The following is a 131,830-nucleotide window of genomic DNA, read 5'->3' on the forward strand; positions in this document are numbered from 1 at the left end:
TGGCACCTTATTTCCAAGTTAAAAGACCCAATAACTGATATATATAAATTTCCTCTTCTTTTGACAGGTTATGAAAGGAATATTGGTTCATTACTGTTCTAATGCTGCAAGAGATTGTTCAGTATAACATTGAATTCAGATCCAGTCTCTGTAACCCGGAACGAAGTCCTCTGTGGGTGTGTAAAACATTCGTTGTCTCAGCTGGTTCAAAGTGTTTTGAAATGCGGCATGAGGTTTTGTTGCTATTTAAAACTAACAGTGCTACATATGGGAACGTGAAGCAGTAATTGATGTTAAAAGACTAGAGGGGTAAATAAATCATTTTGTACATAATATTTATTGGATTTTATCATGTTATATGTGGATTACTCTTTTTCCGGGGGCCCCGAGTGTCCGAGTGGTCAAAAGCGCTCTCCGTTACGGATCACTGCCATCTCACCTCTGTCTGCGTAGGTTCGAGTCTCGGATTCGGCTAATGTGGGTATATGAGAAAGCTTACCAGAAGCTTCTCGTGGGTCGGTGGTTCTTTCCGGAGTTTTCCAGGGTTCTTTCTCCACCATTAATACTGGCCACCATGTATAGCCTACCATGTGCTGAAATATGGCGTTAAACCCCACAACAACAACAACAACAACTCATTTTCCGCTCAGATTACCCTTTTTGTTCACTTGGATTACACTTTTTTCATCTTGTATGTGATATTAATTCAATATATGTACAGTATGTACCCTATGTCAGTGATATACCTCTCGTTGTATAATTTATTTATTAAAAGAAAGCTCGGCATGAAACGGAGTAGTATTTGATCTATTAAAGGATAGGGATGATGGACTCCAAGAGTGACCTCAACTTTATAATCAACTTTCTAAACTTTGGAAATAATGAGAGTAGACAGAACGCTCTTCGTTGAGGAGGAAAATCTGCATGATCGTGTCAATTGGGCGCATTCTGACTTCCTTAAAAAAAGGGAATGGTGAGCTTTAAACGTAAACTCATCCTTACAAACAGTTCATAGCTAGTTTCTAAAATCAAACGCACATATTCATTAGTAACTGATGGCGTCCACGGGTCAAAAGCAATCAGCTACTATGATCCCACACGTCATCTCTTTTCTCACCACACGACCCTTCCTTGCAACCACTATTCCCTTTTGCCAAATAAATGCATACGCCTTATAGCTCCATACACTAATTAAAGGGAGACATGACTAGTATTTTCATAACCTGAACAAGTTAACTGGTGTATATCTTCCGTGTAAATTTAGGACAGAAATAGTGTTATTTAGGAAGTATTAATAAAACTTGTATATATTTACCGAATGATATAAATATAGAAAGAACCAACATTTAAGAATATTATTTATCAAATGTCTGTACATGCATACATTTGAAGAAAGAAAACTTTCAGAGAATGGTTTTAAAAAAAAATAATTTACTCGACAATTGTACTTGAGAAAAGTTCTTTCGAATTTACGTCTGAAACGAGATGATATACTTGGAAATCAAAGATAATATATAAGAACTATAATCGGATGTAAATATTTAAGATAAGTTCTAAAACATTACATTTTGCACAAAATTATACGTACAATCACAATCGACCGGCTTATCTAAACAGGTGGAATATACAAAGGAATAAATTCATATTAACATTTCCAATATTTCAGTCTGCATTTGTTGATGTTAAAAAAAACGACATGACTTGTCTAGCTCTATATCGCAAATAATGCAAAATATGACAAACCTATTCATATCGGGATGAAACGTTTTAGGTTTATGTATTTCGCGAAAATTTTGGAGATAGTAGGTGCTTCGTTGAATTAGATTGTAAACTTGGAAAATGTGGCACATATGCATAAAATAACTTGACTTCGAGATAAGCTTAGTTAGAACAGCTTACAGTTGCATTTGGCAGTCTTGTTCAATAAATTGTTATCTATCTTTCGGTTCGAACATTTCCTAGGAAAATGAAAGTCCCAATATGATATCCAAATAGAACTCTGTGAAATATCTTGCTTGCAAAAGATACTGTCATGTTTACTAAATTTCGTCTTCCAAAATAATAATGCGGATACGAGTCTACAAAACATCGACAAATTGCTTTGACATTCGACTAAAATTATGGCATATAATCAGAACGATAAGGGATTCTTTGCAGAGAAACAAACATATCTATCACTGACACATTCTTGCTAAAATCTTTCTCCCATCGTGGCTGGATTTACATTGCTGTAATGGTACGCACTTCTGTCTAATGAAAAACATGGTTCAGTCGACGCAAGCTAAACATTCTGCCTCAACAACCAAGATCTTATCAACACCTTATCAAATAGCTTACACACCTCTGCTAATCTAAGCATTTGTTCCATGCTAATTCAACCAGAGACTTCAACACATTAGGATATTAGCCTGGTCTTCTTGACACTTGCAGGCATTCAAAAATAGACACACACACTGACAGACATAAACATTGTAATGATAAATTTAAATATAGTTCTCATAATAATCATTATAAAGTGTATTATTAATGGTTTATATAATTGATCTTCTAAGAACGGCACTTACAGAAACCCAAACTTACGGGGATTACTAATTCGCATAGAGAAATTCAGTGTTATATCAAATAATTAACCTTGATAGGGAATGGATACTGAGAAGGCCGATTTCGTTTCTTATTTCAGATAAAATGTAGATATGACGAAATTACATTTGTAGAATCGGGAAGCATTACTTTCTTATAGATTTAATGAATAATTGTTATGATAAATACAGTCATTCGCGAAATTTAACAATCTGAGTCCTACAGAACATATTTATGATATAATAAATCAAGACCTTTTACTATGACCGCAGAGTGAATTAAGAATTATCTCCCTTTATCCCAATCCACAGCAACTCGCACATTTCTGGCTCTCTCTCTCTCTCTCTCTCTCTCTCTCTCTCTTATATTAAACAATGATGATGATCGCCAAGCTATGCAGCTGACTGTACCATTTTTGTAAGTCTTTGATATGACTCGGCTAGGGATCGGACTCACGACCTCATGCATCCGAGGCGGACGCTCTAGCCACAAGGCCACCGGAGCGGTCAATACAAAAATGCGTTGCAATAAAGAAATAGCGGTCATCTTGAAACAGAGTACATGTGAATTAACAATGCGGTATTGTTACTAGCACCTTCACTAGTACAACACGATTCACTTTACAACTTTTTGTGCTTCTTCGTATTAAACCTCGTCTCGTTTATACAAAAGTTTAAAATTCTCTTATGGAAAAAAATTAAAAAATTATATTTTTATACATATTTTAAATGGATACTGAGATACTTTGGGAACGTACGTTGTAGCATTTTATCTAGCTTAAATTTAACATTATATATATATATATATATATATATATATATATATATATATATATATATATAGAGAGAGAGAGAGAGAGAGAGAGAGAGAGAGAGAGAGAGAGAGCTGAGTTATTCCTTTAAAATGGAATATACTACTAGTTTATACTAATCTCATTTATTTAAAAGCATATAATGTGTATTGGAGCAGAGAACATACCTGGTAAAGTAGGAAAATAAAAATACACATGTATCTTTTGATAGGCAATACAAATACCAATCAAGTTCCAGTGATATACAATTGTAACTTACCCAACAATGTTGCCAATGATATATTTATAAAGTGGAAAATCATATATGTTTTCTGTCATTTGACAAATAGATACTGCCTATTATGTACATGTTCCTGTCGTAGCTGAAATAGTATTGCTCTGCTGATATCATAGCGCCTCTTATAAAACTCGTGTTCACAAGGCAATTTAGGAAGAATGAAGACAGAGAGAAATGAATGCATAACATTTCTCGTAAAATATCTGAATTGTTATTATTCCCGGAATTTTTTCAATACAGTAATAAAGTAAATTATATTGAGCATTCTAGACATGCGGATCTAAATGATCACACGTAGCGATACATAGGCAGCTACAGAGCAACATCAAAAACAACGACAATGATACAAAGACAACAAAATTCAAGAGTTTTTTTGTTGTTGCTTTTAGCGATTAGCGAAAAGGTGCTCAATACATCAATATGAGAATCCAAATATCTTCCAAAAAATTAATCAATCAGTGTAAATACTTTGTCTGAACAAACCTGCGCTTAGATCTTATTTATAGTTTCAAGTTGCTCAAATATACCATTTTGATATCGTATTACGAGCTGGCACTCACATGATGCATGTGTGTTTGCGGGATTAATGATAGCTGCAATTATAGCTACGTACCCGACAGATACAATGACTGAAACTCCCATCTAAGTCAAGACAACGAAAGCGTACTTTGTTTTACATGGGAAGGTGAATTCACTGATGACACGTGACTTATGTTGTACTATCCATGTCCTGAATCTACTAAAGTTAAATAAATTCCTATGACTCGTGGCTAAATAAATACTTAGGCCTCGTTACTAAATAAATACTTAGGCCTCGGCGCTAAATAAATACGTACGCCTCTTGGATAAAACATATTTAGGCCTCATTTGATGTCAATTGTTCATCTTGTGCAAAAATACCAATGAATGTTTTTGTTTATGCAGCGCTTCATTATCTCACATATTACTGAGATAAACGATTGAATTAGCAACGGGAAGTTTAATTACATTATTTTTGCATCTTACAGTCAACAAGAAACCCTCAGTGGATGTGCAAATATGCGCCGAATCACGAAGCATATAAGTAAAAAATCATGTACTAGTAACAATTAACTATTCAGTGATACAATCCAAGTATATATATATATATATATATATATATATATATATATATATATATATATATATATATATGGACAAAACAAAAACACTAAAGGGGAGATATATTATTTTTTCAAAATGTATGTACAAACATTAAGAAATAAGAATGCATGAATACTGATTTCCACGTCTATCACATTTCCATGTTATGATGCTTTGATGAAGAACTCTTTGTCAAATCAAAACATGTAAGTATAAACGATAAGAAAATTAAAGGGACGAATACAAAAGGATTTATTCCACAGAAACTAAATAAAAGGTAGAAAAGTCAGAGTCTTAAAATTGATATATGTCGGCTGAGGAGTAATTATGAATTTATATATTTTAACAGTTGTACAAACCTTGTTTATATTTCATTGTAAACAATAATAACTATTATTACTGGGTTAATTTTCGTATTAACACAATATTGTTGTCTTCGTATTTGTATACAACTATGCATTCAATAATACCTCCTCGCATAACATTATATTATGACATTATGTAAGATAAGAACGGAATGTCCCAGCATTCAAATGTATCACAACATGATTGTTTTTCTTTCTAGTATTATTAGTAAGTAATTGTACGCAACGTAATCAGTATTATCTTTCATTAGTAATCACATCCACTAAAATTTATTAAACTCTTAAAAAATGTTGATATTTCCAAGGTTTATGCATACAAAGATAAATTACGTAACGTATTTACTAAATACATTGGAAATGAACTCTTGTATAAGATACTCTGTTTATTACTAATAGTTAATATGGTGCAAAAGGACAATGGTAAATAAATTTATAGGACGTAAAGTCATTTTCTACATAAAACACAAAGGGATAACATTGAAATGATTATGCATGGTTGTTGCAATTCCAACCCTGAATGAAAAGTTCGTATAAAACTCAGCAACATATACAAATTAATATCTCGTTTAAACTCATACTTTGGCGGAAATACTGATGAAAAGACAAATAGAAGGATGCTAACGGATAAAAAGGGTCATTAATAGTATCCCTTGTATTGCAAACTCAGTCCAATGAAGTTAATTCAAGACAAACATTTCATCGATGTAAACCTCGGACTAATGGGAAGGTGGGTGTTGTTTTCACAGACGTCACCAGTGTGTACGCAAATACCCACAATGCAACGAGCGCGTACTTTGCGCCACCATTTTGAGTCCCTAACACACCTGTATCAATATCAGTCAACACAATTATTCTAGAAAATAATCTGATTGAATTGCCTTTTAGGAGGTGTTATGTGCACTCATGTGTAGCAGACTCACTCGCTTATCGACCTAATAATTAATTATCATATATCTACAAAGTCGTTCCGGATTTCTATGAAAGAAATCAAGGTGTGTGTGTGTGTGTGTGTATATATATATATATATATATATATATATATATATATATATATATATATATATATATATATATATATGTGTGTGTGTGTGTGTGTGCGTGCGTGCGTGCGTGCGTGCGTGTGTACACATTGCCTACATTGGAAGGACAACCCCATGTTTACACAACAATTTTATTAGGACCTCTGACATTAGGAGGTTATCATCTTAATGCTTCCTCCTAATGCATGTGGAGTAACATGTCAAAATATTTAAATATTGGAATTGGTGTGTCTTTTTTAAGTTAGATTGTAATACATTTTGATCGTGTTGCTAGGGCCATACTCTTAGAAGGATAAGATGACAGGTAAAGAAAGTGTGTAAAACAATATTTCTCTATGTTATATGACAAACCTTGGGAGGACCTGATTCAAATGTGTACCAATTGTCACTGGAAATACATGTTAAATATATCCGTAAGAGCTAAACCTATGTCAATATTTATCTTCTATAATGAATGATAATTGCTTTATAAATGAGAGAATACACATCTGATTTGTGCAGTCCTCTCAACGTTGGTGTGTAAGTATGTCGCACGATAAGTCCAAAACTCCAACTCAAAACTAACAATTTTCAGATTGTATACATTATTTATAGATGGATGCTTACATGAAAAATAGCAATTACTGCTACATACTTTTATGTCAGGTTATTGTGGAAATTATCATGATTTAATTTGTAAAACTGTATATATATATATATATATATATATATATATATATATATATATATATATATATATATATATATATGCATCATAATGTATATTAGTTTTCTTCGAAATACTCATGTAAATTCGAACCCCCTATTTCATGACAAATTTGCTGTTATTTTTGTTCTTGTTATGGGCAATTTTGTATTTTCAAGATTTTGTTTTTCATTGCCAAAAAGGAAGGATAACTGCTTTGGCATATTTATCAATGATATTTATTTCTTTATTTCTCCAGCATATTTGAATTTTTGGCCCCTCAAGAGTACACAAACTTTTCATTATTTGAAACAAAATTAGGGTAACATTTATGTAAGCAAACAAACTACACATGCAATTCTACTAAAATACACTTTAAATCTAGTTAAAAGATTCATGTTATTAAGCGTGTGAAGTTCAAATTGCTTGAACATGATTCAGTTTGATAGCAATAAATCATCATGTTTTATTGCAACTGAAGTACTTAAAATTGTAAAGTGACAGCAAATGAAACATTTTACAATTTACTTCCTGCTGAAAGACGATGTCAAAAGCATCAGAGGTTTTAAATCAATCAACGTTTTATGATTCAAGTAAAGAATGGTATTTTTCAGAGCGTGTATGTTACGTACTCGTGATAATTATTACCCATGTTTGCAAATGAGAAAGCATGCAACTCGTATTGCTTCCTCTCCACCCCCTTTAAATAGGGATGTAGGCCACGTGTTCCTGTGAGTCCGTCTATCCTCAGAGCACATAAAAGAAATGGCAATCCATTGAATAAGTATCCTTGCCATTACTGGAAATTGTTCCCTGGAAGTGGCTGTTTAGATGTTTCTTATTGCTGGCAATAAAGAGCATGCCAAGGGACATAATTTCAAGATGTACATAACAAACTAGGCTACAGGGTATTTGTTTGATATATATGACGGTATTTTTCGCCCAAGATATACCTTTGATAACTAAAAAGGAAAATCAGTTTAATATAATTTGTATTATTTCCAACAAAATTGTTCCTATGTAAGCATAAATAATAAAAAAGTAAGTTTTCCTCGAACATGTGTAATTTTTTCATTTTCATGAAATTTAATGCTTAGATTGTTTTCGTACAATGTCTCTACACAAAAATGAATATCATGTACACTTTATGTGTATTATCCTCACTCTAAGGATGAATGGTCTTGACGGAATGACTTACCATCTATGAAAATTAGAAGTACTATTCCGGTTAACATAGTGTACAAAATATGTAAACTGTAAAAACTACAATAGAAACATTAAAACTTACAATAATTATAACTTATTTGTATTTTCACTCTAAACCACATATTAAAATTAATACATCCATCCTTGTGTGCATGCTTTTTTAGTGGGATGGAGATACTCAAATTTACTAATTGCAATTCATTTAGAAATTTCATAGCATTTAGATGCTAAACTTTGTGACTCTTCAATAAGATGCAGGCTCATAACAAAGAATAACAAATATGCCAGGTATGACACTCTTATAAACTAAACTGTCAGGGTATTTGGGTTTTACATGCAGATTGTAAAAGATGATTTAAATTACCGACATATATTAAATACAATCCTAACATAACCACTTACCAAAAAAATTAATTTGTGGTACTGGCCTTGTCTTGTTAGGCTTTGGCAAATACAACATCACAAAGCTTGGCTCATCATTTGAATTTTCCATCCCAATCTTAGCTTGCAAAAATAAAAGGCACATTATTAGCATACATCTTTCTGCTATTTAACAAATATAAAATAAAAATTATTTTCAATTAAATATAAATTGTTCTTTAACAATTTAACACTACCTTTCTTCAACCAAAGTCTTTTCAATCCTGAGTTTAGAATGATTTGCATCTTAAGTGTCATCAAGAAACTTCCTGATGAAAATGACTGATCTCTACGTTTTTTTACGATTGTGGCCATGTACTAAAAATTGGGTCAAGAAAAGAGCATTTTGAGTGGAATCATCACAATATAGAGCAGCAAGCATTTGTTTATCAATATGTGCAGCGTTCATTATGACATCACATCACGCGACATTTAATCAGGATTGTTTTGGATCACACCTTCGGGTTCATTTCGTCGAAAAATGTCTATGTAATTTAACATTTATTTTGCTGCATGCACTTCTAGTGTGTCTAAATTACAACCTTCCAAAGAAATGTGGGTATACATGAATCCAAATGAAGTCAACACTTGCCACGTAAAGGTATGTAGAATGAAATTTTATAAAATGACACCCATTTCTGAAATAATCCGTGTTGAATGTCTACATGACCTGTGTGAATATTACTATACTATAAAACAAGAGCATGCAAAATCTTGGGGACCATGAGAGATTATTTTAAGCTATAGATTAGGAAGGGGTCCAACAGTATGATTTGCATCGGTGCACAAATATCCTAGCTATGCCAATTATTTTAAGACTCGAATTTGCCAAGAAAATGATGCATCATTTACACAGCAATTAAATATAAACAAATTCAACCAATGGCATAGTATCTGTGAAGAGACCATTAATATTTTTCGACGAACTTGTCCCTCGGGCCAGAGGGGCTCGTATCGTTGTTTAAAATTTACCTGGTATACATGTACTATATAATAACCATAAAGGAGGGAAAATGCTTTGGCATTCCTTAAAGGTATGATATTAATTTAAACTTTTGATAGGGATACACAGTCGAATACCTGAGCTAAACATTGGTACCAATTTTATTACTCTACGCGAACGGTGGCTTGCAATAACTGCGTTTATTCATAAATGGGTCGCGCGCGAAAGGTGAGCAGTGTCCTCCCTTATAGTTAATATATAGTACATTTATGACAGATCAATTTTAAGCAACGATACGAGCACATGTCCCTCGGGCAAGCTATCTGAAAAATGGAATAACAGTACATTGGACAGATACCTTTACATATGCTCCTTGACAAGCATAAACACACAAGAAATAAGTTAAGAAAAACGGAAAACAAAATAGTTTAGTCATTTAAATCGTTTATATGGCATTATGAACAGATCAAAAAATAAATTGATAGCTAAGTTTTCTGCAACCATCTTATACTAAACATTATAACTGTTTAAAATAGTTTTTTATACTAACAATTATATGACATTATTGAGAAGAAGAAATACTACTGTACCTTCTTCTCCAAAACTCTCCAAAATCTAGCGTCCCGGGTTTCCATTGTTTCTGACTTCTTCAACACTTAAACTGAATATGGCTAAAAGAAAAAATAAATATTTGACAATTTCTTTCTTTCAAGTACGTAAGCGGGTTTGCCAGTTAACTTCCTGCGAACGAGCCAATGAGAATCTGGTGCTTTGTCCGGTGCTTGTATTGGGATGTGTTTAATAATATACCTCACTATCCGCCGTCAGCCAGCTAGTATCTGAGGCTCTTAGGTAGACTACTCGTGTAAGTTTTGTATATTAGTGACAAGAATTATATCCCTTGTATCATAAGTTCTAATGACATTAAAACGAAATGAATATTCAGTAGGCAATACTACACAACGGCGTAAACCAGCTATTGCTGTGTAATTATTATGATTAATTTTCTAATTTGCCTGAAAGAGAAATATCTGTCTGCTCTTTGGTTTGCATACAATGGCCATATGTTTTCGATATTTATATTCAACAAGATATTATTATCCTAACAAAAAGGTTTCCAAGGCCCACTTCACGCTTACAAATCGGCTGATAAAAGGGAGGAAGAGGGATAGGCATATGTATACATACTGAAAAACCCGAGTTCGAATCCTGCCAAGACCAGTACGGATGAATTGCCGAGAAACTCTCTGGGCAAGGCACATTACTCCAATTGTTTCAGAACACGTGCTGATCTTCCACTACATCAAGATCGTAATGAAAGTAACTGTGTGAAAGAGGTTGAATATTGAGAGATTAACAATATCCTAATAACGAAATAAGCATTGGTACGTATACAAGTATGCATTTTGTCATTGAATAGATTGTTTTAGAAGTTTGAATAAGAATAGTCGAGGAGGTGAATATGTTGCATTACGGATATTATGAAATGAAATAACGTATTTATTTAGATATTTAGATGAAAAGAATGAACCTTTAGATCGGTATAGAACTCGCAATAAAAGAAAATCTTTACTGGATATTTGTAAACATTCGACTTTAAAATAAGTCAGAAAGACATCGTTGCAGCCTGTTAACATCACAGATAGTTGCTGGAAGTTTGACAGTGTAAGAATGTAATGACGAGTATCACATATTTTCTGCAGACGTGTCCACAAATTGAATGTCACTGTAAACGATAGGAGGACAAAGTGTTCCAAATAGCAAAAAGATCCATGAAATAAATTATCGTATACACTCGATTACAAGTCTAGAGCAACAGCAAATTGCAAAATGCCGGCAGATCATGGTCTATGCAGTTCGTTAGAAGAAATCAGTAGAACAAATATAATAAACCAGGGTCTGCTGGCACATTGCGTGGTCAGTGTCTATGCTTTCCACAGCTGCAGTCGACTTATGGATACATAAATTGGACTCTTAAATGGATACATGTTGATGCACCCCCACCTCCAATAAAAAAAAAAAACCAAAACAAAAAACACTCACACCTATCAAATTCATATGTTAAGCTAAACAATGCCCTCTATTCAAACTTATTCCTGAAGAATCACATTGTTGTTCATGTACAATTGAAAGAAAGTGTCCTCGTGTTTGAAAGTCTTTGAAATGTTTAACTCTTCTTTTATCCATATTGATCTGTTATTTTAATGCTAGCTACTTTGTTTGAATAGTCGCATATTTTCCGGTACCATATTGTTGTAGCAATCGTTGCATTTTTCAATTACAATCGATTTAGATGGAGATGAAGTTGATTGAAATGTTTTCACACGAGTGCATAGAATACTGTAATTTATGGTTCTTAATGTCTGCGTTTGACTGTGTGATATGTATGTCTGTGTTTGCAATAACGTTTTCCTACGACATAAATAAGTATGGATGCTCCGCTAACAGCACAAGTGTAAACTTTTTTTTTCAGTAGTAGTTTCTGTCACGAATGTAAAATGTCATAGAGCCAACATGACTGGCACATCGTTTGTGACAAGTATACGCAAATTAAAAAGTATTCCCTCTTCTAGCTTTTAGCGCCGCCCACTCTCATTAGCGTACTATATTTCTCCTAATACTCTGAAACATATCGAACTCTAAAAAAATGTTGCAAACGGGAAAAAGATTGAACTTGAGAAATCCAACAAATTATAAGTTGTAGATGACGAGGATTTATGTAACAATATGTGCGGGACTTAAGCTTAATCTCCCAAACATGTCCACGTTAGGATTTCAGGCGGTGAGAGATAAAGATGACTGACATATTGATATAGTCAACACTTACACAGTAATATTACAATATCAGTATCAGTTTTCCTCCTCAAACTGCTCTGTCGCATTTGTTGTCATGTGCTTAATTCATTGAATGTATTAATACAATATGTATACCATTCCTAAATATTAATTCAAGCTCATACTATGAGTTTGTCCATTGTTATCATTTTCCTTCTTCCAATGTATTTAGATGTCGTTTATAGTGACGAGAGCACCCGTGATGTTTCTTCAGTCCTGGAGCTCTTTCCTGAATTCGTGGAAATCAAACATGAGATCAACAAACTAAAGAAAGGTCAATTGGACCCTCTTATCTTTCTTTGAGGCCTCACTATATGAATATTTACATATCAATCGTTTCTAAACGAATATATTCGATTAACAATTTCTCAGCTTTTGTGAGCTGTATTAAATGTGTCATTAAGCAAAGAAATGCATAAAGACGATGGGCGTTTTAGTCTTGGCTGCTATCATTCGAGTAATATATTTTCGTAATGAACCGAAAATATTAAAATGTTTCAGATATTTTCCAAAGTTCAAGATGTCCACTGTAATACATTTCTTACATATTGTAGTGAATAAGACGCGTATGGTTCCACAGTTGGTGAAAACCCAAACAGTATCCATGCGTAAACATTGTTTGTGATCGGGAATAGTTTCAGTCTAACCAAGAAATTTTCTTATTGACGACCGTGTGAGATTATTTGTATATGGTGCAGATCCTATTGAAATATACACTCCGTAGATGTTGTTCAGGGGAAGCATCATCCAGATCTCATGGTCGGCGTATGTGAGCGCACTTCGAGCTGTTAATCCCACGTTGTAGGCTGAGGTACGTGAGTAGTAAATGGGGTGAGATTAGCGTCAATGGGAATTAGCATTACAGAGACCCCTGGGTCAGATTAGCGTCAAGGGAAATTTAACATGAAGAAAAATCGTGGGTCAGATTAGCGTCAAGGGAAATTAACATGGAGAAAAATCGTGGGACGGTTTAGCGTCAAAGGAATTTAAACAGGGTGGGACTTTATAGTGTCAAGGGAAATTGAACATGGGATTTATTTTTTTTTTTAAATTTTTTTAAAAAAGGGGTAGGCAATGGAAAGGCTATCTCTTTTCGAGAAATATGGCTGGCCCTGAAAAGGGCCTTTGGGTTTTCTTCTTCTTCTTCTGCTTCTAGTTTCTTCTTTTTCTCCACCAAGTTCTTATTTTATCTCCAACACTCTTTCTCTTCTTTTCTTTCTTTTTTTCTCCTGCTCTTCTTTCTTCTTCTCTTCCTCCTCTTCTTTCTTCCTCTTTTCATTTTCTTCTTCTTTTTCAATTTTTTCATTCCATGCTCTCATCCTTATCCTTTCCTCTTCATCCTCCTTCTCCTCCTTTATTTCTTTCAACAGATCACTGATGATTACCTTCATTTTTCGTAAATTGTTTATCTCCATCTTTACTCGATGGGGACTATAAGAATAGTGATCCTCGTTTAGGTTAACCAACATTTGCTCTATCATTCCTAAATTGTCGAGGACGTTTTGCAATTTTTCCATTTTGTCCATTTGGTTAGAAGCCATCTTCTTTTTTTATTCTTTGCAGAATGGTTTGAACGACGAATACTGTGGGTTCTTATACGAAAAGCGCGGACGTGAAGGAAAACATCCCCCTACTTTTTCATTTCATATAATAAAACCCTAACTATACTCTCCACATACGCTAAGAAACAATTAACAAAATCCATAATCTACTATCCACACAATCGTACGTGAGCGCTTACAAAACCCAAACTATACTCTCCACATACGCTAAGAAACAATAAACAAAATCCATAATCTACTATCCACACAATCGTACGTGAGCGCTTACAAAACCCTAACTATACTCTTCACCTACGCTAAGAAACAATAAAGAAACCCATAATCTAATATTCACATACCTTAGCTCTTACAAGCACCAACACACAAACACATACCCTCACACTATCTTAAAAAAGAGTTAGTGTTTATATTCACACTACTCTACCTACACATTGGCAAATTGATGGTTATTTCTTTTCTAGAGTATTGGGTAACCCTGAAAAGGGCTGTTTTTTTGTTTGGAACTTCATGGACACCTGGTTAATGGTGGCACCTTCCAGGCCTGGCGCCGCATACACATCTTATCCCCCAGTTACTTTTTACCTTTTGGGGGGAGAGAGCAGAGGCAGGATATGTCGCTTCAGAATCCCAATTTTCGCTCTCTGGGATTCTGAAATTTCTTCTTCTTTTCTCCTTTTCCTCCTCCTCTTCTTTGTATCTTCTCTCCTCCTCTTTGTATCTTCTTTCCTCTTCTTCTTTATATCTTCTCTCCTCCTCTTCTTTGTTTCTTCTTTCCTCCTCCTCTCTTATCCTTCCCTCCTCCACAATGGCTTCCGCGGCCAGTTCATTTAATATGCGCCTGGCATATTCCAGATGCACATGAAGTTCCAACAGTTTCTCCAGTCTCGTGTTCATTTTTGGTGTTGATCAATCAACAAGGGTAGTTGGACTGCCGAACGAGTTTCAATTTATAGTGAAAGCGCGTACGTGAAGGAAAACATCCCCCTAAAAACATAAAATTGATCTTACCTAGATCATGACCAAAAAATATAACAACAACGCGCGGACCTAAAAGAAACACTCACTCACTTTTTTATTCTACCCATCACTATTTTAAAATTTTTTATAAATCACTTCAATTGACTATCCACATACTCAAAGCAATCCAATCTAACCCCTAAATCTACACCTCAAACACCAAATAAAGACATCATTTTAATCTACTATCCACACCAACGTACTTGATCACTTACAAACACACAAACTCACAAACACATACCCTCACATTTTTTAAAAAGAGTTAGTGTTTATTTTCACACTACCTACACACATTGGCAAATCGATCGTTATTTCTTTTCTAGAGCATTTGGGTAGCTCTGAAAAGGGTTTTTTTTTTTTTGTTTGCTATGGCATTCTTTTTTAGTTTCTAAGAATGCGATGTCCTCTGAGGATAGACTTTCTGGCGATAGGTCTGCTTCTTCGGAAAGAGAAGAAGAACTCTTTGGTGTCGATACGACAATCGACAAAGCCTCTGTCAGCTTCAGGTTGCTGCTGCTGCTCTTGTTGTTGTTGTTGTTGCTGCTGTCTCTGAAGTCTGTACTTCTCTGTCCATTCTTCTTTTTCCCTGTTCATTTCTTCTCTGAAGAGCTCTTCTATCAGGTCTTCGGTGATTTTTAACATTCTCACATTCTCTATTTCTTCTGGCTTCGGTATCAGACTGTGTCTGACCCTATGCAAATTCACGTAGGCTTCGTTGAGTTTAGCTAGTTTGGAGCACATCTTCTTAGGAGGATGAGTCGACAATGGATGGTTAGACTGGAAACAACCCGGTTCTTAAAGTCAAAGCGCGGACGTGAAGGAAAACATCCCCCACACGGTTTTTGAGTCGCAACGTTTAGTGAGTGTCATGAGAGGGATAGTAAGAAATGAAAGAGCATCAATCCAACATTCTTATAGCTAAACAAAAGACAAAGGCATTTTTTTCAAAACACAACATTTTTTATTCAAAAATCACTTAACACTAAACAACAACTCTAACATTTTTAACAATAATCCAACAGTATAACATCAAACAATTTTTTCAAAACACAACATTTTTTTATATTCAAAAATCACTTAACACTAAACAACAACAACTCTAACATTTTTTAACAATAATCCAACACTAAAAGTTTCTCCACTAGGTAAAGAGGGATAACAGTCTTCCATGGTTTCTAGTAATCTAGGATGACTTCTCTCAAACTGTTGATTTCTATCGTATTATCGAATTCTGCATACAGGATGACGTTCACCGTTTCATCAGGGTCTCGGTCTTTAAACTGAATTTCCACACGAATCTGGCCGGATTTTATAGGGTGGAAATGTCCCTCGTCGCTGCCTTGGTCTGGAGTGAAATCGAAATCCCACAAAGCGTAGCCTCCTGCATAATCCTCGTACGTAATACCGTGACTGGTATTGGTTCCTAACTGTCCGGTGGCTTCGTACAAGGACAAGTACGATCTCAGGTAATTCTTCTTTTTAAAGTCAGGTTCGAAAGGTCGGGTACACAAGGTCTTGCCATCGCGACTGACTTCGATTTTGGACACGCCAAAGTGTTGAAAGTAGAAAGGATTTTTTTCGGCAGCTCCGTTGAAGGCTGTATTCTCGACGATACCAACGATCAAACGTTTGGGTAACTGTCCTTGGAACAGATGATCTTCGATCATGGATCGCTGTCCCTTTGGAATGGTGAAGGTTTTCACTTCCACGCGTCGTATGGGATACTTGGCGGTCGTTCTGCTCAACGTCTGACTGATGTCGTTTCCCACTTTAGGTAACACTTCCACACGGCGTACGTAGAGTCTGGCTTCTAGGATTTTGGTTTTGTAACCGTCACTATCAGCCATCAAATGGAAAGCGGCACTGCTACGATTCAGTCTCAGGCGGACATCCACCCCGTTCAGCAAATACTTTTCTTGCAACCACATGTCCAAATGCAAACGATCCATCAGTTCTAAACTTGTGTCGGCTCCCGTGATTCTCTTTCTTCGTTCTACAAATCCATCATTGTTGTCTTTCTTTTCATCAGTTTCCAATATTTCAAACTTGGTAGGTTCGTCAGCTTCCCATACCACACAGGCATTGAGATGAGTGTTCTTGGCATCTATTCCGTACGTCAAGAGATTTTCCAGGTAGGCACGATAAGGGTAAGTATCCATGCTGCTACTGACCAGTTTGTTATTCAAGTACAAGTCCACTCCACTGAACAAGGAATGCATGAAATTGTTGACGGGAGCTACTGCTTCATCGTCTATAGCACCTCCAGTCTTATCTAGAATTTTGACTTTCAGGTACAAGTAACTGCTATTCAGATCGATGTAATCTTCGGGCTGTCCTTTGATTTCAAACTCGATGGGAGCGGAATCGGTCAGTGAGGTAACGGGGTGAAATTCCACCCACTGGGATTCTTGCATCGTCATCATCGTGGGGGGGCATGGCAAACAGATCCAGTTCCGTCTTGGAACAAGCGCAAGATTCTCGGTGCATCATTTTTTTTGTCTCTTTTCTCAATAATCGAAAACGTCTAAGTCTCGAACGGTTCTTCTTTTCTTGGCCTTTCTCGCTTGAAGTCTGGTGAAAGGGTGTTTTCTTCGTCGTCTCTTTCTGCCTTGTCCTTGCTGAATGCCTGACTCGGTAGCGTGCAGGGCATTTATAGGTGTTTCTCGTTGGCCTAAAATGTCTTTGCCCGTTTGCAGCAAGACATTTGTGCCTGCCCTCATGAAGGCTTCATTAGGGTTTTGTTTGTCGATGATGACATTTTGGAGAAATTATTTGCCTTGCGTCAGTGCCGCATCTTTCAAGGCGTGGAATCCGAGTGTCACCATCGGTTTCAACACCGGGGCCACCGAACGAAAGGCCGATTTTAACATGTCTCCTAAGCCGTGTCCACGCTGTCGAGCAACCCCTCGGTACACTGGATATATGACTTACTTACGAGTCGTGAGAGAACCGTTTTCGAAAATGGAGTTTCACCGTGACTTTTCCTTTGGTGAATGGAATATTTTGTCCCAGATCTCCTTTTATAGCAATGTTGACCGTGTCCAAATACGACTTACTGACAGGCAAATAGTGAGGATGTACAAATTCGCGGTGGACGTGGTAAGTGTTTCCACCTTCCTCGTCAGTGTTCGTGGCAGAATCCACTTTGAAAGGAATGACACGCAGTAACGGTACGGAGGTGTGTCCCACCACGTTGTACTCCACCACATCGGAATACACGAACATCAAATTCAGTCCTTGGTTCAATTCTACCGGGGTACGAAATAACTTGCTAAAAGACTCGTTGTCGTAAACGATGGGTAATTCGTTTTTCTTGAGCATGGTCTTTCTCATGTCCATGTCTCCGCCCAACATGTCAAACAATTCAGGACAAAATAAAATGGACACGATTTTATTTCGTTCAAATTTCATCAAGAAGCGACGAGCTGCTTTGTGGTACTCCATGGTGACACCTTTGTTGACATGCTCCAAAGCTTTCAGAAACACGACATTAAACCTGGAGGCTATGGTGCTGACCAAATGTTGACCATTAAAATAATAGCCTGGGGGAATGAACAAGTGATAGGTGGTGCACTTTTGTGTACGGGTTTTCTTGTCATATTTGACATTGCTATCCATCCACTGTTGCATTTGCTCGTCATGAACTTCCACATCAAAAAAATTTTGATTGGGAAGGACATTGAGGACTTGGGTCGGGTGAATCATTTCTACTAAAGCCACTTCCCAATGGGCTTCGTGATCTAACTGGATGGCTTGAGGTAATTTGGCCGTGTAACAGCACAACGTGTTCTTGGGAAACACCTCCATGGAACTGTCACTGGGTAAAGTTAAGTAAAATTGGTTTTGGTGACTCATAATTCCAGAGTTCTGTGGCTGTCCGAGGGGATATTACTGGACGTCAGAGGCGTGTCTCCGTCTAAAATGGGGTTCTGATTGTGGTTGAAGTGGTGACTGGCACTGGCACTGGACACAAGGTTAACGGGGTTCCCGTTCGAGGAGAATTTCAGGGAGGGATTAGGAAGCAGGTAACCGATGCAACTGCTCAATAAAATGGTCCACAATTGTTTGTCTCCTTGTTGCAAATTCAAATTGGCAATGGCTGCCCCGATGACACAATACACCACGAAGATTTGGCAGAAAAAGACGATTTGCGTTTTAGGCACACGTTCTCCACACCACACCCACAAGGGTTGTTTTTGTAAATCTTGCACAGAAGAACTAGAAGGAGGAGTGGTCGACGTAGCTGCGTCTGCTGTGTGAAAGGGCATGATGGTCACTTCTTTTTATAGTCGATGACTTGCGAAGCGTCGATCCAAGAATCAAAACTGGGTGGATATCCTTTCCAACGTACTTTGACTTCTTTGACACGTCGTTTGCCCACTTTACGGGTTCTGCGTTCGAGAATGCTTTCGATGTCGTACACGTCGTCTTCTTTTTTGGTGACACGTTGTAACTCGGGTAAGTAAAACGTTCCTTTGAGCACTTCTCCGTTCATGTCTTCCAATTTATAGACGGCAGGATGACGGCCATGCACTCGTCCAGTGACGCGAAACAATTCGGTCGTCCAGTTAGGTAAGTAACCTTTGTCGAAAGTGCGTTTGGTTTTGCCAATGCGCACCAAATGTCCGTCGGCCAACATTCCACTTTTCTCGGGGACAGCCCTCGTCGGGGACGTACCAAACAGACGCTCAAACACCAACACTTCGTTGTCGGGAGTCACGTCTTGCGGGGCACGTCCGATGCTTCGATGGTAAGATTGGTTGTACGCTTGCACCAGGTGCGGTAAGATGTCGATGTACTTCAGAGTGTGGTGATGCGTAAAATATTTCCACATGCGTTCTTTCAAAGTGCGTTGAAAACGTTCCACGATGCTGGCTTTGGTTTCGGGATTCTCGGTGGTAAAAAAATGAATGTCACGTTTCTTTAATTCTTTTTGGAAAGCTTGGTTCAGAAATTCGGTGCCTTTGTCCGTTTGCCATCGAAGAGGGTGACGACCGCTTTGTTTCAACACCCGTTGCAGGGCTCGCACTAACTCGCTGCTCGATTTGGAAGTCAAGGGCACGACCCAGGCAAATTTGGAAAAGACGTCGATGACACAAAACAAATATTTGTAGCCACGATTGTAGCTGGCCAAATGAGAGACATCGGCTAAATAGGCTTGCCATTGATGATCGATGCCTTCCACTCGGGTGCGACTTCTGGCAAACTTGCGTCGAATGGGTTTGTGTAAAGTGTAGGTAGCTTGTTCTTGTAACCATCGTTGCACTTGAGGTAAACGTAGACTTTTCAGTCGCGTTTTGGCAGCACGATACAATTTTTGAACTCCTGCGTAACCTGCAGGATGCGAGGGATCGTAGTAAATGCTGGCTAAGACTTTTTCCATTTTTTTGTGTTGGTTGGTGTGTTAATAAGACACCCACTCTTGGAGGATGCTACTCTTTTTCTCTTGGGGTATTTTCTTGGATTGCAATGCTTTGCGTGTGCGGCCAGCAATAGGTGTCGAAGAGGAGAAGGATGTCTGAGCGGGGGATATCGGTTCTTGTTTCACTTCTGTCTTCACTTCTGTCTTCACTTTCTTTTTCTCTTGTGAGGAAGAAGGGGTGGCCATCATCTTTTTAATCCATCCAATTCTGGAGGTAGGTGGTGTTGTTAACTTGCGTACTTTTTCTGGTGGAGTTTGAAACCCTTCCTCTTCTTCTCCTTTTTCTGTCTTGGTCACGGGTACTGGTGGTACTGGTACTGGTACTGGTACTGGTGATGGTGCTGGACTTTTCATCAAGCTCTTAAAATCTTTCAGAGTGGGTAGAGCTGTTTCGTCTAAAGCTTTCTGGTGAAAGAGTTGCAGTCGTTGCAAGAGTTGACCGTACTTTTGCGATTTTTCTGTTTCGGACAAATCTTGGCGATCCATCAAGGACTGCAATTCGTGTTGTAACTGGGACATCTCGCGCAAATTGGGATTGGGAGGTAAATGCGGGGTGTGTTGTTCTTGCCACCGATGGTATTCCATCCATCGTTTGTAAGGCACTAAAGCTAGTTTTCGTCCTTCCATGGGGTTGTCAGGGGTCGATTCTGAGATCTTGGAACTTCCGAGGCCTTTTTATCTTGCTCCCACCAGTCCTCCCAACATGGTTCCCAAGACTCCTTTCAGTATGGGGCCTAACAAGAGAGGTAAAATACCTCCACGTTGCACTAACATCTTCTTTTTTTGACGAATGGGAATTTTCTTTTGAACCATTTGGCGAAGAACGTGACGATGTTTGCCTAAGCATTGTTTCTGGTGTTTGGACAAAGGGATCGTGCCTTTCAAAACGTTCAAACAACATTCGCACACGGTATCGATGACCTCTTTGGAGGCTGTTTGAATGAATTTTTTTCGTAGGGGTGGAGAAGCTTTGGACAGGACAGATAACATGTCCCCATGTTTGGCTAAACGTGGTGGCAGTCCTTTCCTTTTCTTTCCTTGGGGTTTTCTGGACGGTGACATCTTTGAGTCTTCAGGAGCACCAAAAAACACAGATACCCGACTTGGTCACAGGCCTTTTTTATAGTGGAACGCGTCGCCACTGATTGTCTTTACGTCGTATTAGTTTGAGGACAGGCATGACACGTCGTGCAGGGGTACGTAACGGACTAAATCGAGCCAGTTCTTGCTTGGACAAATCCAGTAAACTTTGTAACATGCCCGATCTTTCTTGAACTTTGATTTTGGGAGAAGGTACTTTGTGAGCAGCAGCCACTGCCACTAAATTGGAAGGTCCTGCCACTGGGTAAGTTCTTTTGGGGGTCATCAACGGAGAAGTTCTTGGTGTGATCAACGTCTCCAAGTACTCTTCAGTTCTTGGTGTCATTAACGGAGAAGTGGACAAACGTGAAGCTGCCGGAGACGCAGTCACCGCCGTGGCAGGTCGTGGTTTGCGAGTGTAAGGTTGCGTCCTGGCCGAAGTGCCTCTCTTGCGACTAGTTTTCTGTGGACTTTTTTTTTCTGGGGGCTTCTTTTCTTTTTCCGGGGTGGTGGTGGTGTCTGGTCAGAGGAGGGTCCTGCCACTGGAGAAGTTCTCCTTGGGGACCTGGTCTTTTCCTTCTTGGGGCTTCGTTGGACTTTTGTCTTGGGTATAACTTTGGGGGCATTAGGATCCCATCTTAAGAGTGAGCGAATGATGACCCCTCCTAGAGTACCGCTCCCTCCAGGTTTCAAAATGATTTGTTTTTTGGTTTGAGTGTCGATGCGGGGATCGGCCAGTTGGACCAAAGCGACTTTGTTTCGATCGAAAAAGCGTTTGGTTTGATGAGGAATCTGAATGATTCCTTCACCGTGAACCATCGTAAGACTTCTTTGAGACTAGCTTCTAAGACACGAGCTCGTGTTTGTGGATCTTTTTCTCGACTGATGCCATACAACGCACGAATCAATTTGACGGGAAGATGCGACTGAAGGGACGTCATGTTCGCACTGAGAGTGAGACAGACGAAAAAGGGTCTGAGGTTTTTATAGATTTTTTTATGGGGAGTGAAATGAAGTCGAGGACGGAGACGTGTACAGGACAGGCCCTCCGTCTTGGCACCAGTGGTGAAACAAGTGGGTACGAAATCGCAAATCCTCGGGGGTCGTAGGTTTCAAATCGACGAGTAAATAGGCGTGTGGAGTTTGCGTGGCATCGTCGTACGCCTGAGTCAGCCAAGGCGTTCCTAACTGTTTGGCTAAGACTTGCACTTGCGATTTATCTCGAGGGCTTTTAAACAAGACCACGTAATGCGCATTGAGACTGATGGTGCGATGGGCTTTACTTTGTTGAAACAAATTTTGGGTGATGTAAACGACACTGGCATTACGGTGATGCCCTTTGCGCGTGAACCACAGTTTAATTTCTTCTTCGTCTTCTCCTAACATGTCGTCGAAAATGACCAAATGGGTTAGACGGGAGTCAGAGACGATGCCATCGTCTTCTTTAGGAATGCCTTCCACAAACACGATGGAATCGCCTTGACTTTCTCGCAAGAGGCTGTACGCCGATTGCCACTCTTTGTAACACCACACGATTCGTTGAGGGGGTCGATCGATCAAATGATGTTTATGTTCGATCAAACGTTTGACGAATTCGGTTTTGCCTGAACCGCTAGGTCCAGCAATGAGCATGTTAAAGGGATGGCGAAGATACAAAGCCTCCCAACTGGCACGATCTAAGTGTTCGTCGATGACTTTGACAGTAGAGGAAGAGGGAGCAGAGACAGCAGAGGTAGCCATTGTGTGAGAAATGTCACTTGTGACACGAAAAACAAACAAGACAAGAGTTTATATACTTTTTCAGAACACGTTTATTGAATGTTTCAAACATGAATACGAAAGACAAAAATACATAAAAGCCAAAGGCTTAAGTACAAGAATAAAAGGCACATGATAACCATGAACGTGGAATAAACACAAGTGTCTGTACAACATGTTTTGGGTAAAGTTCTAACCAGTTCTATAGTAGGGGGTAAGGTCACACAAGTGTCCTCCCGAAAGGGTCTTTCAGGCCTGTCCACGACAGTCCTGTCCTGGGTGACGGGTTCTTCTGGCACCGTCACTAACACAGGTTGAAAAGTAACTTTTTTCCTTGAATAACTCTCGTGCATACTGGGCCACCTCTTGTGTCCAAGCCTCAAAACCCTGGTCTCGGTGATGTCCAACATTTGACTCCTAACCAATCTGGTTTCTTCTTCGTCAACGACATGGTAAGTTACTTCAATGAACAATGAACTATCGATCTTGCCTAGGGTTCCTTTTTATATACAGACCAATACCGACGTGACCGTACGGTAAGGTGAAGTGATTGGGAAGTCGCACTCGCTTCTGGTATACAATTTGATAGACTTTTTCCAAGGGTCGACTGACGATGTGGTGAGTGGGTAAACGTACAATCTTGTTCGGTTGATAGGTGGTCACTTTAAAGTTTCCATCCTCTCCCGATTGCAAGGCTTCTTTCAATACCCCAAAGTTGACCACTCGACTGGTACGATGATTCAGAGTCAGTCCTTTCACTTTGCACGTCGTGTGCACTTCTCCTTGTTTGTCCCGGTATTCGTAGCCGTAATTTTTGGGACCACCACTGACGAAACTTAGAATCTTGTCGTCGGGATGCTCGTCCGTCCAGGCTCCTAAACGGTCTCCTTCGATGTCAGGGTGATGTTGAATCGGGTGATGGATGTAAATGCAACTGTCCGTGTCAAAGTACAGGACGCGTTCCTCTAACAGTTCTAAAGCTTCGTACAATTTTAAGCGAGCATGAGCTGTCACGTAAGCCGCAATGATGACATTTCCAAAAGGGTCGTCTTGTACAAAGTCCAGATCTTCTTCGTAATTGACCAAGATCAAATCCTCTCGAACGACGTCCACGTGTTTCATGTGTTTGGTTTTGTCGTGAATCATCTGGAAGTAGCGGGAAGGTTCTGTCAAATATTCCGTCTTGGGTAAACACGGTCGTTGTGCCATTTTACCCCACAAGCAATTTAACATCACTTTGGCAAACGATCGCCTGCCTTCGTTTTTTTCGATGTGGTCTAAAGAGATGCCTTCTTGTGCATAGTATTTCTCTTTGAATTGTATTTGGTCTTCGGGGGTGTGACACCAGGAAGGATAGCCGCTGGCTTCTTGTTTCAGTTTCAAAAAGGCATCCACGTAGTCGGCGAAAATGCCTTTCTGAGTAGGGTCACCCTTGTGGTACTGTTGTGTCTTGGGAAAGTGGCAAATTTCGTACACTTCTAACAGTTGGTGTCCCATGTCCAGAGCTTTGAACAATTCCACGCTGACCCAGGTTCCCGTCAAGGCACGTTCTTCCTGGCTCTGATGGCAAGGTTGGTCCTGGTTGCACGTTTCGGCACAAGTACGGCACAAGGGAAACATCAGTTTGCCTTGACAATGGTGAGGTAAGACGGGATGGTATAGGTTCGTGGGAGGCAAAACTTTACACTTGATCAAGCCTTCGTATTGTCGAATGTTTTTCAGGTCGATGTGTTCCGTCAACAATTGCGGGTGCCCTACAGGAAAGCGACAATATTTGCACACGTAGGGATACAGAGAACACACATCCAAGTATTTGATTTCTTCTCCTTTCTCTTCGTCGGCTTGGTACAGCAAACAGGTGGCATTGGTCCTTCCTCCGTACAAACTATCCCTCGGGTTCAGCGGGTCCATGAACTGGTAACTTTCCACGAGGCGTTTAAACTCGGGATCGGTTTTCAAACGGTGATCGTACTCGTGTTCCCACATTTCCACCACTTGGTATCCTTGCTGTTCTAACTTTAGGCGTCGCTGACAAGTGTCCTGGTACAAGTCTTCCATGGTTCGTTGCAAAAACTGATTTTTAGTGTCACGGTCAGGGTAACAGACGGGACATCCGTGAAATAAGCAACCGTTAAACTCGTACACGATCTTGGGGTTTTCTAAGTCCCAGCCATATACCGAATACGTTCCGATGGTCTTTTCGCCTCCTCCGTTACGGGCATGCTGAATCCATTTGTCTTCCTTGTCGCACAAGTAATGTAACCAACGTAGGGCTTTGACCGAGTATTGACGCTTGACATAGTGGGTCGTTTGAGGACTGATGACAGCTACGGTGTTTTCAGGCATGAATCGTTGGCGGTACACTAAGGAACACGCTTTGGCAATGGTGCAAGCTTCTTTCAAAGGATCGACCCCTCCGTGTTCCATGAACAGTTCTCGAAATTTTCCACAGCAACGTCGTAAAATGTCCACGTCGGAACGACAACACTTTAACATTTCTTCCTGAAAGTCGAAGGGGTCAGAGGCATGAGCCTGGTACCAAGCGTAGAAAGCTTCTCGTTGTTCGGTACACATGTTGTCGAGGTCGTAATAGTGAGCCTCAGGTAAATGGGGTAGAACGGCATGTTGATTGGCTTCCGTATTGAAAAAGTGTGGAAAGTACCCTTTAGCCATTTCTGTCATTCCAAACGTTTTAGGCATTCGACTCAAAGGCATGGCCAAGTAACTCATCGAATCTTTAAACTGTACTTGTCCCACTTGCATGAAAATGATTTTGGCTCCGTTCAAAGTGACTTTAGGACGTTCGGTGCCTTGTTCCGTATAGTATCTGAGAAGAAACTGTCCATCGTATCCGGAGAAATTGTGAGCCATCACCGTGGCATGACGATGACAATCTCCGTAACGTTCGATGTCCTCTTGGCTCCACGTCTTGTCGATGGGGTCTAAGACCCATTGGGCAAAATCGGCTAACGTGTTTGGTCCCCGAAAGATTTTTTCACGCCCTCCGGGAATCTTGCTGCAGTGAGGGCAATGACTGAAGATAGGTTCTTGAATGCACTTCTCGCACGCTCGATGAGCCACGCAGAAATTAGGAATGTGAATGCCGGTCTCTTGCATGCATTCGAAATCGAAAAAGATGAAATTGCCTTCCTTCTTGTGACCGTCCTCTTTCTCTGGTGGGGGTTGGTATTTTTGCACGTAGCATTGGTTTTCCAAGTCCACGATGCGGTGACAAATGTGACATTTTTTTTTTCCTGAACATACGTGTGCCTTGGTACTATTGGTACGTATGCCTTGTCTACACGTAGGGCACAATCTCAAGAGTTGACAAGCACATTTCTGCTGTGAACCTTGCGTCCTCAGATGTTGTTGGTAACAGGTAGGACTGACAAACGTGCGCAAACAAGTCGAACAAGGCACTGGTCCTTCGCTCAGACAGGGTGGAGAGGCCAAACATCCTGGGCATTTCATTCCACAATGCTTGTGTTGCTCTCGATTGTTATAACCATAGTCACATTTCTCACAATAATAACTGTATCCCAGGAATCCAGTGATACTGGTAATGGTATCGAAATGGTCATTGTGATGATAGACATGAATGTATTTTCCGTCCTTAAAATCTTGGCCTCGAAACAACAGAGTTCCACGCATTTCTTGAGGGTGCACTTTCAAGGTGTAGCGTGGAGCTAGGGCATCTTGCAATTTTTGCATCTCAGGAATGTCACAGGGTGTGTCTTTGGACAGTCCGGCTTGTTGTAACAGGAGTTCTGCTTCATTTCGTTGTTTGGCTCGGTCGGATTGTTGAATAGTTTTCCAGGTTCTTTTCCATTCTACCGTGTCGTTCTTGTTGGCATAGGTTCGTCCCACCACGATGGCACGGGCTAAACACATCTGGTCTTGAGGGTTGTTAATTCGGACGAGACTCTTTTTGGTGTTGCGAAGGTCGTCCACCAATAACATCTTTTTGCATCCAGTTCCTTGAGGAGGAGAGACGTGGGCCATTTTCAGTGTGGCTTTACCATCGTTGATGTCAAACTGCTCATTAGATTGTTGCACCTGTTGTATCTTGTCCATGACTTTGGAAGGGGTCAGTTCTGCGGGTCTGCTAAACTCGATCCAAACAGGGGATTTCAAACCGTCGTGATCTATGGATAGTGTCAAGCGATCGTCTTCTTTGGCTTGACATTGTCGCTTGAGTGCGGTGAGCAAAGAATTCCACATCTCGGTGATAAACCCTTCTGCTTTCTCCAAGGGTACGTCGGCCTTGAAATCTTTAAACTTCACCGTGTAGGTGTAAGCCGTGGTTCTAAATTTTCTAGAGGAGCGCTTTTCCGTCTCTCGAATGGAATAGTACTTTTCAGGGTTGACTAAGGGTGGTGAACTTGGTTTAGAGGGTTCGGATTCTGGTTCACTCATGTCCTCTTCAAAATCACTGGCATGAATTTGTGCCAAGATTTCAGCCCTGGTACGAGGCGATAGATCACGTTTCTGCCTCTTACTTTCTTCTTCTTCTTCTTTCTTCTCGAATGAATGGGATCGTTTCATCTTGAGTGCAAAACGTCAAATGACTCAAGTTTAAACACCATAGACTAATTTATAGTCTTGGCAAACCAGCGTATATAAAAAGGGTGTGTGTCTTGTCCTTTCACTATTCATTTCACTCTCAAGCCGAGCACAACGATGGAAGAGACTACCCAGATGGAACGTTTCGTCAGAGCTTTGCGAGGGGTCATTAGAAAATTCTCTTCAGACCAGCCGACGGACTACTCTCCTTCCTTTCGAGATAAAAGTCAAGATACTTGCTATATCTGTCAGAAGAAAGGGCATTGGTCTTCAGAGTGTCCAGACCGTCAAAAAAGAAAAAAAACACGGGCTAAAAAAGACAAAAGTCAAGATACCTGTTATTATTGTAAAGAAAAAGGACATTGGTCTCCAGATTGCCCAAAAAAGAAACAAGAGGAGTCAGAAGAAAAGAATGATTCTTCAGAAGAAGAGAGGGATTCTTCGAAAGAAGAGAGGGATTCTTCAGAGGAAGAAGAGGAAGAAAGAAGACAATTCTATTTAAAAGAGGCAAAGAAACAGGAGAAGAAAAGAAGAAGGGAAGAAAATGAGGAAAAAACGGTGAAGAAATTCAAAAAACAGAGAGACTAAATAATGAGAAAGAAGAAGTGTACGAACTTTTTAAAGTGTTCTGTGGTGAATTGTGAATTGGATTGTAAAAAATGGATAAAAGAATACATGAATGATATAAGGTAAGTGTCTTTGAGTTTTGATTTTAAAATAAGAAGCTAAACTCAAGCACTCATACACAGACACGTACTATAAGGGTAAAATGGGTGGGGTTTATTTTTGAGTTATTGGCAAATTGAAATTGTATTTCTTTTCGAGAAATGTGGGTGGCCCTGAAAAGGGCCTTTTTTCTTTATGGTGTAGGAGTGAGTTTAACCAATCAACTTTAACTGCCTTAAGCCTTTGCCACGGCCAAGGCCTACTTCTGATGATTGGGTTGAAATCACTAAGGGTGGTAGGACAGGCTTAGTCACAGGGTTGGCGTGTTTAGCTCGGGAAGGTCGTATTCTCTTCGGTCGTGATAAAGAAGTCTGATACATTTGTTTCAGACTTCTTAACTCCGCTAAAATGTCCAACAGTACCGTAGCCGTTTGATTTTCACCCTCTTGTTTCTTTGCTGCTACTTCTTCTTGCTGTTGTTGCTGTTGTTTTTTTTCTTACCTCTTCTTGTTGCTGTTGCTGTTGCTGTAGGAGAAAAGCTTGTTCCGCTTCCTTTTGTCGTTGCATAAATTTCTCCAATTCTTCTTTCTGTCTCTGTCTAAAATTCTCCACTTGCGGTAATGAAGAAGGTAACGAAGGTTCCGGAACAAATTCTTGCGAGGTAAGAAAATCCACAAAATCCCAATGTACCTCTTCTGAAAGTAAGTCCGGGTTCCCTTGGGCAGTCTCCCCTGCTGGTGCACCCCAATGGATCGTTTTCTGAGTTTCCGTCATGTTGAATCACTGTCGCATAGATTGACTGCACACAAGCGCTAACGAATCTATATAGACCACGTGACGTCACAAACTGCTCTCTTCGGATTGGATGCGAGCTGACTGAATTTTGTAACGCGTGTTCGGATTGGTGAATGAATTCAATCCGTTTCAATCCTTCCTGTACCTATAAATAAGCGCAGTTCACTGCATTGATTCACCTATTCTCGTCGCTTCAAGATGTGGACCACAGTTGAGTCATCCACCCTTGTGTCTTCCATGATGTTTAGGACGGACATGCTCATGTATGTCAGGTCCAAGTGGACTGTTGTTGATAGGACAGATACTAGTCAATGGATGAGGAGAGTTTACATAGAAAGACAAGGATGTCTCAAGAGGGTACTTGTGTATGGACCGGCAGTTAGAAGGAGTTTAAGAAGAAGAAGAAGAAGATGTGACAGATGCCATCTATGTTAATATTAATATTAACATAAACCCAAAGGCCCTTTTCAGGGCCAGCCATATTTCTCGAAAAGAGATAGCCTTTCCATTGCCTACCCCTTTTTTAAAAAAATTTTTAAAAAAAAAAATCCCATGTTCAATTTCCCTTGACGCTATAAGGTCCCACCCTCTTTAAATTCCTTTGACGCTAAACCGTCCCACGATTTTTCTCCATGTTAATTTCCCTTGACGCTAATCTGACCCACGATTTTTCTCCATGTTAAATTTCCCTTGACGCTAATCTGACCCAGGGGTCTCTGTAATGATAATTCCCATTGACGCTAATCTCACCCCATTTACTACTTACGTGCCTGTGCCAGTGCTGATAATATAGCGTTTCTCAGCACAGGCGATCCCGCAGCGTTTGCTGTCATATCAGCCAAAATATACACATCTGTTTCGGCTGACGCTAGTCTGTACACGATAATGTTAACAGTTTCTGCCTCTGTCAGCGTAGCTGCAATTATTGGTGGTACGCCAGTGTGAAATTCGTTACTCACAGTTGTTCCCGTGTTTCTCCACCACATGTTGTTGGTGCATGATTGCATATAGTCATCGCTGCACATTATCAAGATTAGGATCGTGCTGGCTTGAGGTAAGTAGACATTGATTTCTTCCACGATTTGATTGTTCAGTTAATACTGCGCCGACTTGAATAACGAAAAACCGTTATTTTACAGCATGACTTGTGAGCCTGCTGCATAGTTTCCACCTGCCGTTGGTTGTATTTCCCACGGATTTCCAGAAAGGCGTTATGAGGAAGCAGGTACACATCTTCGTCGCGCGTCTCTATTTTGTATGCGTGCTTGCATTGAGATTGGTAATGTAAGTGTACTGGTAATTGACGAACTCGTACTCGATGGTGGAATCGTCCACGGGGGTGTCATCGTTCAGCCGAAGGTAATCGGGAGTAAATATCGAATTACTGACGTCACTATGATATAATGGTGTTACAAAATAACATTGTTATTAAAAGGCATTCTAATATTGTTGTTGAGAGCGATTTTGATCTTTTTTATACCTTAATCCTTTTTATCCATAATCGGACATTATGACACCAAGAGATGGCGTTGTCATTGTACCTTGTATACCGATGTTTCTCTCAAGATCCTGTACAGTTCTTTCAGATCTTGGGCTGAGTACCGTCGCAGTTTTCTTAGGAGCCTGTTTGGCCTGCTTGAAAAGATCGCAACTGAGTTTACTGAACAGTCGCCGTCGGTGAAGACGTATGCACGATTTTGCTGGCTATTTGTTGTGCCACGGCCGTTTCAACGGTGGCGGACAAACTAGTGGCTCCAGCTTCTGCCATTTAAGGGCAATCGGACCTGTTTGGCTTCAATACAGGGAAGTGCTGCTTTCTACGAGGAAAACAATGTGGATACAAATTCAACCACGATTTTGCTTTGTTGTACGAGTGATCGTCTGAATGCTATTATGTCATCTGTGAATATTTTATGTTATCTATTCAAGATAGCGCTGTGTTTCGACGGATTCAACGAACGTGCAGATAATATATGATTATTTTGTTCTTATTATCGGCAGCATCTCTAAACTGATCGGTGAGCCACATTGTAATTTCTGATTTCGCGTAAGTGTTCAGGCTGAGATAATATATGAAGGGATTATGACAAATCTGCATAAGCGACCCTAAAAGCACGTTAATCGCTGTGGAGCAAATCACGTAGGATGCCAAAACGACTGACGACAACGATCCCTCTGCGATCGAGCAGTTGACGAGGAGGCTGTTCACGTCGGTCATGTCAACGGGAAGATCTCCCTCGTACGTTCCATTGGCGCTAAAGACACTACCTGTTCTAAAACCTGGAACGGATCAGATCGAATTTCGAATTAGAAATGGCAAATCCCACGCGACAACCTTTTGCGACAGTTATTCTGGCTCGCAGCATGGAATAATTGGGTTCAATGTTATGGTCGCGACGGTGTGTCGGTTGTAGGTGATCTGTCTGGAGATTTCCGTGGCGATGTCGTTGATGTTGTATCCGCCTGGCGAGATCGTGATCGTTTGTAGCTGCGCTGAGGCTATATACGAAAACAGATTTTTGCTCGCGATGACGTTAAAGAAGCTGTTCCATATTGCGGCAGAGTTCATGAGCGACCTCGTACGACGACTGTTGGTCTAATTGCAGCGGGGGATTATACCTCACCTTGGATGTGACCGAACGCGAGACAAACCACAAAGTGGTATTGTTTCCAAAAACAAAGATTTCTCAAACAAGGTATTCTATTTAAGCACACTCAACAAAAATGAGCTACTTTAGGTCAGATCCTCGTACAGAATCTGATACTGATCCGACGTCACCAGTTTGCTCTCCAAAATACGATTGAGGATATCTAACATCTCGTTATCGATCTGCATTCAACATTTTCCACGGATTGGAAGAGATCAGCAATTTTAACTGCGAGACGATATCCGCTTGATTTTGTAATTGAGGTTGTTATTAGTAACAATGACAACAATTCCACTTCCTTCAGTTTTCTCTTCTTGTTGGTCCTGTGAGCCATGATTTAAATCTACCTTTGATGCCTGTCGGTTGTACTTGTGATTTTTGTGTAGGCTGTTGTTGTTCAAGAACTTTGTTATTCTTTGATTGGACTCTTCATCCTGTTCATGCATCTCCGTTAACTTTGGTTTCATATGTTTCTCCTGTTTCCTTATCTATTCCGTTTTGGCTTGTTCTTTCTTCCTCATCTCCCCTAGTCTTGCCTCTTCCTCCTTTTCATCCTCTCCAGTCTGGCTTTTGATTTCTCCTCTTTCTTTACATCTTTATTTTCTTCACTATCTACTTATTTTCTACTTGGTTTAGCTAAATAATTCACTATGTATTACACTTTCTTTGGTACGTTTATCGGGTCACTCAGCAGCTCTACAGCGAGTCAATATGAGCTGGACAGAAAAGTCGATTGCGCCGGAGATTCCATGCAGGGTAATCTCAGCATGAACGGTCACAGCATCACCAATCATGACAACGTAAGGTTCCCATCCCTGGATGTCAACGCCGCATTATCTTTGACCACAGGTGAAATGACAGGAAATATTTACATGGGAAGAACAACTATATGGTTTACCAGTTCCAATAGGACAGGCTCTTGTATCTTCTCAGGTCGTCTCGTCAGCAGATCTTGAAGTGGCACTGACAAAATGAATATGATACAAAAAGGTGGTGTGATATCTGGAAATGTATCCGTGGTAGGCCAAGTGACTAGCGATCTCTCAATGGCATCACCTCCATTTGGAACAACATCGCATAATTCCTGACGTGTTGGAATGTATACAGGGCTGAACACGAGAACGACTATAATCTATCATTTAGTACCTAAATCGTTCTATCTGGATCGACAAAGATGCCAGATGAAATTATACACCAATCGTAGTTCAGACTGTTGAATGTTTCAGAGTTAACAATGACCGTCATGATCAACTTTTGACCATCGATAATACAACGATTACCTTGTACAGAAAGACATCGACAGAAAACCGAAAGTTATACGGATTTCCCACCACATGGCCGATCACAGATAACAACCAGGTGATATCGTGCTCACATTTAACTCGTTTGGTGGCACAAAATTATAAACCACACGAAGAAACTCACAGGAAATATCAACGTGGTACAGAAGCTAAAACCTCAGTGACGGATTATCCACCCACTATAAACAACGAGACAGCCACGACAATGTGCGCAGATACGCGGCGTGTCATAAACAGCTCTGGGCACATTACAGTGTAGAGCTCCTGTATCAGCATCATCGGAATTATCAGACTCTTACCAGGCTTATTAGGTTTTGCCAACCACCTGGTGGCGTCCGATGCAGGTCCGTAGTGGTCCAATACTGCAATTACATCGTATTTCTGGCTTCAGTTGCAGTTACCTGTTGCAGTAGCCATCTGGAAATTTCAAGTTCGTGGGTGCATCTCTGGGACACAGTGCATTCTCACGTGGATGAAATAAAACCGGATAGCAATGTTAATGCTCTTTACGACGTTAACTTTCCCATTTGTTCCACAACGCTTGAATTTAACATAAACTCCACGAGCATGAAGCAATCCACGTTTAAGTTTACTGCGCTTACGGCAGAACATTCTAATCCTGGGTTAAGTTATTTCCAAATGTGTACACTGGATGATCTAATATAAGTCGATTATTGTAGCATTATCCAACTAATAATATAGATTTCACCAAGGCGGAAATCGTCCGACAAGCTTTCGAACGTTACCAGTTATTGTTCAGTGATGCTTATAGGCAGAGTGCGTCCCCTGCTGAAAATGACAATCACGTGCTCAAGCAGAATACGGGGATTTATGCAGACATCAACCAAGTGAGAGGTTTGTGTAAGTTATCAGTAGAAAATGCACATGAATAGTGAAAAAACAATGATATCAAACTGTTTCATATTTTAGTTGGACTTATGCGACAACATCAGCTCAGAGATGCCCTAGACAAGTATTTTACCGTATTTAAATTTTGTAAAGATAGATAATCGACGCGGTTGGCAAAAAACATCGCAGGAATTGTTCACATGATTATCCAGGAACTACATCCGAGCATCATAGATACCGTAGTGAATGCCGGATACATTGAACGACGATGATTTGTCGAAAGAAAGACGATGACGCACACAATAAAGATCACGACTGCATGGAAAAAATAGTATCCAAAAGGTGATTTCGCGGAAGTCGAAAACTGCGCAATGCAATCGACAAAAGAAAATTTGACACACCGGTGTCTGATGAGGCCACAGAGGCGTTATTGTATGTGATGATGTACGATAAACATGAACAAGTTGATACAAATCTGGCTGAGGAGGCGTACAAATTTCTTGACAGTTTACAGCTGAAAGAGATTTAAAAAAAAGTGGAGAATGTTTTCAGGGACGGAGATGCCATTCCCAGGTGAAATTTTGCTAATCCACCAGTGGCATCTCAGGAGTTGCCTGAGATAATAAATGATCAAAACACCTACGTGCGGAAGCATAGGTCTATGCTTGTGCCTACTTGTCTGCTTGATGCTAATGCTCCAAATATAATAGCTTACCAAAAAGTGAATAGAAACGGGGACAAAACACCTACTGCTTTTTATCACCTTTACAAATATCACCGCGATGTCAAATATGATCACACAGGTTTAAATGCTGTACATGTGGATTGATCGCATAGGCATTTAGAGCATGTTAACCTGGAAGCGACTCCTGACATGCTAGCAGATCTTGTTAAATTAAATCAGATGACTGAAATAAAAAAGTATTTAGTGATCATGGCACTGCTAAAACTAGATCACTAAAAAGAGTTCACGAGCAGAACTATTAAATTATATCAAACACAGATACAATTTTTAAAAGAGCATCTGTCACAGCTTGAACTGCAGCCGCATAGTTTAGTCGACAAAGAGACAGAAAAATGAAGTCCATCATCGACTTCAATCACAGCGCCACGACCTAGAATCATAGTATCGCTATTACCAAATCATTAACATGGACTAAATTCTACTCTGATCTCATTCTTAGATGGATTGATGATAAGATGTGGATTAAAATTGTGAGAATTAGTACGACTGGTGTAGGGTTAAAAAAATTAATTTTAGTCCTAGCAGTTTCTGCAGGAAAGGTGTTGCCTCCAACAATAATTTTTCTCGGCATGAAAAAGCTAATAAAACTCATGCACCGAAAGAATGGATTGTACGTGTGCCGGAGTAGGGTTGTATTGGCGAGATGATGCCTCAGTGAATTAGGGGCCCCGAGTGGCCGAGTGGTCTAAAGCGCTCTTCGTTACGGATCACTGCCATCTCACCTCTATCTGCGTGGGTTCGAGTCTAAGATTCAGCCAATGTGGGCATGTGAGAAAGCTTGCCAGTAGCTTCTCGTGGGTCGGTGGTTCTTTCCGGGGTTTTCCCGGGTCCTTTCTGCACCATTAATACTGGCCGCCATGTATAGCCTATCGTGCTGAAAAATGGCGTTAAGCCCCATAACAACAACAAAAAGCCTCAGTGAATTAAAGAGTTCTATGCCAATACCAGTTTTATATTTTTTAAATACAATTTCAGTTGGGAGTGCAGTTTAGACATGTAATTTCTAATGATTTAAAAGGTATCCCACAACTTACAACTCGAAAGAAAAGGTTGTTGTTGTTGCTGTTGTGGGATTTAACGCCATTTTTCAGCACAAGATAGGCTATACATGTCGGCCAGTATTAATTGTGGAGGAAGAACCCGGGAAAACACCGGAAAGAACCACCGACCCACGAAAAGCTACTGGCAAACTTTCTCACATACCCACATTGGCTGAATCCTAGACTCGAACCGCCGCAGACAGAGGTGAGATGGCAGTGATCCGTAACGAAGAGCGCTTTAGACCACTCGGCCACTCGGGGCCCCCGAAAGAAAAGGAGGTGTTCCAGAATATACAGTGCACAAAAATTATTTTATTAAAAACATACTGTGTCCTAACAAATATGGTGTCACAGTATATACAGCAAATACGGTAGTTGGAAAAGCCAGTGATTATTATATAGATACTTTAATTATGTATCTACATAATAATATTTATAACAAGTTCCATTGATTAAGTGAAGTGAGTTTACTTTACTCACAATCGTGACCGCTAGCTCTTGCATGAATAGAATTTGCATAACACATAACTCTTTTTTTGTGCCACCCATTTATTTAATTTCATACCAAAGATGTAACTGGTGTGAGAATACAAAGCAGATATCCTTTTAATTCATAGTAACAAGGCAACAAACACTTCTGCAAATCAGGTAAAAAATAATCAGCGCATGTAATTGGGTTCTGTCAGAAACACTCATGGACATATATGTGATATTTGATTGAACCTTAAATTCACATTTAAATGAAATGGGATCCATATCTCACCCTTTCTTACAAGTCGGCGCATGAGCTATCTAGGCCTGAGTTATCGAGGGAAAGGTGAATGTTGATTCTTATTTAATGCATTTTGATGCACCCTTAAACTCATATAACTCATGATGTCACAAAATACAAAATAACACAGCAGTCACGTGATAAACAGTAATTGATTGACCTGAACGAGAAATATGCCTGCACAACTTCAATCTACTTTGTCTGAAGCCGAGACTTTCTTCCACACTTTGCACAATGTGTCCTCTGCTCAGCCCAGCATTATTGATATCACTTGCCTCCATCTGCATGCGACACTTGGTGGCCACAACAATCCTATCACGCTTTTGTCTGAAAATATGAAAACAAAAAGATATGAGTCTAAATGCATTGCAAAAAATCAAGTGAAAATATTTAACTAAAACCTTAATACAAATTTGTGTACAGTACTACTGATGCAACAATCGCGAGACGGAGCCGCATTCAGCATAACCAAATGATTGGGTCTAAATAGCTTTGTATGCTATTGGAACAACAATCGACCACGTTCCTGTCGCCATGATATTTATCGTAGCACCTTTCGTGACCGGAACAGTAAAAGCTTTATGCATAGCCAACCCGATCTATGAACTTGCGACTGGCGATCTACAGGGATTTAGAATCTCAACCACGTCAGACTTCCTGTTCCCAATCATCCAAGCAGTGTAAACCAGAGCTCATGTAAAGGAGGATAACAAACCTCTACCTCTACGTAAATAGAATGTCCCGGAAGTCATTACTCATATCTCCCGCAAATAATTTCTTAACGACGGAGAAAGTTTTATTCGGTACCGTGAAGAACTATAAGAATGGAGGTTGGTGGGGGGTCTTTAGATTTCTACATCGTAATAGTTTCAGGTATAGAGAGTGTACTACGTCTGATCGTAGGAAGTTCTTTCAGGTATTTGTTCCCCAGAATCTTATGACACACGTACTCTAAGTGGCGCACGAATCTAGTACGGCAGGCCATTTGAGTATTAATACAATGACGATTAAGGTATTACGAGAATGTTAGTGGCCCAAGTTAACAGTGACAAACAATTTGACCTAGGCAAACAATTGATAATGGGGTCTTGAACGTAGTATGTGTAGCGGTGAGATAGGATAGGTCGTGTGACGAATCGGAATTCGTCTCCAGTATCGAAATTACCATTGAATACTCCACTGATGTAGGAAAAGAAGATATAGACCAGATCAATGTATGCCTGGATTTATCCGAGGATCTGCGTACGCAGATCTTGGAGGTTTGTCCCAAAACCCAGACGTGTGTATGGACAATCCAGGCGGTACTGGATTGATTCAACATGAAATCAAGTTGAATACATCATAGACAATCAGGATTGAAGAATATCCACTACCCTTTAATGTGCGGGATACAATCAACGAAGAAGTGGGGAAAAAGTTAGCCTTGGAAGTGATCGAACCTTACAGTTGCTTGTACTCGTCCCGCGATGTGTTAGTCTGAAAAAAAGATGGGACAAACCGTTTTTGCATTGACTTTCGGCAACTTAACAAAATCACTGTGTTTGATTCATAACCAATATCATACATAGAAAGCTTATCTTCAAAGATGGCAGGTCATAGATACATTTCCAAGTTAGACCTTACCAAGGGATATTGGCAGGTAACAATCTTTGGTAATGTCCTCGAGTGAACGACATTCGCGACTCTAATCAGCGATGCACTTAGACAAGAAACTAATAAAAAAGTAAGATATTTCCTAGGTTTGATTGGATTTTACAGGACACTTGTTCCCAATTTTGCGGCTATTGTCAGCCCATCAACAGACGTGACTAGGAAAGCGCAACCGAATAAAGTTCCCTGGGGTGTGTGCCAGGAAAAAACGTTAAACACTTTGAAACAGAAACTGGCATGCGCATCAATCTAAAAGTTGCCAGAATTTACCAAAACGTTTGTGCTGAGGACTGATTCATCCGATACGGGACTTCGTTCTGTTTTGCTACAGGAACAAGACTGGATGAAATATCCCATTGCTTATGCAAGTAGGAAATATCTCTCTAGGGAGCAAAACTACTCCGTGATTGAAAAGGAGTGCCGAGCCTTAGTATGGGGATAGGAAAATTCCATCAATATATTGGAGGGAGGGAGTTTACCTTACGAACGGACCATGAGCTGCTCTAATACTTGAACAAAGCAAAGGTCGCCAACTAAAGATTGATGCATTGGGTGCTATCTTTGCAACCGTATAGTTTCCGAATCAAGGCGATTCGAGGGTCGGAAAATATTGGTACTGATTTGTTAAGTAGAGTGTAATTAGCAAATCATTTTCGTTCAGTACTCAAAATTGGATATTTTAAAAATTGTTTCTGTTCACATTCCGTGATTTTTCTAAAAGTGCTGCTTTTATAAGGAGGGATGTATTGTCAAGGAATTCTATAAATCCCTTTATTTATTAGATACTTGTACTCGGGTTTCGTTTTTTGTGTACACTCGAGGGTGATTTACGTATATTGTACAATATTTAGAAAACAGTTCGATTCATTCTATGCTGCACGTGCGAAGTGCTTACGATTGGCAAAACCGAATACTTCCAGCGCACAGACGATATATGGCTGCATTGTTTGTGTATAAATGCTTTACCGTAAGACTAAAATCTTCACATTACGGAACGTCTTGTCAGTGCTCAGTCTACATAGGGACTTGCACATCTTTAGCTGTAGAGGTATGTGAGTTATTTATTAATTTATCGTGTATAAGTTATAATTATTGTACTACTAAGTTTATTTTTGTATATTTTCTACGTAGCTTCGGCTTACGTAGTATAATTAAAATATTTTATATTTTTTTGTGTGACTTAGCATGAAATGTATGTTAGCAATATGAAGTTACATTTTTTAAGAAATGTTTAGTACCGATGGAATCATATCGGCCACGAGTAGGTTCACTTCTGAACATGTTTATTCTTTTGTAATCATTGTGCCGATGCTGTAATCTGTATAGCTTACCGTATATAACGCCATTTTGTGTTATGTCTTATGCCCGTCTCATTTATGTCAGATGTATTTTCAGCTGTAGAGGTGATCGGAGTCGACGTGATACCAGCTGTAGAGCTAACCGTATAAGTTGACTATAGCGGCTGTAAAGCTGAACCATGGCAGCAGTAGAGCTGAGTGAACAGTGTTGCTGGTCGAGTAGCAGGTGATTGGGCGTTGCTGACCGATGGGTGGGCGCTGAATGTTTGATCGACCAAGGAATTGAATGGTGGTTGGTGACTACCTGGAATACTGACTGTTTGATTGACCAGTGTGACTGGTAGCCAAGTGTGCTGGTAACGGAGTGAAAAACTCCGTACAAGTGATCTTTTAGCCCTGTACTAATTTTTGGGTTTGTAATGCCCAATGAATTTTTATTGTAAAGATAGTTGGTATGATATATGTCCTTTTGTTTTCATCATTTTACTTTCTGAGTTAAAAATATTTCATTTTTCACTATTTGACTGAATTTGTTATGAAATTAATGTGAAACATTCACCCTTGCCCTTGTACTGTCTAAGGTCGTTTATTTGTACTTTCATTTGATGCAATATTAGGTTAGTGAGGATTATGTTCATTCGTCCAGTATTTGGATCTTATACACGCACGTATTAATCATACTTCTTTTCTCATTCAAGTCATTCATCATTAAACATTGCATTTGTATCACCATCAACAGTGCTGTCTTGTAAATCCGAAATCCAACCCGGTTATCTTGTTACATGCAGTTTAAGCATTATGTTTTTGGATGCTAAGAAAACTTGTGACCAAATAAACCACTGGACCCTATTAAAACATCTGATGCATTTGTTTCAACCATACCAGAAATCACTCATTCATTGGTCAAATATTTTTGAAGATCTCCCTATGAAAGTTTTATTATGTAATCTCCCACGGTGTTAAAAACTTGATTTCTCCATATTTCAGATCTGCAAATGCCGAAAGTTACAATAAACTTGTAACTCTCAGAGAATTAAAACACCCGCTTGATTGAGCGCCTGACAGTTCCACTATCAACTTTTGAAACATTTGTTTGATACAGCTCGAAATATACCCGTAAATATTACCAATAAAATTTGTACAACTGGCGACATTTGCAGACTGGGTGAGAGATAAAGGCGCCAAAGGGACCAAAATCCGCAAAGGACCAAAGTGAAGGTAGGTGAACCACAGGGCAACGTATGTTCAGTCATCATGTTTAACATTAAAATTAACAACATAGTAAAATGTCTCATTCCTGGAACTGACAACTCAGTACAGGTAGATTTTGTGATCTGCTTTATGTAAAAAAAGAATGTAAACGTTTGAACATTAGCTAAAAATGAACATAAACAGAGAGCCAGAAGAATACATGTTCATATTGTCTAATTGATTATTATCTGACTCCTGTTGTGGTGAAGATCAAATGTTAATGTCTTATTTTCGACTGTATATCGTTTCTTCCACATTTATGTACTTCAGGAACAACTTTTCTTCCCGATATTTAGATACCTATGGGCAGCATGTAAACGAAACCCTGGCTTTAATATGAGTCGTGGCTATTACATATTGTGGATCAGTTGGAAGTTCTTCTGCTCATTAGTAACTTAATATCATTGAAACTTGACTATGGCTCGATTTTGTGTGCTTAGCATGTAAATAATACCTGCTTGATTCACTACACAATAAGGGACTTAAGCTCTGGGTACATTAAAAACTTTCCACTAAGAAAACTTTCATGCTGATAAAATTGAACAATCATTTGATCTCACACAAATTAAATGGGCTCTTAAGTATGCTACCAAACTATCTTCTAATCCATCTCTAAACCATTTATGAACTCTTAAGGTTCAAATACATAATCTTTTTTGTTCAGAAACCAAAGTTCATTCCATCTCTTGGTATACAATTTTGTCATCACTCAGAAATAACAGCAATATAAGTTGAAGACGCTGCAAACCTCTGTACACTCAAAACAATAGGCCTAATGTATAATGTTGTACACTGTTATAGTTCTCTTGAACAGTGTTGTAATGAAACCCTTTAAACGTACTAGTACTACAAGTACAGCATAAGAACGTGGCCTAAATAATGATGCAGTACACCAGTAGGGTTTCTTTGAAGAATGCTATAAGGAACCCTTGTAGTTAACAATAGTGCTAGACACGTGACATAATTTTGCACATCGTTGAGTGTAAATGCAGTATTTCTGCTTTCAAATATTAGGTGACAACTACGAAACAATGAGCAAACGCAAAAAGGTGGTGTCAACCGTGTACAACTATTATTTTCTTTCATATCAAATGTATAACGATAATTCTTAAACTATTATGTATAGACATTCATAATTCATAATCACTTTATTTTTTATCAGTTAGTTAAAGAATTCCCAGGTTTTCGTCACTGGTTATACTGCACATTCAAAAAGACCATGTATGTATTATGTATTATTAAAATAACTTTACGTTCCTTTGATTGGTGTATGATTGCTGAATGTAATTTTGGTTATTGGGATTGGCTTTACTTCCGATGTGCACCTTTAAAAAAAACTACTTGCTCCGTTTGGTTGTTTTCATTCCTTGGACTTCAGAAGTAAATTGTAGAGAAAATACCCGATAGCGTTTTTGTTTCTTGTTAAATTGTATGTATTTAGAAATTCATATATTTCACTTTTTGAAGAAGATAGTGTCTAGTGTATCGATGTTTATTTTTCATATCTTAATAACCTCTAAAGAAAACGTACTTTAAATTTATTCAGGGGGATTTTTCGAGCGCATGATAGCAGTCATTTTGGTTACCTGTGAGCTTACAGAAGGTACGATTCTAAACGAACAATATCCAAAGAAATGTTAGCTACAGCAAATAAGATTAACATAGAAATATGCCAACATTTTCTTCAGTTGTGCATATTACAATTGGAAACGACTTTATTTTATATATGTTACTCTCTGAAACGTTAATAATATCTTTAGAGCGCCACCTTGTATGGGTTGATATGCAAGTAATATAGGTGCATACCAATTGCTTGTTTTTTATTAATACCCTTGATGAGTGGTGTATCTAACCCAAGAAGATATCAATCCATATCATTTGTATAGCAATCTATGCGATGAACGTACCAACCTGCAGGACCCTTTTATTATTATATGTGTAGTTTGGTAACCTCGGCTGTAACAATGCACACAGTCATGCCATGTGAGATAAAGCATCAGTAATTTCGTTTCATTGCTAAACACTAGAACACATGCAAAAATATTTAAACGTCAAAAAGCCCTATTAACGTCTTGAATATACTAATATATACCATAACCAGCAATAAAATGAATAACGACAAACTTGCAAACTATCCTTTCATTCTGACAAAAACTTTCCAATGAGAATAGCTGAGAAGGTTGCAAAAAACACCGGGCATCCTTGATGGCCAGTGAAGTTCACTATATTTTGATGGATTGGTTGAATTCATTGAATCTATCGGGACCATTCACTCTCCATATCATCTTATATGGGAATTATGACATTGTGGGACTTGCTGCATCTAGTTCTGCGATGTACAAGAACAAGTAGTTTATGGTCAATGACTTTAATTATCTAATCTTTCAAGCTTAACATTAGTCATTTAAAAAGACACACACACACACACATATATATCGTCTAAAACCATAGGTAAGTACATCTATTCATCCCACTGTTTGTCCAACTGTCCGTCTGTCCATTAGTAATGAAGTGCATATCCTTTGAGACCACTGAAGAGACGATCATTAAACTTTGAATATGATTAGATGGGTGACCTGTTGATACGCACAGAAGTTTTAAAATTTTAGCATGAACGCTGGGCGTAGGACCTGAGGTGGAATGGGGCAATTGCTTTGTTTAAAACCTCAATCAAGTTAAAATATTGTAGGTGTAGTTCTTAAAGTTAGCATAAACCATCATCACCGCCTGACATGTAGAATATGTATTTGTGGACTACACGCACAGATCGTGGCCAGGGGTAAGACAAATACTGCTTCTGGGCTATTTTTTGAAAACTGTTGAGATCCACAACCTATAGCATATATAATTTTGAAAGTCATAAGAGACGAAATTATTCACGGGTAGCGAATTTACCTAGTTGATATGGATCTTAGCCCTGTGGGATGACATGACAACTGTCAAGATCTCTACCTTTCACCATATATATTCTTGCTTGATATAAAGAGACAAATACAAATATACAGTTTTGCAATATTTGGCCAAGAGTTTGGCATAACTTGAAAATGCAGAGATATTCAGTGGCATGCCATTGATTTAACTCAGTGGGAGTTGGAGTGGAGGATTGCATTATGTAGAACAAAAATATTCTGTACTTCATAGTAAATAAATTAAAATGTTTTTTTTTTTTTTTTTTTTTTACAGTTTTCTCACTATAGATGGTGGTACACTATAACAGAACATGCTGCTAAAATGACTATGGTAAAGGAAATTGTTTACTTTCAACAAGTGCCCCGCACCACCTCCAAATCACAGTCAGTTGAATGATTGACATATAATAAAACTTATAATGGTACTGGCGTATGGTTATTAGCGTGGTCTTGAAACTAAGTGAAATGATGAACCAACAAGAGGTAATTAAAATATTTTAATATATTGACAGTTCATCTAAGCCGGTATTCTACTTTAATTAACATTTCCAAAGACTATAAATTTCTTTCTCTCTCTCTCTCTTCTTTGGATGGCTTGACTAGCATTACGATGATTCATAGGTTCAGAGACATCGTCCGTATCTATCTACAATAAATCAGAGAGAGAGAGAGAAATAGAGAGAGGGACAGACAGACAAACAAACAGAGACAGGTGACCGGGGCCGACCATTTGGACATTTTTATATTTGATAAATAACAATCGATTTTTAATATAATCTACAAAACAGGGACTATTAATACTTTTCATCGTTATTTTCGTATGTCATTTATGATTAATGGATGAGTCGAAAATCTTCATTAATCTATAGGCCTACGGTTGAAAGAATATACTTATACCACATACATTCAAATTAACATGGTATTAATAGTGTTGGTATAAAGCAAATTGATAAACCAATACTACTGGTATATCAAATTGTGATCCGCCCATGGCACAGTAATACGAATATATAAATATTCTTTCAATAGTCGAGATTCCCATCACTGTGGCACCAGTTTATGACATGAAAACATTGGTGGACATGTCCTTAATCACGTATATTTGAATAGTAACATAAAATGTGTCTGCAAGTAATGTACAAAATTACGTACTGATTTCTCTATAAACATGGAAGTTATTAAACATGTATATTTTTCCCTCCAAAGTACGGCCGATTAGGTCAATTTTTTCATGAAAATATCAGCTAATCGGAAACTTTGTATATCTTTCATCAAGAGGATCAACTTTCTGGGGAATCTATAATTTTTCGTAGACAGATACAGCCTTTGGGAGACAGAGGTAATTAAATATGTATAAATTCAACTTTTGACAGACGAGACTTATACTTCAACATTTCTATCTGCAAGAGTTTAATTCAGTGACAAATGAATAAGGATTTACTTTGGACACAAGGATACGGTTTTGTTCCCATATAGAAAGACAATCCTCGTCACTAGAAACATCTGACGAATGGGATACGTTTATAATTTTACTACAAGTCAATTATAATTATGAATGATGATCAACAATGTTTAAATTCTCGATATAATTCAAAATGTTCACGGTTCAAGAGCCTGGCTTAAAGACGGCATGTAGCGTTGTCTTTTGTTTGTTGCATCTTTCTTTAACTAATGTGGTTTGTGTTCATAATTCCTTTTCATTTGCTATTGCCAAACAATGCTCATCCTCAACAATCACTACGTTACGTTTTGTAAACTCTCTATAAGATTTAAATTTTCTGGCTATGTTATTGAATGAAAATGACTGTTAGAAAACTGCTTTATCGGTCTCAACCGACAATGCATCAAAAGCGAGGTCACATGCTATGTTAATAAGGTCACGATATTTATTTAAAAATAAGCAAACATAGTTTTATTGATAATATATGCAAATGAATATCATGGAATAAAAAATAGATCAGAAGCAGATATAATAATGTAAACGTTCATATATCATATAGAGAAACTATTGTTTAATATGATAAGCTGAACAATACATTCATGATGATGTTAACGTCTGCAGAAAGGTAAGTAAAGATTTAATATTAATAGGAATTGTTAAGTACTCTTGCAGAAACATAATTTACTCAACAAAATATACTATGAAGAATTGCACAAGCATCCAGCCGTTACCATGGGTACCCCATAACGTATAAATGGTTGTGATGACATCAGCTGGGTCTGTTGTTGCTTTGGCTGCAGCCGCTGAAGTTATTAGATTTAAATGTGTCTCTGCAAGGCAAGATCTCTAAGATAGGACTGTGGAATGTGATAGGAAGCAAAGAGGGTCGACTGTGCATACTGCGTTCGAATGTGCGGCTAGCAGCAGAGTCTGCAGTAATCTCATGAGCTGAAATTGTCATGCAGCATATCTAGTTGTGAGACATCACACATAACTAAGCCAATTATTAACTTCAGAAACAATATTAGGGTCATAGGGGTTATTTTCTCTTTTACAGCTTTTATGTAAAGAAAGTGACATTAGGTCCTAAAACCCTTTATCTCGCATTTGAAGTAGTGCTGGAAACCACAGACAATGTCTTGCATTGCTCCATCTCTCAACATATCAGTCGAGGAAATGGAGCGGATCATCACTTTCTTGTTATCAGCCAGCAGCATTGGATTCTTTGCTATGAAGTCTGGATGAATCAGTATTCAGTTCAGTGGGTGTGCTTGGATAATAATACAAGTTACTCACTTGCATCTTCCTTGCAGTGACGCTGCCCTTGACATGTGGGATGTGATTATTATGTGGTAAATGTCCTCTCTATAATACAAAACTTGTTTAATAATGGCAGTCCATTTAATACGTACGCAACAATTTAGATATTTTCGACCCATCCCTCATCTTGTTGGATGGTTTAATTTTTCTAAAACAAAAACATGCGTATGCACGCTTTTGCTTAGTAACTCCACACTTCATAGCGTTGTGGTTTTAACAGCACGATTAGTGGTCTCAACTGCCAAAAACGTTTTGTCATGTGCCCTCTTCGTGTAGCATGTGACGTGGTTCGAAAACAATTTTGAACAAAGTGTGATATTTATGATGGTGCGCTGTCAAAGTTAGCTTAATTTATTATCACAGTCCCACACGTTAGGAAGAAAGGCATGGATTCTGTGATTCTGCCTGTCAGTGTATGCATCTATGAATTTGTAAAGTTACTCAACGCCAACATTGTTCAAGATAATGACTTTAAAGCTCGGGATAAGTCGGTGGTTGTAGATGTGCACGAAGATACATCTTCTGGAAATGGATATGGGGCAGAGTGGTTGTGGTTTTGTATAAAGTTAAACTAATTCGCAAATTATGAGACTATAATGAGACACAAATGACAACATATATCAAATTGGAGTGGCGGGATGAGACCAATGGATCATGCTTGGAACGTCTGAGATACCCAACCCACAACTACATATAACATTATATACTTGACATGACATTTCAAATTCATATATAGATATATAATTGGCACCTGGGTCTAATTGAACCTAGAAGCACGGACTTTTGCGTTTAGTTAGACAAAGTTTGGAGCATGAGGGATGTATTTTTTAACAAGGACTTTTGTTAATGTTTGCAGATATGTATGTGACTACTGCTTGGAAAACTGTTTATTTTGTTTCAATTGTTAGCTCTACTGGTCATAGACGATAAGTGCTGTTGGGATGGAATGTTGTACATCTTCCATCGTATTATGTATGTCGGTCTGTTCGCACAAGTTTGCTTTCGCTTCTCTGCTTAAACTACTAGGAGAATTGCCTCGAAACTACCCAGAACTCCAATCTTGCTGCCACAGTGACCATCTTGAAAATCTTTCTATTGCGACTTCATCTGAATTTATAGTCATCTGAAAATGTGAATAAAAATAGAAACTGGAAAAGAAAACAATCGACTTATCACTTTGCATCTGTGATTGTGAACAAGAAGAAAATTCGTAGAACTACATTTGTATCGGGTACACTTGCAGGAATATGAGGAGTTCATTCACTCGGTCAATACACAGTTACCAGGAGCTCCATTCAAAGTGTACGTATTTGTATTTGTATGTGATATAAATAAAATGTATGCATAGAATGTACGCTGTATCAGTGATATACCACACGTTGTATACATGTTTCATTAAAAGGAAACGAGGCTTGCCCGAGTTTCCTTTTAATGAAACATGTATACATCTCGTGGTATATCATTGGTCTAAGCGACCAGTAATCTCAGAAAGAAAAGCGGATACCTACTTGTTGGTCTTAGCTATTGTAGGCATACACGATCAAGCGTCACATGGCATGATGGGAAATCTTCTATTTTTCACAAGTGTAAATGTGCGAATATAAGGAAAAATTGATACCGTTCTTCCTCGTAACAAATAATCACATAGATTTCCTCTGCGAAAATGTCTAACCCAATTACAACATCATCTCCTCTTTTAACCCCTAGAATACCATCATACAATGGAATTGTCGAGGACTTACAACCAACTATAATGATATTCTTCTGCTTTTAAGTTAACATGATACTGCAGAGATGTCTGCAGGAAATCTTAATAAAAGATACGGACATCATCAGACTTAAAAATTGCTCCTTATTTAACAAATACTCTAAAAATTTAAGAGGGCCTTTAACAGGGTACCTGATAATGTAATTGATTTCATAATAATGTACAAATCATTGTTGTAAGCATCATTCTACACTGAGTGATTACTTTGGTTTCATTTATAAACCAGCAGACACCAACTTACTACAACATGATTTAGACCACCTCGTCAGACAGCTGACATTTATTCTACATGGGAATTTCAATTCCGATAACATTTTATTAGGTTCAAAATAAAAATATGACATATGAATGTAGACAAAAGGTAGAAGATTTCATTTCCAGGCAAACGTTTTATCTTTATTACACCACATCATTAGCATATTTACATCCGGGAACGGGTACATATCCGTGCATCGATCTGACAATTTGTTATCTTCGCTGCTTTTAAAATTATGATTGGAAATTCGCTGATGACCTCCACAGTAGTGACTATTTCCCAATCACTTTAAAGAATATTAACTCTACCCTCGATGAAGAAATTCCTCAATGGAATTTAAAATAGTCAGACTGTGCCAATGTGACACAATTTGCACAACTAGACTTAAGAGAGATATCTTTCAAACATTAATGACCCTAATACAATAGTTTGCATCTATATTTATCAAGCATGCAGAAGAATCCATTCCCACGTTCTCATAGAACTCTAAAAATATTCAAAATACATGTTTCAGTAAATAATGTAAAGAAGCCATCAGGTAACTCCGAGACGTATTGAGAAAATTTAATAATCGTCCAACGCCCGAAAATTAAAATAAGTTCTACTCAAAGTAGTAACGTACACTGACTGGGGTGTTGCTATAAACGTCATCCTCAATTTATGTAGAACTTTTATTCGATCCAAACTAGACTATGGTTGTATTGTTTATGGTACAGTCAGAAAATCATATTTAAAGATGCTTGACCTAATTCACTACCAAAGATTAAGACTCGCTCTAGGAGCATTTAAGACATCAGCACGTGAATTCTTTATGATGAGGTGAGTGAATCACCTTTATCACATTGTAGAGAAATGGTTTCCTTACAATATGCCTTCAAATTAAGATCGAACCCTTTGAACCCTGCTTTTTGGGCTGTATTCTAACCCAAACACAAAACATTATAACAAATAAACCAAATGCCATAACTTCCTTTAACATTAGAATATCTTCCAGCCTTGACAATTCATCAATTGGCCTTTCAAAACTCCAGAAGACGTCCATTCCTGAAACACCTCCCTGGTTACGCAAACAGGAAAAAGTACTTTTTACGCTAATCGACAGAACAAATCTGATAAACATCTTCCACAAATCTTATCAGGATCTCCTCAGCGAATTTAATAAATACACAATGATTTGTACTGATGGGTCAAAGGACGAGGAAAAGGCTGGTGCAGCCGTCATTAGTGAAATTCAAACAACCAATAATCGCTTGCCAGATGGTGCATCAATTTGTTTTTGCCGAAATCAAAGCAATATACATTTCTCTTAAATATGTCGAAAGTGAACAGATTTTAAACTGCATCATCTTCTCCAATTCACTATCTGTACTTAAGTAACTACACAACAGGAAGTTAGAACATCCATTAATGACTGATATTCTCATGAAACATTCCGAGCTGCATACCCCTCCCACAATATAGCATATTGCTGGTTACCCAGCCATGTCGATATCTAAAGTAATGAAAAATCAGATCGTGCTGCTGAAATGTCCATATCCCGTCAACCCTCGGGTTTTAAAATGCCATACACTGATTTTAAAACTATTATCCAAAAATCTTTACTTAGTGAGTGGAAGGCATCGTGGAATGATGCAGTGAATAATAAACTACATATAATCGAACCAACCCTAGGCGAGAAGAAAGTAATCACTGCAATAATTACAAAAGTTTATACTTATATAATCCACTCCTACATACTAAAAGGCAAAGACCCACCTTATAACTAACCAGTCACTATTAAGCACTTCATGCTAGAGTATTTCTATTGCAAACCTACGCATGATCATTACTACAATGTTTAAGACATGAAGATGCGTTTTGGTACAGTAAACGTGTCGTGCATTTAAAATATCTTGAAATATATAAACATCTAAAATATAACTTCTTTGTTATCAGTTTGAGTAATTGTACATAACATGTGTATTGTCGTTCATCCCAAACACCTTTGTTTAAAATCTAATCATGAATTCTCACGCACGATTTACATTCCTGGCTGATAAGAATTCTTCATATAATACCCTCACCGGATCATATTTTTGCCTTTAATTGTTTGCTTTTATTATCGCTGGTTGATAATGAACGAACCTTTTATCACTGGTAAATAATAGCCTTCCAGAGCTGGTACTTCATCAAATAACAATCAATCAATCATTTTTGCACCATTTCAGCGACCAATTTGAGGCCGTAACATGTAAAGTCGTGAAGAAATTAAAAAGTCTATATCATCGTAGAAGATTAAAATTTACACACGCAAAGTTTCAAAATGTCGGCCATAGGTAAAATGTTGCAACATAATTTCTCTCCATAGCATTTTAAGAGATTGAATCTATCACAGAAGTTTCAGAAACACATCGGGTATGCATTAGTTTGAAAATATTTAGGTACATTTAACATTTAACACATTGATTATCAAGACCTTATTTCAATCTGATGCTTTAGTTTTAATTCTTAGGCACATTTAACAAAGGCTGCATCTGTCTACAAACTTCACAGTGTCCCAGGAAGGTTAATGCCTTTCATGAAAGATATACAAAGTCCCAAAAAGACTGATATTTTCATGAATAGAAAATGAATTTTGAGAGAGGTGCTTGGGAGATAAAAATATGTGTTGAATAACTTACACATTTATAGAGAAATCAGTACGTAATTGATTACATTGCTTGCATATACGTATTATGTCATTATACAAACAAAAATAACCATATATATATATATATATATATATATATATATATATATATATATATGTATGCGAATAAGGGCATGTCCCCCAATGGTTACATTACATGCATTGGTGTCCCAATAGCGGCATTCGTGACTATATAGTCTTTAAAACTATTCCACACTAAAATACACAAATCGCAAGAATAAACTTACGCCAAAAATCTCATTTTTCTACTGAATACAAGTTTACATTCCGAAAATAAATATCATGTTTTTCTGAATCTGAAGTGTAATGCAGCCACCCAAATGTGTTCGAATCCTTCTCGATATTGTGATTACGTTGGCGTCCGTCTATCCCTCCTCCAACTAAATTAGTGTTAAAAACGTTTTCACTTTTATTTTATTTCAAATACTATTTGATTCCATTCTCTTCATATTTGGATTATAACTTCATTATGCACTTGTCGTATCCTGTATCATCCTGGTTTCTTGGTTATCCTATTGAATGTGGATTGTTTCTCTTTTTGCGATAAAATAGTAACCTTTATTAACTCTGACGCTGATGGGTTTGCTTTGCGATGATAAAATAGTTAGCTTGATTAACTTTTACATTAAAGTTTTACTTCGCTGATACTTCAGTAATTTACTCGGTGTCTCAAGTACAATTGACCAGAGAGTCATGATACTTGTTATGTGGGTTGCTGGAGTGGATGAGTGGTCTAAGGCACTCTCCATTACAGATCACTGACATTTAATCTGTCCGCGTGGGATTGAGTCTCGGCCCAATGTGGGTATGTGAAAAAGCTTGACTGAAGCTTCCCATGGGTCGGTGGTTCTTCCCGGGACTTTTTCAGGTTCTTCCAAAAAAACTGGCCATGTGTATAGACTTTTATATGCTTAAGCATGGCGATAAACCAACAAAAATAGGACCATCGTGGTATGCGGACACATCTTGATTATATTATATTATTATATTTTCAAAGAAAGTCAGCATGACCTTAATTTCACTTTCCAGTGACATAGGTGAAGTCTCCTTTACCTCAGTTTGTTATGCAATACTAGTTATAGGATCATGCAGTTTTGTTCGTGAATACATCTTGCTGGGTAAATCAGAAAGTCGTAAAAAGTAAGGTAGTTTAACCAATATTTCATGCTATAGAGATTTGTTTAAGTTCTGCGTTTTGGGCAGTCTCTTGGGCAATATTGAGTACATATTAATGGAAATTGATACATCGATTGGTTTTGATGGGTGTAATACCTATCCACAAAATGTAGGTCAGTGACGTATATTTCACATTTGCGTCATCACATTCAAGGATTGTTTCCTATTTTCATAGCACATTACAATTTTGCTTATATTTTAATAGCGAAATCTGTATTTCAAAAAAGGTTGGCCACTGGATGATGCTCCTTGATGCGTACAATAAAAATATTTGGGTACATCTTGATGCGTACAATAAAAAAATATCAACATTGGTCAGTGTGGCCTACATTTGATGCTTTTCTGACTATTACTAAGGTTCCTATGGATTATGTACTATAATCTGCATGACATGAAGGAACTATTTGATGCAATAAACGTAAGTCGTATTCTTAAAAGAAGTAAATATTTATTCTCAGCTATAATTTTTATGCCATTTCGTTGAGGAGTTTTATGCAATGTATATACAGTCCTTTACATTCAACACCTTTTCATCTGTCATCATTGAGATATATCGTTTACATTCCCCGTAGATCGGGAAGCTTTATTTATTACCGTTTCCATCTTGCCGTTTTATATTCAACTTTTTGGTTTTATATCGCTGGTCGATACGAAACCTTTTACCACTTTTAAATAACCCTACATATAACGTTTAGTAATGCGCTAAATAGTCTAATCGTGATGATGCTCATGAAGATAAGGAACGTGCAATGGAAGCAGCACATTATAGTACATACATACATACATACATACATACGTACATACATATGTGTGTGTGTGTGTGTGTGTGTGTGTGTAGACACTGATTAGATTTTATACCCGTATAGTAATTTGTTCAAAATTATTAAAACCTTTATAACTGTTTTATACTTAAACGTTTCATCAGCAGTGCTTTGAACACATGCTGTGTTAAAACCAGATCACTTACATTCATAGAACTCTTCAAGTGTGACACTTAGCTGCAATAATACACGCAAATCATTTGTAAATTACAAGCAGCAAGCAATATCCAAGAAACTGACAAAAAGGCGTAACTTTGATAATAAAGTCAGTGAAACGTGAAATGTATGCCAAGTTCTTATTTAAAAAGCGATTTAGTATTTATCACACAAGATCTCTTCGTGGACTAATAGAACATAATCTATCCTGCTCTGGATCTTATCAAGTGACTTTCCACGTTTAACGTTTCCTATCAAAAGTCCACTGAAAGAAAAGTAAAGAACTGAAGCACACACGTTTGCCAGGCATTAAGAAGATACAATATTTTCCCGAAAATCGGAATTGATAGGGGATGTTGTATTTGCATCTGATGAGATGGGCAGCACATGACAAAGTGTACGAGTTTTGGTTATTTCGGCTAATTTAAACGTTGATTTGCACAGGTGATGGATTACTCCCTTGCAATAAACATTACTTGTAACCCGTGATTGTTTTCTTCTGCAAATAAAACTCTCTCTCTCTCTCTCTCTCTCTCTCTCTCTCTCTCTCTCTGCGGCCATCATGAAAAAGTAATACTCATCAATTGTATGTATGCTTCAGGATCAAAGACAACAATCAGGTTCTTCGTTTCCCTTTCACTCCTGTCCTGCAAAATCTTTATAATGACAAACTGTACCTTAGAGAAGTAATTACTAATTATAATCATATCATGTTACTTCCGCTTAAATCCTGTCACCAGATATCATTGGGATATAGATATCACACTAGATGAATCAATAAATATATGTAAAATATGACAGTAGAAAACTAAAACAATGCTCATTCTATTTCAACTGGTACCCCTTAAGAAGACTTCAAGGTAGGACACCAATTTCTTATGTTACGTGTTTACGGTCCAGTTTCAGTTGTTCTTTATATTTTTCCAGTTGCAACTGCATTTGCGTTTCTTCTTTTTCTTACTAAAGTTCCAACTTCTTCAACTCCAATTCCATCTTGTATTTTAATTCTAATTCCTTCATTTTTATGTCAGAGTGTGATACAGATTTACTGATCGAAACCAAAGCACTGATATCCAAAACATTCTTTTCTACCAAATACTGAACCAAAATGTTTCTTATTTCTTGTTTCTTTAATTATAAAGAAGCCTTTACGTCAGAAACATTGCATTTTCTGGCAAGTTGAATCAATTCATCTTTTTTGAAAAGATCTAATTGTTCCTGGGTAGGATTTGAAAGAAAGATTGCTACTTTTGTTGACTTTGAAAAAGCTTGCCGATTTCAAAAACATGGGGAATTCAAATTTCAGAAAACAAAGTTTTCTGAAATATTCTATTCAAAATTCAAAATTATCCTTAGGACGAGCTACCCAATTCTTATGTTACGTGTTTAGGCTCGAATAAACATTAACACAAGAAAGAGTGATAACAACAAGCTTTGAAAAAATAACAAATAATGTATTTCCCTGGAAAAATACTGTAAAAATGAAGAAATATGAGAACTTACGGTTTCCAGAATCAAATCCAAAAATAATACAGGAATAACCCACGAATAAAATTTTTGAAGTCATAATATTGAAATGTTCTAATGATTCCAAGTTCGAGTCCCGACGAAACATTCAAGATGGAAAGAGATGGCATATGCTGCAACTTGTACTGTGTTGAAGTCTACAATTCCTTGTAGAAGCACAATAATTAATCCTCTGGTCTTGGAAATCCAAATAAAATTTTCAAGAAATGTCCTTCTTCAAGAATTCTGTATGAATAATATAATATTTCCAGAGAAACGAATTAATCTTTTAGAGTCCAAAAAATTTGAAGAAAAAAATTAACAAATAACTAAAAAAAACTCAAAAATTCAATACTGGTCACAACAGAAGAAAACAACTTTACATTAAGGGTTTAAAAGCCTGGTCTATGATATCTCTTATTTACACATTACTATTAATACTAAGTATTTCGCAATTTTGTAAATGCCTAATTGCGAAATAGAGGATCACGTGATCATCTTTACATGTAAAAACAAGTAGCTCCTGTATGTCTTTGATAAGACCCTATAATTTTACTCTGAGAAAAAGTTGTTTACTTGACCCTCAATCAAGGCCAGGAACTATGTCAAAAATAGAAGCAAGTGATTCTATTATTAGATATCGAAGGAAAAACTCAGGTCAAACTGAATTTTCTGAAAAATATCAAATTCCTAGTAAACAAAATTACATTGCATAGACTTGTAAAGCAAATAAAAATATTCAAAAACCCACAAACGATCAAATTAAATCAAATACAACTTAAATCAAATATAAATTAAATTAAATGTACGTAAAAAATTCTTTCATTCTTGCAGACCATGAATTCCTCCCATTCTGATTGCCGGCACAGAAGATCATAATGTTGCCGCAAAATTAAACATGTCCTCAGTGAGGGTTTACGTCACTCACTTACCTAACAGTGATAGTCTTGTATTTTTCTAGTGGAAACTTTTACATCTTTCTGCAGCACTTGAAAATTTCACAGGTACTAATAAAGATCACATTTATTTACTTACTAAACCATATAGTGTCATTTGTGTTTTTAGACATATTTCTTACTAAACCTTTTAACATAGAATATAAACAACTATTCACATCGTTCCTACATTTCCCAAAGTTAACGATCCTCTCGTTTCCCTCGGATCTATTGCATTTCACACTGTTCTGCATCGTTTAAATCATATTTGATTACACTCTCATGTCTGAGACTCGACCTTGGAAGGCGCGAGGCATTGCATGAGACGAGCTAAGCATGCCAAAGGGTGTGGTGATCTGACGGCAGGATTGTATTCCCCTCTTTTCTCGAAAAGTATTGAAATTGTTAAAAACAATAAAGCAACATTCTAAGTAGTAGAAGTGATGCATTGTCCAAGAATTTGTAAGGAATAATACACACCTGTATGCTCATTGGTGAGCTGAGTCTATTATATTTCGCAAAGTCAACACTTTTTCTGCATCTGACCGCCACAAGCAATACTGAAACCATAATAACGGATTTTCCCAAAGCGCAAAAGATCATCAAATGCCGTAATGGTTTCCTCTGTGGGTGTTCCATTGTCCCATGCATGAGCCTACATATCAACAAAGAAAATGACAATGATACAGACATATATATATATATATATATATATATATATATATATATATATATATATATATATATATATACATACAGCTAGACTAGAAACATCAACACCATTATCCCAATCCTTATCTCTATCAATGCAATATGACCGAATCATTCGAATCATGTTCTTGAAAGGTTGATGACATCTTTCCAGCACCAAATGATGTTTAGGGTGATAGGACCACTATTTAAGCAGATGGATGCCTAATTCATGGATAATTTGTTGGGAAATTACAGACATCAATTTTGAAAGTGAATCAGACTGGACAAATTAAGAAATCCTAAAAAAATGTATAAAAAAAATTGATAAAGCTTTTAATGTTTTTCTTTTAATATTTCTATCAGTGATTGCCTCTGGAAACATCGTGAACTCTCACATTATGGTCAACAGGCATTGGTTGCCTGAGTTGATCTTAGGAAAGGAATCGACACGGTCTGCCATTATTCTGACAAATGGTTCGTACAATGAAAGATTAGGCACACGAGCCTTAGGTATATAGTGACATGGCTGTCTTACCATTTGATAAGTCTACAGTATCTAAAAATATCACTTTAAATGTTCGGACAAAAATATGTTTTAGAATATTGTTCTAAGTCTTCTTGACGCCTCAATGCTCAGTCGTTGGAATTTCGTGGGCATGACTAAGAATTTCCGGTTGATATGTCGAATTTGACAGCTCACTGACCACTGGTCACCAGCGGATAATTCAGGTCGTCTACATTTTCTCATAAGGACCCCACTTTCCCAAATTAACAAACTGTTACTGCTTAAACCCCTCTAAAACATACAGATCTCAGGATCTTGTTCCTGTTCGACAATAAGTGATTAGTTTTCTCACCCTCATTAGAAATGAAAGAATGAGATTGAAAAAGGGAATCGGTATGATCAATGCCTATTGATAGATCAATGAAAGCAGCAAAGGTGACCTCATCAAAAGACTGACCAATACAGACATTTATATTACGACTCTATGGTCACAAACTAAGTAACAGAAAGAAGTAAAACCACCATGTTTTGTAAAACTTAACACACACTTTTAATTATCAAGTTTATACTTTAAATTGTGAGAGGAACTTACAATATTGTGAAATAAATCCAAAACCAATCCTTATAAAGGTCAACGTAAGTAATGAATGAAACGTTCCTTATACATTCAAAACCGAAAATGTCCTCCACCAATCATGAAGTTGTCAAGATGGCGTTGTTCCGAATTTCAAACAATTAATTTATCACAATTCCATAATTATATTATAGTCCAAACACGGGCACTTTTTATTTCCAGTTCACAATCTGAACAAATATTTTTTCCTCTCTAAGTACAACATAAAAGAAGTCTGCAGCATTGCAAAAGGAACACAAAAGTGAGAATGACTGTAAATGCTTGATTTCATCTTTATATACATCGTCTATAGCAACTGTACTTTGCAATAGACCCCTCGTGACCGCATACACAATTAATTTTGCACTGACTTTGCCTAATATGCGTTCTTAGCAATCAGGTGACGTACTTGTCTTTATTGCAAAAGATACTCTATACAGTTTATAACCATGAGTAGCATCATGAAAATTAAATAAAATCATGTACCACTAAAAACACAAAACATAGCTATACATAACACATGGAATATTACACATTAAGTGTTTGTATTTTGCAACAAGGTTGTTTCCTGAGCAAAAGTCGATTTCTGTGATATGTTACCCAGATTTTATTCAACTACTTATAAAGAGTGAACTGGTTATTCCAGTACATTATCCGTAGCCACCAGATATGCCCATTTGGTGAATGTGGTGACCTATTTTTATGGTTTTATTCAACTGTACTTATGAATAGTGAACAGGCTATGTCAGTACGTTTTCATCCGTTGCCACCATATATGCCGGTTGGGTGCATTTTGCAATTAAGCTGTATTGGTGCACTAAAACCAGGTCATGCTGGCATAGTTTCCTGCTGAAATATAATGCATCGGTCTAAATGTCTAACTAGTAGTGTGAGGTAAGCATGTGTAACACATCCAGGAAATTTATTGACATTTTTAAGTTTAATTTACAAAGTTTTATAAAACATGGGATCAGGAATACGGTCTCTTGCAGTAACAATCTCAACGAATCAGATGTGAGATTACCTGCTTCAAATATGTTGATTTTACGCGAATGTTTGTACGTAAGCCCGTACCAGTAATTGGATCAATGTCAGATCAACAATATTGATTCTAGAGTGACACCAAGGTCAAATAATCCAGTAAGAGGTCACCTCATTAATACGCGCAGATCAAACTCTTCTGTGATCCTAATAATATAAATCCTTGGTCTTTATGTTACTACCGCTTTTGCCCATAAATACTCTGGCTGTACCCGGCCTATATACAAGCCAATATCATAGGCCGGTAGCTTGTAAAAGATGTAGAAGTAACGTCATTCTCTAACAGCTAGTAGGAAACTTTTCAGTGAACTGTAATGACTGGCCGATAGCGTCAGGCCAGCGACGTACAAAGGGGGGTTAGGGTGGGTGGGAGTGAGTGGGGGATATCAAGATATTCAGTACTTTTACTGAAATGGTGGATGATATAGTATTCGCCTACACTCCTAGCAGTTTTGACCACTATAGTCATTCTAAAGACTAAAAGAAGTAAGGATATATAAGGTATGCAAACTCAGTCGGTTTGTTCATCAATGTATTACTGTGAACCTGAATGTCAGTATGGAGACCCTAGCATTGTAATCTTGTTTGCGTTTCAATCCAAATGGAAAATGGCGACGTAAAGACAAAGACTAATCACTATGCATTTCCTGTTCCTAGAACAGTACATTTTCAGTGCAAACTGTGACACGTGGATCCAATATTGGAAATGTATATTTTACATATTTCTATTATTTTCAAAATGATCATTTAAAAAGAAGTAACTCTTATAAACATGGGCTAAAAAGAATGTAACTCTCAAACTTACATAAATTTATGGAATTTTCTGGAGTTTACCGAATACCGCGATCTACATCACATAAGTTATCTGAAAAAAATACTCACGCAAATATGGCGACCGTGTAAGTAAAGAAACGCAACACTAAGAAAATAACAGAGTTGGAGACTCCAAGGCAGATATCAGTTTCGAGCATTTTTGATATCCGCAGTCTCTTTAGTTTTTTGTCTGTTTGTTTTTTAATCAGTGTGTATATGTGTGGGGGTTAAGTTAAATACCAAAGGTATTTGCGGTCTCACTAGTCCGATTTACTCTGACCCTTCCCTCACCGTGTTAGATATTTTGACATTGATGTAATGTAAACGTCAACATATATAAAGTGGGTTTGGAAGAATCAGAGGAAACTTGGTAACCGATCTCACGAGTACGGTAACTGTTACATTTTGAACCAATGTTGTGAAATTCACACGTTCTTATATTGATCATTTTAAATGACCTCTCTTGCTCTATTGTGTTGCACCATTTGGTTTTGGTCTGATTATCCTACTCTTACATCCATATCAAACGAAAACAGATCTAACTTCGCAGTACTATCCGCAGTCAGCTACCTAGTAGCTGAGGCTCTAAGGTAGACAACTCGTGTAAGTTTTTTATATTAGTAACATGAATTATATCCCTTATATCATAAATTCTAATGACATAAAAACGAAATGCATATTCAGTAAGTAATAATACATAACGGCGCAAACCAGCTATTGCTGTTAATTAATATGATTAATTTTCTAATTTGCCTGAACGTGAACTATCTGTCTTCTCTTTGGTTTGCATACGATGGCCATATGTTTTCGATATTTATATTCAACAGGATATTATTATACTGACCAAAAGTGTTCCATGGACTTCACGCTTACAAATCGGCTGATAAAAGGGGGAGGGGGATTGGGATACATATTAGTAGCGTTATGATTTCAACGACCGTTTCTTGTCAACCAAACATTTTATAATGCCTAATACAAAACAATTCAGAGCGCTTGCCTGAAATTTAAATTATGGTTCACACTATCCTGGCACTATGTACGTGTTTGCTATCGCTAAATCTTTATAATTTTTATAAAATTATTATTATTATAAATCCTCAAACAATTTGATTAGTGTAGAATGAAAACACCAGCATGTAGATATATCTTCGAAATTAAAGGGCTGAAAAGCGGTTTAACCACCGCCATTTATATCGTCGTTAATGTTATTTGTAATTAAACGCACGTACATATACGTTAATAAGAGCATTTTCACATTTCACTGTAGATAAAATAATTCTTAAAAGTAATATTTGTGAATTAGACAATGTAATATGCGTCCTAAAAGTGTTGATACCGTAAATTGGTTGTAAAGTTTATGAAGAAGCACAATAATAGACTAGAATAGTCAAGCTTTTGTTAGTAATATGCATTTTAGATTAATTTAAAATGAAACAAGGCCCTTCACTGAAGGCCACCGGGAAATGCCCCACCACCACCATCACCACCACCAACACACAAAGATAGAATGAGGCACAACGGTTTTCGTTTCGACGCAGTGTTTTACAGATGCGTGTCACATTTACCGGATTGTCAACTGGGTTACTAGAAGCGCTTTATTCAGAAGTTTGGGTGTGAAACGACTAAATTGTGTAGTAAGGGTTGATAAAAAGTACGAAATATGAACAGTTGCCACGTTGGCTCGGTGCGCAGCGTGCCGGACGTACGATCAGAAAAACCCGAGTTCGAATCCTGCCAAGACCAGTACGGATCAGCTGCCGAGAAACTCTGTGGGCAAGGCACATTACTCCAATTGTTTCAGAACACGTGCTGATGTTCCACTAACATGAAACAATAAACGAAACTGGTGGTGCATACACAGTTTCTCTGCTAAGTGGCTCACTTATCGTCGTTTCCCTTAACTCTAATGGGGCAGGATACAATTAATTTAAAACGATATATTAATATCGTACTGAAAGTAACTGTATTAAAGAGGTTGAATATTGAGAGATTAACAATAACCTAATAACAAAATACACTTTATTAAGTATACATTTTTTTCATTTAATAGATTGTTTTAAAAGTTTGAATAAGAATAGTCGAGGAGTTGAATATGTTACATTGCGAATATTATGAAATGAAATAACGTATTTATTTAGATATTTAGATAAAAAGAAAGAACATTTAGTTCGGTATAGAACACGCAATAAAAGAAAATCTTTACTGGATATTTGTAAACATTCGACTTTAAAATAAGTCCGAAAGACATCGTTGCAGCCTGTTAACATCACAGATAGTTGCTGGAAGTTTGACAGTGTAAGAATGTAATGACGAGTATGACATATTTTCTGCAGACGTGTCCACAAATTGAATGTCACTGTAAACTATAGGAGGAAGAATTGTTCCAAAATAGCAAAAAGATCCATGAAACGAATTATTATATACACTCGATTACAAGTCTAGAACAACAGCAAATTGCAAAATGCCGGCAGATCATGGTCTATGCAGTTTGTTAGAAGAAATCAGTAAAACAAACAGAATAAACTATGGTTTGCTGGCACATTGCGTGGTCTGTGTCTATGCTTTTCACAGCTGCAGTCGAGTTATGGATAAATAAATTGGACTCCTAAATGGTTACATGTTGATGCACACCCCCCATAAAATAAAAAACAATAAAAACCCCAAACACTCCCACCCTTCAAATTCCTATGTTAAGCTAAAACAATGCCCTCTATTCAAACTTATTCTTGAAGAATTACATTGTTGTTCATGTACAATTGAAAGGAAGTGTCCTCGTGTTTGAAACTCTTTGAAATTTAACTCTTCTTTTTATCCATTTTTTTTATCCATATTGATCTGCTTTTTTATGCAAGTTACTTTGTTTAAATAGTGACTTATTTTCCAGTACCATATTTTTGTAGAAATCGTTGCATTGTTTCAATCACAATCGATTTAGATTGAGATGAAGTTGATTAAAATGCTTTCACACTAGTGCATAGATTACTGTAATTGTTGGTTCTTTATTTTTGTGTTTGACTGTGTTATATGTATTTCTGTGTTTGCAATAACGTTTTCATACGAAATAAATAAGTATGGACGCTCCGCCCACAGCACAAGTGTAAACGTTTTTTTCAATAGTAGTTTCTGTCACGAATGTAACATGTCATAGAGCCAACATGACTGGCACATCGTTTGTGACAAGTATATGCAGTTTGAGAAGTATTCCCTCTTCTAGCTTTTCACACCGCCCACTATCATTAGCATACTATATTTTCTCCGAATCCTCTGAAACATATCGAATCCTAAAGAAATCTTGCAAACGTTAAAAAGATTAACTTTAGAAATCCAACAAATTATACGTTGTAGATGACGAAGCGTTATGTAACAATATGGGCGGGACATAAGCTTAATCACCCAAACAGGTTCACGTAAGGATTTTAGGCGGTGATAGCTAAAGGTGATTGACATATTGATATAGTCAACACTTACACAGGAAGATTACAATATCAGTATCAATTTTCCTCCTCAAACTGCTCTGTCGCTTTTGTTGCTATATACTTAATTCATCGAGCGTATTAATACAATAGTTATACCATTCCTAAATATTAATTCAAGCTCCTACCATGAATTTGTCCATTGTTATGATTTTCCTTCTTCCAATCTACTTAGATGTCGTTTATAGTGACGAGAGCACCCGTGATGTTTCTTCTGTCCTGGAGCTCTTTCCTGAATTCGTAGAGATCAAAGATGAGATCAACAAACTGAAGAAAGGTCAGTTGGACACTCTTATCTTTCTTTCAGGCCTTACTATATGAATATTTACATATCAGTCTTTTCTAAAGGAAAATATTCGATTAACAATTTCTCACCTTTTGTGAGCTTTATTAAATGTGTCATTAAACAAAGAAATGCATAAAGACTATTCTCACGATTGACGTTTCAGTCTTGCATGCTATCATTCGAGTAGTATATTTTAGTAATCAACCGAAAATATTAAAATGCTTCAGATATTTTACAAAGTTCAAGATGTCCACTGTAATGCATTTCTTACATATTGTAGTGAATAAGACGCGTATACGTGCGAAACACAGACAACATTATTCAGCCTAAAACCATTATGTTATCTCGATTTTTGATTCACATAGTTAAAGACATTTAAGATTTGTATAATATATACCAGCTAAGCCTTATTCCACCAATGTCATTTATATCATCTTAACAACTATAAATGCTTTCATCACCTTCCATAATTGTTGTTGTAGTTGTTGTCCCTACTAAATTTATGTCGTAATACTCAGTACGTACTTTAAATACCAACAATGGGGACATTAAAATGGAAATTTAAAAAGGGGGGGGGGGCATGGAAAGAGAACTTTATTATAAAAGATGTATTGCTTTATGGCATGTTCTCCATTATGTTTCCTAGTCGTAACAGGCGTTTTAATTCCGATGAAAATATTCTGCATCAGTGCCAAAGATAACCATATCATCCGTTTCAAACGTCTCTTCGAAAGCCCTTCAGTGGTCTTAAAATATTTAATGAAACCTGCATGAGAATTGCATTTTATGTATATTGCTGTTTGGCCGTTTTTCCCACCTTTTTTTGCTTTGGTCTAGCATCATTGCATGAACCTGGTATCCATTTTTGAAACGCGGTGTCCGTCCATGAATCGCATATTAGGCTACACCTAACAAGTACGAGGTTATGCGCTGAATTTAGAAGACTCACGGAGCCGTTATTATTGTGTTCGGTCGAATATAGCAACATGGCCATCAAGGGAAGGTGTCCAGAAACAAGTACGAATTATGTAATGATAAGTAACACACACAAAAATAAGAAACGACGAAAAATAAATTTAAAAAAATTCCCATTTGATAATTGCATGAACGTGTACGAACCTTTTAACGAATGACAATAAAACATTCTGAACAACAAATGATATCTGGAGTTTTCTTCATATAAAAGGCAATACGAAAGGCATTTATTAAGGAAAATGCGACATGCGCACAAACAAAGTACCAGGTATCAATTATCGACATTTATCCAAGTGGATATATTATGCTTACTTGTGTTCAAACAATCTCTCTCTCTCTCTCTCTCTCTCTCTCTCTCTCTCTCTAACCAGCAAAGCTTAACTTGCTATTTTTTCTTCAAGTGCAATTACGTAGCATTTCGTTCCATTAAATTGCTTCTCAACTCCATTCATTCTTTCAAGTAGTACTTAATAATTTTAAAACGTTGCACATGGAGGGGGCAAATATTAGCATCTGTTTCCATGCATATAGGATGTATAACTCCGTTCTATATATGCTATTCAAGTCCAGCATGATAAGGATCCTTTCCGGGATGTCTACTCTTCTACCGCCAAAATGGCATCACATCAGATACTTTTCTTTGACTATATCTGGATTTTGTTGGAACAAGCTTAGATATCACAAACATTTGATATATTAATAAGGCTGTGATTTATTTTTGCACAATATTAGTTCAATTTATAGATTTTGACAGCGATTGATTCATGTCCAGCTTTCTGGTTGTGTCTCCCTTGAAACCGCCCCATACAACATTATTCCAACTTGAATATTGCGGACATGTGTGGTTGTAAACGAATATCTCTATGAAAGGTGTTCCATTCATATTAAAACTAAGTTAAAAAAATTCAGTACCACTGTTTAAGAAATGCCTTTTACCTCTGTTTCGGTAACTCTTTTAACATGAAACTGAAAAGAAAAACCGGCCCACGAATCGAATATATATATATATATATGTGTGTGTGTGTGTGTGTGTGTGTGTGTGTGTGTGTGTGATAAGTGGTAACATATCCTAAACATTTAACCACCGTTAGAATGAAAGTTTTATGCTTTAGATTCGCTTGGACTGCCGCAATCATGTGTAGCCATATTGGTATATATTGGATTCTATCTAACCAGTAGAAATAGCTATTTTGTAATGGTTCAGTTTATTTTGGTTTCATAAGAGAGAAAAATAAAAGACTTGATAAATGAAGTGTGTGTGTGTGTGTGAGAGAGAGAGAGAGAGAGAGAGAGAGAGAGAGAATGTGTGTGATTTGGATTATTAAGGAGCTTTAAAAAAAAAAAAAGTCTTATCCCTACGATGTCTGCAGTGTGACAGTTTATAGTGATGTCTAGCACTGGGTCATCATGCCTCAGACCTGTAGTGTCATATCCCACCCAGTCAGATTATCCTGACAACAGGCCGCCCAGTCCTAACACTATCCTCTTAATGCTGCGAGGCAGCTGTTAGTACAATTGTAATAAGTCTTTGGTATGACTCGGCTCGGGTTTGAATCTGCGAACTCCCTCATCCGAGGTGGACGGATTGCTAATGAATGTTATGACGTTTTTATTTATCTAAATATTTTACATTCACCACGACTCATTGTTAATATATACGACCATTTATTGTAATATGAGTTTACGTTTGATTATTTTCTCTTCTGCTCAGAAAGTATATCAATATTTTTATTTTTAAAGGCGTGACTTTAGGATACAATCGTTTGAAAAACTACAGAGTAAAAGGAGAGTACAGCGAGGGTACAGTACTTTTATCAGGGCAGGAATGCTGGATAAAATGCACTGAGACTGATGGTTGCACTTCCGCCAGCTTCCAGACTGAAGGCGGTAAATGCGAACTGAGCCGGGTGACATATATCAACCATGAGGTTCTAGAAAGGGCCATCGGATGGGACGTCTTCACAAAGCATACTCCAGTCGGTAACTTGATGTCTAGTTTATTTATATTTCTTAATATCCCCCTGGAACAAAGTCAAGCATGGATTATTTTCATTTTGTGACATGTATCATCTATGCACCAAGAAGCTGATTGCAACAAAGTTAAAAGGGTCTTGCATGATGCGACAACAGCTCTCGGTATATGCATTTTTCAGCTACGTTGGTGTAACTCTTGCGTACATACATGAATTCTATGCCTGTATGGCAATGTCACCACCCTACCATAGGCTTTTCTGCATTACCGTTGAATCTCAGCCGCTGAAATATTTGTTCGTAGAAACTGGAAATACGAAAACCAGCTAATATAAATAACTTGTACTTTAGCGTATTTGGAAGGTTAAATTTTTTTCACACAATATTGCCTTTAGTAATCATGGAGGCAAAATCTTGTTTAATTAAATGTTTTTCAAGCGCAACAAAGGCTGATTGTGTAGAACATTAATTTAATAATCTATTTGCAATGTTACTTTATCAGCTGGGTCTACATAATCTACGTCTTTCAAACTAGTTTATATTTACTATATAGTTTTTGGTCTTATTTTGTACAGGCTTCATCAATGTATAAACAAAGGATACTTATTAGTAGCCAAGGTTTATTAGAAATACGGAAATTGTTATGCTTTTCAAATAGTTTTATGTCATCATGTAAACATTGTATTATTTAATCAGATTAAATTTGCAGACTTACAAGCATGTATTTGCAAAATGATTTTACAGAGCTCAGATTACACACTCTCATACCTAGACAAGAATACATGTATACATACACACATGCGCTATGCAACTAAACTCACATTTCTGTTTCAGTGTCCCTACACGACACGAGCTACTCACTGGATTTCGTCCGTGCTAAGGCATATTGTGTATCGCTAGGACTATCTATCGCCACATTTGAAGATCTAAAAGCCGCCCATAAAAATGGCTACCAAAAATGCAGTTGCGGGTGGGCGGAAAATGGGCACGCGTACCTTGTTATGCAAGAAGTAAAGGACAACTGCCTGGGTTCTGTTGGTGTCATCGGATGCACTTGGCAGTCCACCTGGAACGTGTACTGCAAACCGCTGAAAGCTCGTAAAAAAATGTTTTCTTTTTTAGAATCCCATTTGATTGATTTTACTCGTATGTCAAGCCATAGCAAAAAGAAAATAACTGGGAATGGCTGATCCTGTGTTTTCCTCCTGTTTGGTAGCATATGAAAGTCACTAAAATCAAAGATATTCCATATTAAACGTTTTATAAATATATAGACAACCCTTTTATGTATTTGTTAAAAACTGCACCCATAAAATACGCATGTCATACCCTACGACTCATAGGGTAAGTTGATACGTTTCCGGAATCTGAGCCTTCATCACCAAAGAGGTTAAGAAGAAATTGCACATATGTTGTCATTTATAGGAACACTGAAATTTATTGACAGTAATTCTTTCTTGAGAATTACTTTTGGATCAGTTGATCCATTCTCACGATTTGGTCACAGTCTTCTCAACACTCTTTTATAACATTTAGAAATTAAAGTCTAAGGTCATAGTTTGATTAAGACAACAAATGGAAATAGACTCTACCCAGTAAATGTGGACATTATTACAAACATTTCAGAATGAATTCTTTACACAAAACTATAGACTTGTTTTGTTTTTTTAGTTATTGCATACCCATTTAGTCTTACAGTTCGATACAGATGCTCAGTCCGTATCTCTGTATTCCACAGCCAGCATACAACTACCTGAGGCATTCTTTCACGTCCGTGTGTAAATATCATTAGTAATCAATGAATCGAACATTTTCAAATTCCAGTTCATTTTGAATTTCATTCTTATAGTAAAGCTGAAAGTATTTAGAAAGCATAAAAGAGAGGGTGTGTAATAAATGCAAAACTGCATTTTTGTTTTGTAATGAGACGGAGCAAAGAACACGTTTAATATGGCATATGAATACTTCTTATCTCTGCTCCATATCAAACTCGTTCTTTCTGCCAACTCTGAACGAAATCTGTATGCAGTTTGGTGCATCTATCAGACGCTAATGTAAGACTTGACTATGATGCTTGCAGAGATGTGAATATTTCCATTGCAAAATGGCATTTTGATCAAAATGGAGAGTTTTAATGGTGCTACAATTTTTCACTTAATATTAAAACGAAAATTAAGTAATTGGTTATATGCATCATCTAGGTTAAGAGATCTTTTAACATATTTTTTGTGTTCCTTCATTAAAACTGCATTATCAGAGTTGGTAGAGGAGTTCCGAGAAATAGATTAACGTCATGCCAATGAAGAAATCGTGATAATATTCAACAAGCTTAAACGGTACTTCGATAGATGTAACACGTTTCATGTTTTTCACGCTATATTATCAATGACAAATCTGCATGTTGTTTATTTGATATATTTAAAAATAGGGTATAGGGTATTATCCTTGTAAAGGGCACATTTAATTCTCTGACCTCTTCTCCTCGGTGATAAAAAATGAGAGTCAAAACAAACAATACGCGATGACTCTGGCCCAGGCTCGAAGTCATTGTGAGTCAATAGGAACCAGTCTGGCCACGATGGAGGACATGTTAGACGCTTATCGTACGGGTTTCGAAGCTTGCAGCTGCGGATGGGTTGACAACGGATACGCATATATCGTCATGCAGAAACCAACTGACGGATGCATGAGCGGTGTTGGAATTATAGCGTGCAGCTGGCAGTCAACGTGGAATGCCTGGTGCAAGGTTGGTAAATATTTGTCTATACATAAGCATCAGAAATAAAATTACACATGTATCTGAGCGGCTGAATGGATATTTTCTTATATAAGAGAGACGGGTATTAGTGTTTATATCAATAATGCTGTCATTACCTCAGCAATGGAACAACAGAAAGCACTATTTGGCTCATTCATAAAGATGAACCTGAATAATAAATAGGACACCTATAGGTTGTCACTTTAGTCATTGAACTAAACATATCTTGCAGAGAACACTTTACTATTTATTTGCAAGATTTTCTAAGTCTCATGTTTTTTTTTACAATAACATATAAATAATAAAGCCAAAGGTGTTCACTTACAAGGAACAATGATAATAGCACTCTGTATCCTGCACGCTAAAGTTACTGATTGAAAATCGGAGAGTTTTGGGGTGTCTTCGCTACCCATAATTCCACCCAGTTGGCATGATATGAAAATTCGTTACTTTTAGCGAAACGATACACTAGCAACTATCCTAGTTATCGGCCATCCTAGATCACTCACCCCTATCCTTATCTTTATTTGTTTCTCGTTTAACAACTCTAGACAACCACCCTCCTATCTCCATTTTCTTGTCTCACCACAGGCCCATATTAGCCGCCTTTTTTATTTCCAGAAAATGCACTGTCCTATCATCCTTAATGTTTCGGGAAAAATCTCAGGTCACCACCAGCTACTTAACAAACACCAATACTCTACTCACCAAAATATGAAAATAACTTTAATGAAACAAACATAGGTTACTGATATAGACCATATTTTAAAAAGCGCTCCACCAGTGCACAAAAAATATAAAGTAGCCATGAACCAACAACTATTAAATTTTAAAAAGCATTGACCCCCACCACATTAAAACAAAAGCACTAGGTCATCAACTGTCGAATATTTGAAAAGAAACACTGGACTACTAACCCTAAAAATTAAACAAAACACTAGAACACAACTGCCCGAAATTTAGAAACACTCTCGGGCAACAATCCTTATGTTATTTTCAAAATCCATAGATGACAAACCCTTGAAATCTAAAACAAAACCTGTACTCCAACCCTTAAATTAATAAAGAAAAAACATAGACCGCCATGTTATACATTTCAAGAAAAACCCCACAAGATTACCAAGCCTTAAAGTTAAAAATGCCTAGGCTACTAATTCTTATATTAAAGAAAGACCATTGGACCAAAAGCCCATACTATTTTGCAACAAACAAAGACGACACCACAAATATCACATTTAACAACCTTAAGCCACCAATTCTCAGATCCACCAATTTTTTCATATACTTTTTTAATGCAAGCTATTGGACCAGAACTATGAAGTCTTTAATAGTTTTCAATTCAGTGCATCAATGGTGCACACATTCCCCATTTACTTTCTTTATTCTTCCAGAGAAAATAATCTCTTTTGAAAGCTTGGTGTTGAGAAACCAATATTGTCTTTTTAAGTTCTTGTCCAAATATTGTTCTAAGCTTATGTGTGTCAATATAAATTTGTATTGGTTGCCTGGTTGTAAATGTTAGCTGTTCGTATGTTTAGATTGGAATCATTTCTGTTTCCGCAGTATATTTAGTTAGTATTCCACTAGTTTGAATTAGTAGTGTATATATATAGAATGTCCAATCAAATGAATGGAAAAACCACATCTGCTTTTATATGTTAGGTACTGATGCCGTGCGATTAAAGATGGTTAACCCTTTTCTAACGTTGGCATTATATTTTTGCATATGTCTTGGTGAAACAATCTTTATTCTCTAATAATTAAATTAGTTAGATTATATTGCATTTTGTCTTCTTTAATATTTGCTCTAATTAAGTCTTTTGAATCAATCAACTATGTGTTTGTGTGTGTGTGTGTGTGTATGAGAGAGAGAGAGAGAGAGAGAGAGAGGGAGTTTAATCTCTTTTCATTAACAATACCACACATCTTATCTTCATTCTAGGTTAAGTAATTCCAGCGTATGGTCAAGTCTCAAAGCAAGGAAAATAGAAAATGGCTCACACTACAGTGAAGGAATCACCACCATTATCGTCCAGTCTCGAAAATGAAGGAATTTCTTCACGATACATAATAACAAGCTTAGACTTTGATTGGTTTTAGTAAAACTGATGAATACGTAACCAATTTTGTGTAAAACTAAACAGTCAATAAAACATCGTGCATGAATACTGGAAATGATCTTTTTATTTAAACTCCGAGTCTTCGATGAATGTCATTCTTCTCTGGTTGGTAAATGCTCGTAGCAATCATAATAAAAGCTCCGTAATTGTATACTATTTGTATCGAACTAACTTTGTCTTTAAATTGTATTCTAATTTAATAAAACTGCTTAGTGCTTTAATATTGTTTACAGTTTTATGTCATTGGCAAATGCGTCTTCTAGCCACTATCATTTCTTACAAGAATATATAATGTTATAGTGATAGCTCCAAACTTGATCTTGTAAAAATGTAATTTTGCACGATCAAAGGCCAGTGATCTCTTTCTATCTCTCAGTCTCCAATTTATATCGTGGCCGGAAGACTTAGGTCCGGTGACGTTAGCAACATATTTTAAGTCTTTCACTTCTAAAGATTGCATCACCCAGCACTTCTGTACCATTCTTCCGGATAACTCTCTCTCTCTCTCTCTCTCTCTCTCTCTCTCTCTCTCTGATTTAATTTCAAGGATATCAATTATCGTGGCTTTGTGAAAAATGACATTTTAATCGTTGCTACTATTCGTTGATTGTTTTCTCTGAAAGACCTTTGCTCGCTGGGTCTTTCAATTCATGGTTTGTGTCGCGGTATCCACACAAATTACAAATGCACAGTAAATATTATGAGAGCTTCGTCGTATTTCCTCATTTTCAACGTGCGATTTCAGATTAATTTCCTCGTTGATAATTTATAAATGGAAGTATCGGAGAGGAAACGAATATATTTAATGCTACTCTGAACCCTTTTAAAAGAACATTATATTTCTCGATAGCCTTTTATCGAGGGAAGGAAAACAAACAAACTTGTCAGTAATTTTAAGTTGAACAGAAACGTTTGTCATAAAACTCCTTTTTGTTCTTAACATATCCGACATATTATACATTTGAGCGGATGGAAATGGAATTGTTTACAATGAAGTTAACTAATAATACTATATAACGCATGAACCATTCCTTGCAAAGGCCTTGTGTACATTTATGGTTATTTCAGTTTATATGTGGCACAGTTGTCCTTGGTGTAAATCCAACCATAAGGTCATCATTTGTAAGCAAAACAGTTACATTATTTTCTGTGAACATGAAAACATTAACATTGCCTACAAAGGATGAAACATTAACTGAAAGAAAGAAAGAAAAAAACAAGGACGAAAGGACAACTTAACCATGATGAATTGAAAGTGAACCTCGAAGATTGAGAGAGTACTTGAAATATTGGAAAGTTAATAATGATGAATAATTAGATATCACTGACGAATAATACGTTAAGAAGGACAAAGAAGACGTCCCCATTGACAAATGAAACGTTGTTCATGAACGAATATAAAATGAGCAGAAAAGTACAATATGACCTCCCTTCGCAATCTGCACAAGTCCTACCTACACTGATTGGAAAATTGTACTCGAACCATTTTAAAAAGTTTTAGACGTATAAAAAATGGTTTCAGACAAATTCTATAAAGTTACTTATCTGGTAAATTAATAAATTTCTGGCTTGTTTGGTGCAAAACGTACAAATGCGATTGGGAATACCATAAACGGCATTAAATGTCATTGTAACACGTTCATGAATACCGCACAAAAAGTGTCAGAAACTTTAAAATACCTATCGGCAATATCGGAGCCTTTTAATCGATAGGAGAAAACATTCGATATCATTGGTACTTGTCCTTGTCCCCCCCCCCCCCCCAGTTAAAAAGGTTTTACTCTCTACCGTATTACCTGTCACTGAACAAAATTAAGTACAACACGCATAATAAAATTGTTATGAGTGTTCACTGTCAACGATTGCTTAAAAAATAAAATCGTTAACTGAATTTATCATTCTAAGTTGAAAGGGCTAAAAATGAGAAATAGTCTCAAAATAAGGCAATAGCATGTTTCATCTATTATAACTGCAACTGTACTAGGTAAAATCTTAGTATGAAGACAGTAATCCATTTGTTTACCTAGATTTTCAGTTTTGGCCGATGTTCCAAGTAACAAATGCCTACATATTCTGGTTTAAGCAAATTACGACAAACATTCTTCTTGATACCTTTAAATTGTAACCGTTGTTATTGTGTTCCAAAATTATTAACTGATTTTTAAAACATTGACTAAAAGCACATTTTCCATTTTCTTCCATTGATTTAGAACTCCCGTTCTTAAATGTGAACTATTTTACTGAATCTCAAGCATTAATGGCTTAGTTAAATTTCTCAAAATCTTGCTAAGAAACCTGCTTCACTATTAGATAAAATTTTGTTTAAAAAAATTCCTAGGTCACTGGTCATGAATCTTTTACTACAGAACCTTAGTCAATGGTCGACCTAATTTTACTAAAAATAACCTGGGCTAATCTTGTCCAAACTGTACTAAAATGCAAAATGTATCGAAAACACCTTCAGCATGCAAAATGTTATTTCAAAATCTGGTATAATGATCAAACAAGATTCATGTAACCGATAGAGTTCGATATCTCTGCTATCAAATGGATTCTAAAAAAAATATATTTTTTTCTTAGACTGTCCTTCCAAACTGATGTAAGTAGAATTATTCATAGAGATGTTTGCTTGGATGTCTTCAAGTTAATATTGAAGAAAGACGTCTATTAACCTGCCGATTTCTTGCAACGTACGCCCTATTTCGTGCCTTCCATTTGTTGTATTCAGTAAATATCATACTAAATTTATACTAAATTCATACTAAATATCATACCAAATTCATACTAAATTCATACTAAATATCATACTAAATTCATACTAAATTCATACTAAATTCATCATGATATGACATTATCACTTATTGCTTTTCGTGTATCCCTTCAAGAGAATACAAACGTACTAATACCAGATATTAAGATCATACCTGTTTTTAAATTATATATCAGCTTGTCTTTTAAAGATTTTGCAACAAACTCGAGTAAATCGGCAACCATCCTGATTACACTGGTCAACAGTGAAATCATTACTGACTTGAAAAGGCCCTAATCTGTAGTATTTTGGTGTGCCGAACACGAATATAACCGTGAAAAATTTGTATTGGCTCTAGTTTTGAAGATATTCATATACCTCATTTTCTATGTTTCACTGTGTAAATTTCTCCAGTAGGACTGCAGCAACATCCGGAATAATGATGTAACATTGCATAATACCATCATGCTCACATCATCCACAGTTGATTGCATCATTTTCTGATGCAATGCAATACTAATGCCATGCGGCTGCTGAAGTAAGTTGACGTCAGCAGTGTACTATACATGTGTAGGCCTATTATACTAATGCCAGGCGGCTGCTGAAGCTGACGTAAGCAGTGTACTATATAAAGCCCAATCAGATAGGTTCAGCATTTAAAATATTTTAGACGTTGTGCGAGACAGTTCAAGCTACTGTTACATAAAACTTATTATTTTATCCATTTACGTACAATAAAGAACAGTAATGCCTCGAAAGTGTGTTAATACCGCGGACAATTTTTGCTATATTTGTGGGGAAGTGACATTTGCCAACCAGAAGAAAAGTATCAATTCTCAAGTGAAGAAGGCATATCATCTTTACTTCGGATGCAAGGTTGGTGACCAAGACAAGCCTTGGGCTCCGCATATATGCTGTGCTACATGTACAACACAGCTTTCACAGTGATTGAATTGCAAAAGGTCATCAATGCCGTTTGCAGTCCCAGTGGTGTGGAGAGAGCCAAGCAACCACCTAAATGACTGTTACTTCTGCTTGGTTCCTCCTCTTTCCGGCGGAATAACGAAGCGAAAGAAGTCGAGAATAGTCTACCCAAACATTCCGTCTGCATTGAGACCAGTTCCACATGGTGAGGGACTTCCTATTCCAGAACCTCCAGCAGAATATTCTCTTGATTCATCTGACGAAGACAAAGGTGAGTCGACCTGTTCTTCTCCTGGTCCATCAGCATGCAGTGATCCAGATTTTCACTGTGGTGCATCATCAACCCCACACAGAATAACACAGGAAGAACTAAATGACCTGATTCGTGATTTGGACTTATCAAAGAACAAGGCAGAATTGCTAGGATCAAGACTCCAACAAGATGTCACAATTACTGCATATCGAAAGCGCCACCAGCAATTGGAGCCTTTCTTCAGAAAGGAAAGTAATCTGATATTCTGTTCCGATATTGAGGGCCTCATGAATGCTTTAAAAATCACTCATGACCCACAAGAATGGAGACTATTTGTGGACTCTTCGAAACTGAGTCTCAAGGCTGTGCTTTTGCACAATGGAAACATTCTTCCATCTATTCCAGTAGCGTATGCTGTCCACATGAAAGAGACATACGATAACTTAAGGCAGCTACTGAATTCCATTGAGTATAACAAGTACAGCTGGCACCTCTGTGGTGATTTGAAGGTAGTTGCCCTTTTAATGGGACTGCAGCAAGGATATACAAAATACATGTGTTTCTTATGCGAGTGGGATAGCCGAGCAAGGGAAATGCACTACATGAGGAAGGAATGGACTCACAGGCAGAATGTAGCCATTGGAGAGAAGAATATCCAACACCCAGCTCTGGTTGAGGCTCAGAAAATCTTGCTACCACCCCTTCACATCAAACTAGGTTTGATGAAGAACTTCGTGAAAGCCATTGACCGGACTTTGCCAGCATTCCGATACCTGCATGAAAAATTCCCTCGACTCAGCGAAGCAAAGATTAAAGAGGGAGTTTTTGTGGGTCCTCAGATTCGAGAGCTTTTCAAAGATGACCGGTTCAACAACTTGCTGGAAGGTGACGCGAAACAAGCATGGAATGCTTTTCGCCTAGTTTCTACAAACTTCCTCGGAAATGTTAGGGCAGAAAACTATAAGGAACTAGTAGAAGACATGTTGATGAAGTATAAGAAACTTGGCTGCAATATGTCTCTAAAGATTCACTTCCTTCATTCCCATTTGGATTTCTTTCCTAGCAACTGTGGTATTGTTAGTGATGAACACGGCGAAAGTTTTCATCAAGATATCGCAACAATGGAACAAAGATACCAGGGAAAATGGTCCACTACAATGCTGGCTGACTACTGCTGGACACTCCTCAGAGATGCTCCCGAACAGCTGTACAAGAGACAGGCGAAGAAATCTAAGATGTAGTCAATGACTTGATTTTTTATAGGTAGGCTATTACAGTTGACCTTTTACTATTGGAATGCATTTCGGTATGTAAACATTAATTTCTTGCAGATTACAAAAAAACTAGAGCCAATTTTGCAATTTGACTGTCATATTCGTGTTCAGCACTTAAAAATTGACAAGAATTGACTAATTTTATTTCAGTAACATGACTTTTGTAAAAATTTGTTGTCCAGTGTTATTTTTTAAAGTTTGAATCATGTTGTTGAACATTTGTTTAACTGGGCAAAGACATAGCCGCAACAGAATTGCTTGGCATACCTGGTATTGGCTTTTAATATCTATATTATATATAAATTATTTCTTCTAAAATAAACGTTTGTTTTTATGTTTATTCGTTTTGTTTTTTTTAACATTCTATAAGAGTAGGAACTGCAGATTTCTTATTATCAGATGATCTATTTAATTATCATTACGTGCGGCAAGAATGCTTATATAATTCTCATTACTTTGATAATCTATTTCCTTGTTGCTTGTCTGATGAGCAAGTATTACAGTAAGTATTTCAACTTCTTTTGTAAGCACGTCGGTATTTAAGCTTAGTTCAAATGAATTGGACGACTGAAGTCAATTATTACTATAACCTTGCCTAAACTACAATTTTCATCACCATGTCACTGGGTATCAAATATATATTATCACTAACAACTGCATAGTTTAGTCCAACCTTTGAACCTGAAACACATTGTTTAAATCTTGTTATGACGTGAGGTCTGCGTCGAAATCTTGTTCCCTAATCATACATATTTAAACATTTTTATTGAGCTCTGAACTGTGTATTTAGACTCCGTGATAGCGTTTATATTATGTACGTCGCTGCCTAAAATATATATCACATATGATCTAATACTCCGAATTAGACGTACAATTCCTTATTCCGTCACTCCTCTGCAAACTCGTAGAAAGCCTTATATTTAACCTGTTTTCCTTCTTGTATTAAGTGAGTTTTATAGAACTCATAATCAGGGCAAAACAGCCGTCTTCTCTCCACGATAGGACATAATTAGTTCTTTTTATTTTGCAAATGTTTTTTTTAACAAATTATCTGTTTCAACTATATTTAAGTTTGTGTACGTACATTGTGACGGCAATTGACACAGGTCTGTAGCAAAATTTTGCTAAAAAAACACTTGGCAACTAATGCTCAAAATGTAGTAAACTAGTTAAGCTGTAGGCACGAAAAGCTTAAACTTTGTGAAAACGGTTTAGGATGTGGTGTTTGATCAAATTTGTAAAAGAAGTCAGCTAGCAATTTTGAAATACAAAATTCTAAAGTTACGTTATTAGAATAAAAGGTCTACGTTTAGTCCCGAATTATTTAAAACAGTGTTTCAAGCCAATTATTTCACCAACATTCTAACAACAAAAAAAAAAACCATTGGGTGTAAACAATTTGGTAATTTGCTTCGCATCTAAATTAGTAATACTAGTAGGAACAATAATAAGGCCTCAGTTGAAAACAAATATGACATCTCAGCCTAATTATTAGAGCTTTAAGTCTTGATATGCGAAGGCAGTTTATTGCAAATGCTCAATATTTATCACCAGTACACGTGTGGGTCTATTAATGACTTTGAATGATATTCAAAGTTTTCGTTTAACATGTACCGTATGACATCATGGAACAGGTCAATGTCACTCAGCTGATCAGTTAACAAATCGAGTATGCGACAGTGAAATGTCTCTTAGATACACTGCGCATCATACATGTTCGCGTCATCCACAGTTTGCAAAGCTAGTAAATTGTGTGTGTTCAAGGAAATACATCTCCGGAAAAAAAATAATGGAGTGAATATAAGCTTCTTGGAATTGTAGTCCTTCCATGTAAATACATTTTTGAAATTTCAGGTTTATTGTTTGATTCAGAAAATGCAAATCAGATACCATAGAGAGATTTATATTTTTTAGATACATGTTCACTAAATGGTAGTTTTAAATGATGGTAAGATAACGTCATTTTCTATATAATTGCTATCATTACTGAAAGGGTACCACGAGCGCATGGTTTTCGTCATCATATTCTTCATGATTTTTCTACCAAGAACTAAGAGAACACACTTTGGTTCAAATGAGACAACGTTTTAAAAGAAAACATGCATTGAGTATACCACGCAGATCAAGAGATATCACGGTAAAGTCTAAAGTCTCCGATGGAGAATAGCTCTTAATATTCAGACGATCTCGGGAAGAGAAGACTGGTATTACATAATTCTCTTCCTTCCTCTGTGGATCCGACGTTTTATCCTAGATTCTGAAGTATGGTTTGGTAAGTGTTTTCCGATTTCTTTTGGTTTTCTTCCTGTTATCAAATGTACCTGGATACAATTAACATATTTCTCAAATTTCTTTTGTTTTCTTTCTGTTATTAAATGTTCCAGGATAAAATTGAATCATTTTTCCAAGATCGTTTAATTTTTTGCCATAATCAGTTATACCAGGATAACATTGACATATGTATTTCCACTCTTGGCACTATTGTTCCCTATCATAATGAAGGGTTCTCAAAAGACATGTTACAAACCTAGTGTAGGTACTATTTATATGTACGTTTCCGCATAAGGTTTTAATTGTTTAAGTGATTCATTGTTTGACAACAGAGAATTTGGTTCCAACGTAACACTGAACCGTATTCAGAGGATTACATGTTCATATAGATTACGTTCGTAAAACGGCCACTGTCAGATTTCATGAGAAGGATTTCTATGCGTATTCCCTCTGTAAGTGCTTCGTATATAGAGCTATAAATAAGTGCTTGTGTTACGTGTTTTAGGCAATGCTTTGTGGTGCGTGGCATTAAATGACTATCTATGGCTTAGATTTGTTTACTGATAAATCATACCAATCTGTAAAATAAGAAAAAATATACATGTAGGGAAATATAGTCTCGGGAATGTGTGGTACTTATTTGGATTAGAAAACAAAATGAGAAAGGCAGTTGTCTTTGGCATCTTGAGAAAGAGAAATCAAGAGAAAATTACCAACCGAAGTGAACATCGCTTCGTACGTTTAATGTTTTCGAACTTACCAACTTGCTGATATATATATATATATATATATATATATATATATATATATATATATATATATATATATTGTATCACCTGCCCGGAGATAGTGAGACTAAATATGACTGCTTTCTATACGTTTGGTCATTATTATGATATATTTTAATCTTTAGTGCAAACGGACTTAAGTGCACATAACTCAGGGATGTTCCTACTAATTTAAATTGACGTTCCAAATATTTAATTGACATTCGGAAATATTTTTATAATCTTAAAATCATTTCTTCTTATGTTCTTTAAAATTATTTAATTTAGGTCGATCGATCGAAAGAAGGACAGACAGAAATAAATATAGCTTCAAAGGTAGGCAGCAGCGTTTCATGCTTGATGTACAATCGGTATTTGAGAAAATTCCTAAATAATAGCTGAAAATGCTATTTGTGCCAAAGCCTGATAAATGTCTTGTCAAAAACATAAAAAAGGAAAACACAGAAGCCAAACTAAAGATAAATGTATGCTGCCTTTTATTGCTTCGAATATAATCGTATCTTAGTAAGCAGCACATATATAATATGACACAGACACGGGGGAAAAAAAACTATTTTTATTTTACACAGTGCAATGAAAGATTGGTTAATCCAGTAGCTCAAATATAAACAATATTATAAAGAACAAACCCCGACAAAATATAAAGAAATAAAGTCTTATCGCAATCTTTAAAATGTAGTCAGTGAAAAAATACGTTTAGATCTTCAGATTTGATAAGTGAAATGCAAATGAAATTAATTTAATGTTACATAAATTGCACTGTTTCTCTTGTGTTGTAAGATTATTTTACGCTAGAAACACTAATAGGGAGAAATTATGCTTGCATATGCATCATGTGTAACAATTATAGTAGTCTTCTGGGAGCTCTATATTCTTCTATTTTACTTAAGGGCTGTTCAATGTTTTGAAATGTGTGACGGATTTAAAAGAGCCTTGCTTGTTGGAATTATAATCCATTGTCATTTATCCGGGAAAGCTAAAGCAGCTGCACTCAGTCCTAATTTTAAAAGATTAAGAGGAAATGACATATTTGTCAATCGTTTGTGATATTATATATAGAATACTACATAAGCAATCATATGTGAACATTCTGGTTAACCAAACTTTAAAACTCATTCTTTTGCAAGCTATTTTTACGTTCCGACGGTGCGTTTTCCAAAGAATCCTTGATGACTTAAACAGCAGACGTATCTTTCTAGAAGTTATTGAGACAATAAACTCCCCAGGTGTTACTGCTGCTGCACGTTATTGTACTGTAGCCGCCATTTTCTTTACAGTTGACATTCGGTTTTGGTGCTTGCATGATTCCTTCAGAGAACCAGCCGCATTCGCATGCGTCGTACCCTAGAGCCGCTGCTCTCTGCATAGTTTGCGTTGAAGCAATGGTTGTGCCGGCTTTTGTGCACATAGTTTGCGCATTGACGAAGGAAAATGTGGTATCGCTGGTCGGTGCTGGAACAAATCGAATTTCATTTCCTGTAAATGTAAAGAAAATATTGTCAGTTTAGTTTCAGTAACAAAAGGGATTTCATCTACCAAAAGAGGCCCAAAGTGTGTTCACTATTATTTATCGATTCGGAAGATTTTTCTAACAAAGTAGATCAATAATTTACATGTACCTATTTTAAGCCAATGAGGGACTTCACATTCTTAACTAAGCTTGTTAATATTATTGTTACTAGTTGGTTCCGTATAATGTTAAATAATTAGTTGTCTGTGACATAAATTCAGATGGTATTAGTTATTTTAATTATTCATGCTCAACAACAATTGTCTTATAAACGTTTAGCAAAACCACTGTCTTTACACCATAACCCCTTTAAACATATAGATAATGTTGCTTTCAGTTAGTGGGCAGATATTTTGATAAAATGATATTCTGATACAGGGTATATATATATATATATATATATATATATATATATATATATATATATATATATATATATATATATATTATTGCAAAGAAAGCAATTAGGATCGGCTATAAACTTATGTTTATTTATTATGACCATTCCCATCCATGTGACACTTTCTACTAAACTGTTTGCAATGACTGTTATATATATATATATATATATATATATATATATATATATATATATATATATATATATATATATATATATATATATGTATGTATGTATGTATGTATGTATGTATGTAATCGTTATCCTAAATATTTTACATAATGGCTATCTTCAACGGAAATAATGGTAAGAAAGAGAAAGTGGGGATCAAGAAACGAATTTAAATGATGTGTCATAGATTCATGAAAAGAATCAGGTACTGTTGATACATACAAAGGAAGACTGATTCCTATCTGGATTTCCTGAACTAAATGAATTATGAAGCACACTGCATCAGGATTCTGGCATCTTTGCGCAAGCGTTTAGTCGTCATCAGATATTGTTTATTTTCAATTTTTAAAAGCATTACTCAGGTTCAATTAATGTGCTTAAAATATCGATATCTCCTGCCTTTCTTCCCTTAGAGGGTATACAGTAATTGCCATAGAAAAAGAAAAGTAAATGCTGAACCGCTGTTCCTTCCACACAGATTTCGTATTTTATCGTCTTTGAGAAACCGGGGTAAATGACACCATCAAATATAATTTTTGTGTGAAATATCAATGATGATTTTGCCCGATCAATTGCGTCACTGAACAAGAGTGGGTGAAAGCTCCGCCTAGAATAAAGTCATGCATGCATTTATGAAAACAGACACAAGACTGGACGAAACAAATCGGAAAACAAATTATCTCCAATTAATTTATAAGTCACAGAAGTAGTATATGAACTATAGTATATATTGATCTTGTAAATTCTTCTAGTGACACATATATACCGGGTATTTGTGCCTCGTTTAACAAAATATTGAAATGTCCAATATTACCAGAAAGTGCATATGTGTGATTTTGATTTCTTGCGTAGCTTTAACAATTGTTCAGTCATATCGCTACTATGTCTGCGTTGTGGCAGTTTATAGTGATGTCTAGCACTGGAGCATGATGCTGCAGACATGTAGCATGATGTCCCACCCAGTCACGTTATCCTGATCCAGGTGGACCAGACCTAACACTAGCTTTTTAATATTGATCGCCTAGTAAGGCTGCTTATTAGTACCATTTTTATAAGTATTGGGTATGACTGGACCCGGGGTCGAACCAGCGACATCCCGTATCCGAGGATGACTCTCTAACTACTACGCCGCTCGAGAGATTTTACTAGAAAGACTTGTGTCTATAAACTGTCCTTTTCATTCTAGCCTTTAATAATTGCAATCATCTACTAACACTTTTGGAAGAGGAGATTTATTAATCATAAATACGTTTGCTCAGCGGTGTGGCAAATTTGCAAACTTTGTTAAAAGCGATGCTAACAAAAAACAGTACACGTGATTTCATTAAGCTATCCTGCCATACATGTATTTAATCAATCCTGACTGAAATTGCTTGTGTAAATAAAAGCGTCTAAAGCTTTCATAACAGACAGCTGATTTTTAACATTTTAAAGCGAAACAAAAATAATATAACCTGGCTGATAATACACGTGAGAAAATAACTGGGAAAAGCTCAGCAGATTCCATTTTCACTTAGTGAATTTGCATTGAGAATTAGTTCAACTCTAATTGCCCGTGTTCTTAAAATTCTGTAAAGTTACTGAATGTTTTGTGGTGAGACCCGCAAAACACGCTTGCATCATATTCCCCACCTCTCCGAGATAAAACTTTCAAAATGATGAAATTATTATGCTGCACGACTCGTTTTTTTAAACAAAACATTCATTTGTAGGTGCTGGTAATTAGATTCCTACCCTGTGAAATATCCCCGTTTACATCTAGTAGTACCCCTGCTGACGACAGCGATAATATGAAGATGATTTCAAGTTCAAGCCTACTATTGTCTGTAATTTTTCTCGTTTGTGGGATTCTTCTGAGAAAATGAATCCAACGTTTTCCCCGATAATATTCTTTGCCAACCAAGAACCTTCCTTTGAATACGGTAAAAATACCACCACACATATGTTTGTTCCACAGTTCGCAAAATACTGTGTTGTCCCTGACAAACAGGAATATTTTACTTTCCACCTTTCTACCTTTAATTATGCACGGCGAAAGGCAATTTGCATTTTAGGTGCTCTTTTCCGAGCACACAAATAACCGCTGTTGCTGCTGGGTTATTTGGTCTTTTTGTGACTTTTTTAAAATTAGAGGAATATTGATTTGAAAATAGCAGCAAATCACCAAAGTAGCATTTGGTGTACAATTAACTAAAACGTTGACACTATAAAAAATAAACATTAAATCATAACACGTTCTAAACAACGGCAGAAAAAAATATTTTGGAAAACAAGTTAGGTGACGAAAAACAAACCTTGTCGCTGACTTTAATAATTTGTATAATCGTAGTTAATCCGAATGTTGAGAGAAGATAGCTTCCTCAAACTTTGAATGTAAAGTAAGATCTAATCAGCGGAAAGAGTCTTTACAAATTTTCACACATATTCAATGTGCTGCTTACCTAACCATTAAAAGTACGTCTGTGTTTATATTTAAGTTTCGTTTAATCTTTTGGTGAAAATATTGTAATACCGTTTGATTTGCACAAAACATAAAGAAAACAAGATTTTCTTTTCGGGAAATAATTAATTTGACCTCTGTACATTTACCTTTGGGTATCTAAAATATGGTTAAGTCATCTTCCGCAAACCGACCTGAAACTTATAAAAAAAATACCTTTTATTTGCATCACTTAGGCATCAATATGCTGAACTGTTGCTAATCGTTAATACATTTGTACTCATGTCCTGTACTTTGCACATGTTTTCAATCTGTAGGCAGTCAAATTGCATCATACAGACTACACCTCAGAAGAGCAGAGCATTACGTTCAATCTGAATGGACAGTAAAATAAAGGCTTACCGCATAGAAGACCTCTGTATTTGTCTACACTGCCTGATGGACACGCTGTACACTTGGACGTTGAGTCATCGTAATATTGGTTTGCTCCACAACATGTGCCCTTAGTGCTGTATGCCTCAGAATGGTGAGCTTGCCAACTCATTGGTTGTCCCACAGCAGACAGAATCCTGAACCAAACATTTGAATGTTTATTTAAATTTAGTACACATATAACCAATGACAGATTTGGTTGTTAGCAATTAAGTCAGAGATATACGAAATGTGTTGTAAACATGGACCGATGCTGTCCGTTTAATGGTCTACATTTTATGAATCAACATGCATACGTTTTGGAAACGAAATCGAATCTTTCGTCGAATCGTGATAAAAATGTTCACAATTTTATTTTTAGTGTTTGACTGTAACCTGTTAAGAGACATATTAATCGAAATAAACGGAACGCCTTGTGAATGAGAAAGCATGTTGGTTTTAAAAGTTCTTAGAGGTTTTTCAGGGTAACTAGCCCAACAGGAACAGTTTAAAAATAGAACTGTAAATGACAAACAGTTTATGTAAAGCAAATGTTTCCTGTGTATGTATTTTATTTGATAATCTATATATATATAAAATAGACCCCACAAGGTGCCGCGTTACTTAAATTCATGTTGATCACTACTAGAGGATGCTTCTTTGTTGAGAAATATCGGTATAGCATACTTTGAAATTCCAATTTTGTGGTCCAGCAGCTGCATCAACGCATATTCTGACTCTCGTAGAGAACAGAGTTGTATTGCAACTCTGAGAGGTACATCTGTAGAAGGAACAGCCAGATTTGCGTTTTCGTAACCATAAATATTAATATCCCATTGTGTATAGATAGACGGGCAAATGTTCCCTCGATTAGCACAATTAGCTAACTCTGTAGGAAAAAAAGAGAAAATTAAATGGAAACCATAACATCTGAAGAAACTAACATAAACATGCAGTTCGGAAATATATTCCTCTAATCCGAGCAGCATCTCTATTAAGCATGGAGCCCATGTTTGTTACATATATGAATATTGTGTCATCTGTTGTCAAGGCTTTCTTTATCATAGACATTGTCTGAATCCCATAGGAATTGGTAGAAGGGCTGGTGATAGATGTCATCCGTTCATAGATTTACAACCCAGAGATTCAAGTCCCTTTGCAGTAGAAAGATAGCAAAACCTGGTAATCTGAGTAGTAATATGACCCCTCCAACACCCGTCTAAACAATTTTTGGAACAACACCTCAAAAAACACCAAAACATCGTTTTACTAAATTTCAGCTCCAACGATATTATGATATTGATCTGTTTACTTTGTTTCCTAACAACATCCTATGCTGTTGCACGAAAACATTTATCAAACAGACAACACCCTAGCCTCACCTAGAAGTTTTAAATGATTTGTGGTTCACACAACCAAACACTCAACGTTATAAATTTTGAGCAATGTAGCACAGGCTGTAATAGAAACGAAAAACAAAACTTGGAAGAAATGATGCATCATTTGTTTTGTTTTAGTCTGTTTTATTGCGCTTTTAACACATTATTGGCCATCTCATGAATAGGAATGAAAACTAAGATCCTTTAAGAAAGTCAACGAGACCGCCGACCCGGGCTTAACAGTGAGAAATAGTATTTTAAGGAGTTTCCTATACACAGCCACTGACTTTATCCTGTGGTAGACTCAAAAATATATATGATAAACAAATCCTTTAAAATTACGCCAAATCAAACATTTTAATACATGTTCATTACTAGTAACAATACGTTTAGCGAACAATGCTTATGTTATTACACCAAAATAACTTTTACAACTAGCATCCTGAAAGTAGTTTTTGAAAACAACACAGTATGTTACTACAACAACGCTTCATAAAACTTTTCGACCCAACTATGATATGCTACTGCGCTCCTTAAGCAATATTAAGGGGCATGAGTGATAAAATGCTTCAATGTAATTTATTGAAATACCAAGCACGATCTTATTTATTCAAATTTAGTAACTTGACTGTTAACTCTTATTACAAACAATATCCTGTCACGTACCGGTGGTGTCTTTGTAACGACTTTCATGAGGTAGAAAACACGCTTTCAAAACGCTTCCAATTTATTACATAAATAATTTAGCACTTAATGTGTTTCAGCATAAACATGTCATAGTCGACGTAACCCACATGTATTCCTACCTATCGTATTTAGACTTGCAAACAGTACTTAACTATATAGAAAATTATTCTAAAATAACGGACAGGAATTATATATCCATGATGTATTTGTAGTATAACATATTAAAATACCATTTTAGTTTGTACATCTATGCAAGACATGTGTAAAAGAGATGCTTATATTTAACAATAAATATGTAAATATCAGATTTTAAACTTTTATAATGATTTTCATCATACAATCATTATATTTGAATTTTTCCGAGCTATTGTGCAGAATTCTTGGGATAGTGCTTGATATCATATTTGTGAATGTATCACGCTTTTTAAAATTAGGATAAAGATAATCTATCTTGGAAGAGACCGCGTGGGATAGCTTTCAGTGAATCAGATGTTTATTTATACTGCAAACTCATAATGAACTTATCTAACACCTTGTAGTTCGAACAAAAGTCAAGAATGAATAGGAATACGTTTAACACAACCTTAATTTAAAAAAAAAAATATGATTGGTGTATGGATCTATCCATAGATGTGATCATCTGATATAATCGAAAATGGAATAATGAAAAAACACAATTGATTTATTGATCTCCCGACTTCTATGATCAGTTTACGCAATTAACAACACATATCACTGATATGTTGGTCCATCAATAGATATGACCCATGTATGAAAGTTATGAACACAATTGAGCAACGTATAGTTAAGCAAGTATGATGAATATATAGTTGATTTTCACATACAGAGTGACATTAAATGTTTGGTTTAATATGGAATATACGATGTTATTTATCACGTGGGATCCAGTCGACGATTACGAGATATTTCCGATCCCACAGCTATTATATAAATCAAGGAACGGCCTCTCTAGGTCTGCTCCTTCCGGAGTACAAATGGATCCCACCAGAACCTCATTGTGCCGCAAAACAGTTTGTCCAGATAATCAATACTGTACTTAGAACCAAGATTACCATTCCCCGCAGTAATCGGGTTAAACAAAACCCAAGATATCGACGACCCCGCAGTCATAAACAGCTCTAAACTCGGCGGCATTATGGCTATGCAAATATCACTTAGAGCTATGGCCATATAAAATTTGTTAAGGCTTTTGTGTGTTTCTGTATCCCAAATTGTGTGGAGTTTTGTATTTCTGTAAAAATCAAAAAGAATTTGGAAGAAAAAGTATTAATTATTTTTGTTCAGGGGTTGCTTTTTGCTATTTGCATTTTATTCTTTTACGGTTTGTCGTACTTACAAGATCCCTGGAACTGGTACCTTTGTTTTCCTTCCCAGTATAATTTTTATGACATATACGTCCCTCATGAGACACTGGGTCTTGCGGATGGTTTCTATGACATGGTCCCGAAATGAGTGATCTTGGCCAATGATCAGTCTAATGTCCTACGTGTGTTCTATGTGTTTGCTATTTTGTTTTAATTATGCCATATATTTGGTTTTAGGACTGGCCATTTTATATATTTTAACTTGTATTTAATTCTTATATTGTGTTATACTTTTTTATTTACGTAAAGAAAATAATTGTGTAAAGTATAATAGTTGCATATAAAATTATGTATTGCGATGGTTCTTCGGTCTCCGTCTAGTAATTATTTTCTTAATAGTGATAAGACAGGATGTTTTGTTTATAATATTATATAGTACAGATATATTTTCTCACTGTAAGTATATATATATATATATATATATATATATATATATATATATATATATATATATGCCCCGTCCCCCCACAAAGCAATTGTATATTATAGAGGGGTCAGAATTTACTCAGCACTGCTTCATAGTTAACATTACTACATAAAAAGCACTTGACAAAGATGGTATCATTAGTGGTGATATCATTTATCTTCTGGTAAAGAAGAGCGCACGACAATAGAGCGCAGACAAAAGAGCGCCGACATAAGGGCACCGATAAAAGGGCTCCGACAAAAGAGCGCCGACAATTAAGCGCAATAAAGTGTAGTTTATTTTCAAAGTTTTGAGTTCAAGTTAATTTTTGAGCTAAGAATCAACGATGTTATTTTGCATATGTAGTGAAACGTGTAGTACAAACTTTATTTGTAAATGTTTATTAATAACGAAACATGGATAAGATCGAATCACAGAAAGAAAAGATTATGTTACTGGTCGACGGCTACAGATATCGCAAAGACAAAGAAAATGCTGATGGAAGTACGTCATGGAGATGCTTCAGGAAACATGGTTGCCGTGGAAGAATCAAAGCGTTAAACGACAACGTTCTGTCATCACTGGGACACAATCACGCTCCGGATCCAGCTAGAAACGAAGCAGCGAAATAGAAATGGAACGTCATCTATCTGGAGTGATTCAGCCACTAGCTTCTAAGAACAAATATGTCCAGCTCAACAGAAGGTTACAAGCGCTTCTTCCAACATATGCTAACGATAACGTGATGGATTATCTACGAGGCATTGCCCACAATTTAGAAATTTAACTATAAATCAATATACATATACGTTATTAAAGTGTTTTCTAATCTCCAAAATTTTTACACTTCATCTAAGTTATTTAGAATGCTTTAATATTATATTATATGTATAACCTGCGCTATTGTGTCTGGCACTATTTTGTCGGTAATTTGGCGCTCTTTTGTCGGCAATTAAAGGTCGCTCTTTTGTCGGCGCCCTTATGTCGGAGCTCTATTGACGGCGCTCTTTTGTCTTGCGCTCTTTTGTCGGTGTGCCTTATCTTCTTGTCCAGCAGCTTAATTACATACCGGATGTAGTAAATACTTAACCCGAGAGTGATATAACTAAAGTACAAAATTCGAGACAAAATGTATTACAGATTGCCTGCGCGTTTTGAATCCCTCAGTGAGTGAACATGAATCATAATTCTAGTCGCCAAGGTTGAAGCAAAACCACTCCATCATCTAGCTCTACTAGGCTGAACAACAATAAAAGAGTCGTTAATGAGTCGTTATTGTAAGCCTTATATTAACAAATATTTATAATACAAAGAAATAAAAAATACATGTAAATGAATGTAAATGAATACATGGAAAAGTACAATAAGAATTGACATCACCAACGACGATACGTTTAGAATACTTTACAAGACAAATGTCAAAATCTTTACAGGCAACGAAACAAAATAATAACGATAGACACATCGTTAAAATTCTTAGCTTTATACCATTGAACTTTTATCAAAAATGGATAGTTTTAAAGAATGAAAGTGTTTACAAAAACGATTTCGGTATAGATCATCTCTTATTTTGTACATACTGTGTTCTACGTAATATCCAAAACTATAAAGAAAATGCTTTCACTGGTCGTATATACGTATGTCAAAAGTCACGGATGAAAGATTTTGCTGTTTTAAACAATTTTATTTTAGACATGGTGTTAGTTTGAAAATGTTACTATTGGTGAAGTAGCACAGGATTTAGAAGTAGAGCATTGTTTTCAAACACATACACACACACACACACACACACACACACACATATACATACATACATACATACTGCGGAATCCAATATCATAGGGTAAGGTTTTTGGTTGCATTTTGTAGTTGTAGGGTGTTGTTTTACAAATCATGTTTTAATTTAAATGAGGGGAAGCTTTTAAGCAGCCTGGCATATATATTCATCTTACTGCTAATTGTCAACCTTCCGTTTTGTCTGTACATCTGTTCCTGGTGGAATGGTGGTAGGGGTGAAGTAATTAGTGAAAAAGAAAAAGATATGTTTTAAATCTTCAACAAATTTGGAATACTTTAAATTATTTTGGAAACTGCCATAATGTTTGTAAAATACATCAATGTGGAGTATTGCCATAGACCTAAGAAATGGCGTAACTAAGTATACACTTTATAGTATTATTTAAATTACCTTTTGTTACTGGACATATTTTAGGCATATTTCGGCATTTATCATTGTAAGGATTGGGAAATTCCACCTGCCGGCACTCGCTCCCGCTTTCTCCTTCTCTGTATGTATACCAGAGTGTGGGCCTGGGAGATATCACATATTCTGTGCCCTCAGGCGGTGTAAGCTGGTTTCCGACAGTTGATTGCACTTTAACTTGAACCTGGAGCATAAAAGCAGCATACTTAGCTTAAAACAATATCTATCTATCTATCTATCTATCTATCTATCTATCTATCTATATATATATATATATATATATATATATATATATATATATATATATATATATATATATATATATATATATATATATATATATATATAACTTTACTTCAGATATCGGATTAGTTTATGTAACTCGTCATCGTTATATTTACCTCTTTGTGTTTATTGTTTTCCCACATGGAACTTGTTTGTTGATAGACATAATTCGTTAAAGTCTTCATTTAAAAATATAATCTACTCATGTGTAAATATATAGTTACTTATATTTTCTTTTGATTCAAAGGAAGAAACACTTTTTAATGGCACCTGTAATTTAAGGCCACTATAATGAAATTTCGATGTAAATAATAATCGACATCACGTTATATTAAGCACATCAACTTACTAATGATTCGGACTTACGTACCGAGAAAAACAGGTCACGTATGCAAACAGCGACCCTGCACCTTTAACATACAGTTGTGGTCTAACTATCCCATAAGATCACATGTACCGCGCATTTGTTGTTGTTCTCAGTTCAGAACATCGCAACATAAAATCAGAAAATATGGCTCCATGATGTGGAAAATTGACAGTTTCTGCAAATGTATATAGAGTACATACTCTTCAGCTATTGGTGGTAATAGACACGTGTCCCATTATCTTAGTTTTGACTAGTAGCAGACATTTGGAATTCTTCGTTTTGTCTACGTCCTTTATACGACAGGTAAGAGGCGATTGTCGCCGAAATATCCGTTTCAGATTTGAGAAATGCAGGTGTGGGTTTAAACTAATTAATAAATATAGAGATTTGATCAAAGAAGAGTGAACGTGGAGAGTGTTTCTCCCACATGCTGTTGTTTAAACTATCTTTTCAATTTTCACTATAGCTTAGATTAAATCGACAAACTTTTGAAGTTGGAAAGCTCTTGGAGCAGCTCTTGTTAACTCTACAAACATGAACTTAAGCTGATAAATACTCAATACTATTGCCAAATGTAAATGAAAGATAGGTAAAATACAAATATAGTAACACAGAACTCGCAATTCTATTTACTTTTCTCACATTTCTAGATTATATGTTACACTGTTAAGTACTCGTATCCTTGCACCGCTCTTACAAATAAAAATAGTATTGTTGGCCGAGAAAAGTACTGGTACCAATACACGGCAATTAAAACAATTGCTATAAAAAATCTTATCGGATAATAAACCGTCCTTAATTATAGTTCATGGTAAATTTAGATAAACCCATATGCAGAATTATTTTATGATGTCTTCGAGGCTTTATCTGTATGGAGATCCAGTATAGTATTCTGAAAAAGTTCGCAAGCAACCCAATATCGCACGAAGCAAAGACCGTACGTAACCCTTTCCTGCTTAACAAAAGCCGTTAAGTACCCAGTAATTGCTTGAAACAAGATCGTTCGTAACCCATAAGTGTTTGGGGAATAGGTCATAGGTAATTCGTTATTGCTTAATACAAAAGAACGCACGTAACCCGTTATTGGTTGATAAAAAGATGTAACTAACCCGTATTTGCTTGTAAAAGAAACAAACTCGGGCTTAACCAGTTATTGCTTGCAAAGAGGCCGTAACAAAGACGTACGTAACGCGTTATTGAATATAAAAAAGACCGTTTGTAACCCATTGTCACAAGAGCTAGGCTTGATTTGATGCTTCGGTTTAAATAATAATTGAACCGTATGAAAATTCTTCATTTCTGGTGACTAATCATTTACATAAAACGAGACCATTTTTAGATATCAACAATTACCATTGCTGCTTATGAGCTATTGTCTTGCACGTTTTGCTAGTGTACAGAAAGACCCTTCTTTCATGCTTTCGTCAGTTGGTCCTTACATTTATACACCCAGAGAACTTTATGACAAAAGCCATCGTACACCAAGAAATATGATTTCATTTTTTGGATAGAGCGTCACCACGAACCTCAAATTAGATAGAGAAGCCTCGTTAATTGCGTACATCTTATGCTCGCATGGAATAAGTAATGTCAGTTGAAGGTAATTGGCAAACAATAAAAATAATAAAATTACCACTACTAATAATACAATGTAAAGAGTCACTGGATATGTATGGGCTTCAATCATGTCTCAAACATTGTGTCGTTTAATAATTGATGTACGACAGTAGTTTTGTTAAGCTTACATTAGGAACAATAGATGGTTTCAATTAGGCCAAACGTGCCATGTGTTTAAAATTGCAGTTAGTATCGTTTTTAATGTGTGCGTTCCATATCGGTCCTCGCAAGGTTTGAGTCATAGAGGGACTGGACAGAATGCCCATTCCAGTTGTGGCGGTTAGTTATGATTTTGTTGTGTATGTGTGAATACTGTGTTCCTGTCTTTTGTCATCGTTGCGAATTAGGTTTTTTAGACTGAATTTTCGCATGCCTGATTTTTGTCATCTTTGTGACTGATAATTTGTGGATAGCATTTCTACATAACTGAGCTTTATCATCATTATAAGTGGTAAACAAGATTTTCCCCAAAATCTGAGTTCAAGGGTTAATGGAGTTGTTTATGGAAATGATTAAGATTTCCAGAACATTCTTTTGCGACGAAAGTCGAGTAGGGATTATATAAATTACTTGGTAAACAGATATTCCTTCCTGTTTCATATAAGTATTAGGGAACCAATGATCAGAGTTTGCATTTGTGATCAGATATAATTCTATAAGAATTATTTGTTTAAATTATTCATTGGAATAACAAAGGGTTTATTGATGTCCTGGACAAAACAATACTTTGGGATTATTGAGAACGCATTCAAAAAACCCTTGATGGTACATCAGGACATTTAAGATTATTGGAATTCATAAGAATTTTTTCTTTTAAATTGGCCTTATCATAGGACATTTAGGAATACGTGGGATTTAATTCACAAAACTGTAAGTGTCTCTTAATCTTTTACTTTTATAACTTAAAACAGAAATAAATTATCTTAAGATTTTACTAAACTTGTTCGTTTCGCTTTACACTGTTATTTTTTTAAACCTAGAGTCGTAACTATATATATATATATATATATATATATATATATATATATATATATATATATATATATATATATATATATATATATATATGTATATATATATACAAATATATATATATATATATATATATATATATATATATATATATATATATATATATATATATATATATATATATATATATATATATATATATGTATGTATGTATATATATACAAATATATATATATATATATATATATATATATATATATATATATATATATATATATATATATATATATATATATATATATATATATATATATATATCTGATAGTCGTAAAAGTGTTTTACCTCGTGTCATCAAACTTTATAGGTGGGAATGTAGTTTAATGCTGCTTGTGTGGGGTTTTTTTTCAACTTGCTGAAGTATACTACTTACATGACCCGCTTACTTGACTTTAAAACTATATATTAAAGATACACGTTGAGTCCATTAATTATAGTATTTGCCAGACAATGTCAGGTTCTTTTGCAATGTTCTGTATTTTTCTTTTAAGTACATAGTACTCGCTACTTTCCTCTTACTCAGGTTTCCCAGTTGTTTGGCAAATTGTCGTTTTTATCTCAGTAAAGTAGTAAACTCAATACAAAACACCAAGCAAGATTGCTGTATGAAAAGGATAACTTAGTGTAATTGTTGAATCTTTATGTTAGTGTTGTTGGATCCTTACACTATTTGTGGCAATGAATATTGTAATTAGTAACGTTAACATCACATGTTTATACTACTTATCATTATTATTATTATTATTATTATTATTATTATTATTACTGTGAAAGGATTCAACTTTCTAAATGGATTCTGATCTAAAATTATAATTGAACAGTACCTGTTTCTTGGTCTTGCTGACAACTGGAAGGTAAATCTCAAATCGTTGAACAAACATCTTGTCATTTTTTTCGGATGATGAAATCCAGTTGTGGTCTATTAACCACTGGCTGTCTGGAATCTTAAATACTGCAGTCTGCCCAGCATACAGGTCTTTCAGACTAATATAGGCCTTATCTCCTGGTCGCGATGGTTTTGTTGGAATGCGCTGAAATTCTAGCATGGTCGAGCATGTCAATTTAGTTCTACTTAAAAGAGACGTTATTGATGTCCCCGCGCCAATGCATTCACGTGGTAGATGTCCCTCTGTGTACGTCAGTATGTCACAGTACGAGTCTATGGCAGTAAGCATAGATATTTTGTAGGAGATCATTGAAAAGGCCGATAGCATCTCCAGTTCTGCGAATATTTCAGGGTTGTCAGCATTCTTAAGTTTTGCTGCGTCGAAGTCTGAATTAATAATATTAGCCGTCTGGTATGCTGTGACAGCCCTCATACAAGCCACAAGAGCGTCCATCAGTTTAAATTGGAAATCGTAAATCTCTTCGTAAGTTGCGATCAGCTTCTGAACCTCGACTTTTGCATTGGGACAGGTTCTTTGTGCGGCTAATACTGTTTTCGTTATACCGGAAACTGTTCCAGAGGTTGCATCAAGAATGTCACATGCTTCATCGATAAGGTTCTCCCAATATACCGTTATTCCTCGTAAGTCATCCTTTGTTACAGCTGGAGTATAATTATTGTAATCATCCAGGAATTTATCCTTCTGGGCTTCAAAGTCTGATGTTATTGAGGACGGTGATGACGACGATGATGACAATGTGTTTTTCTTTAGACTGTTTATCAAACTGGCGACATTGTTTAAATATATTTCGTTTTTTGTTAGTTTGTCAACAAACTTTCTGATCTCACTGATGAGGGTGTCGAAAGCATCTTTCAGTTTGGCTGCTTTCGCAACATTGGCCATGGCCTGAGAGACTCCTTGAGTTGCGTCAAGGATGCCAGTGGCACTTCCACCTGCAAATATTGTTTTTAATGGATTACATGCTTCCGCTATCGCAAATGATAATTTCAGGACGGCCTCTACCTGGTCCCCGATTGCTGCCGCTAATGCTGCTTTTATTACCTGATCCATATAATTATCCATTTTTTTGGCAGATTGAGCTGATGCATCTTTGTACTTGCTCAATGTGCTGTCTATGTATGCTATATCGGCGCTTGCTTTTTTCCAATCAAACTCAGCTAATTGTTGGAAATATTTCTTAAGTTCCCCAAAGTTGTTTTTCATCTCTAATTTCAAATGTTGAGCCACAACTAGCAAAGTATACTGTGTTGTTTCACCAATATTTAAAATCTGCTCAAATCGTTTTTCTTGTAGAAATTTTTCATAATCAATGCTTGTGCTTATTAGTTTAACGTTACCTCCTGCGTTCTTATTAGCAATATATAGTGTTAAGGAATTTATCATACTGTTGAACGTGCAGATGGTCCTTTTCAAGGATGGGAATTCAGCAGCATGATCACATGGCAGGTCGACGGTATAAGGAAGGAGGTCTATAACTCGACTAAAAGATTCAATCCGATTTTTCTGAAGGGAGTCAAATACATACAAGGTAATTTCCTTAATCCACTTATTGACTTCGCTGTCTGTTGTGGATAAGAACTCCCGTGCTGCTGAAGAAGGGTGTAATTTTAGAAAACTCAACTTTACTGCATAGAAATGTAACCGCATTGCATTTTTCAGTATTTCGGAGGCGCTGTTGTCCCATTGATCTCGACCAACATAGGTCAGCATTTTGTCTACTTTATCTGCTGTGTTTGTCCATATCTTAATTTCGCAGATCTTTTGTGTAGATGAAACCGGGCAAAATCTATCAATCTCTTGTCGAAGCCCTTTGGCGTTGGTATTGTCATACACCGACTTCATACTAAATAATAAATCGAAAGATGGTAAACGGGACATTTTAGCCAGAAACAACCATAAGTATTTTAATGTTGGACCACAGTCAAGCCTTGACATTCGAGGATGCTGGAACCATGCTTGGATGTAATGGGCATAGAAATAACAAGCAGAATCTAACTTGAAGTTAAGTGTTTCTTGTAGTTTTCTGACGTCCTGTTCAACAAGGTTACCGATGGCAGAAAAGTCTCTGAAAGCACATATAGGATCATTGTCGGGTTTTGATTCTTTGCAGTGTTCATCTGCGACCTTTAATTGCTCATTCATATCTGAAGAGTGAAATATTTTTTCACCTGCAATGTTCAAATATTTATTCCAGTTAGTTTCGAAGATGTCAGGATCAGGTCCGTTTTGTCTTCCCGGTAAGGTAACAACGACGCACAGTTTCCGGAAATCATCGTGAGCAACTCCGAAATATCCTTCATCGCAAAGGCAGAAGCCGCAACAAATCAATAGGAGAAGCCAGGACATGGTACGAAATCTCATTTTAGGCCATAAACTAAAATAACTTCGTAGTGGACAAAAGCGAATTCCGACAGATCCCGTCGAGATAATTGTACGTATCCCACTTTCCACTTTAATAGCGAATGCAGCACCTGCAATTGTATGCGCTTGTACATTTTGTTGGTTACATATTTTTAAAAACTGGAGTAAATTAATGGAAAATAGCAATTTCAGGCGACATATTATGCTCACTTAAATTTCTATGATTTACACAAAGATTTGGAGATGATAGTCTCCCTTCTTAGGTCTGTTTGTACGTATCTCTGTATCATGTGAGCGATCATTTGTGGGTGTTTCAATGCCGTTACCGATCAGAATCTAGAAATGAACAGAAGGAGTGAACACTCAAGCTTATAATATCTATAAATTAAACACGAAGCGTGTTTTATTGCAAAATTGAATTGTTACATTATCTCTAACTCCGGTAAAATCGAGCAAGTCCATTTAGGTATAGGATTATTGACAATATGTATAAAAAAACCTTACCTTCAGGCTCCGAAATTACAGATCTTGACAACTTGCAAAGACTAAGGACCAAAAAAGAAGATTGGACAACGTAAATGTTCCAATGAACAATTTCAATTTTCTATAAACACAAACGAGCACAATATACCAGTACGTTTTACTTACTTCAAATTAAAATCAAGACATTTATTAGATGGACTGTAACAAGTTATCACACACACGAACACACGGAACAATGTAAATGGGCCAAGTGCTGGAACTATTTTGTTGCATTCTTAACATCCATTATCGTCGGAGTAGGAATAATATCCCAAAAATGTACACAGGTGTTTATTTATCAGAGATTGTGCAGAGTGAGTAGCATTCCACGTTATGAAAGTAAGGCGAAAGTTTAATAAAGCAAACATTTTATGTTGTTATCGTACATCAATCCATATTTCTCTCGATCCAATGCATTATACGTACGTAAATACGTTTGTTGGTGTTTCTTCGTAAAATATCGATTTGTTTTCATTATCTATATACATATATATATATATATATATATATATATATATATATATATATATATATATATATATATATATAGTGTATTTCTGTCTGTAAGAATGTACATACATACACATATACTATGTTATCTGCACAGATACAGATACAGATACACACACACACACACACACACACATATATATATATATATGTACCTGTGTGTGTGTGTGTGTAAAAAATTTCCTAATTATGTTCACGGAAAATGCATGAACTTTCTCAAGGCATTTAAAACTCCGCACATTAGGATTTACAGACACTGGATTTTTAGGTTTAACTTTCGATATTTATAATCAGATAGAGATGGACACGGCAATATACCAGCAGAAAACGATCTCTTATATGATACATAAATAATACTAACCATGCCTAAAAAAAATATACACAAGCAGATATAGATAGAACGGGCCTCTATTTAGATGTAGTTTTTGGCAATACCATGATAAAGACTATATTATTCAGTTTATATTATCTGGTATGTAGCAGATATGTCCTTCAATGTTACATGGATCAATCAGCGATCTCATTTGTCGTAGAGAATATGCAAGAACGAGGATGTGACCAAACATAGAGCCCAAGAAAAGTTTTACTAAGCACTGATGGTTTCTGAATCGGCGAAGCACATTTGTACAGGCCAGCAACAAGAATAAGCAACATGCACACAAACGTAACAAACAAATACATAAAACACACCTGAGTATGCACTTTAAAATGTTGTGGTTGCGTTGATCTCTGAAGATAAAACTCAACAAAGGGACCGATCAGTATGCTATCTCACTCAGAACTCAGTTGTTTGTGAAAATGACGATATGACAGTAAAACTATGTAATCTTTCAGTCATACTACAAACTACTAAAAGGTCAAAGGAAGAAATCATCAGCTTATACAAGGGTTGATATAGCCCAACCCGCTAATACATATCATATATACTACTTATAACATTAGAGATATTGTCAAAATTGTCACCAAGATAAACTTATTCCGGAAAACATTTTTCAATAAATATTAGAGATTGAATTCTTTCAGAACTTTTCGTTCTGAGATTTTGGTCGAATTAGTTGTCTCTTTTCGGTTGCAATCTATCAGGTATTTATGTTCTGATGCGCCGAATCCAGTTACATTAGTCAATTACTGTGGTCACGGTCAGGTTGCTTCCCTCGGTACCGGATACTGCTAGAAAGATATGCTGCTGGCCTTTCTGGAATAGGTTGGTGTGCCAGTCAGACTGTGACAGATTTGTCTTCTTGCTTAATTTTTCCTCCTCCACAACATACTGCATGGAGATGACCTTGATTTGAATGACAATGATAACATTGTCTTTTCTACTTCATTGTATAACTGTTTATGGGAATGTTTGTTCAGTGTTTGTTTTAAAATACACTTCTTTTGAACGACAGTAGTGAAGTGGGGCTATCTAGTGACAATGGGAATTAGCATTAAAACACCCCCTGGGCCTGTCTAGCGACAATGGAAAATTAACATGGAGAAAAATCGTGGGCCTGTCTAGCGATAAGGGGAAATTAACGTGGAGAAAAATCGTGGGCCTGTCTAGCGACAAGGGGAAATTTAACATGGAGAATAAATCGTGGGCCTGTCTAGGGACAAAGGGAATTTAACATGGGAAATGGAACAGGGTCGGGACCCTATTTTAATACGGTCCCGACCTGATGGGTCTATAGAAAGGGAACAGGCAAAAATTGAATCAGGGAGGGGTCTCTATTTTTATTTTTAAAAAAATGAAAAAATAAAAAGGGGTAGGCAATTGAAAGTCAATCTCTTTTCAGGAAATGTGGGTGGCCCTGAAAAGGGCCTTTGGTTTTCTTCTTCTTCTAATTTCCTCTATTTTTACACCAGCTTCTTATTTTCTCTTCTACACTTTTTCTCTTCTTTTCTTTCTTTTCTTCCTCCTTTTTCTTCTTTTTCTCTTCTTTCTGCTTCTCCTCCTCTTCTTTCTTCCTCTTCTCATTTTCTTCTTCTTTTTCAATTTTTTCTATCCATGCTCTCATCCTTATCCTTTCCTCTTCATCATCCTTCTCCTCCTTTATTTCTTTTAACAGATCACTGATGATGTCCTTTACTTTTCTTAAATTGTTGATCTCCATCTTCACTCAATGGGGATTATAAGAATAGTGATCCTCGTTTAGGTTAACCAACATTTGCTCCATCATACCCAAATTGTCCAGGACGTCTTGTAATTTTTTCATTTTATCAAGGTGGTTCGAAGCCATCGTCTTTTTATTCTTTGTAGAATGGTGTGAACGACGAATACTGTGGGTTCTTATAGCTAAAGGCGGACGTGATGGAAAACATCCCCCTGAACCCTAAACGTCATATTACCTAGATCATCACTTAAAACGCGCGGACGTGAAGGAAAACATCCCCTACTTTTCTCATCTCATATTATCTACTATCCACATACGTGAAGCATCAATAAACAAACCCAAAATACATTATCATCACAAACGTACTTGAGCGCTTACAAAACCCAAACTATACTATCCACCCACACGCTAAGCAGCAAAATGAAACCCAATAATCTACTATTCACACAAACGTACTTGATCTCTTACAATCACAAACACATACACTCACACCACAAAAGAGTAAGTGTTTATATTCACACTACTCTACATACACACATTGGCAAATCTATTGTTATTTCTTTTCTAGAGTAATGGGTAGCCCTGAAAAGGGCTGTTTGTTTTGAACTCCAGGGCACCTGGTTAATGGTTGCACCTTCCAGGCCTGGCACCACATACACATCTCCTACTCCAATCTCCTTTCACTCTTTTTTGGGGGAGAGCAGAGGCGGAATGAGGGCTTCAGAATCCCAATCTTCTGTCTCTGGTATTCTGAAATTTCCTTCTTGTGTCTGTGTTACAGCCATTCCTCTCTCCTTTTCCTCCTCTTCTTTTTTTCTTCTCTCCTCCTCTTCTTTCTTTCTTCTCTCCTCCTCTTTCATCCTTCCCTCTTCGACGATGGCCTCCGCGGCCAGTTCATTTAGTATGAGCCTGGCATATTCCAGGTGCACATGAAGTTCCAACAGTTTCGCTAGCCTTCTGCTCATTCTCTAGTGTTGATCAATCAACAAGGGTAGCTAGACTGCCGAGCGATTTTCAATTTATAGTTAAAGCGCGGACGTGAAGGAAAACATCCCCCTAAGACAAAAGTTATATTACCTAGTTCATGACCAAAAAACGCGCGGACCTAAAAGAAACACTCACTCACTTTTTTTACTACCCATTACTAATTTAAAATTTTTTATTAATCACTTCAATATACTATTCACATACGCAAAGCAGTCAAATCAAATCCCAAATCTACTCTCCACGCACGTCAAACAGCAAAAAAACATGATCATTATTCACACAAACGTACTTGATCTCTTACAATCACAAACACATACACTCATACCACAAAAGAGTAAGTGTTTATATTCACAATACTCTACATACACACATTGGCAAATCGATTGTTATTTCTTTTCTAGAGTATTGGGTAGCCCTGAAAAGGGCTGTTTTTTGTGTGCGAAGTTGAAGCTAGGGCGATCTTTTAGTTTCTAAGAATGCGACGTCCTCTGACGATAGACTTTCTGACGATAGGTCTGCTTGTTCGGAAAGAGAAGAAGAACTCTTTGGTGTCGATACGACAGTCGACAAAGCCTCTGTCAGGTTCAGGTTGCTGCTGCTGTTGTTTTTGCTGTTGCTGCTCTCTCTGCTGTTTCTGATGTCTGTACTTCTTTGTCCATTCTTCTTTCTCCCTGTTAATTTCTTCTCTGAAGAGCTCTTCTATCAGGTCTTCAGTGACTTTTAACATTCTCACATTCTCTGTCTGTTCAGGCTTCGGTATCAGACTGTGTCTGACCCTATGCAAATTCACGTAGGCTTCGTTTAGCTTAGCTAGTTTGGAACACATCATCGTAGGAGGATGAGTCGACAATGCATGGTTAGACTGGAAACTGCCCCGGTTTTTAAAGTCAAAGCGCGGACGTGAAGGAAAACATCCCTATACGGTTTTCGAGCGGGAACGTTCAATGAGTGTCATGAGAGGGATAGTAAGAAGTCAAAGAGCATGAATCAAGATTCCTATAGCCAAACAAACCACAAAGGCATTTTTTTCTTCAAAACACAACATTTTTTTATTCATAATCACTTAACACTAACAAGCAACTCTAACATTTTTAACAATATAACATCAAACATTTTTTTCAAATCACAAACATTTTTTCAACTAACACTCTACTTTAAACAAGGCTGACAACGTTGTGAATGAAATTGTGATTTCCACTGTTGGAAGTCATTAGGCCATTGATGGACACTACGTTTCCTAGCTTGAGACAAAAGATAAGCATAATGGTTACAAAACCATTGATCTACTTTCACATCGTTTCTAGAAGAAGAACGAAGATCAAAATGAGTCACTAAATGTTCTAAGGAATAGCCCAGGCTGCGATGATGCAGAAAATACACACAGTACTGTCCACACACCAAGGAATCTGTGCCTTGTAATTTCACATTATTGAATCGGCTGGTCTGAGCATTTCTTCTCATAAAGTCAATGATATCGTCTTCCAAAGGAGGCAATCCATACGAATCAAAATATTCCACACATCCTTCTTGAGGAAATTAGAAGGCTAACCAGTTGGTTCCTGGGAAATGACTGTCGTCCGTGTTGATCACATAAGCTTGATGGTCTTGAGGGAGTTCATCTTTAGCACAGACGACAGGATTCCAAGAAGCCGTATAAGAACTGTGGTTCAAAAGGTAATAAAGTTCCCAGGTATCCATGTTTTTTCTTCTTCTTCACAGGTAATAAGTTATCAATTCGATCCTGACTTTTTGCTTGAAAATGTCTGACAAGTACAAGGCGTTTAGCTCCGACTTCTTACTCTGGTCAAAGAGAGATTCGATGCGATGGATCTCTTGAGTTGTTAATGGAGGAGAAGAATGTTTATCCAAGCCTTTATACCACTCATTCAATACGAATTCTATTTCGATGAGACCTCAAGCTTTGTCCAGATATTTGTTCAACTTTTCTTCTTGACTCAACATCAGGCATTTATCGTGTTGAATTTGAGTGGGATGATCCTTGTGACATCCATAGCACTCTTCCTTGATCAATTCTTTCATTATATCTGCCAGGAATGTAGCAAAACAGGAGACTAAATGGGCTTCTTGTTCTGGCCATCTTGACTTCATCATGATAACTTCTTCGTCTTGAGATTCTTCTTCCCTCGTCTCCTCACATTCCATGTCTAAAGGTTCTCCACTAGGTAAAGAGGGATAACAGTCTTCCATAGTTTCTAATGATCTAGAATGACTTCTCTTAAACTGTTGATTTCTATGGTATTGTCAAATTCTCCATACAGGAGGACGTTCACTGTGTCAGGTAGAGGATTAGTAAACTGAAGTTCCACACGAATCTGGTGTTGGTTCCTAACTGTCCGGTGGCTTCGTACAGGGACAAGTACGACCTCAAGTAATTCCTGTCACCAAACTTAGGCTCAAAGGGTCGGGTACAAAGTGTCTTGCCATCGCGACTGACTTCAGTCTCGGCTACGTTGTAATGATGAAACAGGAAAGGCTTTTCGTTGTGGACTCCGTTGAAGGCTGAATTCTTGACGATACCAAGGATCAAACGCTTGGGTAACTGGCCTTGGAACAGATGATCTTCGATCATGGATCGCTGTCCAGCAGGAATAGTGAACGTTTTTACTTCCACGCGTCGTATGGGATACCTGGCGGTCGTTCTGCTCAACGTTTGACTGATGTCTTTTCCCACTTTGGGTAACACTTCCACGCGTCGCACGTAGAACCTGGCTTCCTGGATGATAGTTTTGTACTCGTTAGCCTGGGCCATCAAATGGAAAGCGGTACTGCTACGATTCAGTCTCAGGCGAATATCCACCCCGTTCAGTAAATACTTTTCTTGTAACCACATGTCCAAATGCAAAAGATCCATCAGTTCTAAACTACGTCCTTGCAGAATTTTATTTCTACGTGTGTTAAATCCCACATTGTGATCATTGTCATCTTCTGTCAGGGCTGTATCGTTAAACGTGTTATCACCCGCTGTGTCAGGTTTCCATACCACGCAAGCATCCAGATGAGTATTCTTGGCTTCTTTTCCGTACGTCAAGAGATTTTCCAGGTAGGCACGATACGGGTAAGTATCCATGCTGCTGCTGACCAGTTTGTTATTCAAGAACAAGTCCACTTCGCTGAACAAGGAATGCATGAAATTGTTGACAGGAGGTACTCTAGCATCGCCTCCTGGATTGGTATTGTCCGTTATCATTACTTTGACTTTCAAATACAGGTCACTTCTATTCAGATCGATGTAATCTTCGGGCTGACCTTTGATATCAAACTCAATGGGAGCTGAATTGGTCAAAGAGGAGACGGGGTGAAATTCCACCCATTGGGATTCTTGCATGGTCATGATGGTGGGGGGCATGGCAAACAGTTCCAGTTCTGACTTGGAACAAGCGCAAGATTCTCGGTGCATCATTTTTCTCTGTGTCTCAATAATCGAAACCGTCTAGGTCTCGAACGGTTCTTCTTTTCTTTGCCTTTCTAGCTTTAGACGTGTGAAGTCTGGTGAAAGGGTGTTTTCTTCGTCGTCTCTTTCTGCCTTGTCCTTGCTGAATGCCTGACTCGGTAGAGAGCAGGGCATTTATAGGAGTGTCTCGTCGGCCTAAAAGGTCTTTGCCTGTTTTCAACAAGACATTTTGCCTGCCCTCATGAAAGCTTCTTTGGGGTTTTGTCTGTCGATGATGACATTTTTGAGAAATTCTTTACCGTGTGTCAGTGCCGCATCTTTCAAGGCGTGCAATCCGCGTGTCACCATCGGTTTCAACACCGGGGCCACCGAACGAAAGGCCGATTTCAACATATCTCCTAAACCGTGTCCTCTCTGTCGAGCAACCCCTCCGTACACTGGATACATGACTTACAACTCGTGAGAGAACCGTTTTCGAAAATGGAGTTTCACCGTGACTTTTCCTTTGGTGAATGGAATATTTTGTCCCAGATCTCCTTTTATAGCAATGTTGACCGTGTCCAAATAAGATTTGCTGACGGGCAAATAATGAGGATGTACAAATTCGCGGTGGACGTGATAAGTGTTTCCACCTTCCTCGTCAGCGAGCGTGGCAGAATCCACTTTGGTGCTGACTTTGAAAGGAATGACACGCAGTAACGGTACGGAGGTGTGTCCCACCACGTTATACTCCACCACATCGGAGTACACAAAGATCAAATTCAGTCCTTGGTTCAATTCTACTGGGGCACGAAAGAACTTGGCAAAAGAATCGTTGTCGGAAATGACTGGCAATTCGTTTTTCCTGATCATGGCCATCCTCATGTCCATGTCTCCGCCCAACATGTCAAACAATTCAGGACAAAATAAGAAAGACAACATTTTGTGCCCCTCAGGAAATTTCATCAGAAAGCGACGAGCTACTTTATGGTACTCCAGGGTGACACTTTTTCTGACACTCTCCAAAGCTTTCAGAAACACGACATTGAACCTGGAGGCTATGGTGCTGACCAATTGTTGACCACTAAAATAATAGCCTGGGGGAATGAACAAGTGATAGGTGGTCCACTTTTGATCTTTTGTGCCAGGGGTTTTCTTGTCATACTTGACATGGGTATCCAAGTACTGTTGCAATTGTTCGTCATGAACTTCCACCTCAAAAAAACTTTGATTGGGAAGGACATTGAAGACTTGGGTCGGGTGAATGATTTCCACTAAAGCCACTTCCCATTGGGCTTCGTGGTCTAATTGCATAGGCTGAGGTAATTTGGCCGTGTAACAGCACAACGTGTTCTTGGGAAACACCTCCATGGAACTGTCACTGGGTAAGGTTAAGTAAAATTGGTTTTGGTGACTCATAATTCCAGAGTTCTGTGGCTGTCCGAGGGGTTAATGGATGTCAGAGGCGTGTCTCCGCCCAAAATAGGGTTGTTGTTGTTATTGGAGTGGTGACTGACACTGGCACTGGACACAAGGTTCCCGTTGTTCCCGTTGGAAGAGAATTTCAGGGAGGGATTGGGAAGCAGGTAACCGATGCAACTGCTCAATAAAATGGTCCACAATTGTTTGTCTCCTTGTTGCAAACTCAAATTGGCAATGGCTGCACCTATGACACAATACACCACAAAGATTTGGCAGAAAAAGACGATTTGCGTTTTAGGCACACGTTCTCCACACCACACCCACAAAGGTTGTTTCTGTAAATCTTGCAGAGAAGAACTGGGTGAAGGAGTGGTCGACGTAGCTGCGTCTGTGTGAAAGGGCACGATGGTCACTTTTTTTATAGTCGATGACTTGCGAAGCGTCGATCCAAGAATCAAAACTGGGTGGATATCCTTTCCAACGTACTTTGACTTCTTTGACACGTCGTTTACCCACTTTACGGGTTCTGCGCTCGAGAATGCTTTCGATGTCGTACACGTCGTCTTCTTTTTTGGTCACACGTTGTAACGCGGACAAATAAAACGTTCCTTTGGGCACTTCTCCGTTCACGTCTTCTAATTTATAGGCGGCAGGATGACGGCCATGCACTCGTCCAGTGACACGAAACAATTCGGTAGTCCAGTTAGGTAAGTAACCTTTGTCGAAAGTGCGTTTGGTTTTGCCAATGCGCACCCAATCTCCTACGCTCAACACTCCGCTTTTCTTGGGGACAGCCCTCGTCGGGGACGTACCAAACTGGCGCTCAAACACCAACACTTCGTTCTCGAGAGTCACTTCTTACGGGGCACGTCCAATGCTTCGATGGTAAGATTGGTTGTACGCTTGCACCAGGTGCGGTAAGATGTCGATGTACTTCAGAGTGTGGTGATGCGTAAAATATTTCCACATGCGTTCTTTCAAAGTACGTTGAAAACGTTCCACGGTGCTGGCTTTGGTTTCAGGATTCTCGGTGGTAAAAAAATGAATGTCACGTTTCTTTAATTCTTTTTGGCAAGCTTGGTTCAGAAATTCGGTGCCTTTGTCCATTTGCCATCGAAGAGGGTGACGACCGCTTTGTTTCAACACTCGTTGCAGGGCTCGCACTAACTCGCTGCTCGATTTGGAAGTCAAGGGTACGACCCAGGCAAATTTGGAAAAGACGTCGATGACACAAAACAAATATTTGTAGCCGCGATTGTAGTTGGCCAAATGAGAGACATCGGCTAAATCGGCTTGCCATTGATGATCGATACCCTCCACTCGGGTGCAACTTCTGGAAAACTTGCGTCGAATGGGTTTGTGTAAAGTGTAAGTAGCTTGTTCTTGTAACCATCGTTGCACTTGAGGTAAACGGAGACTTTTCAGTCGAGTTTTGGCAGCACAATACAACTTTTGAACTCCTGCGTAACCTGCAGGATGCGAGGGATCGTAGTAAATGCTGGCTAACACTTTTTCCATTTTTTTGTGTTTGTGTGTTAATAAGAAACCCACTCCTGGAGGATTCTACTCTTTTTCTCTTGGGGTATTTTCTTGGATTGTAATGCTTTGCGTGTGCGACCGGCAATAGGTGTCTTTACCTTCTTTTTCTCTTCTGATGAAGAAGGTGTGGTCATCATCTTTTTAATCCATCCAATTCTGGAGGTAGGTGGTGTTGTTAACTTGCGTACTTTTTCTAGTGGAGTTTGAAACCCTTCTTCTTCTTCTCCTTTTTCTGTCTTGGTCACTGGTAGTGGTAATGGTGCTGGACTTTTCATCAACGTCTTAAAATCTTTCAGAGGGGGAACAGCAGTTTCGTCTGAGGCTTTCTGGTGAAAGAGTTGCAGTCGTTGCAAGAATTGACCGTACTTTTGCGATTTTTCTGTTTCGGACAAATCTTGGCGATCCATCAAGGACTGCAATTCGTGTTGTAACTGGGACATCTCGCTCAAATGGGGATTGGGAGGTAAATGCGGAGTCCGTTGTTCTTGCCAATGATGGTATACCATCCATCGTTTGTAAGCTAGATTTCGTCCTTCCATGGGATGTCAGGGGTCGATTCTGAGATCTTGGGACTTCAGAGGGTCTTTTTATCTTGCTCCCATCAGTCCTCCCAACATGGTTCCCAAGACTCCTTTCAGTAATGGGCCTAACAAGAAGGGTAAAATTCCTCCACGTTGGACCAACATCTTCTTCTTTTGTCCGATGTGAATTTTCTTTTGAACCATTTGGCGAAGAACGTGACGATGTTTGCCTAAGCATTGTTTCTGGTGTTTGGACAAAGGGATCGTGCCTTTCAAGACGTTCAAACAACATTCGCACACGGTATCGATGACCTCTTTGGAGGCTGATTGAATGAGTTTTTTTCGTAGGGGTGGAGAAGCTTTGGACAGGACAGATAACATGTCCCCATGTTTGACTAAACGTGCAGGCAGTCCTTTCCTTTTCTTTCCTTGGGGTTGTTTAGAAGCGGGATGTTTTCTGGAGGGTGACATCTTCAGGAGCATCAAAACACTGATACCCCTATTCGATCACACACCTTTCTTTATACTGGAACGCGTCGCCACAGATTGTCTTTACGTCGTATTAACTTCAGGACAGGCATGACACGTCGTGCAGGGGTACGGAACGGACTAAATCGAGCCAGTTCTTGCTTGGACAAATCCAGTAAACTTTGTAACATGCCCGATCTTTCTTGAACTTTTATTATGGGAGCAGTTACTTTGTGAGCAGCGGCCACTGCAACTAAATTGGAGGGTCCTGCCACTGGGGAAGTTCTTGGAGTTATCAACGGAGAAGTTCTTGGTGTGATCAACGTCTCCAAGTACTCTTGAGTTCTTGGTGACATCAACGGGGAAGTGAATGAACCTGAGGCTACCGGAGACGTGGTCACCGCCTTTGCAGGTCGTGTAAGGTTGCGTCCTGGCCGAAGTGCCTCTCTTGCGACTAGTTTTCTGTGGACTTTTCTTTTTCTGGGGACTTTTTCTCTGCTTCTATTTCTGGGGGCTTCTTTTCTTTTTCCGGGGTGGTGTCTGGTAAGAGGAGGGTCCCGCCACTGGAGGAGTTCTTGGAGACACGGGTCTCCTTGGGGACCTGGTCTTGACACTGTGGCTCTTTTTCTTCTTCTTGGAGCTTCGTTTGACTTTTTTCTTGGGGAGAACTTTGGGGGCATTAGGTTCCCATCTTAAGAGAGAGCGAATGATGACCCTCCTAGAGTACCGCTACCTCCAGCTTTCAAAATGATTTGTTTTTTGGTTTGAGTGTCGATGCGGGGATCGGCCAGTTGGGTCAAAGCGACTTTTTTTCGATCAAAAAAGCGTTTGGTTTGATGAGGAATCTGAATGATCCCTTGCAGTAATTGACGTGCAGTCACCGTGAACCATCGTAAGACTTCTTTGAGACTAGCTTCTAAGACACGAGCTCGTGTTTGTGGATTTTTTTGTCGACTGATGCCATACAAGGCACGAATCAATTTGACGGGGAGATGTGATTGAAGGGACGTCATGTTGACGCTGTGTGAGACAGACGAAAAGTGTCTGAGGTTTTTATAGATTTTTTTTGTTGAGTGAAATTAAGTCGAGGACGGAGACGTGTACAGGACAGGCCCTCCGTCTTGGCCCCAGTGGTGAAACAATTGGGTATGAAATCGCAAATCATCGGGGGTCGTAGGTTGCCACTCTTTGTAACACCACACGATGAGTTGAGGTGGTCCATCGATCAAATGATGTTTATGTTCGATCAAACGTTTGACGAATTCGGTTTTGCCTGAACCGCTAGGTCCAACAATGAGCATGTTAAAGGGATGGCGAAGATACAAAGCCTCCCAACTGGCCCGCTCTAAGTGTTCGTCGATGACTTTGACAGTGGAGGAAGAGGGAGCAGAGACAGCAGAGGTAGCCATAGTGTCAGGAATGTCACTTGTGACATGAAAACAAACAAGACAAGAGTTTATATTCTTTTTTCAGGACACGTTTATTGAATGTTTTAAACATGAATACGAAAGACAAAAATACATAAAAGCCAAAGGCTGAAGTACAACGATAAAAGGCACATGAAAACCATTAACGTGGAATAAAAACAAAAGTCTGTACAACATGTTTTGGGTAAGGTTCTGACCAGTTCTATATTGGGTAAGGTCACACAAGTGTCCTCCCGAAAGGGTCTTTCAGGCATGTCCACGACAGTCCTGTCCTGGGTGACGGGTTCTTCTTCTTCTTATCGCACTGTCACTAACACTGGTTGAAAAGTTCCTTGAACAACTCTCTTGCATACTGGGCCACTTCTTGGGTCCAAGCCTCAAAACCCCCTTTTTCCAGGCACGGACATCTGTCCAGTGAGAATGTAAGTCACAAGCTACACACACATCGTCATACACGTCTTCGGTAGCTAAAAGTTCACGAATCTTTTTTTTCTGTTCAGGTCGAGAAGTATCCAGATGAAAACGCAAGGCTTTGAGCAAAAGGAGTCTTTCGTGACCATTTAAGGCCATTGGGGTGGTAAGTACTGATCGTAAAGAGCCCACAACGAATCGGCTGGTAAACGAAATCCCAGAAAACAAGTCACTAAGACACACACCACTTGTCGACCCAAATTGAATGGATACAGTTCTTGTAATAATTGATGGTAATGATCCACGGTTTGAATATGGTCATTGAGTTCCTTCCACGGAATCTGTTCAATCACTTGTGACATAAGCCGTGGCATGGATTCCTGATTTTATAGTCTCTTTATTTCGGAAGCAATAAAGGTACTTTCTAACTAGACATCTTCGTTCTCCAGTAGGGAATCTAAATCTTGCATACTGTAACCTACACTTCAGAGTTTGTTTAGATGTTTCGTCTTCCGCTAAGCAGATTCCACGTAAAATATGTTGGTAATCCTTTAACTCGTCTTCCTCAATACGTTGCTCTAGGTGAATCTCGAAGTAACCAAAAGTATAAACATTTAGTTCATTCACTAACTGGAAGTGTTGAACAAGGTCTGACCACTGAAACAATTTCTGACGAATCAGTCCTCTTATACCATTCAGGTACCATTGGTTAAAGATCTGCTGACGTAACGGATGCAATTGTTCTTTACGTTTGACTTGTATTTTGACCAGCTCTCGGTAAATGCGTTCTCTCAACTCCACAGGCAAAGCACGAATGTTCTCTTGTAAAGTATCCATGAATAGGTCATACTAAATCCTCTTTTGTCTGACACAATAAATGTACTGTTTGCACAGACATGGTTTGAATTCATTGTCGAATCTAAATCGTTTAATCACTAATTTACACATTACAATTCGTTCAGAAGTTTCCTCTTTCACTAAGTTGACATTGCGTAAAAGATGTTGGTAATTCGTTAACTCTTCCTCTGGAATTCGATCCAATAAGTTTACAATGTAGTAGATAGAATTATCAATACCAAACCAATTTTTTTTAAAACCAGGGGGTCGTTGATCAATGTCTGTCCAATGGAACACTTTCAACTGAATCAGTCCTTGTATAGCATTCAGGTACCAGTGGTTAAACATCTGGTGACGTAACGGATGCAACTGTTCTTTACGTTTGACTTGTATTTTGACCAGCTCTCGGTAAATGCGTTCTCTCAACTCCACAGGCAAAGCACGAATGTTCTCTTGTAAAGTATCCATGAATAGGTCAGTCCGTACAATTCACAATCTTCTCCTAGAGCAAAAGTAATCCACATAGTGAGCAATTTCTGACCACTGCCATTCAGGGTAACGTCAAAGAAACTCATTGAACTCTTTTGATGTAAACGGTCTAGAGTGATATAATAGGACGAATGCACACTTGACCCAGAGAAATCTAACACACTGATTGACTATTTTCACTTTCCTCTTGTGAATTTCCCGGCACAAAAGTTCTACAGTTACCCATTGAGATTTCACTCTGGCAAGTCCCTGCCAAACTTCCTTGTAAATCTTCTCTTGCAGTTCTTTAGGTAATGATTCAATATCATTTTTGAAATGAAGTTTAAATACTGGTCTCGGTGATGTCCAACATTTGATTCCTAACCAATCTGGTTTCTTCTTCTTCTTCAACGACATGGTAAGTTACTTCAATGTCTCGGTCCCACTAAGGGTAAGTAATGACAATTCGGTGACAAACGAGCATGTTCTACGTAGGCCGAATCTTGCGGTTCCCAGTGGTGAAGTGACACACCGCAACTGAAGCACTTGACTTTATCCCCTTCGCCCAAGTAGAAAAATCCGGCTCTGGCTAATTCTTCGGGGGTCGGTCCTCCCAGATACTTAGGCCATTTTCCTTTGAACGATTGAAGACGATTTTCAAAGTCGCAGTATTCCGACAAACGTACAGGGAACGAATATTCGTCTTTCACAGGTTCGTTTTGATGAGGGCAGGGTGACATGGACAGGAGTTTGTTCAGGGCTGGATGACATCCGTAGGGGGGTAGACGTGAAGGTGGACATTCACCTTTAAAACGAAACCCAGTAAAGTGTCCAAGAGGACGAGCGGCATCACTTTCGCATCCCTCAGGTTTGATACGCACAGCATCACTTTCCATGATAGGGGTAGTGAGAACAAAGTTCCCATGATGCTTTACGGCATCGTTAAGGTCACAGCGTACAGCATCGTTCCCATCGCAAGGCTCACAATCGCATTCCACTTCAGAGCCCCCAAACTTGAATTGTGCCTGTCTGAACTTGCTTTGCGTTTCTCTGAAAGTATTCATCTTGTTCGTTTGGTCTTGGTAGTCACAATGAACTATCGATCTTGACCATAGCCCCTTTTTATACAAGTCGCAATGCAGTCTCAAGCTTGTACATCGTTCCTTTTTTATGTCTTGTTTTGGAAGGTACAGCCTCTAAGGTGCCGTCATAATTATACCGTAGTGTAATGGGTGGAAAGACCATAGAAAGGTAAGGGCAGTGCGGAGACCATCGAGTATGTTCCAGAATAGCTGAGTCTTTATAGATACATAGATCCATTCGTAACTTCAGTCCGCAAGCGAAACACTGTACTTCGTATCCCAATCCATACTCAGGTCCCAAGTAGACAAATCCTGTTCTAGCTAAAACATGCGAAGAAGGTAATCCTTCCCTATCCATAGGCCATGCATGAAACGTGTCCAATCACAATAGTCAGGTAAGAAGACCGGAAAATGGTAGGGTTTGAACTTGGAGTTCTCACTGGATTCTTGCTGTGGTGAAGTCATCCTTCTGGTGGCTATCCTCTTACAGCCAATGTTTTATACCGACATGTCCATACGGTAAGGTAAAATGATTGGGAAGTCGCACTCGCTTCTGGTACACGATTTGATAGACTTTTTCCAAGGGTCGACTGACGATGTGGTGAGTGGGTAAACGTACAATCTTGTTGGGTTGATAGGTGAACACTTTAAAGTCTTCATCTTCTCTAGACTGCAAGGCTTCTTTCAATACCCCAAAGTTGACCACACGATTGGTACGATAATTCAGAGTCAATCCTTTCACTTTACACGTCGTGTGCACTTACCCTTGTTTGTCCCGGTATTCGTAGCCGTAATTTTTAGGACCACCACTGACGAAACTTAGAATCTTGTCGTCGGGATGCTCGTCTGTCCAAGGTCCTAAACGGTCTCCTTCGATGTCAGGGTGATGTTGACTCGGGTGATGGATGTAAATGCAACTGTCCTTGTCAAAGTATAGGACACGTTCCTCTAACAGTTCTAAAGCTTCGTACAATTTTAAGCGAGCATGAGCTGTCACGTAAGCCGCAATGATGACATTTCCAAAGGGGTCGTCTTGTACAAAGTCCAGATCTTCTTCGTAATTGACCAAGATCAAATTCTCGCGAACGACGTCCACGTGTTATATGAATTTGGTTTTGTCGTGAATCATCTGAAAATAGTGGGAAGGTTCGGTCAAATATTCCGTCTTGGGTAAACACGGTCGTTCTGCCATTTTGCCCCACAAGCAATTTAACATCACTTTGGCAAACGATCGCCTACCTTCGTTTTTCTCGATGTGGTCTAAAGTGATGCCTTCTTGTTCCCGGTATTTCTCTTTGAATGTCTTTTGGTCTTCGGGAGTGTGACACCAGGACGGATAGCCGCTGACTTCTTGTTTCGGTTTCAAAAAGGCATCCACGTAGTCTGCGAAAATGCCTTTCTGCGTGCGGTCACCCTTGTGGTATTGTTGTGTCTTGGGAAAGTGACAAATTTCGTACACTTCTAACAGTTGGCATCCCATGTCCAGAGCTTTGAACAATTCTACGCTGACCCAGGTTCCCGTTAAGGCCCGTTCTTCCTGGGTGTGCTGACAAGTCTGGTCTTGGTTGCACGTTTCGGCACAAGCACGGCACAAAGGAAACATCAGTTTGCCTTGGCAATGGTGAGGTAAGACGGGATGGTACAAGTCCGTGGGAGGCAAAATTTTACACTTGATCAGACCTTCGTATTGTCGAATGTTTTTAGGGTCGATGTGCTCCGTCAACAATTGTGGGTGCCCTGCAGGAAAGCGACAATATTTGCACACGTAGGGATACAGCGAACACACGTCCAAGTATTTAATTTCTTCTCTTTTCTCTTCGTCGGCTTGGTACAGCAAACAGGTGGCATTGGTTCTTCCTGCGTACAAACTATCCCTCGGGTTCAGTGGATCCATGAACTGGTAACTTTCCACAAGGCGTTTAAACTCGGTATCGGCTTTCAAACGGTGATCGTACTCGTGTTCCCTCATTTCCACCAGTTGGTATCCTTCCTGTTCTAACTTTAGGAGTCGCTGACATGTGTCCTGGTACAAGTCTTCCATGGTCCGTTGTAAAAACTGATTTTTAGTGTCACGGTCAGGGTAACAGACGGGACATCCGTGAAATAAGCAACCGTTAAACTCGTACACGATCTTGGGGTTCTCTAAGTCTCAGCCATCTACCGAATGCGTTCCGATGGTCTTTTCGCCCCCTCCGTTGCGGGCATGCTGAATCCATTTGTCTTCCTTGTCGCACAAGTAATGTAACCAGCGTAGAGCTTTGACCGAGTATTGACGTTTGACATAGTTGGTCATTTGAGGACTGATGACAGCCACGGTGTTTTCAGGCATGAATCGTTGCCGGTACACTAAGGAACACGCTTTGGCAATGGTGCAAGCTTCTTTCAAAGGATCGACCCCTCCGTGTTCCATGAACAGTTCTCGAAATTTTCCACAGCAACGCCGTAAAATGTCCACGTCGGAACGACAATACTTTAGCATTTCTTCCTGAAAGTCGAAGGGGACGGAGGCATGAGCCTGGTACCAAGCGTAGAAAGCTTCTCGTTGTTCAGTACGCATGTTGTCGGGGTCGTAGTCTTTAGCCTCAGGCAAATGGGGTAGAACGGCATGTTGATTGGCTTCCGTATTGAAAAAGTGTGGAAAGTACCCTTTAGCCATTTCTGTCATTCCAAACGTTTTGGGCATTCGACTCAAAGGCATGGCCAAGTAACTCATCGAATCTTTAAACTGCACTTGTCCCACTTGCATGAAAATGATTTTGGCTCCGTTCAAAGTGACTTTAGGACGTTCGGTGCCATGTTCTGTATAGTACCTCAAAAGAAACTGTCCATCGTATCCGGAGAAATTGGGAGCCATCATCGTGGCATGACGATGACAATCTACGTAACGTTCGTTGTCCTCTTGGCTCCACGTCTTGTCGATGGGGTCTAAGACCCATCGGGTGAAATCGGCTAGCGTGTTCGGTCCTCGAAAGATTTTTTCACGCCCTCCAGGAATCTTGCTGCAGTGAGGGCAATGACTGAAGATAAGTTCTTGGATGCACTTTTCGCACGCTCGATGAGCCACGCAGAAATTAGGAATGTGAATGTGAATACCGGTCTCTTGCATGCATTCGAAATCGAAAAAGATGAAATTGCCTTTTATATTCTTGTGACCGTCCTCTTTCTCTGGTTGGGGTTGGTATTTTTGCACGTAATATTGGTGTTCCAAGTCCACGATGTGATGACAAATGTGACATTTTTTCTTTCCTCGACATACTTGTGCCTTGGCATTATTGGTAAGGATTCCTTGTCCACACGTACGGCACAATCTCAGCAGTTGACAAGTACATTTCTTCTGTGAACCTTGCGTCTTCAAATGTTGCTGGTAACAGGTAGGACTGACAAACGTGCGCAGACAAGTTGAACAATGCACTGGTTCTTCCCTTCGTTCAGACAGGGTGGAGAGGTCAAACATCCTACGCATTTCGATCCACAATGCTTGTGTTGCTCTCGATTGTTATAGCCATAGTCACATTTCTCACAGTAATAACTGCATCCCAGGAATGCGGTGATACTGGTAATGGTATCGAAATGGTCATCGTGATGATAGAGGTGAATGTATTTTCCATCCTTAAAGTCTTTCCCTAGAAACAACAGAGGCCCGCGCACTTCTTGAGGGTGCACTTTCAAGGTGTAGCGTGGAGCTAGGACATCTTGCAATTTTTGCATTTCAGGAATGCCACAGGGTGTGTCTGTGGACAGGCCGGCTTGTTGTAACAGGAGTTCTGCTTCACTTCGTTGTTTGCCTCGGTCCGATTTTTGAATAGTTTTCCAGGTTCTTTTCCATTCTGTCGTGTCGTTCTTGGTGGCATAGATTCGTCTCACCACGATAGCCCTGGCTAAACACATCTGGTCTTGAGAGTTGTGAATTCGGACGAGACTTGTTTTGGTGCTGCGAAGGTCGTCCACCAATAACACCTTACTGCGTTGTCCGGTCCCTTGAGGATGAGAGACGTGGGTCATGTCCAGTGTGGCTTGTGTCTTCGATGATGTTCCGGACGGACATACCCATGTATGTCCGATCCAACTGGACAGTTGTCCATAGGACAGACACAAGTCTGTGGATACGTAGGATCTATGTAGAACGTCAAGGATGCCTCAAAAGAGTGTTAATCTATGGCCCTACAGTGAGGCGCAGCCTAAGGACAAAAAGAAGACCAATGCGGTGCCCTTTATGTTAAGGGATACATTAACATAAACCCAAAGGCCCTTTTCAGGGCCACTCCAATCTCTCGAAAAGAGATTGACTTTCAATTGCCTACCCCTTTTTTATTTTTTTATTTTTTAAAAAAAAAAATAGAGACCCCTCCCTGATTCAATTTTTGCCTGTTCCCTTTCCATAGACCCATCAGGTCGGGACCGTATTAAAATAGGGTCCCGACCCTGTTCCATTTCCCATGTTAAATTCCCTTTGTCCCTAGACAGGCCCACGATTTATTCTCCATGTTAAATTTCCCCTTGTCGCTAGACAGGCCCACGATTTTTCTCCATGTTAATTTCCCCTTGTCGCTAGACAGGCCCACGATTTTTCTCCATGTTAATTTTCCATTGTCGCTAGACAGGCCCAGGGGGTGTTTTAATGCTAATTCCCATTGTCGCTAGATCGCCCCACTTCACTACTAACGACGCTTCTGCATAATTTGCATTGTTTTATGGTAGGTTTGTTTTGAAAAACTTCCGTTGAAGTCATAATTTCGTTAGTAAAGGGCTCGTGTTTGCAAATGATTAATATTCTAGGCGCGTTACTGACTGCTTTGAACAGTACAGTTATTATTTTTCAATGTCTCTTTCGCTTTATCTTTTATGTAGGTCGTCATTTGTGTCTATTTGTGCTTGATATTTTGCAACTTCCAGTAGTTCGGTCATGCTTCCGCTAGTTGAGATGCTGAGACAGCTCTTTCGACCTTAAGTGGAATGCTCAGTTGTCAGAGAATATATGCTGGATTCTCAACGTTTGTCTAAAAGGGCGTGTTTTTAATGCAGTGTCTACAGTGATGAATGGATGGGAGAAGGCGTTGCTGCTAGATGGTTCGATTAGAACATGTATTTGTATTAGATTATTTTTGGATAGCTTTTGTTGTTGCGTTAAAAAAATCATTTGTGTTACAAATTTCCATTTTGAATTTGTTAGAGCGAAGGCATTCATTGGTCTTTTTGCATTAACACGTCGAATGTTTATTTTATACAATGCCAATTTAACTCAATGTCATCAAGGAAACATAGCTTTTGAAGCATTCGGTATGGAGCAATTGCTAAGAGTCTCTCATAAAATACTTTGGGATGTGTGTGTGCGTGCGTGTGTGTGTGTGTGTGTGATTTGGATTTTTAACGTAGCTTTCACAATTTTTCAGGCATATCCTGCAGTGTAGCAGTTCATGGTGATGTATAGCACTGGGGCATAATGCTGCAAACATGTAGCATGATGTCACACCCAGTTATATTATCCTGACACCAGGCCGACCAATCATAACACTAACCTCTTAATGCTGAACGCCAAGCAAAGCAGCTGTTAGTACCATTTTTAAATGTTTTTGTATGACTCAGCCGGGGATCGAACCCATGACCTCCCTCGTCCGAGGCGGTTGCTTTAACCACTAGTGTACCAGAGAGGTACTTTGGGATATGACGGACCATATTTGTAATCATGGACAATCAGATAATTCAGGCATTTTGTTTCTCCTCATCGTGTAAGATATTATTGCAGTGGGAAGTCATTGAAAGAAGCGTGTCAGGCGGTAGATGTACACTGATTTTTCTATTATGCGGAAAGTATTTTGCATCCTGCAGATAATAGGAAAGAGATGATGTGATAAATATAATGCGGAACGATGATAAAAACAAATTAGCAGCATCGACAAAGAAAACAATAACAGTGAACGATGCAATATAATGGATTGAACGAAATTCTGTATACTAAGGAATGACAACTATTGAACATATTCCCTTCGATCTAACTTTCCGCAACGATTTTCATAACAAGGTCGAATTATCTTAAATCAATGGCCAATTGTTTGACACAGTTTGGTACGAATGAATCTCATATAGCATACCGCAGATGTACATGTTGAGAGATATACACGCCAAGTCAAGCTAATATAAAACTGAAGAAAATACATGGCTGTAACGGTCACAATTTCGCACACAAACAGAAAATGATATCAATTTCATTACATGGAAAGTTGATCCCATTTAAAATGCATTCCAAAAGCACAGGTATATCATTTTGATAGCATTTCATGAACGAAAATTCTTTCTGACAAATCTTTTCAAAGTGTTTAATTTTCCGGGTGAACTGTATGGCAAATATTTCCCAATATCTTCAGCTATTATTGTTAGCGCCACATCACTGCATATAAGTGCATGTTTTGAACTGTTTTCAGTAGTTTGTCAGGGTATGACCGAAGAGTCTTCATTTGTTACTGTGCTACAATATTGGAACGATAGTGCACGATATCGATTAATATTTCGTTTCTCATATTTGTTTTATATGGATACGCGTTGAGCGTTGAAACAGGGATAACAAAGAACTAGTAATCAATATATTTAAAGCCTTTTCTTAATATATTTTTAAATATTTTGACATTTAACTTGTTGGTTCCATTAATAAACGTAAATGCAAAAGGGTAAAATGAATCATAAAAGGCATGACGTTGAAGAAATAAAAGATGCTTCCAGTAACTAAGTTCCTTGTGTCCGCCACAGAGTGCAATATATATAAACTAGGGCAAAATGTACATTAAAGTCTGTTAAGTGTGAGCCTGACATATAGGTCACAGTTTTCGACTTTCGGAAAAGGGCTGTAGTACACAGGTGCCACTGAAAGTACCCTAAACACAAAATTAACCAAAATCTTTGGAACGTGTTGAATTTGTTATAGCGATCTACTTTAAAAAGAGGATGTGTTAGATACATCGATACAAAATCTGATTATGTGAAATGTAGGTCTAAGGGACTTTCTCTAGTTGTGAGATTATAGTATTCATAAATATACGAATCTGATCACGAAGTTTGATGATTCTAGCTGAAACAATTCGATTCCCCCCTCAGTTTTCATGATTCTATGTTATTACATGCAAGAAGTGTGTATAGTTTATACGTGGTCATGGGCGAAACGCTTAAACAATGACCGTCAACGGTGAGACGCAAATTTAAATTACCTGTTTTGTTGTAAATGTAACGTACTAACAGAGGTGCATAGACTAACTAAATATAACGGTTTTTAGCCCTGAACACTGTCCAATATAATTATATAAATATAAAATTTAGCCGAAGCTAGTGACTTGTAAAATATACATCGTAGACAACCCTGTTTGTCACCAAGGCGTTGTAATGATACAATTTGAATAGCATTAATTAGTATCATATATTATACAGAGAGCTGTATAAAGGGTTATATTACTTATTAAAATACAGATTCTTCCGAGTAGGATAAATCTCTATTTAACATTAAATGTTGGTTTATGGTTAGTATTAGACTCGGTTGATATTGCCTCATTTGGAAATCTTGGCCTATAATTAGCATTGTTATCTCCTTGGGAATGTTGAACAAAAACCAAACATTAACAGAGGTTCTTAAAGAAATCATTCAGAGCTGCATAACACAAGTCAACAGAGATATTTATTTTAATTCGCGCACTATCGAATAATATGATTTTTAGAAGTGGTCCTTGGCCAGACTTCTAATGTCGGAAAGAATTGGCATAATAGAGGACCATTAAAAATTAAGATTAGACCCAAGAACAATTAAAAGTTAATCATTCGCTAATCCACTTAGAGGACACATGTTAAATTTTTCGTATATATGTTTTAATTCAAAATGAAAACGTATATATATATATATATATATATATATATATATATATATATATATATATATATATATATATATATATATATAAGAGCCATGAGCCACTTATTAAGCTTGTACATTAATCATTTTGTCAGCCTACAAAGTTTCTGAAAGCAGTTAAGGATGATAAATAACAGTAAATTTGTCATAAAGCCAAGCATCTCAAGATACAACCCTTTTGACAATATCGACTAATTTATTTAGAAATATCGAGAGAGGAAAATTCGTAGTATGAAACTACAATATGATTTATTTAGCTTAACGATTCTGGTGAAAACCCTCCTTTAAGTCTAAAACGATCAGCACCTTAGTCCTGATACTGTATCTAAAACAAATCCCATTTTAGAAAATTATTTATGTTTCCTCCCCACCCAGAAACAGTCCACGAGCAAGAAGAAAATATTATAAACGTTTTTGTGCTTCCATGCACAACAATTACTTAGCCTTCGGAGGTTAAATAAAATCAATGTATCACCTTAGAGGAAGAAGCGACAAGAAGGTATGTCGGCATTGTTCGCAATGTCTATAAATATATGATTGCTATTTTATGCGCCAAAACGCCAAAAATATGTGACCACGATACAAGATAAATTCAGTTGGAACAAACGGAGTGTCTCTTACCTTAGCCTCTTGCCTCGTGGCGACTGTGTCAGGCTCTTCCCAGAGGAGAGAAATATGACATATATTTGAACGGAAGTCTCGTCAACAAAATTATTCGAATGTGCACTTGAACTTTCTCCGGTGCCAAAGGTTGTATGTATTAATAAGAAACTTGCCTTGTCTGAATGCCTTACTGCATAGTCAAGTCTTTTAAATAGACGCTGCAGTTTAAAAACTGGCTAAACATTATATATCCTTCTCAATTACAGACTTGAATTGTTATTTTCATGTCTTTGATGAAATTAACGCTAGCATTGATCTTGTTACATATACCCACGTGGACCTTAATTTACACTGATAACTATAAACAGAGAAACAGGGTCATTTATATTAAATGTTGGCTGCGGTTATCGATGCTGAAATCAAAATTAACGTGATGGCTATTTGTTATAAATCCTAATACATAAAATGTTCAAATCCTTACAAGAAGTTTTTCCTTTATTACGTTGTACAAAGATATTTACTTCTTCGCATGTCATTTACTGTAGGTCAAAAATGTACAGCAAAAGCTGATAAATATGGTGACGTTTCTCATACGAATGAACGTACAGTCCAGTTACCATTCTAGTTCTTATCTGCATCGTAATTGTTGGTAAGTAGTATTTATTAGCCTTTGTAATAATGATTATGAGCTAGCAAACATGATTTGAAAATGACTCAGCTTTGTATTTTACACTCTTTCTTTTCCGATAAATGTATTATGCATATTTAAAGTAATGTATTACTTCATCTTAAATGAAACATATATATATATATATATATATATATATATATATATAGAGAGAGAGAGAGAGAGAGAGAGAGAGAGAGAGAGAGAGAGAGAGAGAGAGATGTGATCGGAGCGAAAGAACATAATCAAATAGGTTTTGGATGTCATTGAAATAAAATATAAAAATAAGAGTTGTAATATTCAAAAGAGGCCAAATAAAGATTAAACTAAGCCCATAAACAAATGAGCTATAGATGTATCCAGGAGATATGCTGCAAGGTGCAAAACTTGTATTAATTGTGAAATAGGGTTGAAGTTGAAATTCGCTTTGTAGAAAGTCGTTTATGTAAATGACACAAGGGCCGAACGTATTAGGTTGTTGTATCCAGTGTAATCTCAAACTTAGGTCATGCTTGTCAAGTAGTCGCTGTGTCAGCAATGGAATGAGTGACGTGACGTAAATCGCATAATTTAGCTTAGGTCTTGGGGTTGAAAGGGCATGCGCTAGATTTGAAAATGTCTGGAACCTCATGAGGTTGCTTGGATAACTGACTTTGGTTATGTATATTTAATTTACATCGTTTGTTGATATTTTATCTTTTTATTTCATTATCTGCTATTGTAATAAAACATTGAATGTTGGACCTGACCTGAATTATTGATTTGCTTTTAACATTTTATTCTGAAAACAACGAATACATAGCTAAATATATCCACATGTGTATGGGTTTAATATCAGTATCATTACTAATAGATGTGAGCATGTGTAGTCTGGTCTGGGTCTAGATTATTATGATTCCCCTGGCGTACCTGACATAGTTCATGTTGAGTATTATAAATTTAGTAATAAATTTCTAATTATAACTAATATTTTATTTTGCAAACATTAAGATCTTTATACAAGGTTATTTTCCATTAGCTACTTTTTGTTTTAGAAAATGCTAGTTGTAACCTAAGGTCAAGTAAAATACCAGGGAATCTTGTTACTGAAGAACAAATATTTATTCGTGCAATAACATCTGCCAGAATCAAATTATATAATTGTTGTACAGTATTTTTATTAGAAATAAATTATTTAAAAATTTACTTCTCTGAAAATATAAAGTGATCTCAGTTGATATTCTGGGACAGAGAGTCTTGGATTCGTAGTAAAATATAAACAAAAGGATGTATTCTTGGATTGTATTATTTTGATTCAATAAAAGACTGTTGGCACATCAATACCTTACAAGTTGTCACAGACACATCAATGCTTCCAGCGTTGGATTTAATTCGGATTTCTATTATAGTTTATTCAGAACTTCAAATTATTGGAACTTGTGTCTGTAATTCTATGATTTTTTGGGGGGAATACCGATACCGTAAGTTTCTTTTCTCATTTTCACCTTGAATTCTCGATAAATAAATTATTGATTGATTTTTACAAAGCTTGTTGCTTTTCACTCTTTTCTGTTACTTATTTTAAGAGCAGTATAAAAGGTCACTTGACAAACAGATGATGCTAAATTGAAACGTTTTCAATCAAAAGTGAAGATGGTTGATTAAGGTACCTATGCATTTCTTATTTTGCTTCCTAAATAAAAGTAAACCTTTGATTACACCTGCTATTGAAACGCTTGGAAAATTTATCTCTATACTCATTTCATTTTTTTTTCGAGATTGACGATCCGTTTTGTTTCCTTAACGTCAAAGTGGCCTATATGCCGCATGACTTTATTCAGTTACAAAGTTGACAATTACTTTTAGAGCCCCAGGATTAAGCATAGGAGTTCTTGAAATTACTGATGATATTGTGAGGTATTTTGGTGCACCGGAAGTTCGCATCACTGGTTTTTGAAGCAATTTCAAAATCTTGCCACCAATTTGGTGTTATATTTGTATGCAAGTTTATTCATTTAATAAAATAGTAATGCTTGTGGTGACTAAATGTGCTGAAATATATCAGTGCTATCACTAATCCATTGTAGAACGTAACTCGAACAACAGTTACTTTCAGTTGTCGCCGAACCTATATTATCCACACAGATAACTGAAAAACGTATTTATCAAGTAACATTTATTTTACAGGGTCGTTAGAAATTCATATATTTTGAATATTTTCTTTTCATATTTAAATAAATAGTATCCTCAATTCAGGTAATACGATATGAAGCAAGCAGAGGAATACCGTACATACCAAGTTAGTATTCTTTATTTGGACCATATATATTAATTGAAAGATATGACTCAAATAGTGAATTTATTAAAATTGCAGTTGGTCAATTATATATATATATATATATATATATATATATATATATATATATATATATATATATATATATATATATATATATATATATATGAAGCATATAATTATATTACAACTTAATAGAATATAATTTATTATAAGCTTAAAAGAACAACGATAAAGCTCCTGTGCTTCAGAAATAAACGGTATTTATATAAGGTAACTACTCCAATGTGAATATGTATTACCTACCATCCGCTGGTTTTTTATTTCGTCACTGACAAAAAGTGTCTAAAGAAAGTATTGAGTTCTGTGTAGACTTTGGCTAGACATTTACTTAGCATTGAGCACAAGGTAAACTTTGTATCTGGTACCCGTTGACATCTGCCCTCATCGCAACTACTGATCTGTGTGACAGTTCCGCTTTTATACGCTAAATGTCGCTAGATTATACCTTGACAATCCAAAAGATATAGATACGCAGCTTTTAACCGACCGTGACAGTGTTTGAATTGTACTACTAAAATATTGAATTATCTACATTGTAGAAAGTCCTCTTGGCTTTGATAATACTATTTTTAAATAACTGCAAGCTTTTTATTTTTATGTGGTGACACTAGTTATCAAAACTACTTATTCGAACGTAATGGTACATGAATTTTGTATTCATTAAGACCACCACAATGAAACATAATTAACACGTCGATTTGTATTTTAGCATATGTTTTCGTTATTCTAATATGATCACTATAGTCTCTCCTAATTCCGCTCTTTCTCCTCCTTCCAATATTTCACAAATACTTACGGATGTATTAAATTCGTGTTCAATTTCCGGTGGTCCCTATTTTTACCGAGCATGTGTGAAATCAGTGGCTGTATCATATCAACTTGTATTTTGATGGTATATCTGCATGATCACTTGTATGCTTAATACACTATCCATCCATCACATGAAATAAACACTTACAGCCCTTATTTGTATGTTCATAGGTTACCCCTAGTTATTACTACTATTACTAATTACTACAAATTCAATCCTGCCAAATATACATTTGTACTTTCGCCTTTTTTCTATCCTAACATTGGTATTGAAAATGTTAGATAAACCTGCAATAACATTATCAATTTCGCTTCTGTTCAGTATATTTATAAATCATTGTCTTGTAGTAAAATTAGCTATACTCAATTCCTTCTTCCACCTGATAGGGTCATATCAAAATATAATTTTACTCTACTGTGAAACTTCATCAAAAATGTTGCTTAATTTCATTGAACAATTCGTAAACCAATGCTCATTTAAATTTCTCGTAATTGATTTTCTAAGTCCTTCAGAAATAGTTTTGCATAAATTAGGAAGATACATAAAAATTATTGTCAATATTTGGATTTGTTTAACTAGAGTTATTTCAGTATATATTTCACTATTTTAAATGTGTTATAAAACATTGGACAATTGACATTTATCTTGAATTTCTCAGTAGCCCAGCTGCACTCTCTGAACTCTTAACCCCTGGGACAGCGATCTCTGCAGTTTGTGGCACCTGACAGCCCAAAGGGATAATATTAATCTCCCTCTCTTACGTTAGATCGGGAGGGTTGTCGCCTTGGTTTCGCACGTCAGCCGCAGTGTTGCTTAATTACTTCGTTACTTGACTGAATTTACCCCCATCGAAACTACTAGTCGAAAGCGTATTGTATGAACTCCGAAAGCAATTCTCTCTGTCGGCATAGTGACACAAATCTCCAGAGATATAATGTGTGCCACACATTCAAATTGTGTTTAACTGACCTTACATATTAACACTAACAATATTGGATGTAAATTAACATACTAGTAGGTTTTCTATTGGGGACACTACATTACAATATGAATCTAATAATGCCCAGATATTTCCTTCTCTTAAGGTAACACTTATAGTTGAAGCATTTATTTTAATGAGATTTCAGGTTAGTTCCCGCGTTAATGGGACATTTAGTGTCAGTGACATACTAGTTATTTCCTCTATGCGGTATATTTTCATACGGCACAGGGGAACATTAACTCCTATCTCAAAGAGAAATTGTTTGCAACTACAAATCTTTAGTACATTTATGGTGTATCTAATACACTGAAGTCCTAATGTTAAAGAATATTACGGTATTGCTAATTGTTCAGACATCGAAGTTGAAAAACATATTTGCTCATAATGCCTTGCTGAAGACATAAGCATTTAATATATTGTTCATTAGGTCACATGCATACAATTGTTATCTCGTCGACTGGGAGAGGGACCAGAACCAAAAGGTATTGATATACCTTGAAAATTTGTGCAACATGACATTGTCACTGGCGATACGTTATGTAACGATAGGACAACACCATTATATTTACTGTAAAGATTATATTAATCAGCTCTTAAAATTACTGAAGTTATTTTTGTTCGGAGTAAAATAATTTTAAGAAGCATCTAAATGCTTACTCCGAATTTAAACTGTGTGTCGATGTTGTTGCATGAATAGAAGGTATAGTTGTACTTTCAGTTCTCGCTAGTTCAAGTGCCTGGCTGTTATTCGATTCTTCCGGCAATCTAGAAATTCTTAAAACACACCCGTACAACATAATTAACACACTTTACGACTGCTTGTTATTAAGTGTAACGGTTGAACAGTAGGAGCAATTGTTTAACAAAGGAATATGGTTAGCAGTTGAACCTTGTATACAACAAAATACAAAACACTTTCAGCTTCTAAAGTGCCTCTTACAAAAATAGCAAAACATATTCATTATAATAACCCAAATCTTCCCGTTAAGGATGCTGCTGTTATTTGAAAACACTTTATAGTGGATGTAATTTGTTAATTGGTTTTTAGCGGATGAAGAGTTTACGTAATTTACGAAAATATGTCCTTGACAGAAGACTGAGCTTTGATTGAGGAACAATTAAACTGATGGAACGACAAAAAGGACTGGAAAATGTAAGGGGGACTGTGTATCTCATAATATCGAATGAGTTCTAAATTTTTGGGGAGTGGATAATGGGGTAGCTGAGGTGGACGTTTCAGCCGCAATTCAATTTAGCCGCAGAAAAAAAAAGAAGATACTATTTGGAAAGAACACATGGTTTGAGTCCGGAATCAGCATAAACTCATCAACCCCATGTACGAGTACTTCTCAGATACGTAGACCTAGATATGGTTATATCTGTAACTTAAACCTGGTGAGAATTTAAAACTCATATGGTTTACAAACATTTTATTGCGGCAGAGAAATCTTAATATTAAACAAGGGTAAACGGATTGTAAACAAGTGCGAAATTTGTGTTACATATTTTTGTTAATGAGTAATTGAAATGTAACAGTGTGAGAAAAATTAATATCGATACTATTGGATATGGCCTACGAAGCTACTTTCTTTTCCCATTGCTCATATATATATATATATATATATATATATATATATATATATATATATATATATATATATATGCTTTTTATTGTTATTCTCCTTCTCTATTCTCCATTCGAGTGAACATATAATTTACGGACAACACCAATTAATTTATGCAAGCAATAAGGTGCCATAAAAACATCATGCATGAAACAAACTCAAAGCAACAACAAGTACGTTTTATGAGCTAAATTATTGTAAAATGATTTTTCAACATACATTGTGCAATTTATCATTAACTGGACTTATATAGTCTATTTATATTCGATGTTGATTGTCACTCATACTTACAATCTATGGGGAAAAGTAAATATGTTTAGGCAAAACTTTGGATTAATTGTAATACTACCATTTGTTGATCTTAGCTGTTCATAATAAGGTTTGAAAACCATCCATACATTGGAAGTAAATGAGTGCTCATTGAAAGCCGAAACTAAATGACAAATAATTATAGAGTGTAGTGTCTGTTAGCAAACTAGATTTCAAGCTTGAAAATCATAATAGGTAAATTCATAATCACCAATATCTTAAATTTAAGGTGGTTTCGCGCTGAAGTCAGTTGCAAGTACGCACACACAATGGCTCGATTCCATACCCTATAAGTGTACAATGTATCATTACGCACAAGATCTGCGTGTAGGAAAAAGATTTTTTCATTTGTTTTAAGAATATGGTCATTAATTTTAGGGTTAAAAAATACGCACTTTGAAGTATTGTATAAATTGTTGCAAAATGTCAGAACTTTATTTAATCAATACAGTAATGGCTCTGTTAACCGAATTGGCACAGTACAGAATAAAATCCGTAAAATCCGAGGTTTAAAAATTTCTTATATATATATATATATATATATATATATATATATATATATATATATATATATATAAACGAATAATAATAAAATAAACTCAACGTTTTTGTTTTTCAGTAGATCAGGAAATATTTAAAGGTTGAAGTAAAAACATTTTATATTAGAGTTTCATTTAAGGCAAGCTTAGGTCAAAATATGTCCAAGCAAGAGTTTAAATTTCCATGCAAAAACTTGATTCTTGCTAGGCAAATCAAGTTGATTGCAACGGATCTGACATCCTGGAGAGCTGTAGAGTGTCTCTTATAAAAGTAGCATTCGACCTATATAAAACGGATATAATTAATTTAACATAGTATCGCTGACTTGTGCGTAAAATTGTGAACAGTGTATGAGCGAAGAAAATACATACATAACGAATGAAAGGTGTGACCGTGGAAATCGAAAACAATTTACTTCACAGACTACAGGTAGACAGACAGACCGATATATGTTCAATGCATTAATAGATCCGTTACCCGCAATGACACAGAACAGAAGAAACAAAATCCGTGCAAGCCGTCAGTTTTTGAATTCGAAAATATATATTAACAAAATAATCTCTGTTTTTATTTTGGTAGATATCATAAGCTATTAACGGGTGAAGTAGAAGCAGTTTCTTCTCCACAGATGATAACATAAAGTTTCAACTTGATTCGTGAAATATCATTGGTATCTCCTTTGAGACATATATATTCTCCATATATTTAGCATACTTATAAGTTTCTTGTGAGCTTAGTTCAAATTATGCAATAGAGATAGACTGAATTTTCAATTGAACAACTTGATTCTTACTATGCAAATCAAGTTATTTAAAACGGATCCAACATCATTTAGAACTGGAAAGTGTCTCTTGTAAAAGTAACATTAGACCTACATAAAACGGATATACAATTTTTATTCATAATAATGCACATCGTTTGCATAAAATTATGTACCTTTTAGAAGATAACAGTTAGACAGACAGACAGACCTATGGAGAGACAATCACATAGACAGACAAATAGTAAGCTAAAATAATTAAGGAATAATTATATTCATGAAGTGTATTTGAAACCATTAAGAGCCTCACATTGTCCTTGTGCACTTAGAAAATATATTGTACACTCACAATATCTATAAATGCATTTACTATTATTCACTATTGCCATGTAGTATATAATACCATGTTCAGATGACATACCCTATATTGTATTTTGGAATAAACGTACTAATAATCAATAACATCTGTCAGACATTTCGATTTCTATAACCAATACAAATATCCTTTTGATTGCAATTCGGCCGGAATTCACAACTAGTTCTCAGAGTCATTGGAGCGCTGAAAAAAACAAACGTAAAAAAGAGGTCAAAAAACAAAAAAGACAAACCAACCCAACAACATTAATTAAAAGCTATTTAAATTGAGGCAAATTGAGAATTTGTTTCAAAAGAAAGAGCCATTTTCAATTTAGTATAAGTAGAGTATATATATATATATATATATATATATATATATATATATATATATATATATATATATATATAGTTAACAATAAGACGAGCTCTGAAATCGTCCTCTGTGCATCATGGAACAAATAATAGCTTTGACAGGAATAGGGTAAACTGTTTGTGTCTGTTTGTAACTACGTATAGGGTAAACGTCTGTTCCTGTCTGTAACTAGGAAAAGGGTAAACTGTCTGTGCCTGTTTGTAACTAAGAATAGGGTAAACCGTATGTGCCTGTTTGTAACTAGGCATAGGGTAAACTGTTTGTGTCTCTTTGTAACTAAGTATATGGTAAACTCAAACTTCTGTTCCTGTTTGTAACTAGGAATAGGGTAAACCGTCTGTGCCTGTTTGTAACTTAGAATAGGGTAAACCGTCTGTGCCTGCTTGTAACTGTGGTTTCATTTTACCGGCGATAATAGTACTTAAAAGCACAAGATTCACAATAATAGTAGGATGCGTATCATCACCAATCGGAACGTCCCCAGCCTTTTCGTTGATTGCAAGTGAAAAAACCTCGGATGTAAAAAATGGCCATTTTGAACTCCCGTCAGGCCGGTAGTTATTGTTAGGTCGTCATGACTCTCTTGGCGTCACAATAACAAGATGGTATGTCATCACTAACAGCATTCTACTCAAGAGTTTCGTGTCACTGAAGCAGAATGATTTCTTCAATTTTATAATTTCAAATATACAAGAATTACACTCACAATGGAACGTGCAGACACTTAACTGAATTTTGAATCATCATAGGGTGTTTTGCAATACCTACCATATCAGACTCCTTACATAGTTAGGAGAACAATACCACCCCGACCATGTAAATTTGCTGGTAAACTACCACCTGAAGAAAACCATGAGCTAAGATAACTGCATCACATTCAATTTCATTTGCTGCCATCTTTTCTCAGCAATTACTTATTGCAAAATGAGAAGATCTTCCGCAATTCGTTAGGAAAAAAGTAATTTTTTACTCGCGGTGATGTAGCAAAAAGCTGATTACATTACAGGGTTGCACAAGAGATCGTCACGATATAATGATTAGGTCGTCTCTGAACCTCTGAAATTCAGGTTCTTTTTGCATTACTTTAGTTTGCTGCAAAATCTGTAGCTAAATATATTTTGTATGATACTGACAACGTGTTTGTGTAATAATGCTCAAAGTCGACGTACTAAGGATAAAGGTTGAGATTGCTATCTGGTCAAAAGTCCTTCTACTAGCTAGGCGGATGTACGAATGCCGAATACTTACTAATTTTGGAAGTATTATTACGATTATCACTATGTTCTTTGTAGATAGTCGACGTTATTCGATTCGTATTGGAAATATGCTTGGATGGTTGAATATAGTGTAAGTTGGAGAGTAGTTGTTCATGAATTCGCGTAGGACAGGGTAAAATCGAAAAATATTGGATCTACTGATGGGACGTATTAACAAATAAAAACCCAGCAACATGTTGGCTAAGCTGTAACTACATGCTTGAAAGACTATACGCACCTTTTTCAAAGCACACCAAAACTTCAAAACATTCAGTATACTATTTTGTATATCACTAATATCACTAATATTACTGATAACAGTAATTCTTTTTGTTAGAATAGAGCATGATTAGCTCAGTCAAATGTACTTAGTTTCATGAAAAGTGTGTCCCTGAAGCACGGCAATATCTTAAATACCTCTCTCGATAGGGCTTAGAAAGACAAACATACTGTATATAATCGTGGGTGAGGTCTCTATATACAGATTGGAAATTAATGATGAACACTTGTTTTAATACAATAATTTGAATTCCCCCTACAGCAATTAATTTTGCCTCACACTCAGTTCCAGGAAAGCAAAGTGACTATGTGATCTTTTCCATCCGTGCAACTCTGTGTTCTCACCTACGTAGTGTCGAACAAAGCTTACTAAATCGTAGGAGACCGAAACCTTAACCTACCATAATGCGATTATTAATTACATCGTAACCATTTTGTAATGTACATAGAGCTTGACCTGGACTGCAGGATATTTTCTTGACTCTAGAATGCTAAACATGTTTGTGGGCAAACAAAAAGACATCTTTAGAAGTCTGTATGTGTAACTTTTATTCTATAAGGATTGCGTTGATTTGAAATGGACATGCACTCATTTGGGATCGAGAATACGAGAA

The 131,830-nt window shown here is 37.2% G+C and overlaps 2 protein-coding genes across 2 annotated transcripts; one reads left to right on the forward strand and one right to left on the reverse strand.

The window, feature by feature from the left end:
• Positions 1–62,811: 62,811 nt before the first annotated feature.
• LOC149799770 (aggrecan core protein-like) lies at positions 62,812–71,147 on the forward strand. The gene is made up of 5 exons (XM_089959158.1): positions 62,812–63,093; positions 65,818–66,057; positions 66,883–67,146; positions 68,535–68,794; positions 70,749–71,147. The coding sequence occupies exons 1-5, from the start codon at positions 62,946–62,948 to the stop codon at positions 70,755–70,757; spliced, it is 921 nt and encodes a 306-aa protein (XP_089815284.1). The 5' UTR covers positions 62,812–62,945; the 3' UTR covers positions 70,758–71,147.
• Positions 71,148–79,638: 8,491 nt separating this feature from the next.
• LOC149799771 (uncharacterized) lies at positions 79,639–121,053 on the reverse strand. The gene is made up of 7 exons (XM_089959159.1): positions 120,938–121,053; positions 97,249–97,289; positions 94,300–96,854; positions 90,163–90,361; positions 84,805–85,006; positions 84,109–84,275; positions 79,639–80,661 (listed from the first exon to the last, which is right to left on the reverse strand). Exons 3-7 carry the CDS (start codon positions 96,742–96,744, stop codon positions 80,381–80,383), a joined length of 3,294 nt encoding a protein of 1,097 aa, XP_089815285.1. The 5' UTR covers positions 96,745–96,854; positions 97,249–97,289; positions 120,938–121,053; the 3' UTR covers positions 79,639–80,380.
• Between the last annotated feature and the right edge of the window lie 10,777 nt (positions 121,054–131,830).

This window comes from Sinohyriopsis cumingii, chromosome 5 (genome assembly GCF_028554795.1).
Source record: "Sinohyriopsis cumingii isolate HCF-2022 chromosome 5, ASM2855479v2, whole genome shotgun sequence".
In the NCBI taxonomy this organism is placed as follows: domain Eukaryota; kingdom Metazoa; phylum Mollusca; class Bivalvia; order Unionida; family Unionidae; genus Sinohyriopsis; species Sinohyriopsis cumingii.

What these genes read in the sequence shown, in the direction of transcription:
- LOC149799770 (XM_089959158.1), top strand. Translation starts at nt 62,946, where the DNA reads ATGAATTTGTCCATTGTTATGATTTTCCTTCTTCCAATCTACTTAGAT. An exon ending in CACAAAGCATACTCCAGTCG is followed by an intron (nt 66,058 to 66,882) that starts GTAACTTGATGT and finishes TTTCTGTTTCAG; the next exon opens with TGTCCCTACACGACACGAGC. An exon ending in CTGCAAACCGCTGAAAGCTC is followed by an intron (nt 67,147 to 68,534) that starts GTAAAAAAATGT and finishes TCTTCTCCTCGG; the next exon opens with TGATAAAAAATGAGAGTCAA.
- LOC149799771 (XM_089959159.1), bottom strand. Translation starts at nt 96,744, where the DNA reads ATGAGATTTCGTACCATGTCCTGGCTTCTCCTATTGATTTGTTGCGGC. An exon ending in AATATGTCCAGTAACAAAAG is followed by an intron (nt 85,007 to 90,162) that starts GTAATTTAAATA and finishes TTTTTCCTACAG; the next exon opens with AGTTAGCTAATTGTGCTAAT. An exon ending in ATACAGAGGTCTTCTATGCG is followed by an intron (nt 80,662 to 84,108) that starts GTAAGCCTTTAT and finishes TTACATTTACAG; the next exon opens with GAAATGAAATTCGATTTGTT.